The sequence below is a fragment of the Camelus ferus genome, chromosome 27 (genome assembly GCF_009834535.1).
Source record: "Camelus ferus isolate YT-003-E chromosome 27, BCGSAC_Cfer_1.0, whole genome shotgun sequence".
In the NCBI taxonomy this organism is placed as follows: Eukaryota; Metazoa; Chordata; class Mammalia; order Artiodactyla; family Camelidae; genus Camelus; species Camelus ferus.
Window position 1 is genome coordinate 4,885,875 of NC_045722.1, and position 113,689 is coordinate 4,999,563.

General features: G+C 46.4%; 4 protein-coding genes, 2 long non-coding RNA genes and 1 pseudogene across 22 annotated transcripts; 4 read left to right on the plus strand and 3 right to left on the minus strand.

Moving 5' to 3' along the window:
• Positions 1-671: 671 nt before the first annotated feature.
• On the plus strand, positions 672-10,698 carry LOC102507329 (annotated as a pseudogene).
• A 7,734-nt stretch (positions 10,699-18,432) lies between these two features.
• Positions 18,433-33,959, minus strand: LOC116660293. 2 transcript variants are annotated; one of them, XR_004315747.1, is made up of 4 exons: positions 33,824-33,959; positions 32,129-32,217; positions 21,511-22,246; positions 18,433-18,884 (listed from the first exon to the last, which is right to left on the minus strand). It is a non-coding gene; the product is annotated as an uncharacterized LOC116660293 (long non-coding RNA). The 2 variants fall into 2 exon arrangements; XR_004315746.1 differs by lacking the exon at positions 18,433-18,884 and having other exon boundaries at positions 19,782-22,246.
• COMMD4 (COMM domain containing 4) lies at positions 21,595-26,891 on the plus strand. 4 transcript variants are annotated; one of them, XM_006182050.3, is made up of 8 exons: positions 21,611-21,747; positions 24,061-24,132; positions 24,349-24,414; positions 24,612-24,651; positions 24,944-25,063; positions 25,246-25,326; positions 25,654-25,830; positions 25,915-26,891. In XM_006182050.3, exons 1-8 carry the CDS (start codon positions 21,745-21,747, stop codon positions 25,953-25,955), a joined length of 600 nt encoding a protein of 199 aa, XP_006182112.1. In that variant the 5' UTR covers positions 21,611-21,744; the 3' UTR covers positions 25,956-26,891. The 4 variants fall into 4 exon arrangements, with proteins under 4 accessions (XP_032325342.1, XP_032325341.1, XP_032325340.1 ...); XM_032469450.1 differs by lacking the exon at positions 25,654-25,830 and having other exon boundaries at positions 21,603-21,747; XM_032469449.1 differs by lacking the exon at positions 24,349-24,414 and having other exon boundaries at positions 21,607-21,747.
• NEIL1 (nei like DNA glycosylase 1) lies at positions 33,109-39,254 on the plus strand. 10 transcript variants are annotated; one of them, XM_032469448.1, is made up of 10 exons: positions 33,109-33,347; positions 34,942-35,038; positions 36,692-36,811; positions 36,906-36,969; positions 37,231-37,330; positions 37,754-37,881; positions 38,191-38,218; positions 38,401-38,462; positions 38,631-38,796; positions 38,961-39,254. In XM_032469448.1, exons 2-10 carry the CDS (start codon positions 34,965-34,967, stop codon positions 39,029-39,031), a joined length of 813 nt encoding a protein of 270 aa, XP_032325339.1. In that variant the 5' UTR covers positions 33,109-33,347; positions 34,942-34,964; the 3' UTR covers positions 39,032-39,254. The 10 variants fall into 10 exon arrangements, with proteins under 10 accessions (XP_032325339.1, XP_014412550.1, XP_032325337.1 ...); XM_014557064.2 differs by having other exon boundaries at positions 33,111-33,347; positions 34,942-35,398; XM_032469446.1 differs by lacking the exon at positions 33,109-33,347 and adding an exon at positions 33,376-33,634.
• Positions 39,255-39,825: 571 nt separating this feature from the next.
• MAN2C1 (mannosidase alpha class 2C member 1) lies at positions 39,826-50,995 on the minus strand. 4 transcript variants are annotated; one of them, XM_032469044.1, is made up of 26 exons: positions 50,854-50,995; positions 50,472-50,597; positions 49,911-50,034; positions 48,681-48,751; positions 47,426-47,603; positions 46,941-47,130; positions 45,692-45,798; positions 45,394-45,504; positions 44,949-45,041; positions 44,702-44,818; positions 44,380-44,475; positions 44,132-44,277; positions 43,654-43,777; positions 43,185-43,306; positions 42,994-43,079; positions 42,714-42,869; positions 42,432-42,529; positions 42,163-42,257; positions 41,808-41,912; positions 41,540-41,696; positions 41,297-41,440; positions 40,805-40,914; positions 40,619-40,698; positions 40,337-40,485; positions 40,146-40,255; positions 39,826-40,068 (listed from the first exon to the last, which is right to left on the minus strand). In XM_032469044.1, exons 1-26 carry the CDS (start codon positions 50,958-50,960, stop codon positions 39,942-39,944), a joined length of 3,129 nt encoding a protein of 1,042 aa, XP_032324935.1. In that variant the 5' UTR covers positions 50,961-50,995; the 3' UTR covers positions 39,826-39,941. The 4 variants fall into 4 exon arrangements, with proteins under 4 accessions (XP_032324935.1, XP_032324937.1, XP_032324933.1 ...); XM_032469046.1 differs by having other exon boundaries at positions 42,163-42,295; positions 42,432-42,542; XM_032469042.1 differs by having other exon boundaries at positions 47,426-47,657.
• Positions 50,996-52,960: 1,965 nt separating this feature from the next.
• Positions 52,961-107,312, minus strand: SIN3A (SIN3 transcription regulator family member A). Its single transcript, XM_032469041.1, is given in 22 exon segments — positions 52,961-54,320; positions 56,133-56,340; positions 59,553-59,647; positions 60,499-60,591; positions 64,696-64,869; positions 67,756-67,925; positions 70,198-70,771; positions 71,756-71,939; positions 73,274-73,512; positions 75,888-76,004; positions 76,305-76,328; positions 76,330-76,516; positions 77,091-77,209; positions 79,222-79,311; positions 81,046-81,204; positions 81,347-81,499; positions 82,077-82,328; positions 83,370-83,652; positions 84,328-84,434; positions 88,674-88,850; positions 91,880-92,101; positions 106,688-107,312. Coding segments are annotated over 21 exon segments (3,825 nt in total). The 5' UTR covers positions 92,069-92,101; positions 106,688-107,312; the 3' UTR covers positions 52,961-54,089.
• Positions 106,562-107,730, plus strand: LOC116660234. The gene is made up of 3 exons (XR_004315649.1): positions 106,562-106,597; positions 107,291-107,373; positions 107,581-107,730. It is a non-coding gene; the product is annotated as an uncharacterized LOC116660234 (long non-coding RNA).
• Positions 107,731-113,689: the final 5,959 nt, after the last annotated feature.

Here is a 113,689-nt window from a genome sequence, read left to right on the forward strand (position 1 = left end):
CCCCTGGAATGACAGACGACAGGCAAGAGGCCAGGGCACGTCTCTGTCCATGGTTCTGAGGCAGGAGGAGGGTTTGGTTTGGACTGTAGGAACTCTCATCTTGCTGGTGGGGGCAGGGTGGGGGGGGGGGTGGGAGGGTTGTTGAGAGCCTGTTTGTTCCTGATGGTACTTCGTGCAGAGAAGGCGGCCACACACTGATCCCCATTTAATTCCCTGGGGGGACCAGGTCATCCTGGGAGGGTCCTCTCTCCACACCCACTCCTCGGAAGGGCCTCTGCCTGGCTCCCCCTTCCTGCTGGAGCAACTCAAGGGAGTTTTCTATTTCCTGGGCTCCCACCTTGCCCCCCACTTGCTCCTCCCCACACCGAGGAGAGGCACAGGGTGGGTTTTGTTCATTCACCACTGCCAGAGCCCTGTGGATGCCCGGCCCTTAACTGGCAGCCCTCAGAGGGCTGAGGTCTGTGGGAGCAGCAGGCTGGGGATGGGTGCAGTGTGGGAAAGGCGGCCACCAGGGGAGGCGTCTATGAGGAGGCAGCCTTCTCCAGGCAACAAGGGCAGCAAGGCGGTCCCGGGAGGAGGAACAGCACGTGCCAAAGCACAGAGGCGCGCCAGGGCCTACGTGCTCACAGGCAAGTGGGGTGGGGCGGGCTGGGGTCAGCACTCCTCAGCGGATGGGGGAAGAAGCCAACCTGGTGTCGGATGCTCTCACGTAGCAGCTGGTACTCCAGGGAGGCAGGGTTCCTGAGCACCGCTGAGACGGCTTCACTGGTGATTCTGAAGGCCACAGGAGCAGGTCACACGACTGGGTCCTGGGGAGGGGGATCCTGAGTCCTGCAATGAGACAGCCTGGCCAGGATGAGGCAGGGAAGATGACTGGGTGGAGGCAGCACCTCCAAGGACACCCAGGCAGCCAGAGGGAAGGCAAAAGGCACATCCAAGGGAGAAGGTTTTCAAGCGGGCTGGGATGGCAGGGACCGTCTGCCCGGCCTGGACTGTCCACTGAAGAGCGGCTGTCCCTGTAACCATTAGGGGTGGCATGGCAGGTGGGATGCTGGAGACATTGAAGAGAAGGCCTGTGCCTGTGGGTGGGAGCATAGACACAGAAGCATCCAGAGAGGTTCTGGCTTTGGTGGTGAAAGAGGAAACTGGGACAGGACTGGTGATGGTGATGTTGATGAAGACAGAGGTGCAGATGATCGGAAAGAAGGTAAGGATGACAGTAGCAGTGACACTGATGACAACCCTGAAGAGGGTGCCACTGAGGGCAATGGCAACATTGAAGGACCACTGGGCCCTGGGCGCAGGCTGGATGCCAGACCACTTTTGGGTGACCCTGAACCCACTGTGAGGGCTGTGGAGGCCGTGTCCAGCCCAGACCACCCTGTTGCTACAGGGAGAAGAGGTGCTGTGGCAACCAGCGTGTTATGGATGGATGTAAACACAAGTGGACCCTGGGGTGCTGAGGACACGGCCTTCTCTGGGGCCGCTGGAGCCAATGTCAGATGTAGGGAGGCCCCTGGCCCCAAGCTGCTGGCCCCTGATGCAGACGGCCTCCAGGCATTGGGGCTGAAGGTATGCCTGCCCATGGGCCAGGCCGGCGGTTGTGGGGATCCAGATGTGGGTGCAGGAGTAGTGGGGGGAGGGGGTGCTCCAACTAGCTGCTTGGTTGATCCAGAGGTGACAGATATCCTCAGTGTTGCAGGGGCAGGAGCACGGACTGTCACAGGCAACCTGAGGACCTCACTGGACTTTGGCCCCACATCAAGACGCCATGGGCTGGAAGCCTGCCATGGCGATACAGCAACCATCTCTGGAGACCCAGGAACCAAGCTCTCCTCTGCAGATCCAGCCACACAGGACACTGGCTGGGACTTGGAGGCCTTGTCGGCTGCAGGCTCAGCCACTGTCAATGGAGCTGGTCCAGGTGTGGCCCTGCCTGAGGCACCAGCAGTTCCCAAAGGGGCAGGCTGGCCCAAGTGGAGATTCAAGGCCAAGGGCAAGCCTAGAAGAGCTTCCTGGATCCTAGATGCCTCTGCGTTTCCCTTTTGGGCTCCTGCACTCTCAACTGAGGGAAAAACTCCAGCAAGGGCTGTCACCAAGGAGTTTAATGACGTGAGTATCTTCTTGTTGCTACCTTGCAAAGCAGATGGGCCAGAGGCCAAGGAAGACCGGCCCAGGTCTTTGTGGGCAGAAGGAAGGGGCAGAGCAGAAGCCGAGACCACCAGGACAGCTGCAAATCAGAAGCCTGTTCTGCCAGCTGCTCTGTGTGGTGGGATGGGCCCAGAGCCTTGCAGACACCTGCTCTCCCTGCCACCTCCCTCCTTAGGGGCCTGAGGAGATCCAAACCCTGCCCCTGGCTCTGTCCCCAACCACTGAGCTACCCCAGGCAGAAGCCGCCTCTCTGATCCTAGCCCACCAGAGACAGGGGACCCCTGCCCTGCCACCCAGAAAGGGAGACTGTGAGGGTAAAGGGGCATACTTCAAGGGTCCCTCTCTCCTCTCCCATGCCAGCTCCACCCCCTCCCCAAGGGAAGGCTCTGCGGTGACACCCAGGCCACTCAAGGGTGCTGGGAAGTGCTGTTCAACACTCTACTGAGGGAACAAGACAATTACTTTATCACTTTCCCAGAATAGGATGCTTCTTGAGGGCTGAAGGGGGAGGAGCTGGGGGATGGAGAAGCAACCCATCTTTGACAGCCTTAACACCACACCTGTCTACAAGGGCTCACTAAGCCCCATGGGGGGCCAGCCCCGTGCCAGGTTCCTCCAAGTGGGTGGCGCTGAGTGCCCCCAGGGAACCCCATGCCTGGGGGACTTAGGAGAGGGTCCTGGCCCTGTCCCAGAGCTGATCAAAGCCAGACTTACACGAAGACAAGGAAGGTCAGCCCTGATGTGGGAGCTATGGGAGTCCCCCAGGTGAGTGGGTGAGGTCTGGGATAGGTTCCCCCAGGGCCAGCTCGTCGCACCTCCACTTACCAGCCAGGAGAATCCCAGGGGCCAGAAGCCACTGCCCGCCCATGCTGAAGGCTCCTGCCCAGGTTCCCAAGCCTCCAGAACCAGACAGGAAGGTGGCAGACAGAAGTCTCCCGCTCAGACCCCCTTCAAGAAAGGAAAGTTGCCCAGCTGTGAGCTCTGGTTAGCTGAAGCCTCCAGCTACCTCCTGAGCTGTGTTGGCCTGGCCCCTTTCCACAGTTCTGCCCTGCAGCTCAGGGGCAAGCCCCTGCTGCCCCACCCCACAGAGGGCCCTTCTCCTCTTGGGCTGTGGACTCTGTTGAATGGGGACCTTACATGCCGGCCCCACAGCCTGAGAGGTTATAGGCCTGGAAAGCTACTGAAGAAGAGTGAAATGTCTGTCCAGTCTGCAAATGTGAGGTGGGGTGCTCTTCATGGAGGCGGGGAGGGTCTCAGTGGTGGCAATGGTCTGGGTGGGTGGGGGGCAGACATGGTAGAGTTGTGATGAGGGAGGGAGCCCTGCTTGTGTCCGGGTGGGATGGGACTTAGCGGAGGGCAGTGATCCTAACAGCCCCACCCTAGCCCATCAGGCTAGGAGGGGACTCTGGAGGACGGCAGATCAGAATAGTCCCCAGGCTTGCCCACTACATTGGGCCCATGTGCCATCCTGGTCCGAGACCTGGACTGGGGATACTGGGTGTGGAGGTGGGTGGGCTTTGGGTAGAGGAGTTCTTTCTGAGTCTCCCTGCAGATGGGCATTCTGGGCAGACCCAGAATGGTGTGGGGTCTCAACCACAGCCCCCTCCTGGTCCTTGCGGCAGTCATTCCTGCCTTCCTCTCACCCCCCTTCCTCCCCATGCTCCTCCGACACAGGAGAAGGGCCAGGCACCCTGAAGAAGCTTTAAGCTGCTGAGGGCAGGAAGAGGGTGTCTGGTGCCTTCCAGGGAGCCGGGCTGGGGCTCAGATCATGCTCCAAAAGCCCCACCCCAATGCCCCACGGCAGCCATATGAAGTTTTCAACTCAAAGCCTTTCCCACCAGGCTCCTGGCCTGTGTGTGACCTCCAAGAGGGTCAGTGACTTGCTCCAGGTCATTCAGGATGGGCAAGCCACAGAAACCCCCTTAAGGGGAGAACCCTTCACAGCAAGAAATCAGACTGGAAACTCCTGCCCTCCCTGCCTGCCTCTGGCCACCACCCAGCAACTCCTACTTGGATGCACCCCTCCCCCAACCCGTTCCCCACCACCTCACCTCACCCTGACACACGTCATCCCAGGATCAGGCAAACCCCTCAGCCCAGCCCTTTACCCACTGTTTGATCATGGCTCGTTTGCTTTGTAAACCTGCACTCAGAGGCTGCCACCTGCATCCCCAGCTCCTTTTGGGTGAAGAGGTTAAGGGTCGGGCCCCCCCAGGTTGTGGGGTGGATGCCCTCCTGCCGGTCCTGGTTTCACTGCCCCCATTCTCACCTGTTCTTCCACAAGCCCCTCCTGCCCTGGCCCGTGACCCATCCCCCAGGCCAGCCAGCCCACGCTGGCACCTCATTCCATCTCCCTTGCCTGTGCTCCCAGGATGCCCAGGTCTTACCTGGTGATGCCAGGAGGCCTCTGACTCCACAGAGCCGGGGCTGAAAGCGACACCAGAGCCCTCTGCCCAACCCCCGCCCAACCTGGCAGGGCCACCCCTTTCCCAGGCACCTCAGGGCGAGGAAAATTTGTTTTCTCATGGCTCCAGTCCAAGAGCGAAAGCCACTCAGAGCCCAGGAGACTGGGTCCTCATCTCTAGTGCCCCTCCAGGCCAGGGTGGGCTGGGGCCAAAGCCGGGGGGCAGGGCCCTGGCAGACCCGGACCTCAGCTAAAGATTCCCTCAGCACTGAGGCTGGCCTGGCAGCGGTGGTCAGTGCAAGAGCTCCCAGTGACAGGGAGGGGGTGATGGACAGAACCACGCCTGAGGCCACTCTGCACCAGCAGGCAAGGGCTCTGGGATCAGGCTCCAGTACTGGGAGCTGGGCACACGCTCATTCTTCCCACCAAACCCCTCCTGATGAAGAAGAGTTTCACAGAGAAAGCTCAGTTAAGAACTGGAGATCCCAGCTCAGCTTATGTCTAGATCAGGGCTCAGGCTACGGCCAGGGTGGGGGCTCAGTCTAGGACAGGGTTGGTCCTGAAGTTCGCATTTGAACTGGGCTAGACCCGGGCTCGCTCTCTGCTCTTCCCCTGCACCGCTACAGGATGGCCACCCCAACCTGCAATAACCCGTCCTAATACCTGAAATAAACTGAGTGTGAATTCAAGCCTCAGATCAAGGATTTCAGTAAAAGAACTTTTAGAAGATTCACAACCTCCGGGACAGGATGGGGACCCAGCGCCGAGGGCTGGGCACTATTCCTCTTCTCAGGGACCAGCTCAAGCCCCTCAACCAGGACCTTCCCCGGCCATGCAGCCCACGCCAGGGCCTCCCTCCTCCCCTGAGCGCCACAGCCCTGACGGGACCGCTGTCTAGAGCCTGGCGGTAACTCAGGTGGAGCTGTGTAAGGGCTCTGCACCCCACCACGCCCGCTCCCTAACACAGCCGAGCACAGAGCGGGCCCCTCACTCTGTGTTGGTGGGGGTGAGGCAGTGGTTTTCTGCAGGCCTGCCTTCTGCTAGGCTTCCTGGGGCAGGAAGAGGGGGCGAGCACTGGGGGTCATCCTGTGTCCCTAGTCCAGCACCAGAAGAAAGAACGGACAGCAGTGGACAAGGTGGGACCCCAAGGGGAGGAACAGGACGGGCCACCCCAGGGCTGGCCAGGCAGACATTTGCTTAGACACACCAGTAGCAGTGGGGCCAGCGGATGCTCAGCTTTGCCTAAGTACCTTCTAGAGGTAGGGCCTCTCCAGCTGCAAAGATGGGAGCAAAGCTCGCCTCCCCTTCCTGGCTCTCTCTTCCGGGCTCCAAACCCTCCAGTGGTGGGGGGAGCAGGGGCGGGGGTTGGAGGGGACGAGCTTACACTCCCCACGTGCCCCTTGGCAAGTGCCTGCCAGATCCAGACCCTAAGCCCCCATCTGTTACCTGGGTCCTCAGAGAAGGGTTGCTATGATGCTCTGAGGGCTGCAGCCACTTGACCAGGACAGAATGGGGGGCTCATAGGAGGAATGGGGAGAAGACTGCGGGGGAGCCCAGGACCCTCTCCACTCTTTGCAGAATTCTCAATTCTCCATGGACATTGGAGACCTCTGTCCGCTGGCTCCAGCCTGCCTTGCTGACCTCAGCCCTGGCCCACTCCCCAGCCCAGCATCCCTGTCTTCCCCATGCCCTGCAGTGATCGCTGAGGTAGCCATGTGCTGGCTCTGAGGAAGGCCAGGGGAGGCTGTATGAGAGAGGAAACAGCACCTTCCCGCCTCATGGTGCTTCCAGGGAGGGTGCTCTAGGCCCAGAGAACAGCCTTAGCAAAGGTATACAGGTGAGTCAGCTCCCGCACAGGAGGGAGGGCAGAACCATCCCCCCACCATCCAGCCACATTCTGGAGCCTCCAGTTCCCCAGCTCAGGGACCCAGCCAAGGCTCCCCCAGCATCTGGGAAAGGTCTCAGGTTACAGCCCTGCCCACTGCCCCATCATCCAGGTATCCTGGACATCACCCCCATCTCTTCCAACAAGGTTGACAGGGTCAGAAGCATTCTGTGATTCCGTGAGCCCTTGTCAGAAGCAAGGACAAGCAGATGTACCCTTGGAATTAGGCAGACTGACGGCCGTCCTGCCTCTCCCCTGCCCACCTTTGCCCACCTGCTGCCTGTCCCTCCTCCCTGGGAGTCATGTGCCCAAGTAGGAAACCTGACCCCTTACCTGCCCTTTATCTCCAAAGGCATGGCCTCCAGGTCAGGGGTCTGACTCCCAGCGCCATTTTTGCCTGTGTTTTTCTGCCCAGGCTGGCGTCTGTCCTGCTAGAACCTCTGGCTGGATTCCCCGCCTTACCAAGTTAGGCTGTGTGTGGTGTCAAAAGGTGAAAAAGAGGGGAAACCATGATGCTTATATAGATAAAAAATGAACATATGTTCAAGACTGTGTTTAACTCAGTATTAACGAGGGAACCAGGCAGATGATACAATCAGTTTAAAGAACTCAAAGAAGCCTTAATTTATATGGAATAAAGGAATGTTTAAATAAATTTACAAACGGTTATAGAACTGGTTTTTTCCATTGGCCAGGGTGGGGGGTGGTCAATTAATTTCCCAGTGTGCAATTTATTTGCATGATTATAAAAAAGAATTATCTTGCATTACTATCATCTACAATGTACCAGTTGTGAAAAAAGAGATTTTTTTTTAAACATACAGAGCACCAGAATAGTGTATTCTAATCAAAACTATGCATAGTTTTCTACTGGAAACATCCAATATATTTTTTTCTTATTCAAGAATTCCTTACAGTGGTCCGACTCTCTGAGCTGTGGAGCAGAGGAAGTGGGGCTTAGTAAGTACTGGAGATATCAGGGAAGGCTTCCTGGAGGAGGAGAGGACAGGATAGGAAAGAGGAGGGCACTAGCAGAGACCACTAATTGTCCCTGAATATTTCTTCTCCTATCCTTCACTACTAATAGTATCCACTGTTCTTAGCTGGGCAAGGGGTGGTCCAGAATGAAGACTGTATTTCCCAGCCTCCCGTGTAGGTGGGTGTGACCATATGACTCAATTCTGGCCAATAGGATAAAAGTGCCATGAGGGACGTAGGGTGCATGCCCTCAAAAGGAAAAGGTATTACTCTTTGTCCTTCTCCTTTTGCTGACTGAAATGTGGAATTCAAGTTCTTGGACCATGAAGCAGAGGCTATGAGTGGAAGATGGCGGAGCAAGAAGGAAGGTCCTGGGGCCCCCTTGTTGAGTCACCCGACCAACTGTGGACTGCCCACCTCCAGATTTGTTTGGTGTGAGAGAGAAATAACACCCATCTTATTCAAACCACTGTTATTTGGGGTTTTCTGTTTTTCGCTGCCCTCGCCTCGACTTTACACCTGCACTGGGTAGAAACTAGGCCTGCCCCTCTTCTCTGACTCAGCTGACGTGAGAGGGGCTCACTCAGCGGAGGCTCAGGGGGTCATCAGGACAGGCGTCCCTTTCAGGAAGCCCACACTCTTAGGGGCTCATAGCCCTTCATGATTTTCCTGTCTTCACCCTTCTCCATGTCTCCCCAACAAGCGCCCCCTACTCCAGCTAAACAGGAACCCCCATTCTTTCCAGGCTCATTCCCACCTCCGTGCTTTTGTTCCCAACTCAAGGAGGAGTGGGCAGTGTGAACTGCCCATTAACCATGGAAGAAACTGGGAAAGCTGTGCAATTTTTACCATTAATAAAAACTCGGGCTGGAGAAAAACAAAAATCAGCTTGAAGGTATCAGAGAGTCAACACAATAGTGAAGAACCCCCCCAGACAGAGCCCCAGCGCGGCACGCGCGGCCTGCAGAGCCGCTTCTCACGTGGGGGTGTTCCCAGCCCTAAAAAGGCAGCCGAGACACTGACTGGTACTTTGAGCAGCTTCTAGGTAGTGCTGCAGAGACAAAAGCTGGAGTCCAGGGCCTGCCAAAATTTGGGGCAGGATGTGTGTCTGACACTTATAAACCCACCGGCCATTGGGTCGGGACACTGAGAGGCTGGACTGTGGGAGTAAGGGTGACCTGGAAGTAAGCTGCACTTCACAGAGATGGCAGCACAGCTTTGAGTCTCAGTCCCTAAAACTGGATTAAAATGATCTCGAATTGCCAGTGAATCCAGGTATCTGGGACAGGGAAACGCAGTGGTCTCTGGAGGAAGCTAACATGATCTTAATCCTCAAAACATTCTCCAAACTAGTATTTAAAAATGTCTGACTCACAGCTAAGGCAACCAGGCACAGGCGGAGACAGGACAATGCGAATCAAGAGCTGGCAGAAATAACCGAGACCACAAACGCCCTCAGAGGGTGGTTGCAAAACCCCTGACTTCAGGCCGGACTGGGGCTGGGGCTCTTCATGAAACGCAGAAGCTCCTGAGTCCTTAAACCAATTTGAAGGAGTCAAGCGAACTTCTGAGGAGGGTTTGAAACACAAAGCAGTCAATCCTCAGCTCAGACAGAGTTTTCAGAATACGGAGGCCTGGCTGGCAGAGAGGAACATCATAAATGCTTCCAACATGCCCAAACTGTGCCAGAAGTTGGCGAGTGACCCCAGGACAAGGTGGCTCACTGATCCTACCTGCTGGGAACTGCCAGAGCCACTGTGAGACAAGCTGTCTGACTGGGCAGAAACTGCAAACTCCCCGACCGTGACTGCTGTCAGTGTCCTCCTCGGTGTGGATCTGGGCAGTGCGGATGAGAAGGAAGAAGTTGCAACACCTCCACCACCACCTCCTCCCAAAAAGGAGACCCATCCAGAGCCAATGGAAGATCTACCAGAGAAGAAGCAGACACTGAAAGAAAAAGAATTGGGGAATGATGCTTATAAAAAGACAGACTTCGACACAGCCTTGAAGCCACTATGGCAGAGCCAAGGGCCTGGACCCCACCAACGTGACTGACGTGGCCCATCAAACAGCCGTGCACTTTGAAAAGGGTGCAACACTGAACGCCAGGAGCTTTGAGAGAACGCCACTGAAGTGGGCCAAGAAGACTATCGACAGATTGCCAAAGGTTATGCTCGAACTGGTAACTTCAATTTCAAAGAAGAAAAGTACAAGGATGCCATTCATCTCCACATCGAGTCTCTGGCAGAGCACTGGCCCTCAGATGTCTTCAAGAAATGCCAATAGGAAGAGAAAATCCTGAAGGAGCAAGAGCAGCTGGCCTGCATAAGCCCTGGCCTGGCTTTCGAGGAGGAGAACAAAGGCAATGAATGTTTCAGAAAAGGGACTATCCCGAGGCCAGGAAGCTTTATACAGAAGCCATCAAACTGGACCTGAAAGATGCCAAACTACAGCGATCCAGCTGCCTGCTACAGCGAACTCGGGGAGATTCAGGGGGCACTCAAGGACTATATCCAGCTAGAATCGACCTTCATCAAGTGTTACATGTGGAAAGCAGCTGCCACAGAAGTGATTAAAGACTACACAAAAGCCGTGAAAGTCTACCAGAAGGCACCAGACCTGAACTCCAACTGTATGGAGGCAGCAGACAGCTACTGACGCTACGTGATGGCCCAGCCAGACCGACACAACAGCCCAAAAGATGTGAAGGGGGGATGGGCCATGACCACCTTGAGGTGCAGCAGATAATGTGTGACCCGGCCGTGTGGCTCACCCTGGAACAGACGCAGAAGTACCTGCAGGCACTCACTGAACATTAAAGGATCTCTCAATAGCACAGAAGGTTCAGAAGCTGAAGGATACGGATCTGACTGCAGTGCAGTGATGGCTTGCCCATCCTCCCTCTTCCTGTCGTCCGTCCTCCTGTGGAAAGAGGAGCTGGGATTGCAGCAAGCAGCACAGAGCAGAAGCGGGAGGAGGGGCAGAGTGACGACGTACCTCTGCACATCTGTACAGACCTACGTGGAAGATACAGAGATGTGTGCTCATGCTACTCATGCAGACGCTGCCTCTGGGCCCTCCCAGGACATGCACAGTCTCTTCTGCTCCCTTGAGTTCCAGGCCTCCTTCCCCGACCCCCAGTCACTGTCTCAGCTGCTCTCTTGTAGTTGGTTCTTTTTCATTTGGGACAGTGGGTATGTATGGGAGGGGAAGACGTTCTTCCCAACTGCCTTCACATTGTTAACTCCATGCCCTCTTCTCCAATAAACAAGCCAGTCGGGCATGGTTATAAAAAAGAGAGGGAAAAGAAAAAAAGAAACCCTCTCAGAGAGTCCAGATATTGGGGTCATCAGACACAGACTAAAAAACATCCAAGCTTACTATGCACAAAAAGATGAAAGGCTGAGAAAATTTTAAAGACCACAAAACTATAAAAAATGGCACAGATTTGAAAAAAAAATTAAAGTAGAAAAGCATAATAACTAATAACCCCGTGTATAGTTTTCACAGTCAATCAGACACAACTGCAGAGAAAACTAGTAAACTTTTACAGAAAAAAAAGATCAGGAAGACAGGTCAGAAGAAAATATTCATTATTAAACGTGAGGGAACTATATTCAATACCTTGTAACGGTCTATATTAAAAAGAATATGAAAAGAAATATGTATATATATACCTGAATCACTATGCTGTACACCAGAAACTAACACACTGTAAATTGACACTTCAATTAAAAAAAAAAGAATTAAACACAGAGAGACAAAAGAATAAAACACACAGAAGAGAGAACAGGCGATACAGAGGATACAATGAATAGGTCAAATATGCCTTTAACTGGAGTCAAAGAGGGGAAAGAGGTAAGGAGGTTGAAGCAATATTTTAAAAAATAATGACTGAAAATGTTTTTTAAATACTGAAGCCTTATGAATTCCAAGCAGGATAAATAAAATTATACACCTAGATACATTATGGTAAAACACTGGAAAACCAAACACAATTTTTTAAAAATCTTAAAAGAATTTGAGGGAAACAGTCAGCTTGCCTTCAAAGGAGCAAGAATTAGGTTGACAGCTGACTTCTCAACAGAAACAGCAGGAATCAGACCACAGAATGACAAACTTTTCAACGGGCTAAAAGAAAATGACTGTAGCTTCTAGTTCAAGACATTGCAAAAAATACATGTCAGAAAAAAATATATATGTCAGAAAAGGAGGCAAGATGAAGGTATTTGCAGACATATAACAACTGAGAGAATCTGTCACTAGCAGACCTAAGAGGCACTTTCAGGCAGAAGGAAGGTCAGATACGGAAAGGGAATAAAGATCTAGGCAGATACATACATAGATATAAAGATTTGTTTGTTTATAAATTTACACACATGTACATCTAAATTAATATTTTTACCTCCTTTAGTGGAAAATTTCTATCTACATAGAAGAAAATAATAGAGCAATTCCACTATCATCTTCAATAATTATCAACACATAGACAACCTTGCTTCCTCCGTACTCCCCACACTCGGTTAAACTGGAACATTTTACTCAAACCCCACGCTTCATATAACATCACCTATGGGTATCTCAGAGGTATATCTTCAAGATAAGGATTTTTAAGAACAAAAGCACAGGACTATTACAAGACCTAAAAAGTAAAATGAATAATAATTCCTTAAAATCATCAAATCTCCAGGCAGTCCATCATTTACAGTCTAGTTATTTTGTCTCTTTTTTCAGATGGATGTTCACATGAAGAATCTTAAAACATCCTTTTATTGTATTTGGCTAATGGGTTTCTTGTGTCTGAGTTTCAAAAATTAATTTAAAAAAAACCCTCTTTTAATTTTGAAATTTTCAAATGTGAACAAAAGGAGAGAAAATAGCATAAAGAACCTCGTGGGAGCTAGGGTGTGTAGAAGGACGCTGCCCTCCAAATACTGGAGCTCAGTTAGGATTGCTGACGGCGGCTTCTGCTCACAGAGGTGCAGAAAGAGGAGCGCAGCCCCTGCTGCTGCACAGCCCTGCACTGTTGCAACCCCACCACATCTGATGAAGTGACATCCAGGAGATATAGAGGGCTGGCAACATTTTCACCCTCTTCATTTTTCATTTTTCCCCTTTTAGGAGCCAGATATTCAAAAACAACTGGAAAACTAGGATGTTCAAAACCAACTGCAAATATGAGAAAATTAGAAATGGACTGTGCATACCCCAAAGAAAGGCTCAGGAAAGAACTAAGAAGACATTAAGTTTATACCTCAGGCTGATCCTCAGCACATAGACAGCCTACAACAATAAAACACACACACACACACACTCTCTAAAGAAAATCAGTAACGGAAAACATCCTTGAAGAAGGGAGAGACTTAGACTTTTGGCGTTACCACATTATTAGATTCAAATAACCAGTGTTAAACAAAAAGTATCTCAATGCAGAAAAAGAAACAGGAAAGTACGGCCCATTCAAAGGAAAAAAGAAATCAACAGAAACCATCCCTAAAAAAGACATAATGGCAAATATACTTAACAAAGTCTTTAAACAACTGTCTTAAAGATGTTCAAAGAACTAAAGGAAGATGGGATAAAATCAAGAAAACGATGTGTGAACAAAATGGAAATATCAATAAAGAGATAGAAAAACCTAAAAAGGAACCGAAAATTAATTCTGGGGCTTAAAGTAAAATAACTGAAATGAAAAATTCACAAGAGAGATTCAAAGGCAAATGTGAGCAGGCAGAAGAATTTGTGAACTTGAAGACAGGACAATGGAAATTATTAAGGCTGAGGAATAGAAGAAAAGCGAACATAGCCTAAAGAATCTGTGGACACCATCAAGTGGACATGATACACATCGTGGGAATCCCAGAAGGACAAAGAGAAAGGGGCAGAGTATTTGAAGAAATAATGACTTAAAACTTCACAAATTTGATGAAAGACGTGAATATAAATATCCAATAAGCTCAATGAACTTCAAGTAAGATGAACTCAAAGGAGATCCACATGGAAACACACTATAACCAAACTTTCAAAGACAAAGAGTGAATCTTGAAAGCTGCAAGAGTGAGGCAAATAAACACACAGATTCCTCAGAAAGATTACCCAGAGATTTCTCACCAGAAAATCTGGAGCCAAAGAAGGAAGTGGGCCAATATATCCAAAGTGCTACAAAAAAAAAAAAAAAAACAACTATCAGTGAAGAATCCTATATTCATGAAAATGGTCCTTCAAAAGGGAGGGAGAAACAAGATATTGCCAGATAAACCAAAGCTGAGAGAGTTCGTAACCACAAGACCTGGCCTGCAAGAGATGCTCAAGGGAGTCCTGCAACATGAAATGAAAGGACACTAGGCAGGAACTCAAGGCCATATGGAGGAAGAAAGATCACAATATAAATACTACATAGACAATTATAAAAGCTAGTATTATTGCAGCAATGGTTTCCAACTGCACTTTTTGTTTCCTATATGATTTAAGAAAGTAATGCATTTATAAGAATTATTAGTGTATGTTCTGGGGCACACAATACATACAGATGTCATTTTGTGACATCAACAACCACAAAAGGTGGGGCCAGAGCTGTAAAAGAACAGAGATTTTGCATGTTTTTGAAGTTAAAATTGTATAATTTCAAATTAGAGTGTTATAACTTTAAGATGTTAACTATAATCCCCATGGTAACCACAAAGGAAATAGCTACAGAATATACACAAAAGAACATGAGAAAGGAATTTAAACATTTCATTACCAAAAAAAAAAAAAATCAACTAAACAACAAAAGACAGGAATGCAGAAAATGAGGGACAAAAAAAGCTTAGGGCATATAGAAAACAAACAGCACAGTGACACAAATCCCTCCTGATCAATAATTACTTTAAGTGTAAATAGATTAAATTCTCCAATCAAAAGACAGATTGGAAGAATGGATAAAAACACATGACCAAACTATACACTATCTACAAGAGACTTACTTGAGATCAGAGACACAAACAGATTGAAAGTGAAAGAACAGAAAAAGATATTCCATGCAAATAGTAACCAAAAGACAGGAGGGCTGGCTATATTACTATCTGACAAAACAGACTTTAAATCAAAAAAGTTTACAAGAGACAAAAAAGGACATATATTAATAAAAATTTCAATACAGCAAGAATATATATAACAGTTATAAACATTATGCACCTAATGACAGACCATATAAAAGAAGAAAGATTGAAAAAGTTGAAGGGCAAAATAGGCAGCTCTCCAACTATTAGTTGGAGACTGCAGTACCCCTCTCACAATTATAGACAGAACAACCAAGAGAAAGACAAACATCATAGGATATGACTTATATGTGGAATCTAAAAAAAAAGATACAAATGAACTTATTTACAAAACAGAAAGAAGATAAAATACTTAGGAATAAACCTGACCAAGCAGATGAAAGACTTATATGCAGAGAACTGTAAAACATTAACTAAGGAAATTAAAGGTGATTTAAAGAATTGGAAAGATATCCCATGCTCTTGGGTTGAAGAATTAATATTGTTAAAATGGCCATACTACCCAAAGCAATCTACAGATGCAATGCAATCCCTATCAAATTACCCAGGACATTTTTCACAGAACTAGAACAAACAATCCTAAAATTTATATGGATTCACAAAAGACCTAGAATTGCCAAAGCTGTACCAAAGAAAAAGAACAAAGTTGGAAGAATAACTCCGCCAGACTTCAAAGTGACAGTAATCAAAACAGCATGGTATAGGCACAAAAACAGACATGTGGATCAGTGGAACAGAATAAAGAGGCTAGAAATAAACCCAGACATCTATGGTCAATTAATCATTGACAAAGGAGGCAAGAATATAAAACGGAGAAAAGACAGTCGTTTTGACAAGTGGTTGGGAAGGCTGGACAGCTGCATGTAAATCAATTAAGTTAGAACAACTCCCTCAGACTATACACAAAAATAAACCCAAAATGGCTTAAAGACCTAAACATGAGACAGGAGACCATAAACCTCCTAGAAGAGCACATAGGCAAAACATTTTCTGATTGATACAAATCTTAGCAATGTTCTCCTATGGCAGTCTACCAAGGCAATAGAATTAAAGCAAAAATAAACAGATGGGACCTAATTAAACTTACAAATTTTTGCACAGCAAAGGAAACCACAAATAAAATGAAAAGACAACCTACAGAATGGGAGAAAATACGTGAAAACAGTGCAACTGACAAGGGCTTAATCCAGAATATATAAACAGCTCATACAACTCAATAATTAAAAAAAAACAAACAACCCAATCCAAAAATGGGCAGAAGACCTATACAAGAAATTCTCCAATAAAGACATATGAATGGCCAACAGACACATGAAAACATGCTCAACATTGCTAATTATCAGAGAAATGCAAATCAAAACTGTAATGATGTATCACTTCACATCAGTTAGAATGGCCATCATTAAGAAGTCCACAAACAACAAATGCTGGAGAGGGTGCGGAGAAAAGGGAACTCTCCTACACTGTTGGTGGGAATGTAGTTTGGTGCAGCCATTATGGAAAATAGCATGGAGATTCCTTTAAAAACTGAAAATAGACTTACCCTATGATCCACCAATCCCACTCCTAGGCATATGAAATTCTAATTTGAAAAGATACATGCACTCCAATGTTCATAGCAGTACTATTTACAATAGCCAAGACATGGAAGAAACCCAAATGTTCATCAACAGATGACTGGATAAAGAACCTGTGGTATATATACACAATGGAATATTACTCAGCCATAAAAAGGAATAAAATGCCATTTGCAGCAACATGGATGGACCTGGAGATCATCATTCTAAGTGGAGTAAGCCAGAAAGAGAAAGAAAAATACCATATAATATCCCTTATATGTGAAATCTAAAAAAAAGACACAAATGAACCTATTTACAAAACAGACAGACTCACAGACATAAGAGAACAAACTTACAGCTACCAGGGGTAAAGGGGGTGAGAAGGGATACATTGGGAGTTCAAAATTTGCAGATACAACTATATATAAAATAGATAAACAAGTTTTTACTGCATAGCACAGAGAACTATATACAATATCTTGTAGTAACCTATAATGAAAAATAATATTAAAATGAATATATGTCTGCATATGTATGACTGACATATTATGCTGTACACCAGAAATTGACATAACATTGTAAACTGACTATACTTCAATTAAAAAATGTGAAAAAGCAAAAAAAAAAAGAAAACCCTCTCAACTTCCTCCTTTTTCTCTATAAAGTAACATTCCTTCCCTTTGTTTGTTGGACTTGCTCATGCCTTTTACTATAGCTTGCTTATCCCAAATTTCAATTCCTCTGCCATTTCCAAATAAACCCATTTTTGCTAGTAAAATAATTGCTTTATTTTTAAGGTCAACAATAGTATTTCATAGTATGGATGTAAAATGGTTTGCTTAACCATCCTTTGAGGGATATTTGGCTGTTCCACTTTGGGGCTATTACAAATAAATGTGCCATGAACAATCATATATAGGTTTTTGTGCAGACATAAGTTTTTATCTTTCTGAGATAAATGCCCAAGAGGCAACTGCTAGGTCATATAGAAGGTATACGGTTGGGTTTTAAAAGAAATTGCCAAACTATTTTCCAGAGTGTTTGTACCATTTTATATTCCCACAAACAATACAGGAGAGACCCAGTTTTACCTGAATCTTCACTGGGATTTGATACTGTCACCACTTTTTAGTTCAGCTATTCTAATAGGGACATAGTGTTCTCTTTCCCTGGTCTTAATTTGTATTTCCCTAATGGCTAGTGATGTTGAACATCTACTCATTTTTAAAACCTAAACAAATGTATTTTATTATTTTTTAATTGAAGTATAGTTGATTTACAACGCTGTGTTAATTTCTGGTGTACAGAATAATGATTCAGTTATATATACATATGTTCTTATTTATTTATTGAAGTGTAGTTGATTTACAATGTTGTGTTAGTTTAAATAATGGTATTTTAAAAGGCAACTTGGTAAGTGGTTCTCAAAGGGTGGCCCCTGAACCAGCAGCAACAAGCATCACCTGGGAACTTGTTAAAAATGCAAATTTTCAGGCTCCACCTCAGATCTACCAAATCAGAATCTCCAGAGGGTGAACAAGTCCTTCGGCTGATTCTGATACACCATAAATGGAAAGCCGGTATCATTTACTATAAATAGAAGGTAACTGTAAGAATGAATGTATCTGCATACCCCCTAAAACCATCTTGCCTTACCAATAGGTTCATGCACCAGACTTCGGGCAGGGCCTATTTATTGCTCAGCTCTGGGGACTCCATTCACAGAGATGATGATGAGAACACCCCTCCCCCACCCCGGAGTTCTGCAGTGCACAGCCTGCCCGACTTTAAGTGGCGGTTTCGACTCTCAGACACTCACCTAGTACTACCCACACCCCTCCCTGCCCTTAATTTGACCAAGAAAATCAAGGCTCTGAGGAGAGAAGAGATTTACCCAAGGTCACCCAGCAACCTGTTAGACTCCTCCTCCAGTGCTCTCCCCTCTGCTGGGACCCAGGGTGGGACCCACACAATTCTGAGCCTGTCCAAAGCCTGCCACTAATTACCACTGAGTGAAAAATCAGGTTCCAAAACACAGCATAGGGTACGATACCATTTTATGAAATTTATATTCACAGTTGCTAAAAGGAAAAACTCTATTCCTCTACATACTGAATACTCTGAAATCAAATATGCGAGTTTTCCCCCATGCCAACCATCTCCCCAGCTGAGTGTCCTACAATCCAGTCCTGACACTGTCTGTCTGGAGACAGCATCAGACCACACGGAGAAGGGCTCAGCCCCCACCTCAGACACCAATCAGAAGTCGTCGTTCCACCCCTCCCCTCGTTACCCGCACTTCTGTCCAACTTGGCTACACATCAGGGTTCTCAGAAGCCCCTCCCCAGTTTAGATAATGTGCGGTGACAGCTCACAGAAGTCAGGGAAAGACCCTTCTCCAACAGGTGAGCCCAATTCCTTTTTCAGCCGCCTCCTGGGCAGGAAACCTGGCGTGGAGTTGGGGGTACAAAGCCCAGTGTTTTCCATGCCTGGGGAGGCAGACTGGATGGGCACGGGGCTCGTGTTGGGTCTTGCAGGAACAGTGCTGCTGCGGGGCTGCAAGGAGGTGGCCAGCCTCAGGAGGACTCGTCCCTGGGATTCCCCCCCACCCCCCTGCAGCTGTGGCTGTGCGGAGCGGGAAGGAGGTGCACGGCGGGTTGTTTCGGACTGGCCACCTGATCCAGCCTGAGGAACTCATCCTGGGCCTAAAACCCTAGCCCCTCAGGCCCTCTCAGGGAAACACTCACCTTCATCGTGGGGCTGCAGAAGTGTGGCAGGTAAGAGGAGAGAAAGGCGAGGTGGGCCTTGGCGTTAGAAGCCAAAAAATCACATCCTGACCGGAGGCTGGACTAAACGTCCATCGTGATCTGTGCGGCAAAGGACAGGGTCTTCAGCTTGCCCCAGGCTTCCTGGGCCTCGCTGGAGTCCTCTCCTTATGGGCTCAGGGACTTGGGCTGACCCTGCCCCTCCCTGGGCCTCCCCTCCCCAGGACTGGGCTGGGGCTCTCAAAACCTCCCAGCTCTGACCTCCGCCTTTCTCTCAGGCTGGCAGGAGGTCGGACAAACGAGGCGTGGACTTCCCGGCCTGCCTCCAGCTCCTTATGAAGCCTCCCTCTCTCCACCTGTGAGGTGTGTGGGGCTGGGATGGCGGGCGCTCACCTGTGGGCCTCTGACTCCTCTGCCCCAGGTGGGCCTGGTGAGCCTGGTCTACACCCAATGCTCCAGCCCCCACCACTGGCCACCCAGCATTCTGTGACTTTCAACTGTTCTTCAGATGCTTCTCTTAGATTTCCTAGATAGTGTGTCGTCTGCAGATACTAGTTTATTCTTTTCCAACATTTATGCTAATAGTTTTCTCCAGGGCTTATTTAACTAGAATAGAGTTTTCAACAGCAGCACTGTTGACATTTTGGGCTAGATAATTCTTTGTTACTGGGGACTGTCCTACGCCTTGTGGGATGTTAGCAGTATCCCTGGCCTCTGCTCTCTGGATGGCAGCATCACTCCCCAGTTGTGACAACTACAGATATCTCCAGGCATTGCCAAATATCCCCCGGGAGGCAGAATCACCCTCAGTTGGGAACCACCAGCCTTAGTATCTCTAGAACAACGCTGGATCGCAGTAATGAGAGCACATTGCTGTTCCCGACTTCAAAGGAATCCGTCTAGCATTCAAGTCCACACTAGTATCTGTGCCCTGCTGTCCAGGGCTATGCGTGAGCATAGTGTATGAAAGCTTGACTTCCAAAAAATGAAAAACATGACTTTCATTCAAATATTTAATTAATCAGTAAGATGGTAAAGTTAGTTCAAGGAACATTTTGAGAAGTATTTCTAGTGCATTGGGAAAGGCATTATGAAGTGTGTGCTGAGTTAAAGACAAAACGTAACAATGTCCTATGGGGCAATAAAACTGAAATCTTTGGGGTTAACTTTTTTACTGGGCAGAAATCTGTAAGTTAACATACAATTTCTCAGGTACATTTTCCTACCTTAGTGATTTTCAAAGTAAAGTCCCCAAACTGAAAATACCAGCATACCTGGGAACTTGTTGGGAATGCAATTTTTCAGCTCCCATCCCAGACCTCGTTGACTAGAAACTCTGGGGGTGGAGCCCAGCACTGGTTTAACAAGCCTTGCAGGTGATTCTGATACCCTCTAAAGTTTGAGAACCACTGCTCTAAATAGTCAAATTATCTTTATTTGTGAAACAAATCTGAGACAATGCTCCAGTATGACATTAAAAGGATAAGCCACCCACCTTTTGGCCTTATTTCCAAATTTAAATTTGTCTGTTTGATGTCTCTTGTTTTGTTTTTCAAATACTCTATCAACTTAAGGCAGTTTTCATCTATTCGTAATTTTTTTCTTTTTTCTCCTTTTTAATAAGAAATGGTTTCCCAAATTTATCACTTGTTTTCTTCTCACCTATTGAGATGATGAAATGTAAGCTGAACAATTCCTATACTCTTTAAATTTTTCTTTGACATGGTGTATTTCAACACGCTGTTGCCTTCAACGTGATTATGATTTTTTAAAAAGCTCTTCATAAGTGAGATCATTCTAGCAGACTGGGGAAGCTTTCCATCTCTAGGGAGCTGTTTAATCGTCATGGGTTCTGTCTGTCCTTTAAAAGTTTAAAAGCCTTCAACAATAAAGCCAGCTGGGCCTAGACTACGGGCTAGGGGCATGGAACTGAAGAGATCTCAAACTGCTCAATTTCTTCTTTGGTTATTAGTCTATTCTCTAGTGTATTTTTATTGTTGCTGTTTTGGTTTTTTTTTATTTTTATCTCTTCAAGTGGACATCGGAAACTTAGTTTTCCTCGACCATCCATTAGCTCAAACTCGCCAGTTAAGCAGACCGAAGCAAGTTTAAAGCCACCCATTTTACTCCCATTAAATTGGGAAAAATTAAAATAAACATCTGATGTTGGTAAAGCCACAAAAGAGTTCACCTGAGCATGTCAAGTGTTGCAGGCCTTTTTGCTAGGCAACTAAGGGGACTCATCAAAACGAAATAAAATACCCTAGCACCTGAAGGAGATATCTGGAGTACCGGTAATGTTTCCTTATTTGGGTGCTGATTACATGCAGTGTACAGTTCATGGAAGTTCATTAAACTTTGTACTTACACTATATGCAATTTCTTGTGTGTATATTATATTCCAACAAAGTTTTTAAAAATACGGGGGAGAGGGTGTGGCTCAAGTGGTAGAGCGCATGCTTAGCATGCACAGGGTCCTGGGCTCAATCCCCAGTACTTCCTATAAAAATAAATAAATAAGCAAACCAAATTACCTCCGCCTAAAAAAACCAATACGTCTTTTGCCACAGCCCACAGCTACGTGTAAAGGCATCGCTTACTGACGCAAACCATGGAAACGACCTGAATACCCCCGTACAAGGGGTAAGACACTAAGCACCAGACCCAGGCCTGGGCTCCCGCTCCCTTAAGGTGAACAAATTAAACGGTTTCCCCTCCCTCTTCCTACCGCTTAGGGCCTGCCCTCGGTTAACCTGCGGGTTGGCGCTGGGCCCTCGCGGGGAAGGCTTCCGGAGACTGAGGGGCCTCGCGTTACGAGCCGGGCATCTCGGGGCAGGACGCCCCGCCCCCGCGAAGGCCCCGCCCTCCCCCGCGGAGCCCCGCCCCGGGCCACGTGACCGCCGCGTCAGCTGACCGGGCCCGACCGGAAAGAGAAAGTCCTGGACCCGGGCGTCCCGGCGCGATGGTGAGGCGTGAGGGGTGATGCGAGGCCGGGGTGCTGGGGGCGGGCAGGGCAGGAGCCCCCAGATCTCACCGCTACCGCTGCGGGGAGGGTGGGGCGCTGCGAGCGAAGAGATTGGGAGTCTGCTGGGTTGCCTCAACAGACACCTTGTGTGCAGTCGTGAAGCCCGAGGGTCTGGTAGAGAAAAGCCCCCTTCCGCCGCTCTCCCCAGCAGGATGGGTAGGGCGGGGCAGGAGCTGGGGTTCGTCTCTCCAGGTCTTCCTCTACCCTGATAATAGGACCTCCCAAAGTGCCCACTTCCCAGCCCTCCTGTGGGACTTGGGGAAGAACTTGCTTGTAATTAGGCTCAGTCTTCCGCAATGTTAGGCAGGCCCTTCACTGTTCTCTGTCAGAACGGAGTAGGTTTGAGGTTGGGACTCTCCAACGGATCCATCCATTCATTCCTTCAACAGATTGTGAATGTCTTCTTTATACCATGTACTGCCAGGCACTGGGAATTCACCTGCAGGAGGGAAGAGCAAAGTTGGAGGCCTGAATGAGCAGTCATAGTTAAGACGTGAGGGGAAGGGGCCTAACTTGCCTAGTGTAAGGAAGGCGAGGATGACATCACCCGAGGGCCTGGGAGCAGGAAGAAAGGTGGCTGGGTCAGTGCAGTTTGTGCACCACAGGGTAGGAGGCATGGCGGGGGCTGCTGGTGGGAGCTACGTCTTCAGATGGGAACAGCATTTAGAGACTCAGATGAGAGAGAGCATGGTTTCCTAGAAATGAATGCGTTTCACTACCTGGAAGAGTAGAAATTGGAGGCTAGTGAAAGATGAGGCTGGACAGGTAAGCAAAGACCAAAGCTTGCTGGGTCTTGAGAGCCACATGGAGGAGATTGGACTGTAAGAAGAGGGCACTGGGACGCTAGAAAGGGCCTTTCCGCTAACTTGTGGAGGGAGCAAGAGAGAAACAAATTGCCCAGCCTGGGGCAGCAGGAGATGGAGTGGAAGGTGGAGAGAACAGAGATGGAAGTGGAGGAAATTAGGGCTCAGGGCTCAGGGCTCAGGGCTCAGGAGTTAAATGCATGAGGGAAAAGGGAGCTGGAGGGGTCTGGGCTTGGTTCTTAGGTGGAGGTGCTCAGTGGGGTGGGAAGCCCAGGAGAGGGGGAGCAGGTTTCAGTAGGAAGAACACCGGTTACCTTGGTACACGCTGGGTGAGTGAGGTGTCTGAGCTGCCCACACAGGTGGCTGGCTAGGAGGCAGTCTAGATTTAAGAGTCTGGAGCTCAGAAGAGAATCTACAATGGCAGTTATAAATTTGGGAGTTGTCAGCATAAAGATGATCTTTGAATCCTAAAAATGTGTAAACCTTTCTCAATGAGAATGTGAGTTGGGAAGAGAGGTCCCTAGGGCAGAGCCTAGAGACATGCCAGCATTTTAAGAAATTACACCAGGAACATGTTCTTGTGGTAAAAATGTAAACAATATAGAGATGATAAAAGACGTCTATGGGTAAAAGTCAGGGGCCCAGGATCTTAGGGAAAATATTACATCTTAATTTTCACTAACTTCAAACTGAAATATATATTTCCTTCAATTATGAATGTTGACAACAAACCCCAGTGTTATTAGCAGCACCTGTGACATTGTCACTACGAGAAGTCAGGTATTTTCACGTCACATCACCGCTGTTGGCATTGTTTACATCTTGTTTAGGCTCGTTTCTAAGTTACTATGGTTATTAGACTTGAAATATATGTCACATCACCAGTTTTAAATATTTCGATAACTTTCAATTAGGTTCTTTTATTGTGTATTTTTTCTATGTATTTTATACATTTAAAAATGTTATTTTGAGAAAGGTCTATAAACTTCACCAGATGCCAGATGAGTCCAGGGCACAAAAAGGTTAAAAAGCCCTGGAATAGAGAAGTGAATGCAAGACTGTCCTGAACACCCTGTCACCTCGCCAGCAGTCCCAGTCCCTGGCTGCAGAGTAACGGCCGCAGGCAGTCTGATCACCATTTGAAGGCTGGGGAAACGAGGGTGAGGCAGCAAATGAGACAGAGGCCAGGCCAGAGGGAGGAGTACAGAAGGACATGCTGCTTTGAGAAGGATGGGTTTGTGTCAGATGCTGCTGAGGAGTTAAGGGAGAGGATGACGGGACTTAGTGGCGAAAGTCACTTTTGACCATAGCTAGAGGACTTCATTGGAGGCCCGAATAGAAGCCCCACCTTGGACAGGCAGTGGGGTCCCTGAGGAGCAGTTGTATGGGAGGCACCTGGCCACACCCCAGCCCGCCCTCCAGCCTGACCGCCTGCCTCACTCCCTTGCAGAGGTTCCGGTTCTGTGGTGATCTGGACTGTCCTGACTGGGTCCTGGCAGAGATCAGCACACTGGCCAAGATTGTTGAGTGCACAGGGTCTTGGGGGTGGGGGAGGGAGGGATGGGGTCTCTGGGGATGGAGGGTGGTGAGGTCACTCTGGGGTTGGGGCCTCAGCACTCTTTGGCTATCCTCTAATGCTGTGTGACTTTGATCACGTGGCCAGTCCTCTCTGAGCCAGCCCCCTAGCATGGTGGGGTGAGGTGGGCCAATCTGGCTGATAGAAGGCCTTCCCCTCCAGTCTTCCGTGAAGCTGAGGCTGCTGTGTAGCCAGGTGCTGAAGGAGCTTCTGGGACAGGGGATTGATGTGAGTGCAGGGCCCAGCACCCCCTTGTCCCACGACCCTGTGACCCCTCTGCCTGACAGCGCACCAGACCCAGGGAGGTGGGTGATCAGTGTCCCGCCCTCCCTGGATCCTCCCGTCATTACCACAGGGTGCAGGCCGGGGGCAAAGGGCTGGTCAGCAGGGGTCTGGCACCCGCTGAGGGTCTCCTTTCCCTGTAGTACGAGAAGATCCTGAAGCTCACTGCTGATGCCAGGTTTGGTGAGTATCCCACTGGGTCCACAGACCTCTGGGCGACCCTGGGTATTCAGCCTGGGGCCTGGCACCGAGGCCCCTCCCCCCACAGCCCACCTTGACTCGCCTGCCTCAGCAGAGGAGCATGAGGGAAGATGCTGCCAGTCCTGCCCCCAGTGTCCTCTGCCTGCTCCTGGTGGGGCAGTAGCTGTGCTCAGTGCTCAAGGAGGCCTTGGGGCTCTGTACTGAAGATAGTGGGGCAAAAGGATGTGGCTGGGGCCACAGTGACACCCCCTACTCCACCCACGGGTCCCCCCAGAGGCAGGTGATGTGAAGGCCACGGTGGCAGTGCTGAGCTTCATCCTCTCCAGCGCGGCCAAGCATAGCGTGGATGGCGAGTCCTTGTCCAGTGAACTGCAGCAGCTGGGGCTGCCCAAAGGTACAGGGACGAGGGCAGGCAGGTGGGGAACCTGTGGGCCGAGGGCTGCTGGGCAGAGGCCAGGCTGTGTGACCCTGAGATGCACCTTGCCCTCTCTGGGCCAGGAGCCCAAGACTGGCCCTCTGACCAGCCTATGCCCCAGCCCCCACCTTCTAGCTCAGGGACCTGCCCTCTGCCCCCAGAGCACGCGGCCAGCCTGTGTCGCTGTTATGAGGAGAAGCAAAGCCCCCTGCAAGAGCACCTGCGGGCCTGCAGCCTTCGAGGTGAGTGTGGGGCGGGCTAGGGTAGGGGCTGGGCCCCATGCTAGGTGTGTGCAGCCCAGGAGGTGCCTGTCCTGAGAAAGGAGAGTTAACCGCATCACATGTTGGGCAGTGACAGAGCTGGGAGTCCTGACTCCCGCCCAGGCTTCTTTCCTCTGAGGTCGGCTGTGGGTAATCTGAGCTTCTGATCATTGAGCACCTGCCCTGGGTCAGAGATGAGAACTTCTCAAAGGCCACACAGCCCTGAAGGGTTCAGGGCTGAGCCAGGGTGTGGGCTGAGGGCCGCCTTGCTCTCCTGCCTGTGACCCTGAGCCCCTCGCCGTGTCGCAGTGAACAGGCTGGCAGGCGTGGGCTGGCGGGTGGACTACACGCTGAGCTCTAGCCTGCTGCGGTCCGTGGAGGAGCCCATGGTGCACCTGCGGCTGGAGGTGGCAGCTGCCTCGGGTGCCCCGGCCCAGCCTGTTGCCATGTCCCTCTCAACAGACAAGTTCCAGGTCCTCCTGGCAGGTGAGGCTCGGCTGTACCTGGAGGGTGAAGGGCCCCCCAGATCCTGCCTAACTGCTCCCCGCCTGCCTCCCTCTTCCCTTGCAGAACTGAAGCAGGCCCAGACCCTGATGAGCTCGCTGGGCTGAGGAGGAGAGTGTCTGCGCCCGCCCGGAGCTGCCCTACCTGTGGCGGGTGGCTGCCCTCTGAACCTCCCTTTAGGAGGTGGCCCCAGCTCCGGGGTCTCTGGCTTCCTGGGTCATCACCTGAGTGTTCAGCGTAGGGATCCTGAGACCTCTGCCAGCATTGCCTTCTCTCCCCCGTGAAGGGCACTTGTCAGTGGTTTTCATGAGCAGAAAGAATAAACAGACGTGCAAGAAGTGTGAAGGAGCATGTGCATGGGTTTCTTTTGGGTTCAGAGCCATTTTCGTGAGAGAGACCAAGTGACATACGGCCCTCCCTGACCCATCACGCATTTTTCTCTTCTCAGCTGCTGATTGAGGCAGCTCGGGTGAGGCAGAACAAGGGCTGAAATGAAACAGCTTATCCGTAGACAGAACAACCAGGGTTCTAGCTCCCAGTCCTCCCGTGCTCTTGGCTCTGCCGTCTCTGTGCTGGTCTTGTCCGTAGGCTGGCAGCAAGTGGGTGTCCCAACACCAGAGCCCCAAGTAGAGAAAGGAGAGCCCTTGCCTTCCTGCCACCTTCTTTAGGAAGAGAGAAGGGCCCATGCCTGAGCCACTCATTGGCAAGAGAAATGGGATAATGGACTGAATGTTTGTGACCATCACCCCCTCTCCCAATTCATGTGTCAAAGCTCTCACTCCTAGTGAGATGGTGTTAGGAGGTAGGGCCTTTGGGAAATAATTAGGTTTAGATGAAGTCATGAGAGTGGGACCCTCTTGATGAGATTAGTGCCCTTATTAGGAGAAAAGACTCTCTCCCGACAAGCATGTACCAAGGCCACATGAGAACATAAGGAGACAGCTGTCTGGCAGGGCAGGAGAGAGCCCTTACCAAGAACTGCTTTCTGCCTTGAACTTGGACTTTCCAGCCTCTTCTGTGAGAAATAAATGTCTGTTGTTTAAGCCACTTAGTCCATGGTATTTTGTCATAGCAACCTGAAAACACCAAGACAAATGGCCCCCCAGGGCTGACTTAGGCCAGTCAGGGGCCCTGGTAGAAGGGACTGATTCCAGGGCTGGGGCAGAGAGAGAACGAGGTGAGCCTAGAACATCCTGGGGTACAAGGAAGCCATCAAAGAATAATGTGTCAGGTCGCTAGGCGCCAGCTCGTCCCCCTGGCCAAAGACGGGATGATTTAAGCATCGAAGAGATAAGGACTGACTCCCTCCTGACTTCTGGAAAAATGGAGCAGATGGGCTTTTCCCTATTTATCCCACTCAGTACAGCTTGGACATTGTACATAAAACAAACATAAGATTGTGAGAGGGCCGAGAAGGAGGCAGACTGGCTGGGATCCCCAGGACCTGAAGAACAACACAGCAGAGCATTTCTTAGATTTCCTCTTTGCTTCATGTATCCCAAGCTTGGGTGCTGAAGAAGCAGGCCACCTGGAAACACCAACACACAGACACAAGAAGCCCTCACAAAAGCCTGCTCTCTCCAGGCAAAGGCCTGGCAGGACAGAAGAGTTACAGACAGTAGCTGCTGTGCTCCAGCCAGATGCCCCCTCCTGCCCCTGCCCGCACAGGCTGAGTGGGAGCCTAGACTCCCAGCCCACCTGGCAGTGAGGAGGTGGCACACCCCTTTCCCCACTGGCACTGATGTAAATAAGATCCAGGGTTTTATAACAATACCCAAAATGTCTCAGATTCAGATTTTAAAAATCATTGTACCAAGAACCATGAAAATCACAACTTGAATGAAAAAAGGGAACAGATGCCAACACCAAAATCTTCCTATGCCAAGCATCTTAAAGCAGCTGTCATTAAAAAAAAAGGCTCAGGCCTCATCAGAAGGCATAAGGAACCAGGTAGAAATTTTTAGAACTGAAAATTACAATAACCCAAGTAAAGATCTCAAACAGTAGGAGAAAGGATCAGTGAATCTGAAGATAAATCAATAGAAATTATCCAATCTGAATAACAGAAAGAAAATGCTTGGAAAACAAACGAACAAACCTCAATAAAACAGAGCCTCAGGGACCTGTAGGATTGTAACAAAAGATCGCGTATTCGTATCTTCAGAGTCCCAGAAGGGGAGGAGAGAGGGTGGGTCAGAAAAAGTATTCAAAGAAATTATGGCTAAAATTTTCAAAAATATGGCAAGAGACACAAACCTATAAAGAAACTGAACCCCATGCAGATTAAACCCAAAGAAATCTCTGCTAGGACACATCATCATCAAACTTCTGAACACTAAAGAAAAGAAAGAATCTTGAAAGCAGCAAGACAGAGATGACGCCTCACCTACAGGGGGAAAACAGTTCAAATGACACTGAATTTCTCACCAAAAACCATAGAGGCCAGAAAGAAGCAGCACAACATTTTTCAGGCCCTGAAAGAAAATACGTGTCAACCAGAATCCTCTATTCAGCAAAAGTCGCCTGAAGATGTAAGGGGGGGTAAAGAGTGAAACTGGAACATCTCTCACACCGTATACAAAACTAAACTCCAAACGGATTAAAGACCTAGATGTAAGATGGGAAACTATAAAACTCAAAGAAAACACAGGCAGAACACTCTTTGACATAAACTGTAGCAGTATTTTTTTGGATCTGTCTCCTAAGGCCAAGGAAACAAAAGCAAAAAAAATGGGACCTAAGTAAACTAAAAAGCTTTTGCACAGCAAAGGAAACCATAAACAAAACGAAAAGACAACCTACTGAAAGGGACGAAATATTTGCAAATGATATGACCGATAAGGGGTTAATATCCAAAATATATAAATAAGTCATACAACTCAATATCAAAAAACAGACAACCCAACAAAAAATCAGGCAGAAGACCTGAGTAGACATTTTTTTCCAAAGAAGACATACAGATGGCCAACAGGCACATGAAAAGATGCTCAACTTCACTAATCATCAGAGAAATGCAAATCAAAACCACAATGAGGTACCACCTCACACCTGTCAGAATGGCTGTCATCAAAAAGTCCACAAATAACAAATGCTGGCGAGGAAAACAGTATGGAGGTTTCTCAAAAAACTAAAAGTAAACAGCCATCTGAGCTAGCAATTCTACTCCTGGCTGTATATATCGAAAGAAAACAAAAACTGATTCAAAAAGATACTTGCACGCCAGTGTTCATGGTGCCATTATGTACAATAGCCAACATATAGGCAACTTAAGTGCTTATCAACAGATGAATGGATAAAGAAGATGTGAGATCATTTGTATATATGTGTATGTGTATATAAATACACATACACATATTACGCAGCCATAAAAAAGAATGAAATTTTGCTGTTTTCAAAATATAGATGGACCTGGAAGGTGGTATATGAAACAAGTCAGACAGAAAAAGATAAATACTGAATGATATCACTTATATGTGGTATCTAAAAAAATAAACAAATGAATATAGCAAAACAGAAACAGCGTCACAGATACACAGAACAAACCAGTGGCTACCAGTGGGGTGGTGGAAGTGAGGAAGGGCAAGATAGGAGCAGGGGAACAAACTGCTATGTACACGATAAATAAGCCACAAGGACATACTGCATCAGGAAGGAAGAACAATGGGAAGAGTAAAAATATGGATGCAGTAAACTTTCCTTCTCTTGAGTACTTTGAAATTATGTTCAATAGTTGAAGCAAAACAAAAAATTTGTTGGATGTGGTTCTCAATGTATGTAGAGGAGATATTTATGGTTATTATAAACGGGAGGGTAAAGGGAGGTAACGTTTCTATATGTCACTCAAATTGATAAAGTGTCGATACCAGCGCACTGGGACAAGCACATACGCGTGTACAGTGTGTGTACAGTGTGTGTACAGTGTGTGTATGGTGTGTGTACAGTGCAATACCTACAGCAACCACCTCGAAGGCTATACAGTGTAACACAACCCAGGTACGTCAAACCAGAATTCTAAGAGATGTGCAAGTAGCCCACAGGAGGGCAAGAAAAAGAAGACAAAAATGAAGTGGCAGACAAAAAAGTCACAAGGAAAGTTCTAAGTCTCATCAAATGTATAATATAAGCTTGCTTTCCCACATAGCATTCTCTTGTCTGTGTTATCACAGAATCCCACAGACACCCTCTCATTGCTATTGTAACCCTGCATTGTAATTTTGTATTTACTCACTTGCCTTCTACCAGCCTTTTGTAAGGATGGGAATTGTGTTTCCATGTTTGTAGAGCCCCAGTGACTAAGAAAGTGCTCTTTCAATAAATGAGGGAAAGATAAAGATTGCAACAGATTTAAAGATCCTGAATGTGAAAAAATCCCTGAGCCCACGAAAGATAAAGTCTCCCCTCCTGACCCCGTCCGCAGTTCAGTCATAATTTGTCACCATTGGATGTTACTGCACCAAATTCTTAGTCTGGAAACAGATCATAAAAGAGAAGAATGTCAGAATGTATTCTGTCTTTTTGGTATTTCAGGATAACCAAATAGCCCTAGTCAATGAGGTAAAGCTTTTCTTCACAGAAGAATCCCAGCTATTGTAGAAGGAATGACAGAATTAGAAAATCACCATTTTGGGAAGGAGGGCATAGCTTAGTGGTAGAGTGCATGCCTAGCACGCACGAGATCCTGGGTTCAATCCCCAGTACCTCCATTATAAATAAATAAACCTAGTTACCTCCCCCTCCGAAATGAAAGAAACAAAGAAAATCACCATTTTATAACTCCCAATGAAATATGTGATTGAGGCAAGGATCACCAAGGATGATAAAGCCATTAGATGAAAAGTTGATGTGATGTGAAACCAGGTATTTGCATGGTACTGAAGAATTGCCTCACGTAAAGAACCCAATGTTCCTCAGTGGTAAGTGGATAAACACGCTGATATGACTACACAGTGGACTTACTACTCAGCAATCAAAAGGAATGGACTGATTAAGCATGACAACATGGATGGATAACAAATGCATTATGCTGTGAGGAAGAAAGCAGACTCAACAGGCTACGTACTTAAGATTGCTTGAAGAGGCATACCTCGGAGGTGCTGCAGGTTCGGTTCCAGAACACTGCAGTAAAGCAAATATTGCAATACAGCAAGTCACAAGAACTTTTTGATTTCCCAGTGCATACAGAAGTTTTGTTTATGCAATACTGTAGTCTACTAAGTGTGCAATAGCATTGTGTCAAAGGAAAAACAATACGCAAACCCTAATTTAAAAACACCTCACATATATCTGGAGAAAACTCTAAATTTGAAAAGATACATGCACCCCAATGTTCACAGCAGCACTGTTTACAACAGCCAATACACAGAAGCAACCTAAATGTCCATTGACAGATGAATGGATAAAGATGTAGTATATATACAATGAAATAAGACTCAACCGTAAAAAAGAATGAAATTTTCATTTTCAACAACATGGACAGACCTAGAGATTATCATACTATGTGAAGTATGTCATACAAAGACAAATATCATATGCCATCACTTATATGTAGAACCTAAAAAATGATACAAACTTATTTACAAAACAGAAACAGACTCGCAGATATAGAAAACAAACTCATGGTTACCAAAGGGGAAAGTGGGGTAGGGGAGGGATAAATTAGGAGGTTGGAATTAGCAGATACAAACTACCATATATAAAATAGATAAGCAACAAAGTTCAAATGTATAGCACAGGGAACTACATTCAATATATTGTAATAACATATAATGAAAATATGAAAATGAACATATGTATACATGTATAACTGAATCACTGTGCCGTAGACCAGAAAGTAATATACTGTAAATCAACTATACTTCAATTAAAAAAATACTTTTTGCTAAAAAATGCTAGGCCAACGCAGGGTTGCCACAAACGGTCAGTATGTAAAAGCATGCAGTATCTGTGAGGCCCAATAACGTGGAGCGGGATAAAATGCGGTATGCCTGTGTATGATACTGACAAAAACTACAGGGGTAGAGAACAGATCAGTGGTTTCCAGGGGGCACCGTGGAAGTGTTGGCTAAAAAGGTGCATGGGCAAATTTGGGGGGATAATAGAAGTATATTATCTTGATTGTGGCGATGGTTATGTGGGTGTATTTATCTGTGAAAACTCACACTCTAAAAAGGATGAATTTTACTGTATGTAAATTATACCTTAATTTAAACAAACAAAAGAGACCCACAAAACAAAGAAGTCACCCCTGGATTACTTAGGGGTCACAAGGTATGAGACTTACCTTTACAACGCAGAGATCTGGCTGTCACAGCCTCACCAGTGATCAACTTCAGCCTCACAGAAGTGGGACAACCAGATGTTAGGGGCCTCCTAATGTGATGCAATTTGGAGTCAGAGCAGAACCTAGGAAATGTATGTATCTCCAAGCCTTTAGATCTAATTACTGGTGTGCAGGGGAAACTACAGATAGAGGAACAGGTTAACAACACTCAAGGAAACATCAGACAAATCTAGAATGTGACGGCGCATCTCAAATGACAACTGGTTTGGACTTTTCAGGAAGGTCAGTATCATGAAGACCAAAAAAAAAAAGGATCGGGTAGTGAGGTGGGTAGGAGATGGGGAGGGTGGTCCAACCTAGATTAAAAATTACCAAAGAGACATATAATCCTTGTTGGGACTCTGCCTTGAACAAATTAGCTATAAAAGACATTTTGGGGACAATTAGGAAAATTTGAATGTGGGCTATGTATTAGACGATATTAAGACATTATTGTTAATTCTTTGGTTTGATAAAGGTATCGTGGCTTTGTAGGGTATCACTTTCTAGAGATGCATGCTTAAGTATTAGAGAGGAAGTGTCATAATTTGTCTCATTTACTTTAAAATACTTCTGTCAAAATAAATGAATAAATAGATGAAGAGGGGAGGAACAAGTAGTGGGAAGGGGGTAAATCAGGGCTATGGGTCAGGCACAGTGCCCACTACCCTTAAGATGAAGTGCAAATTCCTTAAGGAGGCCTCCGGAGGCCGGACAGGACCTGACCTTGCTGTGTGTCCGTCCTCACTCCCAGCACTGCCCCCAGCCACACACGCCTTCTTTCAGTGGGCCAGTCGCTCTCTGGCCTCCAGACCTTTGCACCGACTGTTCTTTCCGCCTGCCCTATTGACTTGACCCCACTCTTTGCCAGATGGCTCCTTCTGAGGTCTCAACCTAAATGTCACCGCAGAGGGACCCTCCCCCACATCGGAAGTGGGTTCCGCTTCTAGGCCCCTGCTTTTTGTTGCTTGGCCGCACTTCCCACTCGACAGGTGGTGATGACGTTCTGTTTATGCGTTCTGCCTGACTATGCGTAGACACTTAGGGCCACCACCGGGTCCCCAAAGCCTGCATTTATCGCGCCCCTGTGCGCGCCCCGCGCACAGCTGCAGGCGCCTCTGCATCGGGACGCTGCTGCTGTTTCCTGCTGGGAGCGTTGACCCTGTCCCGGACTAGCCAGGTGACTTCCCACAGCCACAGAGAGACAGCTGCAACCCCGGACCTCAGGCCTGACCCTGATTCCGCCGGCGCCAAGCAGCAGGAAGCCAGGTTCTTCCGCTACCTCCCAGCCTTTCCCATACCCCGGGCCCCCCAGCTCGGGGGCCCCCACAACCTGCCTGAGGAACTACACTTCCCAGCAGGCGCTGGAGCAGCGACCACAGGCCCCGGCGCGCTCTTAGGCGCCGCCCCGCCCCCGGCACTAAGCCCACAGTGGCTGCAGGCCGGCGGGAGCCGCGCGGGGCGCAGGTATCCTGCGGCGGGGGCCGGGGCCGGGGGGTGTGTGCAGTAGAGCTGAGGAGAGGACGGGGTTGGGGATCGAGGGGAGGAGAGGAGCCAGGCTTAGCCGAGGACAGGCAGCGGGGGTGGGGGATGTGAAGGTGGGAGGCGAGCCATAGAGCGTCCACCCCTAGCGAAATTAGGAACCTGGAAGTTTACCTTTTCCCGCAAAACGAACCCTTTCGGGTGCCAGCCCGGGGCGGCGCTGAGGTTGGGGATGGAAAAGGGCAAAGGAGTCGGCCCTGGCTAAATACCTCCCTTCTTCCCGACAACCATCTCCGCTTTCGATGCCGCAACGCCCCGGGGAGGAGGAAAGTGGCAAACTCCTCCCTCCGCCCGGTGGGAACCGGCGAGGGTCAGAAAGAGGGGTACGCGCTTCTCTCGGCGTCAGGCCCTGACCTGGGTGTTTTCTCTGCCTCCCGGACCACGGCCTGGAGCTGGGGAGCCCTGCCTGCTGCCCCTGCCCTCACCTCGGAGTCGTGTAGACCTGGCTCCCTCGCTGATGGGCCTGGGGACACCTGTACGCCTTCCTCCTTGTCCTCCTGATGGTCCTGACCAGTGGGTGGTGACAGGCTTGTCTTCACTGCCTGCTGAACCTCCGAGCTTCAGTTTTTTCAGCTCTTTTCTCCCAGGCGGGGTCAGGTTCATTCTCTCAGTCATTGTGGCAACAGATGCAGGCCTGATTCTCAGCGATGGGGTGATGAGCAAGCAGAGCTTCCACTCTAGGGTGGGGGTGGAGGTAGAGGCAGACAGGACAAAATAAAATAATTTCAGGTTCTGGGAGTGCCCGAAGAAAGGAAAACGTGCAGGGCGTGGAGCGGGGGGATGCTGCCTTGGATAAAATGGTCAGGGAGGGCCTCTCTCAAGTGTTCCGGGACTGAGGAGGCAGCAGGGGTGAAGGCACGCGTGAAAGAAGAGCTGTGTGCTTGCAGCAGGTGAGTTGGGGGGAGCCTGGGAGGAAATGAGATGATGGCACGTGCCCCAGAAGGATCTGGATTTTATTGTAAAATCAGCAAGGCTTCATGGAAGCCTGTGGAAGGTGTTTGTGAGCAAGGCAGTCATACTTTCCTATACCGAGCTCCCCAGTGTCCTGGGCTTTCTCAGCATTTTCTGGTGGGGCCAGGGGCTGTGACCAAGCCAGCTGACTTTCCTGCCAGCCCCAGTTGAACATGGCCCCCTCTGACACTCTGGGTTCTCCTCTGAAAATAATGTGAGGTGGTAACTCCTACCTCACAGGGTGCACACCCAGGCCAACCTGTTGTCATCCTCCCCCACAGGGCCTGGCCACCCCTCCCACAGAATGCCTGAGGGCCCTGAATTGCACCTGGCGAGCCACTTTGTGAATGAGGAATGCCGGGGGCTGGTGTTCAGCGGGTGCGTGGAGAAGTCACCTGTCAGCCGCAACCCAGAGGTGCCCTTTGAGAGCAGTGCCTACCACATCTCAGCCTTAGCCCGTGGCAAGGAGCTGCGCCTGACACTGAGCCCCCTGCCTGGGGCCCAGCCCCCACGGGAGCCACTGGCCCTTGTCTTCCGCTTCGGCATGACTGGCTCCTTCCAGCTGGCCCCCAGCGACGTGCTGCCGCCCCACGCCCACCTGCGCTTTTACACAGCTCCATCTGGCCCCCGACTCGCCCTCTGCTTTGTGGACATCCGTCGCTTCGGCCACTGGGAGCTCGGGGGCGAGTGGCAGCCAGGCCGTGGGCCGTGTGTCTTGCTGGAGTATGAGCAGTTCAGGTAGGGCCAGCACGAGGTGTGATGGACACAGTCCTGGGCTCCAGGCCTGGCTCTGTTAGTGCCTCGCTGGCCAATGAGCAACAAGTTCCAGCCCCCGCTGGGCCTCAGTCCCTTCCTCTGTAGACCAAGGCAGTGTCCTTACCTGTGGCAGCTCCCTGAGATAATGAATGGGAAAACCCAAAACTGATGTGGGAGGAGGTGGGGGCAAGAGGTGGATGGGGAGGCATGCCCTGAGGACGTGCCAGTTAGTGTCAGAGCCGGGGCTCATGTCAGCATCCCACACTGCTTCTTGGCACCCTCAGGAGGCTAAGAAGAAAGAAAGGTGGAGGGGCTTTAACAACATGATGAGAAGGGAAGCTGAGCAGGAAGGAATTGCTTCAAGGGGGTGGGGAGGGGGCTGCCTAATGATATGGTTTCTGAAGCAGGTTTTGTGGTCTCCCACATTCTGCCTGCCCACTGTCTGTGTCTCATGGTCTCTGTGACTGTCTTCTGCCTGAGGGAGGGCCCCACTGAAGTTGCTCTCACATGATGAGCATCGTGGCTGTTTGGTCTTCCAGCTGCGGAGCCTGGGGGGATCTGCTCCCCTTGGGGATCTGACCATCTTAGCTCCCAGGCTAACCTTCCACTCTTACCTTTTCCCCAGAACTCTGCCTTCTGACCCTCTATTCCATATGATCCTGTGCCCATCACTGAGTCAGCCTCGCATTAACCCTTTTCCACAAAGAAAAAAGATGTATTTCATGGTGATGAGGAGAGACCCATGACCCTTGGAGGAGGGATGGGGGCTGTCAGGGCACGGCACTCACCAGCCAGGACTTGCCCCTCACTCCTGCTGCACAGAGCCAGTACCAGCTTCCTGGAAGATCTTCAGCATCTTGAGAAGAGCTGACCCCACCAATGTCAAATCCTCTTATCTGGCCAGAAGTCCTAGACAGGGAGTTCCAGACTGCAGGCACACCCAAGTTCCTGTGATCACCTTGTTCTCAAAAATGTCTGAGTCTGAGGCATTTTGGTGATATATACGCCACGTACAGACTCATGTTTCCTTGAAGATGCTGCTTTTGATTGGTATTTTTTACCTTTTGTAATGAATTAGAATCTTACATTGTTGTTCCCATTTATCAGAAAACTGAGGTCCCTGCTGCCAAAATACCACTGAGGCTGGGAGAAGGGGAACTTGGACTCCCTGTTTCCTTCCCTTGCACCCCAGCAACTCCCCCCCAACCCACTGCAAGGCAGGGAGGGGTGGGGCAGGTAGAATAGGTTTCATGTGCCCAGGTTGTGTCCCTCCAGGGAGAACGTCTTACGAAACCTGGCAGACAAGGCCTTCGACCGGCCCATTTGTGAGGCCCTCTTGGACCAGCGGTTCTTCAATGGCATTGGCAACTATCTGCGGGCAGAGATCCTGCACCGGTCAGCAGGCAGGCCCTGGGCATGTGGGCTGGGGTGGCTGGGTGTGCTCACATTCCCCACTGCTTAGCCTGGCTCCCTTGCCACCTCACTGCAGGCTGAGGATACCCCCCTTCGAGAAGGCCCGCACGGTTCTGGAGGCACTGCAGCAGCGCAGGCTGGTGAGGATGCAGGGAGGGGTACGCACACACCTATCAGTGCAGGCTGATGGGTATGGGCTCGGTTGCATGTCTCCAGCTTCGCTTAAGCAGGTCCCTTCTCCGCTTCAGCTTGTTTCCCTTTCTCTACAATGTTGGGGGGCGGGGCAGAGATGAACCTCTCAGAGTCCTGCCAAGTTCAGAAGGGATTCCCTGGGGGTCAGCTTCTTCTGAGTGGCCCTGCCTCATACTGACAGCCAGGTCCTCCCCCTGCCCCTTCTCCAGAGCCCAGAGCTGACCCTGAGCCAGAAGATTAAGGCCAAGCTGCAGAACCCAGACCTGTTGGAGCTGTGCCACTCAGTGCCTAAGGAAGTAGTCCAGCTGGGTGAGGCCTGGGAGGCAAGGATGGCCAATAAGCTCTGCTTCAGCATGTCATGTAACCTGGGACAGCTCCTACCCACCCCTCTCTGGGGCCTGGGTCCCTACCTGGGGAATGGAAGTTTGTGGACCTAGTTTTTGTAAATGGACTAGGCCTCCTTTACTGATGTTCACTTGTCAGGTGTCTATGTCCTCTGAGCTGCCCATGAGGCAGGTAGGGCAAGAATTCTTTCTCCAGGATGGGAAAGCCATGGTCCAGAGTGGGGAAGACACCAGCCTGAGGTTACACTGCTAGAGGAGGGAGAGCTTTGGTCCCCTGACTCCGTCCATCAGCTTGTGGAGCTGAGGTCTGAGCCAGGTCTAACCAAGTTCCCCCTCCTCCCAGCCTAAGTCAGCCCTCTGACCTCCACCTGGTTCCTCTGTCCCACAGGGGGCAAAGGCTACGGGCCGGAGAGCGGAGAGGAGGACTTTGCTGCCTTCCGAGCCTGGCTGCGGTGTTATGGCATGCCAGGCATGAGCTCCCTGCGGGACCGGAATGGCCGCACCATCTGGTTCCAGGTTTGGGCCCTAATGCTCACACAGGCAAAAGAAGTCCCTGAGGAAGCTGATGGGATGAAAAGACCTGGGGTCACACTGTTCATGAGGGTCGAAGCCTTCCCTGTGCTATGCCTCTCCCCTCCTGAGTCCCATGGTCCCAGCTAGTGGAGCAGCCCAGGGTTCTCTCTCTGTGTTGGCTCTGACCTGGGGGGAGGAGATGGTCAGAGAGGCTTCCTAGGAGAAGCCTGATCTGGGAGGATAGGTGTGAGTTCTGCCTCTCCAAGAAAACTACCTTGCCAGGTTGACTCCTGAATTCTTATTCCATTTCAGGGGGATCCTGGACCCCTGGCACCTAAAGGTAAGCTACTCCTGCAGTAATGCAGTAAGAGACTAGGTGCCTGCAAGGGCTACAGCACCCTCCTCCATCCCAGTCCCCACTCTGACCCTGGGAGTCACCCCAGAGCGGAAGAATAGGAGTCTGGAGAAGGAGGGCTGAGGCCACAGGACTCTCCTAGCCCCATCAGCATCAGTGTCCTGCAGGGGGCAAGTCCCGCAAGAAGAAATCCAAGGGAGCACGGCAGGGTCCTGAGGACAGAGTGGAGGTATGGCTCCCTGCTCCTACCTCCTCCCTGCACTGTCCCCTGTCCTGGCTATTCCTCCCAGGCCAGGCTCTGGGGAAGCTCCTTCCCTTGTCAGTGGAGGGCAGTGGTGGGTCCTAACCAACCTCTAAACTGCTGAGCTGCTCAGGGACCTGGGTGTCCTCCGCCCAGGACCCTCCACCTCCAAACAAGTCCCCTTCAAAGACACGAAGGGCACGGAGAGGCCTTCCTGAGCAGACTACAGCCCAGCAACCCAAGGGGCCCAGCCTCCAACAGGACCCAGAAGCGCCCCCAGTCCCTGAGAAAGGGAAAAGGAGGAGACGACCAGCAACCTCAGGTGGGTCTTTCTCAGCGAGGTAAGGGGCATCCCCAAAACAAGCTCCCCAGGAGAGAAAAGGATGGCAGAGCCAGCGGGAGGGACGTGGACAACGGTGGGAGGGAGGCCGTCGGGTCAGTCCTCAGCCTGGGTCTGAGCTGCCATCTCGCCTGTCCTTCCCCTAGGCCACCATCGACCCCAAAAAGTCAAGGCTGACACCCCATCCTTGGAGCCTGAGGGGACCTCGGCCTCTTAGCAGAAGGGAGGCTTGCTTGCATCCACCCTTTCCCACTGCCTTGCCCTGGATCTGGGAGCCTGTGTGGCTTCCTAGAATTTGCAGGGGACTGGATGCCCCTGGCCCTCTGGCTGTTTCCTGCACAACTATGATGTTTTAAATTGTACCCCACCTTCTCCATTTTTTAAGCCACGTGGAAAATGCTGTAATTTCCTATAAACTGATAAAGTTGAATTTCTTGGCACTTTTTGGGCTGGTTGCAGAAGGTGTGGGAAGGCCAAGTGTGAAGGGCCTGCTGCCCAGCCCTGGGGACAGGAGGGCCACTGCCTCAGCATGGCATACTGAGCCCCATTCCAGGCCTCAAGGCCCTGGCTCTCAGAGGACAGTCTGCCTCTGCAGGGATAGCCCTTCACAGGTGGTGCAGAGACCCCTGGCCCAGGCAGCCCAGGCTCCACATCTCCAGTCCAGGATTCCTCACAGCTGGCAGCTGCTCCCCTAACCTGGTCCAGACTAGTCAGTCCCCTCCTAGCAGGGGCCAGCCAGAACCCACCCGCTAGGCCTTCTCCCGAGCCCCAGGCCTTTCCCCCAGCCCCAGGCCCTCTGCCTGTGGACACAGGGGAACAACTTATCTCATGGTCTCTTAGTCAGCTTATGGTCACTGAAACCCCCAGTCTCTCTCATGGGGGATGCAATCCAGACCGTGCACGCACAGGTGACCTTAGATCTTGCCCCTGCCCCCAAATCCCTGGGGTAAAACCTTCCCCTCTCAAAGCCTGAGGATGGGCCCTGAGGGGAATAAGCAGGGGCTACTAACAGGGTTCCCAAGCCAAGGGTTTATTGTTCAAGAGGTGACTGAGCCTTGCTTCAGGCTGGGACGGAGAAATGAGGAGCCTCCAAAGCCTTCCACAAGCAAAACCCCATCCTCGGGGACTCAGTTCGGTAGGGGCTGCAGCACGAGCAGCAGGGACTGCACTTGGAAGGGAGAAAAGGTGAGCTTCAGGCGGGCGTCCTGAAGGGGCAGGGGGCCAGCAGGGTCGCGCCGCTCCAGGAGGTCACAGCTAGAGAACAGGAGGGGCCGTGAGGGTCCCGCGAAGGCAGGAATCCCACTCCCACCCCGGAGTGGAATCCCACTCACAGGACGGCCTCCTGAACCGGCAGCGACATGTGCAGCCAGCAGTCGACGTGGCTGCCGTGGGCCTCGTACAGCCTCAGGACCAGCGTGCGGCCCTGGGAGCTGGTCTCTGCCTGCGGAGGGAGGCGGGCGGTGGGCGGTGCTGAGGGCGGGCCCGGCCCCAGACCCCGCCCCGGCCCCGGCCCAGCCCTTGCCTGTTTGACGGTCTCCAACACTACAGCGGGCGAGGACACCGAGAAGGCGCTCCAGGCTGCGGTGGGCGCCGGGCCCGGGGCGGGCAGCGCCAGCAGGGGGAAGTTGAGGCTGTAGGCAGCGGGGATAACGCCAGCATCTTGGAAGGAGCCTGGGTGCGAACCAGAAAGGGACGAGTGGTGGAAATGAGGGTAGGGGCGAGGGACGGCTGGAGTTTTCCCCACTGACCCTTGAGACAAGCGAGGCTGGGAAGGGCAGAGGGGCGTCGGGGCCGAGGCACTCACCCTCGTGCGGCATCAGCGCGTAGGTAAACTCGTGACGCCCCATGTCAACCGTGGCGTCAGGGGACTTAGGTGCCCGCAAGCTAGGGTGGGAAGGGTGGGTAAGGGCCGGGCTGAGCTGCTTGTTTTGGCCCAGGAAGACCGCGCCCCCACGCTCCCATGCCAGTGTCCCAGGGACACCCCACTCACAGCGAGAGGCTGAGGACACTGCCTTGTACTGACGCGCCGTACTTGCAGTCATTGAGCAGAGCCAGCCCAAAGCCGTGCTCTGACAGATCCATCCAGCGGTGGGCCCACACCTGGAGGGTAGATCCATAGATCCCAGACCCACTTGGTGGCCCCGCCTCCTCCTTGTGCTCCAGAGCTCCTGTCACCAGACTGAAGGAAGCTCTGGGACCACAGGATTGCATTCTAGCTCTCACTTATAGGAGGCCCTGCTCACACCACCCAACCTGTCTAAACCTCAGTTCCTCATCTGGAAAAGGGGGATAAGAGTACTTAACCCACCGAATGGGCATGAGTGTCAAACTAAACAAAGCATTTAGCACAATGCCTGGTGCACGTGTTAGGAACAAGTAAATACTGATCATCACCTTCCTTCTCTTCACCCCATACCACACAACTAGTTTCTCCTCAGCCAGGGAGGATCCAAACCCCCACCCCCACCACCCCATGTCAGACCTCAAATCGAGCCCAGTCCCAAGAAGTGTTGTAGTGGGTAGGCCTCTGCAGATGTCCAAACTGGACCTCATAGGTGGCCTGGGGGCTCCGCACACGGGCGGGGAACTCCACCTTCAGGAACTTGTGGGCCTCATGCCAGTGCACCTGAGGTAGGGGTGGGGTGCAAGGGGAGGGATGGGCCTGGGCTGGCCCCTCCTCACCAGCCACACCCGGGGAAGCTACCTGCCACCCTGCCCCTGCTACCTCGGTGTGGAAGCGGACATAAGGGCAGCCAACATCCAGCACGACCTCCTGGCTGAGCCTACTGTTGGGGCTGATCTGCAGCAGGAACCAGGCACTGCCCCGCACGCCACCCTCAGTGCCCACTGCCAAGGTCCCTGCCTGGCCCAGCACTGGCTTCCTGTGGAATAGGGGAGGGGAGGGAGGGAGGCGCTGAGCCAGGGCAGCCTGGTGGAGGGGGCCCAACACCCTTGTATTCCCACCACCACCCCAAGTGCTGCCCGCCCCGCACCGTGTTTCTAGGTGGTAGTCCATGACATCCCATGCGTCCCAGTACAGAGGGACGTCATCAAATAGTACGAACTGGTTCCCCACGGCACCCTCAGCAATGGCCTCCCTGGAAGGACACGAGGATTGGTACTTTACAACTCTGTGACCTTGGTCTCTTCAGCTGTTCCAGGTATGTGGGCAGGGTAAGTAGACCCAGGGGACAGGGGACTCCTAAACCAGCCTGTCCCGCTCCATGTGTGGGTCCCAGTCCAGAGCCACTGGTGGGCTACTGTGGGCAGCTGTGGCCAGGGGACAGAGGGATTGAGGTCTGGGATCTGCCTGCCAGGCACTGGGAGAGGGCAGTGAGGGGTTAGCACCTGCCAGAGGCCACCAGCACCAGGGACGTCAGGCGGCCAGTTGGGTCCAGCCTCACCCGGATGATGCCGTTGTCCAGAGTCACAGAACCGTCAGTCTTGGTGGGAGGGGGCCTTGAGGCTAAGTCTGCAGGGGCTTCCCACAACCAATAGCTCCCCCAGCCCCAGCCCTGCCTTACCACTTGCTCCAGGCTGGGGAGCTCAGAACCCCCATGTTGTTAGGCACAGCCCGGGACAGCCCCCCGCCACCACGGCGACGTGCCAGCACTCACCTCCTGCATGACGAACACAGGCTGCTGGGGTAGCAGGGGCTGCAGTGAGGCGGGGGTGGGAGCAGGAGCATAGCCCATGCTGGGCACTGTCACCAGGGCTGGGGATGAGGCCTGGGCATCAGTGCGGCCTCCCTGACTTCTCAGGAACCTTACTCGGGGTGGGGGTGGAGGGGGTGAGTAGTAACTCTCTAGCCTGAGGCACCCCCAGCAGAGATCCTCAACTCTTGGTTTGGCCTTGATCTCCCTCCTGCCGCAGTAGCCACCCTTCTCCCAAGCTGGTACCTAGGCTGTGGGCCCCGCCAGGCCTGGGCAGGGCCAACACTTCCGTGCGCTTCCAGGGCAGTGTGTTGACAATGAGGAGGCCCTCGGGACCTGGCTCTCCAGCACACAGGGCTGCGGCTGCGGCGCTGAGCAGTGTGTTTCCATGGGAACGGATGTCTGGGGAGAGACTGGTCAGTCATGGCTGGCAGTGGGTCTGGATGATCCCTGAGTGTCCCACAGGAGACACTCTGGGCTCTGCCTTGAGTGTTGCAGAGAGCAGTGGGGATGTTGCCTGTCTCACCTTCGTAGTGGCACATGGCCTCCTCTGCCACCAGCTGGATGCAGCTTCCAGTCACCACATCATGGAACTGGTTCAGGAGCAGGAGCCTGCAGGGGCCAAGGGCAGGGCTGGGGAAGGCTGGGAGGGAGGGGCAGCCACAGAGGTGTCTGGGGTGAGGTCGGTGGGTGGCAGGGGGCAGAAGCTGGGCTGACCTCCAGAGGTCCCGCAGCTGGGCCGCCGGGTATAGGAACTGGGCACTGCGGGCCAGGGCCAGGCTGCTGAGCAGCTCCGCGTCGTGCAGGATCCGCTCACACTCCCGGTTCTCTTTCTTGATCTGAGCCCAGGGTGTGGGATCAGTCTAGAATCTGTTCAAGCATCCCAGGACACCTTCCAAAGCCTTTCCCTGCTCAGACCCGGGATGACTCCCCAAGGCTTCCTGGATAAAGCCTCTTATGGGTGATCTGCCCCAAATGCCTCCCACCTCTCCCCTCAGCCCAAGCCCCTCCTCCTTCAGGCTCCTGATCCACCTGGCCTCCTGCACTCCTCTCCTCTCAGCTCATCTGTGGAACACAAACCTCTTCCCCCAGGTCTGGGCTGGGTTCCGTCCCCTGCTCCCTCCTCTGACCCTCTGGGCCTCTCAAGGGCACACTCTCCCCGCCTGGCTCAGCCACCAGCTCTGACCTGGGCGTGGGTGGTATAGGTGCCATTGTGTAGCTCCAGGAAGAGCTCCCCGACCCACGTGCACAGCTGCCCCGAGTCCTTCTCCAGTGCTGAGAAGAGGCGCCCTGGAGAAGACAGCTGCACCCTGAGGGGGACCGAGAGCCTGGGTCTCCCAGCCTTGGCCACGTGACTCACTCTTCTTCCATGCAAGGGCAGACAAGATATCCAGCCCCGACTGACAGGAGCTGACCCCAGAAAGCTCCCTGTCCACACAAAGCCAGTTTGGGACACCCCAGGAGATTTCTCTTTCCAGTGGGTTTAAGCCCTTTCCCACCCTCGGCTTTTCCCCACCCTCCTCCCAGGGTAGAAGTTGGGAGGTGCCCATGGTCCAGGATTGGAGGGGGACAAGGTCTAGGGTAGGGGCTGGGCCCAGTGTTTGAGCAGAAGGAAGAGCTCCAGGCAAGGGCTGAGGGTGGGGCTAAGTGAGGCCAGGCCTGACCTGGGCAGCCCATCTGTATCGCACAGCCGCTTCAAGCGGTCCACCATGGTCTGGGTGGGGCCACCACCCCCATCCCCAAAGCCGAAGAGGAAGGCACTGTGGTTGGTCCGCCCCTTGTCCCGGTTTTTGGCCACGGTCTTCAGCACCTGGAAGGCGGGGCAGGTCAGCATGTGTCAGCTTAGGGCAGGATACCCAGCCCTGTCCAGCCTGCCCCCCATCCCCCATCTCGGCCATAGGTGCCCTCTCACCTCCTCCACACTGCCCTGCATTCCATATGAGTCACCAGGCGGGAAGTGGGCCAGCACACGGGAGCCATCCAGCCCCTCCCACAGAAAGGTATGGTGCTGCAGGCAGGGGACAGAGTAGGAAGAGAGAGGCCAGAATCAGGGCTGAGGCAGAGCCAGGCCTTCCAGACTTATCTCTGCCTGTTGTGTGACCCTGGGGGAGGCATGCCCTCTCTTGGTGGGGGTTGGGTGGTCTGTCCAGGACCCTTCAATAAGCCTGGAGAGAGATGAACAGGCCAGGTGGGACCCAGGCCCCCTCTTCCCCTGGCCCCTGGGGCCTGCTCACCGGGAAGGAGTTCACCAAGTTCCAGCTCAGTTTTTGGGTGAGGAAGTGTCTGATGCCACAGCTGCGCATGATCTGGGGGAGCTGTGCTGAGTAGCCGAATGTGTCTGGCAGCCAGAACTGCAGGGAAAAGGGCCTCTGCGGCACGCGTACCAGGGCTTTTGGCGGAGCAGCCACAGCCTCAGGCCCTCGTCACTCAAGGTCAAGCTCCAGCCCCATCTGCCCGCAGGCCAAGCAGCTCCCAGCCTACCTCGGAGCACATCTTCCCAAACTCCTGCAAGAAGAAGTTCTGTCCTTGCAGGAACTGCCTCACCATGGCTTCTCCACTGGGAAGGTTCCCATCCTGCAGGGAGGGAAGCAGGGGGCAGCCGGGTCAGCATCAGATGGGAACAGGCAGGAGCTCAGGCCAGCCCCACCCCATCAGGAGAAGCCAGGGCTCTGACACCAGGTTACAGCCAGTGCCCAGGAGGTGTCCATCTCCTGGCTGCAGGACCAACTGTCTGTTCCCGGAGCTGGGTCATACAGACAGCCTGTCACGGTGCTTAAGGCCCTTGTCCCCCATGAGTCCCAGGCCTTGGGATTCCGGGGACTAATCAGCGCCACCAGGGATGGGGCGTGAAGGGCCTGCAGAAAGTCATCAGCGAAGCTGAGGAGGGAAGGCATGACGGTACTGAGGGGCTGCAGACTGCACTTACCATCTCCACCCAGGTGCCCCCCACGGGCACAAACTGCCCACGGCAGGCGAACTCCTGGAGCCGGGCATGCAGGCCAGGATAGTAGCTCTTTACCCACTGGAGCTGCTGGGCCTGTGGGACAGATGGGGCAGGAGCTGCACCAGGAGTGACAAGAACGCCCACCTGGGGCTGAGTACCTGGGACCCAGCGGGTGGCTGAGGGTGAGAAGGAGCCTTGCCCCTTAGGCCCAAGAAGCCCTCAGAATCTCACACTAGGACCTCCTAGGCTCCAGGTGCCCTGACACCGCTGTCCCTCTGACCTGGGAGCAGGCAAAGATGAACTCAGGATTCCGCTCCATGAGCTGAATGGCTGTCACCCAGCTCCGGGCACATTTCCGCACCGTCTCCTTGAAGGGCCAGAGCCAGGCTAGACAAGCAGGGGGACAGAGGGTGGAGAGAGAGTGGCAAGGAGCTGGGGGCTCCTCACAGGTCTCCAGCCTCACCCCTGCCCCCCAGCACTCAACCAGGCCCAGCTTGGATCCCCGGAGGGTCATCCTAGCGTTCTCCCATCCCAAGCCCTTTCCCCTCGAAGTCCTGTGGCATTGCTCCTGAGCTGTCACTTTACGTCACTCTTGCAAGGTGGGAGTAGCGGCTGGGGAAAGGAGGCTGGCTGAGGCTATCAGGTCAATTTTACAGCGCAGGAAATGGAGGCCTCAGTCTCTGGACTAGCCTCACTCTGAGGTCTAGACACCCCCAGGGAAGAGGCAGAGGGGTGAGGCAGAGGGGTGAACCCTTCCCCTGCACACACACTGAAGGATGTCCTGGAATACAGGGCACAGCTTCCCGAGATGGACCTGCCCGGGCCGCCCATCCTACATGAGGTATCACTGCCTCAACTCTAACCTCTAGGCTCCTTCTTACCAGGCCAGACCCCACATCCACCCTTTGGCACAGCAAAGAAAGCCCTTGTTCTGTGGTTCAGAAACTTTAGCTGGATGAGAATCAGTACCTTGGGGAGTTTGTTAAACATGTAGATTTCCCATAAGCCTCAGGTTCAAAACTGAACTCCTGATCTCTTCCCTGGAAACCTCCCCCTATGCTTGAACCCCTATTTTAATTACTTCCATTCCTATATGAGGACTTGGGGACCCCTGTCAAACTCTTACTCATCCTCACTCAGTTCAAAGGTCACCTCTTCCATGAAGCCTTTCTTGAATTCCCCAGACCCAGCTGGGTTAAGTGCCTCTTCTGGGCTCCCCAGCCCTCCATACTTCCCTCCATCATGGCACTAACTGTGTCTGCCTATTTTGTGATCATCAGTCTCTCTAATCCTAACCCCCCAACATCTAGCATTGGGCCACATGGGGCATCGGATTATGTTGAAAGAATAAATGAAGCCACACCTAGCAAAGCTCACAGTCCATTCCCCTTGCCCCACTGTACAGATCAGGCAAACTGAAGTCCAAGAGGGGCAAGAACTTGATATGGATCACGCAGTGCTGCCAGGGCACAACCAGGGCTTCAAGGCCACTCCTGCTTCCCCAGCCAACCCATCAGCTGCTGCCCTACCTGTATCAATGTGGCAGTGCCCCACGGCATGGATGGTATGCTGGCTTTCACCTCCACGTTGGCCAAAGAACTTGGAGGCCAGGGCCTGGGCCACTGGGAAGGTCTCAGGTTGGGCAGGGTCACACACGTTCACGATCTGGTTGGCTGTGTACAGGGCCTGGAAGCTGCGCTGGTTGTCCTCCCCAAGGCCCTGCAGCAGGGTTCTGTCCCTTACTCCCCATCTCAAGCAAGCAGAGTCTCCAAAACAAGGACCCAGCTGATCTCACAAGGGTTCTCAGCAGAGTTCCTCCCTACCTCCAACCCTTTGCTCCTGCTAATCCCCTCTTCGGCCCGCCTGCCTCCTCCCCTTTACACAGGGAAATTCTCCCAACACTCAGGTAGGCAGAAACTGCTCCTTATTCTGGATTCTCAGAGTCCCAACCCAAGAAATAGCTTGCCTGGAGCAGGGCTCCAGAGTGACCAGGGTGGATGGGGGTGTTGAGTACCTTGGCCATGCCCAGCAGCAGCTCCAGATCCACCAGGAGCTTGTAGACATCCCGGTGGAACACGGCCAGCTCAGCCCGGCTCACCTGGAACATCTTCTCTGGGTCAGGGGCTGCGATCATGGATCCCTTCCCGGCCCCCAGGAGCCCATTGCAGGCTACTTCCACATAGAGAGTCAGGCTACAAATGTGGGGAGGCAGCCTCAGGCCAAGAGACTGGCAGAGGACTCTGGGGCTGGGAGAGGGAGGACCAAGGAGGCTTCCAACAGACCCCTCCCCATGCACCCCCAGGATCTATCACCTAGAGGGTCCCACAGTATTTCAGCTGCATGTGTGAGAGGGTCACGGTAGAAACAACAGACTAATTCCACATTCTGCTGATAAGTGTTCTGATGAACGCTGGGGAGAATATGCAGCCAAGTTTGGAACCGTGTGAACTGTGCTGTTGTTCAGCCTTTTATTTCCAAGGCTGTCTACAAAGCAGTGCCTTGGCCTTGGCACCCTCTTCATATTAAAAACACATTAGGATCTCCCAGGTCCAATCTTTCAGAGCAAAGACCCATCAGCCAGCATGAGGCAGGCCACTGTTTGCAGCAGCATGGCGGCCTGTGGTGATGTTCTACTGTCTTTAGGGAGCAAACATGACCTCCTTAGAGAAGCCTTCTATGACCCTCCTCCTACCCTTCTCCTTAGTCTGGAACAGATTTCTCATGTTGAGCTCCCAGTATTTTCTTTCAGAGGCCTCATCAGCTTTGTAATTATATAACTATATATGAGTCCTCCTTGCTGTCAAGGACCACTGTAGTGTCTGGAAACATCAGATACACAGTGTTCAATAAATATTATAACATATAATAATATCTAAGAAGAATTTTTGATGGTGTCATAAAATGCACATTATAATATAGAATGAATATCAAGTGAAGAAAATCAGGATGCAAAATGTCAAAGAAATACAAAGCTATGCCTGAAAGAATTCCTGAGAAGAATGCTGAGACGTTACCAGTGGGCATCTCTAGGTGGTGAGATAATGGGGGAGATATTTACTTCTTTTTGCTTTTCTGTCTCTAACACAAGAACGAAACATCTTTGTAGTCAGAGGGGAAAACCCTGCTTTTTAAAGACAACTCTGAGATTTGAGGATGGTTGTGTTGAAGGTGGGTGTGTTTCTGAGATCACTCAGGGCCTCAGCGTCTCCTCGCCCACTGGTGCCCTCTCCCCTACAGCACTGGTCAACCCAGTGCAGGGACCCACTCACCTTCGGGGGTCTTCTTCCTCCAGCTTGTCAGTCAGGACATAGCTGGTCTTCTCCCCTTCTTTGGTCAAACCCTGGTGGGGAGTAGAGTGAAAGAGACAGGGCCTGAGGCTTCTGGACAGTTCACATGAAGTACAAGCTGAGGGAGGCCAGGCCCCTCCACTGGGTCCCCAGCACTGGCTCCTCTCTCTCATGTAAGACCAAGGTATCAGAGACCCCTGGTAGCAGGTGCCCCAACCCCTATGGCAGTCAGCAGCAAGATCACCAAATGGCACCTATTTACCAGCAGAAAAGGCCACCAGTCTTGTGGGGCCTTAGGTAGGTGTCTGATCCTGGGTGGCTTCTGGTGGCTTCTGTACCCCTGAATAAGCATCAGAAGGGAAAGACAGGTTTGCCTCATTCCCTGCTATATCCCCAGTGCTTAGCACAGGGACCAGCCCAGAAAGGGCACTGAGGAGACATTTGCTGAGCCAGTGAAGGGAGGGAGGGGTCTGCCCTCTTTTTCACAGGAAGAAAAACAATCCTAACCTGAGACTGAGGCTTAGCCCTACTGGAATGGAAGCTGTGTGAACCCGCTTCCCAGTACACTGACCTCTATATATCCTAGTTCCTTAGTCTGTAAATGACCATAAAGACCTACCACACAGGATTATGAAGGTTAAACCTGGTATGGTTGGATGCATGAACAAGGTACTTTTAATAGGGGTCTATCTGGGAAATTGGAGATGGGGTGGGAGAGATCCATTATTTCAGATGAAAAGGACTTTTTAAACTTTATGCTATCCAAAACTGTTTGAAAATCCCCACCCCTCTCTCCTGCCACTGACCGTCATAAGCATATACTACATATAATAAAAACCAGTTCATGAAAAACCAAAAATAAAAGATGATATAATCTGCAAAGCTACTACTCTGGCCCCTGGCCCCTAGTGGGGGGTTAATAAAGAGATCTGCTGTACCTACTATTGTACTTGATTAGTTACTGTTTTCAGCCCAGAATGGGAGGGTGACTAGTCAGTGGCAGGGTTGGTTTAGCACTAATTGTGTTGAGACCCATAAACCATCCGTTCAAGTATGAGAAGGACCAATTACACAGGAGCCCAAGCAGCAACTTGCCCAGTCCTGAAATCCTGATACCACCCTGCAAGCAGAGCCCCTCAGCTGAGAGTGGCTGATCAGGGAGAGATCAGGGCTGAAATGTGGCCATACCTGACCTAGGGCAGGGCTTCTCACCTGGACAGGTTCCCCGTCACGCCACACCAGGCCTTCTCCATCACTTTCCCAGCGAAGGTGAACTTCCTGACCCACCCATGCCTCGGGGATGGTCAACTCCACCCGGAACCAACAGGTCCACCAACTGCAAGAGAACCACTGAGATGGGCCTAGGGGTTGAAGGCCTGTCTTTTTGACATACCTCCTTGGATCAAGGGTCAGCAGGGGCTTGAGACTTTCTCCAAGCACTTGCAGCACCACAAGGTATTCAGGTTTGATTCACAAGAAAGGAGCAACGGGGGTGTGCAGCAAGGTGAGGGAAAGAGGCAGAAAATGAGGGGGTCTGTGACCTGTCCCAGAGTGCCCTTCCTAAGTGGTGTCCAGGGACTGGGAGAAGGGAGGCAGTAAAAACTCTCCCATGAAGACTGCGGGACCAGGGAGCTGTTCCCAGCAGAGGGTGCTGCTCTGCCCCAAGTGGCTGTCTAGGGCAGAGAGCCGACAGTGGAGATGGGCCCTTAGGGGAGGTGAATAAGCCGGGAGCGGGGCCCCATTGGCCCTGTCCCGCTTCTGGGCGTTACCTACGTGGGTCCGAAGCTGTCGCCGACCCGCGCGGGGCGGAAGTCCTGCTGGACTGCCTCCTGGTAGGGAAGCCTCTCGGGCGTCAAGAAGCTGGAGAGCTCGGCCACTGGGCAGCTGTCTCCGAAGAGCCTGGGCGGGAGGGGCAGGTGGGCGCGCGCCGGTGGCCCTCCCGGCGGGTGGGGACGCGCGTTCCCTTGCTCCACAGCGGAGAGGGCTGCCCCACAGCACAGCCTCCCGCTACCCCTTCCTCTCGGGCCCCAGCCCTGTCCGCGGCGGGCACTTTGTCCCTCGGGCCGGGTGGCTGCGGCTTGGGTTTCCCCCCGGAAGGGAGGCTAAGGCGCGTGGATGCGGCCGGCTGGCCGGCGCCTTGGACGAGGAGCCACACCTGCCGCGGAGATTACAGTCGGTGAAGTAGAGTGGCGACACGAATTTCTCCACCCGCTCCAGCGTAGTGCGCCAGTGCTTCAGGGCCGGCGCCGCCGCCGCCGCCATCGCCGCGCGCTCGCTCCTCTTCCCGGAAGGCCTCAGGCGCTGCCGGCGCGGTCCACGGCCTGGAGCCAAAGGTTCCGGCGTCAAAGGGCGCCTCCCAGGCCCGGGCAGCTTTCCTAGGAACACCGGCGGCTCTCCGAAGCCCTGCTGCTCTGAACTTGGAGCAGGGAGCTGAAAGCTAAAAGCCGCGCTTCCGAGGGTCCTCTCTTAACTCGTCCGAGCTGGTGGACACTGGGCAAATCGCTACGTGAACTGCAAGTTTGACGCTTTGATACTGCAAAACGCCTGGGACGGAAACAGACCGTTAGGCACCACGGGCGGGAGCCTGGGCTGCTGCAGACGCAGGTCACCCCGTCTCAGAAGCTGCAAGCGGAAACCCCCTTGCGCTCCGGTCCCAGCCACGACCTCGCTATCTCGCAAACCTGTGTCTACTTAACGTGGGAAGAGCCGGGGAGCCAGGGGTGCCATGGACGGGTGCTTTCAAGCCAGTCGGCGGACATGTGTTAAATAGGGGAGGGCTTTGCATCCCAGTAACTTCAAGCTTCCTCTACTACAGATTTTACTTGTATGGCTAACTGCCACCCATCACCAGAAACTGAAGATTTTGAGATGGCAGATCACAAACAGCATTCAAGATCCTAATAGAATAATGCCAGGAACACCTCCAATTTCATGCTCACGTTACTCTTAGTAACCTATTGGCAGCCTTTTCTGCCTCCTAGGACTGCTGAGTCCTTGTCTATAAAATTATTAGGAAAAAAGTATATACACAACATAAGCCCTGATACTTTAATGGAAATACTGGCTAAGTCATTTAATACATTTCAAATGCAAATTGTTAGGAAAGTACATAATACCAATGAATGTTTTAAATATATGATTTAAAACATAGATAACTTGCTGCTATAAGACAGGCTGAGTTGAGCTTGGAGCTCAGATGTCCGAAGGCAGGAGGGATAAAAATGCTGCTTGTGAAACCCTGGCTGTAGGTGAAGCTCCCTTTTCTTCTGGTTGCACTTGGTAGGTTGGGGTTTTCTCAACTAGCTCCAACCCTATCCTGACCTGCAAGTAGGTGCTCTGAACGTAACCCTATGCAGAGACAGCAACAACGGGAGCTGCCCGCTGGTCAGATCCCATCAATTGCCCCCATAATTACAAGTCAACATGCTCTTTCTTGAGCAAGCAGAGGAGGGGACAGGTGAGTTATTGCTGGGAAAACTTGAAGCTCTTTCCCCCCAGTCAGTATCACTCCACCTCCCAAGTCAGACCAGAGAATCCCCTCCCACAAGGCTTGCCACCCAACACTTTGGGGCTCAGAGTCTCCTGTGGTTATCCTGTCCCTCCACTGCCCACCCCCACCCCCCACAACAACAAAACATCTAAAATTAGAAAAGTCTACCATGTGTTTTGAAACTCCAGAAGCAAAAAATTGTGGTTTTGTGGTGATGATATTGGGGATTTTTAATTAAAAAGCAAACAAAACCACATAAAACACTGATGGTTACTTTACAGCTATGACCAGGGTAATGGTTGCTGGAGAAAAATCCACCAGGGTACTGAGAAGGCTCTGCTGGTCTTTGTTCAGTAAGTCCATGCTGACCACATATAAAAATTCTAATCACAGATATTTAAATGTCTGCCAGTTTAAATTTATGTAATTAAAAAAAATATATATTCCATTTGCAGTTGCTAATGAAGTGTATCAAATCTTCTCCCTCCCAATCCCATTTATATCACACACTTTATACACACTTCTTTCAAATACTGGTTTGGTATTCAAGTTGTTCACCCTCATTTCCAGTAAGGATAAGAAAAAATACAGAGAAGTACAAACCACATAGCTGGACAACTTACCCAAATATAAAATATTTCCAAACAGTTGAAATAAGGTGAGGGAAATACGTACTAAAAGAATGAATAATTCTATTTTTAAAATTTGAGATATTTTGATTTGGGACAAGTGCAACTAAGGGGCCAACTATTGAAAGCAAAGTCCTGTTTTGTACCGTAGATAAGGAACTGAAGCCCAAATCCCTGCTTCACAATAGTTCTCTGGTGAGGACAAGGGACTTGGGTTGAGAGTTTATTCCTTAAGTAAGAATCAAGCTTTATTTATTTACAAAAAAAAAAAAAGTTGGGGAAAGGGGGAAGACAAGTTTTACACAAAAGTACTACAATGGTAACTCCCTTTGGTAAAAAGTGTAATAAATGTCTTGTACATCTGTTCATAGGTACTAAATCTGAAGCCACATAGAACTATGGTACACAAGAAGCTAGAGCAGTTAAGCTAGCACATCAAAGCATATTTCTTTTAATAAAAAAATTGACAGTATGTACATTATTTACAAAAAAAAAATCCAGGTTAAAATTGTGTGTGTGTGTGTGTGTGTGTGTGTGAGAGTAAAGCTGGTGGATGGCACTAGGGTAGACTAGTAAAGAAGCAGGTACAAAACAGTTCCACGGGAGCTAAAAAGGACGACTGATTTGAACTTGTTGAGGTTGAGAACCAGAGGAGAGAGGAAAAGGTAGGCAGCAAGGGGCTCATCAGGAATCAAATCCACAAGATGATCAATCCCAAAGCCAAACTGCAGGTCCCAGAGAGAATCTAATGGGTGATCTAGATGTGCTCAAGTGACCAGGAAAAAAAAATCCAATCCAGTTTTTTTTTCCTTTTGGGGGAGAGGAAAGGAGCAGTGACCATCAGAGTTACAATCCATTTGAGCGTGGAGTCCTTCGCCAGCCTGTCTGTCAGTGCTCGCCCATCCAGTCAACGTGTGAACAGCATCTGGTGCCCTCACTGAAGGTCAGGCCCCAGGAGACTCCAGTCTCAGCTCTGCTGGTGTGTGCAAGCAAGCTGCATGTCTCTGTGCTTGCATGGATTTCCTTCCTCTCCAGGGCAGGGTACTACCCAAACCCCCCTGGGAAAAGTTCCAGCTCCAGCTTTATAACGTATCCACATTCCTTATATGTAGCCCACTTGGTGCCAGGTTGCACCAGCCACACACAGATCAGGTGACCGTGTCCCAGAGAGGCCCAGTGAGGCTTGAAAGGCATCTTCCTTGTTTCTTCAGTGTGTGTGAGTGCACGTGCCTCACACACACACCCCTCAAGTTACCTGCTCTGGTTTTGCAGTTATGGGGCTTTGAACACTGTGCCATATTTGACACGGTACTTATTAATGCTCACAAAGTGCAGAGTCTCTGTGTCACAGGTGGTGGTGCAGGGCACCAGGCCCTCCAGCCCCTCACCCATGAGCCACTTGCTGGTCTCCGCTGCCATTTCACGGGGCACATGCTCCTTGGTCCATTTATCTACCCAGGCCTGGAACCTCTGATGTAGCCGCTTGCTTACACGCTCATGGGACTGCAAAATAGAACAAGGGGAAAAAAAACCCATGAACTAGGACCAAAAACCCTTCAAATACAAAGCCTAATTTCCTCCTAAAGTAGCAGAGATAAGAAGTGGGCTCGAGTCGCTGATACCACTGGAAGTTAAAAAAAAAAAAAAAAAAAAAAGGCAGTAAGAGTCTCTGCTTAAGAACGAAAATTGAAGACTAAGAATCTAGAGCATGCAAGGAGTTAGAAACCATAAAGCCTCCAAAGCAATGCCAACACGGGGTGTGGGCAGAACCAGCTCAGTGCTGCCCAACTGCGGCATGCACTAGTATCATAGGGAGGGCGTCGGGGGAGACACACAACCCTTGATAAAAACCACAGAGTTCCTTGTTTCCAACAATCTGCATTTTTAAACTAGCAACCCAGCTGATTCTAATGTACCCCGAGTGAGACATGAGTTGAGACTGTCGGTCATTTCTGTCAGCATGGCATCCCCGTCTAAGTAAGACAGCACGAGGCAAAGCTGACAACCCACTCTCCCCTTCCTGCTCTTACCTCCCCTGCTCAGCAGAGTGCTGAGCGCAGCAGGTCTTCAGTGGAGGTTTCTGTTCCTATCTACGCATCTGGTACATACTTACTGGTGCAAGGTGGAGTAGGGCGACACAAATACGAATCAGGTGTTGCCCAGCTCCCCAAATCATTTGAATCAGAGACATGCAGACATACAACACACAGCACCATGAGAGAGGTACATTAGCCACCTACCCTTGGCTCCCACTTGAATGTTTTGTAGTCCTTTCAAACTTTCAATGTACCTCAAAGTCCAAACCACGCCCTACGAGACTAAGTAATGTGGCCTCTGCCCAGCCGTCCAGCTTCACACATGCCACTTTCCCATGGCTCGAGCCACAATGATGTTTTCAGTTTCTTGAATATGCCAAGTCCTTTCCCCCTCTCAGCCTGGTACTTGTTTCCTTGGCCTAAAAAGTGCCAACCTCCCAACTCTTCACCAGGCTGGATCCTGGTCATTGTTCAGGCCTCAAGCATCACCTCCTTGGAGAGGTCTTCTCCAACAAAAGCAGTCACCTTTGATCACTTCACCAGGTTTCCTTCCTTGGTGGTGCGTGTCATCACACTACATTACACGCCCTACCTCATGGTTGTAGTCCCAGAGCCTGGCACACAACTGCACCAGGATTTTCACAACTGAGGCAGCTTGTGAAAATAGGGTTCATACAAGCAGTACTACCTGAAATGTAAATGCTGGGAGCAGCTTCACTGGAAGGTGCCACCGGCTGTTATAGATTGAATTACGTCCCCACAAATTCGTTATGTTGAAATCCTAGTCTTCACCCTCAGAATGTGACCTTATTTGGAAACAAGGTCGTAGCAGATGTAATTAGTTAAGACAAGTTCATACTGTAGTAGGGGGGACCCCTAGTCCAATATTAATGGCATCTTTTAAAAAGGGAAATTTGGACACAGGCACACACGTAGGGAGAACGCCATGTAAAAATGAAGGCAGAAATCTGCAAGCTAAGGAACGCCGAAGATCGCTAGCAAACCAGCAGAGGCTCTGAGAGGCATGGAATAGCTTTTCCCTCACAGCCCTCAGAAAGTTCAAAGCAACTCTGCCAAAACTTCAACTTTGGACTTCTAGCCTCCAGAACTCTGAGACAATAAATTTCTGTAGTTTAAGTCACCCAGTCTGTAATACTTTGTTACAGCATCCTTACTCAACAATTCTCAAACCCAAGAGAAACAACCAGAAGCCTCCGGGGCAAGCCTCCCCTGGCTGAGGAGGGAGGAGTGTGGGGAAATTCCAGTTACTGGTTCTCACCTGATGAGCCCGGAGCAAGGCGGTCCTCCGATACATGTAGTCCTCGGACTTGATTACATAAACCATCTTATAGGAGTTCAGTTTGAATCTACACTCCAGCTTATCCAGGCTGTCCGCATTCTCCATGGCCTTCTTACTGTTTCCTTCTTTCCCTTCCTTTTCCTGCTGCTCCCGCCCACGCTGACACTTCCGGATCCGCCGCAGATTCCTACAAAGAAGAAAAAGCCCTGTGGGATGAGAGCTCGTCCAGACACGTTCCCACGACTGCCCCAAAGGAGCGTTCTTTGTTGCATGCTTTCACCGCACGTATCACAGTTTTAATTACATACATTTAAAAAATGTTCACTGGTTTCATTGTTTAAAAAAAGAAAAATCCAACTGCGAAGATACACAGAATGAAAAGCAGGAATTGTCAACTACCCCCTACCCCAGTTCTCAGAATCTCACTTGCCTTGGCACAGGTAGCCACTGTTAGCAGTTTTGATTTAAAATCTTCTAGGTCTCTCTCAATTTTTCACTTAATGTCATGAAGATTTTTTTCACTTCACTACACATAGATCTGTGTCATTTTCTTTAACTGCTATAGAGGAATGTACCTTAATTTAACCATTCCTTAACAGGAATCAATCAGGGTTCTTCACCTGAACCACAGAGCACAGAAAATTATTTAAATGTCTATTTTTTTCAATTCTCCCAAAGATGGTACATAACTAGTGCTATTCCACATACGTAAGAAAAGAAGGTAATTCACATCAAAGGATGCCTTGGAGGGTATTTAGAACTTAATTCCCTCCCACAACAAGCAGAGAAAGGTTGTCAGCTAGACAATTATGTTGTTTCCTACACTTTGCTATTAAAAAAACCTGCTGCAGTGAATAGCCTGGTATGCACACATTTCGGTAGGACAGCAGTTCTTTGGTGCAAGGACTCTTGAGGGCCTCGAAGGCCCTTTTCAGGAGATCTATAAGATCAAAACTATCTTCATAATAATACTAAAGTATTATTTGTCTGTCTTTCTTTCTTTTAAACTGTGTTAACATTTGAATTGGCAGTGCAAGAATAATGGTGATATATTTATATTTATATTTATATTTATATTTATATTTATATATGAGGTGGTGGCACCAATCTGTCCTTCTCTAGCCATGCACTGGCCATTAAAAAAGGAAAGCTGGTTTGACTTAAGAATGTCCTTGATGAAGCAGTAATATTTATTAAATCCCAGCCCCTTAGTTCACATTTTTTTAATATACTGTGTGATAAAATGGGAACTACAAATAAAGCACGGTTGTGTGCCAAGCACAATGGGACTCATGAAGAAGAGCACTTGAGCACTGTGGAGCTATGAAAGGAACACCATTTTCACCTGTACTTAAAGATGTGTCTGATGAGGTCAATGGCAATATTAATAAGTGTGATGGGGGGATATTGTAAAATGAAAATGTGTCAACATTTGGTAGGTCTGCATAATTTAGTGAATTAATATTTCTGAATAACCAACTGCATGAAATTATAAAATCATGCATGAAAAAATTCAAAGTACAAGATAAACCAATGCATTTTGACATAACTGCATGAAAAGCCATTGACATTTTCAATGATACTGCAACTAACCTTTAAGAAACACCACGTGGAGAGTTTTGTTGTCATATCAAAGAATATCCACAATTATCTGAAAGGATGTGAAAATATTTCTTTTTCTAGCTACATTTTTCAGTAAGGCCAGATTTTCTTCACATATTTCAACCAAACAACATAGTGCAACAGACTGAATATACAAGCAGATATGGGAAGCCAGCTGTTCTTCTATTAAGCCAGACATGACACAGATTTACAAAAGTGTAAAGCAATGCCACTCTTTCCACTAATTTCTTGTTTTGAAGCAGCTTTTCATTAAAATATTATTTATGATAACATAATACATTAGCAGTTATTTTTAAATGAATTCATAAACATTAAACATTTCTCAGTTTAATTTCTAATGTGGAAAATATTACTAGATATAATCCACATAAACAAAAATTTTGGGGGGTTGCTCAATCTTTAAGGGTGTAGAGGGTCTCAAGGCCAAAAAGACTGAGAAAAACCTCAGTTTTAACAGGTAGAAGGCAAATTATTAAAAAACCAAAGTTTCAGAGTAAAAGCCCCATACATTTTAACACCCTGCCCCTAGAATGATTGTATCAATATTTCCCCCCAAGGTATAGGAAAGTACCTTCCCCCTTCCCCACATCTTCTGTAACACAGATTGCAAATCTTTTAAAAAACTTTGCAACTTGGTGAGTAATACACGATGTTATGTTTATTTGCACTGTTTCATAAGCATAGAGACTAAGTCTGCTTTACTGAGACAGGGGCCTGGCACAGAGCAGCTGACTGAAGTCTGCTAAGTGAGTCAATGAATGCAAGAACCTGGCAGGGCCCTTGCGTTCACACCCCTTTCCGGGTTCCGACTAGGATCAAGTCTAATAATGCTAGGATAATACCTTTCTGGAAACGTAATACGAGATTTCAACTCCCGAACTTGAGGGAAGGAAGAAAGCCACTCTATCACAGCAAAACCTATTTTCTACTTCTGAAACTCTGTTTTCTTCCTTAACCAGCATTACAATTCGCCCAATATACAGGGAGGAGGAAATATTTAAAATTCTGTGAAGAGAGCAGGCCTAAGACTGCTATCCTTTGAAAACCCTGCTTACAAGGTTGTCCCTTGGCTGGTTCTGGGCTTTTGGATTTGGAGTTTCCACCATTCTCTGAATGATAAGAATGGCTCACTGTACCTAAACAGTTTGTACAAAATAAATGGTTTATGCTGAAAACCTGCTTTCTTTCTGGGAGTCTGGAATTTTGGTACAAACAAGGCAGAGGGTGCCTACAGGATGAACATCCAATAAAAACTCCCAGCACCAAGTCTCCAACAAGACTCCCTGGTAGACAGCATTCCAAACATACTGTCATAATTTGTTGCTGGGGGAATTAAGACTGTCCTCGTGACTCCACTGGAAGTAACAGACTCTTAGAAGCTTGCGCCTGGCTTCCTCTGATCCTGTCACGAGCACCTTTCCCCTTTGCTGATTTAGCTTTGTATCCTTTTGCTACAATAAACCGTCACTGTGAATATGACTATGCTGAGTCCTGCGAGTCCTCCTAGCGAATCATCAAACCTGGGAGACTCCAACACACATTCCTATCTGACACCAGGCAGTGACTGCTGATTCCTAAAACTCTCATCTCCCTGATGCTTTTGGCACATGCTCCAGGTAAGCTCATAGTGGAACAGCCAAACAAATCTTGAATTAGTATCCTCAACAGAGCAATAAATAGAGTAAGTGAAAACCAAGAATCTGAAAATCATTTAACTCCCCATTCCTCAACCACGCACAAGTGTGACTTTGTGGATACGTGACTTGGTTCACTCACCTAGGGAGAAACACTGGTTTCCGAGCCAGATGCTCACGAAGCTCAGGAGAGGTAGTATCAGAATTCACATATCGCTCCACATAGTCTGACCAGCGCTGGGATTGTGAACACAAAAGCGGAGGTGGGGAGAGAGCACAAAAACTGAACTCCAACCTCATCACGTATTCTAGCAAATTCTATGATTCTATGTCTGAACTACTTAAATTTCAAGATCAAAAAAAGCCTCTTTCTAGAAACACAGCTTTAAAATTCTGTGAGAATGTAAAACTTAAAGTTTCTCTGAGAGACTTAAAAGTTACCAGAAGTCATAAATGCTCACTGACAAGTTTTATTTCCCCACAGAGGGTTTTGTTAACGAACAAGATGTGTTCGGGCAAATGTTTGAAAATCAGTATCTTTCACATTAAAATCTGGGTTTCTGGTATCTCTTTAAAAAATGTAAAGATTTGGCATTCCCATAAAACAAGCCTCCCCCCTCCTCCATATGCCCCCAACATCAGATGCGTGGCCTGCTCTCTCACTAATATCACCTGCTAGACCCAGCTGTGACAACCAGCTCACTCCCTGTCTACTCAGTGGGGTTGAGAACTCCTGGCTCCATCGAACCCAATGAAAAGTAAACATGACCCAACGAGTCAAGATGATCCTGGGCAGATGGCACCTCATTTGTTGTTTCTTTTGCTTTAGGATAAAAACAAGAAAGCTGCCAACAATGAGAGAGCTTAACTGAGAGCTAAATGAGACTGCCACCAATCCTAAATACCTGCCACCAGGCGGTCCTTTTCTTCAGCCGAGGACATGGCTGGAAGGACCTGTCCTTTAAACATCAGGTCCTGACCCTTAAATGGGCTGAGGCTGTCTGGGCCTTCTAGAAGACAGTCCCTGGGCAGACTCTCAGAACATGACGCATGCTCAGCACGCAGTTTCTACAATAACTCATCCATACCTCTGCTTCTACAGGGTCATCCGAGTTCTCCTCTTCCGTGTCCAGAAGCTCAATGGTCAGCTGAACCTGGCCTTGGCTCTGAATGAACATAAGCTGCAAATAAGAAACCTGAGTGTGAACAAAAGACCATCTCCAAAGCTGTAATTAGCTTCTTAAGGGTTGAGAGTTGGGGAAGCAATAAAGTTGTAAAACTCTGCTCCAATTGAAGAGATGAGAAAGCTATTCAAAAACTTAGGAGGTGGTAAAAAAAGGTAAAGGCCCAATCTTGCTACCAGGAAAGTGAAATGTTAGAGCAAGAAGCATCATTTCACATTTCATACATCTTGAATTAGCTAAAATAATAATCAATGTCAGAAAGAGTGGTTAAAAGCCAGAACCATAAAATGTCAATGCTATTTCACTTGATAACCCATTTATGGGACCTAATATGAAAATGTATACAGGTATACAGTGTTTTTAAAAAAAGAAAGAAGGGAAACCTCTCATACTGCAGTGAAGTGGAAAACATCACACAGCAGAGAGCAGCAGTCAGACTTCCACTGCAACAGAGGTCACACACACCAGGAGGTAAGAAACTCAAAACGTCAACATATTAAGGAGTCATCTGTTGCAATGGTACCATCATATCTGAAGTTCCTGAAATTCTGAGTTGTGCTAATATCATTATGATTTTTTAAAAAATTCATATTTAAAAGCAACAGACTGATAGAGGCAAAACCAAGTCATGGTTTGTACAAAAGTATTAAACAGTGAGGGCACATGGATCTCCCCTTTCAGAATCCTAGGATTCTCAATGCCTTAAGATCACTATTGGAATCACATGAAGATCACAGAGATTAGAAGAAAGCTTTAGAATCGCTTATTTCAACTGTCTTCATTTTATATAAAGAAAAACCTAAAACCCAGAGAGTTATGACTTCTCAAGGCCACACAGCTAGTCAGTAAGCAAAATGGACCAGAAGCTAGTTCTGGTTCACAGTTCTTCTGGAGAAGAATTTAAAAATTCCTATTTGCTAGTAAAACTTAAAATGCGGGGGGAAGGTGTAGCTCAGGGGTAGAGTGTGTGCTTACTTAGCATGCATGAGGTCCTGGGTTCAATTCCCAGTACTTCCATTAAAAAATAACTCAAATAAATAAATCTAATTATCTCCCCCAAAAAACAAAAAAATTAGTTTTTTCATGTATGAGTGAAGCATAATGAAGCATTAAGCTGTACAGCAGAACCTGACACAACATTGTAAACTGACTATATTTCAATAAAAAAAATACATAAATGTCGTAAGAACATAACACACACATACAAATACAAACATAGTTACTTCCCAAATAGATACAAAAAAAAAAACTACCCCCAGGAATTTGCTAACTCCCCGGATCTAGGATGACCCTGAGTGTCAGGTTTGTCCTACTATTATAAGGAAACCACCTCTCAAAGTAATATTGAGAAGATAGTCTCCACTCTACATGCTTAAAACTAAACTCAATTTCACCCCAACAAGTTCCTCACCTGTCTTATTAGGTCCTTTACCATATGTTCACCCCAACTCTCTGACCTCTGCACCCACTATCCAAGTCTTGCCTAGCTTTATTATTAGACTGCCCACATCCATTACCCAAATATGGTAACTGCCTCCAGTTGTAAACGTGGCTATGAAGATTCTCTACCATTTGGATCGCTCTTTCTAGACACCTCCTTCGCCAATATCCTATGCTTCATTTAATGAACACAGAGTCACTGAGTGTCCTCTACTTGTCAGCCAGGGGCACACTCAGGAGAGAACGTGGTTTCTTGCTTGGAGGAGCTCAATTTAGTAAAGGAATCAGGAAGATAAACAATTATGTTGCAAGAAAATAATGACAAAGGTACTATTCTAGAGACACAGCAATACGCTGTGGGAGTAAGTAATCCCCCGTCAGTGAGTTGAGAAAGGTGTCACTTCAGTGAAGTGACACTCAGCTGGGCACTGAAGGACATGGGGAAGACCAATCGATTTCAGAGAAATCATGACAAAGAAAATCTTATCTTTAAAAGTAACTTTAAAAAGAACAACCACCCCTCTCCTTTCCTTCAAAAGGTGAAGGATATGAATAAACAATACACAGAAGAGGAAAAAGAAATGGGTTACGCAGGAAACAGGGAAATGTAAACTTGAGTAATACATTTTTCTAATCATCTAATTGACAAAAATAAAGAAGTTTGGTAATACTAAGTGTTGACTAAGAATAGGGAAATAATGCTCTTATCAAAGTGCACACTGGCACAGCCTCACTTCGCAGTGTAGTATGACAATATCCACTAAAATTTAAATTTTAAAATATTCATACCCTTTGACCCAGGAATTCCACTTGTGTCCCTACCCTAGGCAAACACTACCACGTGCACACAAGGATGTGAGTACAACAAATGCTGTTCAATGCAGCACTATTTGAGATTGTGAAAAATGGAAATAGTTTAAAAGTTCACCATAAAGGAATGGTTTATTGAAAACTATGGTACCTTCATACTTCATGTTAAGTATGACACAGTAGTTGAAAAAACGAGCTGGATCTATATAAACCAAAATACAGCAAATTTTAAGACATATTAAGATTTAAAAAAAAGCAGAATGTAAAATATGCAGTCTAGTCTAAATTTAGTAATATATTTCTACATACATATGTATATGTAAACACACAGAAAAGGGTCTGAATGAATATACACAGAGCTAAACATGTCCGACTTTTAAAAAGCACTGCAGAATATGCACAGAAAAACTGAAAAGAGGAGGCCGGAGGTGGCAGGGGGGCAGGGGATCTGGAGGGCTGCTTAAGCTTAGCTTAATGCTAATACTATTGCATTTTATTCTCTAAACATTCTAAAGAAAAGATCACTGTGGTGACACAATTTTCCTGGTTACCAAGCCTTCTGTTCCTGCTGTTCCTTCTGCCACTCTGACAGCCATTCTTATCTACAGGGTGAGTCTCGAGCCTACCCTTTCCCGATAGGTCCTCACCACACAATTGAATACTGTTAAACTCACTGTGGGTGGGGCTGGTAATTCTGTTCGCCATGAGAGTAAACACTCACTTAAAACCTTGAAAAGTTTAGGGAATCTCTTCTGCAGTGGGAAAGCCCTCAGGTAGTAGAACATTAGATCTGAATCTGAACTAGAAAACTCGTTTCCAGGTCTTCCAAGATTCTAAATTAAGCAATAGTACAGGTGACCGGTTAGAAACTAAAGACAGCTGAAGTAGAAGCAGACAACTACACGAACAATTTGAGGGTCAGATCATGAAAGTGTATGGAACATGCCCGCTGAGGTCAAACTGATGCAGCTTAGCTCTCTTAGCTTGGCCAACTATGAACCGCATTCTGGGCCACCTAAACCTGCCCCTCTTACGTTAACACACACAGGCTTTGTTCAACTATACATATTTATTTCATAGCTGAAACCATCATACACATGGTTTTGTGTCCTTTTATTTGTTTCAGTATTTTTATAACTTATCATTAACATTTAAGAGCTGCAAAATATGCCACCCAGCATTCACACAATAGGCTGCCTTAACCATTCCCATACGGTTGGACGCCTAGGTTGTTTCCAGCTATTTGCTTTTCTAATGAGCTATTATAATGACGGAAAACTGGAAACAACCTAAATGTCCAACCAGACAGGTGTAATTTTCTATAAAATGAAATACCAAATAGTCATAGTAAGAGATGCTGAAGACCTGCAGTGTTGCTAATTGAGCAAAGTAAGTTACAAATCATTTTGCCCAGTATAATCTCTTTCAAAATATACATAAGCATAGAAAAGTTAAAAAATGCCATGAGTGATTATTTCTGGGAAGAACTGTAGGTGACTAGTTTTTCTTTTCTCTTCATTTCCCATCTTTCCCACAATAATCACGGATTACATTTTTAAACAGTAATACTTACAAAGTATTATAATGTGAAAAAAAATGCCCGGAGGAAAAAAGCAGAATACAAAATTGTAAAAACCATATATAAGAACTAATTTTTTTAAAAAGGCAAGAAAGTAACAGATGGCCCATGAGAGACTTTACTTCCACTTTCCCATGTTTTTGTATTTCCCCCAGTGAGTTCATAGGTACTCCAAGGGGTTCCAGGAGTGGAATCACTGACTTTCGGTGGAGAGAGTCTCGACAACTTACACTGTCATCAGTATGGTCCCTGACTGCATCAGTCACTCTCACCTTAAAGCAATTCTCATCTGACATGAGCTGCTCAGCCTTCCTCTGATATGTGGACTCCAGGACACTCCTCGAAGTCTGTGTGTTCAGCTGGCCTCCAGTGGCCCCATTATTGTTTTCTGCCAGATAAAGGTCAGTCACTTGTACACAGATCTCATCACTCACGATGTGCTGCAGCTGGAATCAAGCAAAGGCAAGTCATCAGGGAACTCAGAAAACAGTTCTCCCTGACATACATGGAAACCTCCTTTGGTGGTTCCAATCACTCAGCTCAAAAAGATGGTTTTGGTTGGTAATTTCAGAAAATTAATCATACAAAACCACTATCTTATTTTCTTAGAGAATAACCAAGCCAAAATCTTCAACCATATCACTGGTTCGTGAGTAAAACTATTTAAAAACAAAACCATAGGCAACTCAGGTTAATGTGCTGCTTATTTAAAGTTCTAAGGAACTTTAAAACAACTTTTTTTTTACATGAAAGAAATTTCCATGGCTTTCTAGTTTTATGTTCTTCTTTACCATTTACAATTTGTTTTCACACATTTTCTCATTTGATCCACACAACTACCCCAGGAAGCAGGCTGGAGAGCGGTGTCCTGTTATGAGACAAACTTACATGTTAGACAAGAAAATTCAGTGTGTGGCCAAGGTGAGGGGAGAGACCTTGGGGAACCATGAAAGCAAGATCCATGTCTACATTCACAGCCTTAGCACCAGGCCTGAAACCAATTAGGTACTGAAGACGTTGTTGCTGAATTCATTGGTCAGGGGCACTTAGCGCAAGAGCTGAATTAGAACTTGAAGCTACTGGACCCTATCTTTCTAACACACCTCCTATTTTTCAACATCTGATAATAAAAGTATAGTATTTAAATTATATACCCATTAATTAACTTATTTTCATCACAGGCCAATCAATCATGACTGACTATTGGTAACTCTGGCAACTACCTTATTAAATTATCTGACAGCTACAAAGGCGAACCTCTCAGAGACCCGACTCTCACAGGTCATGATGATGTATCTATTGTGAAATAAAAATTCCCTCAAATGAAATATTACCCACTAAAATGCCAGAGAACATGAAAAACAGATACAAGAAGAAAGCAAAATGTTAACTGCAATATCAATGTGTCCATTTTACTTTAAAATTCTCATAACCACTAAGCCATTCTATTTTTAGGAAGATACACTCTTTTTGAAGTGCTAGTAACTATGACAACTACTTATTTTTAACATTTAAAAAAGTCTTAAACGACAAGTATGCGTATGTGTAGATAAATGGACGAAGCACAAGGTCAGAAGGGTGAGTGATTTGATGATGAAAGGAAGGCTAGCAACTGGAGACTGTTAAATTACAATTAGTTGAGACTATGGATTTTAATGTGACCATTAAAATAATGCTTCTGATAACTTGATAATATAAGAGGAAAGCTTAAGATACAGTGTTTTAGTGTTAAAAAAAAAAAGTATCCAAAGCAAGGTCTCTACCAATAGATACCTCTTCTTTATACCTTCTTGTTAAAGTAGACCATATCGCTGACCCCCCACCACACTCTCCTCTTGGGTATCTTCCCCATCTCTGCCCACCCTGACCCAGTCTTTGGAAAGGGCAGCATTATAAATCCAGGAACAGCTAGGCAACTCCCAACCCCACACCAGGCTGGTCAGATTCTCTCTCCTGCTAATTTGAAATGACACAACATGTATGCATGTTCCACTTGCAGTCAGCAATGAACTCTGGGAGAACACCAAAGAGATAAAGAGAATAAGAGACTTCATGCCTCCAGCTGAGGACTTAAGACGAGAAGCATAAACGTTTGTTTTAAAAACACTGGATTTGGATTTCTGGATGAAACCTGTCTCCATAGAAAAGACTGGACATTACGTATTATTAACTCAAAATCAATAACCAGGAGCTTCTAGGAAATGGACTAATTATACCTATTGTTTAAAAAGATCAACCTTACAAAAAAGCTGGCCGTACTGGACTTTTACACCTGTGCTAGCAGTCTTTCATAAGACTTCACTTCCAGCTGTACCAGGAGCAAGCTCATCAGCAGGAACATAAGCACACGGTAACTGGGGTCTATTTCATATAAACCTGGGGGACATTAACAGGCATTAGTCTCTCAAGTTATGACCACAGCTGACTGTATCCATGTAATGATTTCTGCCAGTTAAGGGAAGGCCTAATAACTTCAACTTTCACAGAAAAACACTGTCTGCCTGACAATTTTTGTGAAGATGCCAAGATTTAGTTGAGTGAAGCATTATTCCTCGACTTTGAGGAGGCCTGTGAGAGGGGTGCAGAGGCAAGCATCCTTCTAAATTCAAGGCAAAAGCATGAGTATTTGCAAAGGGGTCCATGTTTTACCCCAAGAAAGCACTGAGCAACAAACTTCTTTCATAGTAGACTCTAGAATGTTCCTTTTACAAGTTTTCACTTGAAAGAAAGTAGTCCACTAGCAACAGGCTGATCCCTTCGAGTGTTCAGAAGTGGAAGTGACTATCACATGCTATTTGCTATAAAATAATCATTGTTGTAAAGAGCAACATACTGACAAACTGTCAGGGTGCCACAGGAACAAACCACAAAACCAACCACAGATCTAACTCAGGGAACCTCAGATAGCTAGGTGGACAGAGTATTATAAAAGATGTTATATGAAACCCTTCCTGTAAAAAGAACTTCACATGTTAAATGAGGAAAGTCCACAGAATTACCAACACCTACAGAAGAGGAAAGTGAGCTCATGCCTGGCAGAGGTAAGAGTTGGGAGGGCAGGGCAGGGAGCGGGGGTCAGGACGAACGCTCGGGGCAGAACATCAGGTCTGAGGCAGGCTTACACTGAGCAAAGCACAGGAGTCTGCCTCAGGGCTGGAGCACTGCTGCTCTGTCAACAGTAGAGATGGAACATGACACTAACCTCTCCTTCCCCTCCTCAGAACTGTGTGTTCAAAAACATCATTACAGGAGAAAACTGACTTTCCTCTGGCCTGGTCCCCTCTCAGGCGGACTTTCTCCCTCAGCAGCCCTCGCCTCCGCTGCGCTCTCACCTGTCTGACGATGCTCTGGATGAGCTTGTCCATGGTGAAGGCAATGTAGGCATGAATGGTGAACATCTCTCTCAGCGAATCTTCGTACTGTGACGAGTCTATGTTGCCATCCAGCAAGCTCCGCACCATGTCCAGGAAAGCCGGGTAATAATCTTCTACATCAACGTCCACTGTGGGAGAGATGGGACAGGTGAGGCCTTACCCTGCTAAGAAAAGATCAGGAGAGAGGGCAGGGCAAATCCCACAGCCGGCCCAAAGAGCACTTGAAAGAACCAACCCTAGGTATTCAAAACCTACCCACTTGGTCTGCTACAGAGAGATGAAACCCAACAGGTGGCTACAACCACCAGCACCATCTGTCAAAGGAGAGTGACTCGGCAACTTTAACAGCGGCTTCTACTGCTGCCTGACCATGCCGGAAAGACGGAAAGACACTCATCTACAGTACGGCCAGGCTCTGTGTGACAAGAGAGTGAACTATCCCAAGGAAGAAGTTTCTTCAAAAAGTTGCTGGCTCCCTGCTGAGAGAAGACCTTTCTCTCGCAGCCCGTGGAGCACCCCTCACGTGGGTGCTCGTACAGCTATTTCAACGAAGCATAAAGTGCTGAAGAGAAAAAGCAAACAGAGCCCTACAATAGCACTCTGGGGAGCAGGAAGACAGGAGAGCAAATTAAATCCTTTATGAATAATGAAGTGATCTACATTTGTCAAAGTCCTTTTGTTTAAAAATGGATTCCCAACATTGTACTTCACCAACTACATTAAATGATCTGTACTGCTGTGCATGAATCACTTCAACCACCAGCTGGAATCTTACCAGTTGTTACAGAAACATTTGGCAACTAACAGAGTGCACAAGGGAAGGTGAAAGGACTCCGCCTTTAGCTTACTAAAATAAGACCTATTTACATAAAGCTCAAAAACAGGCAAATCCGATTTCCAGTGCTGGCAATCAAGACAGCAGCAGGAGGGGGCTACTGGGAGCCTGGTTATGTTCTGTTTATTGATGCGGATGCTGGTTACACAGGTGTGTTTGCTTTGTAAAAATTCAGTGAAGCTATACAATTCGGATTTGTACACTTTTCTGTATATGTGCTGCACCTTAATGAAAAAGTTCACTAAAATGAGAACAGAAGTTACAAAAAGAACTCTGTCTTCGACATTTAGTTACCTGTTTGTAAAGTCTGTACAGGGGGAAAAGGGCTAAGAGCAAAAGCTAGTAGTCCGTTTCCGTTTATCTGAAGTGTGATGAACTCATTAAAGACAGGCAAAACAGGACAATAACTGTTTCAAAGAAGCAACTGGCTAGAGTCTCATTACAGAAAATCACCTCGTTCAGACCCACAGCCTAGGCATGGGCTGGGCTACTGCTGCGGAAAATGCTGTCACGGCAGAACAAAGCTGTGAGTGCAAACCACAGACCTGTGCACACAAGTCATGATGGGCGTGGGGCTCGGCATCACCACTCAAGGACAAACTCTGTAAGCCTCAAAGCAGGTTAAGCCAGTGGTCAAGCCAGGATTAGGTCATTTCTGTCTTATTTCTACCCAAGCAGATAGAATCACCACACTGAGGTCTAAAAGTTGTCCCTCTGAAGCCAGGATTAATCAGATAAAGGCTTTCAGAATTAATTCCCAGGTTCATTAGCTCTTCAACAGACAGAAGGCCAGGGTTACACATGGGCTTCTTCCATCAATAACAGTTTAAAAAAAAAAAAAGCTAATTTACTCCAAAGATTGGCTACATCCTAAAGAGCACAGAAGAAAGGCTTCACAAGCAAAGCTTCTGGCTCACAGCTCAAGTACCTAACAACTTACGACCTCAAGAGTCATCCAGAAGTAAGTGGCACAAAATTACCTAGAGCGCTTGGTGACTTCCTTAACCCTCATTTATTTTCCTTTCCCTGCGTTTTCTATCTTCATTCCTGTTTGGTCCATTCTGCTGTCTCAAACCATCTCTTGAATCCCCCTCTCCTTATTCACATCTGTCTCAGGCATTAACAACTACGAACTTACATTCTACCGTGGAGTGGAACCAACTGGGATGCTTTAGTCACTCTGTCCTTTAAAACACTTTGCAATAACCCAGAGACCTGCCGTTTGGGAAACTGATGGTAACTGAAACCCTCTTCCTTGGTGTCCACAGTACCAGCTACTAAGTGTCTATGATCCAAGCAACCACAGGGGATTTCGCATGCTTTTCCCAATTCTCCCAACAACCCCACAAGGCAACAAGTAGCACCTCCATTTTACAAGTAAACAGGTTCAGAGAGTATAAGTGAGGCCACACAATCAGTAAACTGCAGTGCTAAGATCTGAACCAAGTTAATAAGCTCTAAGGCCTGCCTGTGCTCTATGTATAAAAGAAAGCAGTCCCAAGTCTAATTAGGCCTTGAGGTCCCCAACCCCTCACATCTTCTGTAAACCAACAGTCTAAACTCACTCGGCTCTTTGAGACGCAGCTGGATGGCAGGGCTGTCACTCTTGTCTCGCTTTATGCCCAGCACTTCCCGTTCCCACTCTCTCTCTCGGTTTTCTTCTTCAATTTGTCGTTCAGCTTGGGAACAAATCCGCAACAGCCTCAAGCAGAGAATCTGGTGCAGTCGCATAAAGATATACCAGTTATTATTAACATAGAAGAGGTTGTACACTTCATCCATGCCTCTTAACTTCTGAGCTGCTGTGTTGCTGAACAGTAGCTTGGACTTAGGGGGACTACCCCCGACACCATTGTGCTTCTTAGCCGCCCCTGTGGCTTCGTCTACATCCATCTCTTCTTCTTCTTCTTCCTCCACATCCGAGAGATCGCCTCTCTGAGCAAAGAGCAGATCTGGAATGAAATGATGCATGATTTGCTTGATTTTATATTTGTCCTCCTTCTGAATGCCTGTCTGCCTCTTCACATGGTGGATAATCAGAGCAGCAGCATCTTCCAGAATCTGTTTGTCTTCATAGGCAAGTGAGAGGTGTGGGCCAACAGGTACACCAGCATTTTCTTCCGTAGCCTGCTCCTGCCTCTAACGGGAGAGAGGGAGACAAAGTATTATGTGACATATCTACAGAAACTACAAACAGACCTACGAGACTACATTAGCTGTACATCCTTTATTAACCATAGTGGCCATTATTTTCCAATCCCAAACTTACAGAAACAAAAAGGTAATGTGCGAGATGTGGTTTGGTACCAAAATATTGGTACCTTCTAGACAATGAAGACTTATAAGGGACAATGGGACAGAATTGGAACCATCTTTTAAAATTCTCGATTAGTATTTATGAAGGATACGATATGAGGTCTAGGATTTACTTTAAAATACTTCTGGGGTGGGAGTCAGGAAGGTGACAGATGTAACAGAACGGGCAAACGAGGGATGATTATTTAAGTTTATGTAGGAGCTCACTTTACCAGCCTCTCCCCTTTAGTGTATGTTCGACATTTTCATAATAAACAGTATTTTAAATTTCAAGAGCACATCATTTCTAGGAATTCTCAATCACACTGTATTTGTTTCTATCCATCCCCTAAGACTGTGAGCTCAAAGAAAGCAGGATTAGCTTCTTATACATCTCTGTATACTAGCTCCCAGCACTACATACAATTGTGGTAAGGATGGTGAATACACAAGGGTTAGAAAGAGTTGGGGGATCAATAATAAGTATTTTAAGCTGTGGGAAGTTGAGACAGGCTACACAAAGGAGAACATAAGTTAAGAAATAAAAGATACCATTTGAGGGAAATAGATGGGGAGAGAAGTAGGAGAGGGAGGCAGTGGGTGTGAACTGAAACCAGGATGACAGACGGGGAAACCAGTAAAACAGCTTAGTGAGGCTTAGATTCAAAAAGGTAGAATCAGGAATAGAAGCCTCTGACAGCTGTGAAGCAAGAACCAGCAAGTCTTGAGGGTCTTACTTTCCTGTAACACAGGTAATTTGCAGGAGTCAAAGCTCTGCTGAACACACAGACCGGACACTTCTCACAGACGCAGAAACCTCCAGCTCACCTCATCATAGATGCTCTCAATCTCGTTGAGTAAACTCTTAGACCTCAGGACCTTGGTGTCGTTTTGTTTAAAGTTGATGCCCTGGTGGTCCAGAGATTTCAAGTAGTATTTCTCATTTTGCTCTCTCCACACCTTGTTAAAGCCTCTCTGAGCTTCTCGCCATTCTTCTTCTTTCATCTTCAACCTGGTGGGTGAGGGGTGGAAACAGTAAGACAAGGGAATCCAGATGTGGGAATTTTAAGCTAGGCAGTCACACTGGAATCCTGGACTGGAGTCCTGGCTCTGCCATATAGGACTCTGCTTCCTATCAGTGAAATAGGGCACTGCTCTCGTTCGGGTTTAGAAGTGAGAAACATGGCAGGATTCACTTTATTTCAAAGGTCAAAAGATACAGCAGATTTGTCAAAACTGTTGGCAACTCTGGGATAATTTTATTCTTGAACTCTGTTATATGAGAAAATCACTCATTCAGGACTTACTTTAGGGAAGTAATTTGTCCCAAAGCCAGAAATCTTGCTGAGAATAGTTATTTCTCAAACAGCATTCCACAGAATACCCTAGAAAAAGGGATTTGTTTCCGTGGCCAGCTAAATAAAACAAAGTGAAATAAACTTCTTTGCTACAGAACTTCTGAGAACGCTTACTATGCTAATGTAAACGCAAAAGCCCACGAGCAGAGAACTTGCACAACACTGTTCCCCTGGACACGGTTCAGAAGTTCTGAGAACAACTGATCCCAATACTCCAGAAAAGGAGAGGAGAGGAAAGTCAAAACCAGCACTAGAACTGAAGAATATCCAGACGAGCCTCCGTCTGAAGGTCAACAGTTAAATGCTACTGGCAAGGAGAGGACTAGCTTGTGCCAGCACTTGAGGGGAAGACCATGGCAGAACAATCAAATCTGGGCATTTGTGATTGTGCAGCAGATGAGAACCCCTCCCACCAGATACAGAGGGAGGCCCCAGTGCTTAGCTGGGGTTCACGGCTTAGTCCAGAGAGCCACTGACTCAGCCTGAGTGCCTGGGGCTCAGCCCTGGCCTCCTCCTGGACGCCTGGCCTTAGTGGGGTACAACAGCCCCTCTACACCTCAGGCTGAAGGTTTGTTAGGAGAAAGAAATAAAACATTCTTAGTAAAAATGGCAAGCAAAGTCTTTTAAAATAACATATATCAATTTTATAAAGACAAAGAGTAATCTTTTTACTTATTAAAAAACAAAGACGTTAGTTAGTATTGAGTGGCAGGAACGTGGCTGGCTGTTCTCTTCTTTGTTCTTTTCTCTATTTTAAACTATCCCCTCAAACACACAGAGCATTCTGCTATGGACTTTAAAGGTCTTGTCTATTCCCGGTTACACAGAACCCCATTAGGAAGCTTTACTATCCTGTGCTCTACCTGATTTTCAACAACCAGGGTTGGGGAGAAATGGAAGTCTCGTGGGATTACCCGGTCAACAAGGAGAATCTTATCTAATGGGACACTGAATCTGTTAAGTACAAAGGACAAATTCACTCAGGTACCTCTTAAGGACAATTGGGACGGCAATGGAGGGGTTCTTCCTCAGACCATCAATTATGTCAGCTGCTTTATCAGCATATATCCTCTGGAGTGCTTTTCGATGGATGACTTCTGATGTGCCCCCGAGGGTGTTGTCCAAGCGAAATTTGGCTTGTTCTTCAGCAGACAAGCGGGAAAGCTTCTTCTGTATTGCTTCCAGAACCCGGATCGTTGCCAGATTGGTCTCTAAAACTACATCAAGCTAACAAAAAAGACAAAGTGTGCTCAGGACCCAAACCAGAATAGAAAAGCATTCAGGAGTATAAGGTGGAAGTCAAACACCCTGAATTCGAATCCTGGCTCCGCTATACTACAGCCATATAATACTCTGTTCTGTATCAGTAAAATAGGAATACCACCACCTACTCTCAAAAGGTGGTTTTCTGGATTTAACAATCCAGTCCACATAAAGGATTTAGCACAATGCCAGGCCAACAACAAACATCAAATAAAAGATGGCTAAGTGATAGTTAATACTTCTACATGGCCAGTGTGCTTTACACAGGGCTACTGACCCCCATACCAGAGGGACCTAACAGGACACATTGGACACTTTTTCCTGAACTTCTGTGAATGGCTAAGATTTGTTACAAATGATAACCACCAAAACAATGAAATCCCAAAAAGACCATTTAAGATGATAAATCAGACTCATGAGTAAGGTTTTTCAGGGTTAACTTGAAATGTTTATATATTTAATGGTCTTGTTCCACATCTAGTAGTAATAAAAGCAGTGACTATCATTCCTTAAGGGCTTCAGTGCTGTATCTGTGGGTAATCATTCAAATTTTTACTAAACTCCGGGCACTTTATTTCTGACAAGGGCCTAGCCTGACCTGGTTAAGGATATGACTAGCAATCTTTGAGTTAACTCTTTTTCTGAGGCTTAACACAAAATTCTCTAAATGAGAAACAGAAAATGAAGTAAATGAGCGGTCTCAAGGGTCTGTGTCCAAATGTCTGAGGAAGTGTTTCCCACATTCTCTAGCTTCAGGACTACGGCAGTCACTGTATCAAGTATTCGAATCCCTCTTTCCCGCAGTTATGGACAAATGATGGGCTGAACTTCCTGGCTCCCTTGTGATTAGATAGGGTCATGTAATGAGTTCTGGGAAATGAGCTGTGAACAGGTGGGCTGAAGTACTGTTTATTACTTCTAGGCTAGAGCATTTAAAGGTATAAGATCCCTCTGAGCTCTTTTTCCCTCTAATCACTGGCAATGTTCAAGAAGGTGGCATTCTGTCAGCCTGGGTCCCCAAGCAATCCTGATGAGCAGAATTTCCTGCTAAACATCAGTGCACATGCAGTATGATCAAGAAGTAACTCTGTTTTTCAAGCCACTGAGACTTGGGGGCTGTCTGTATTGCAGGAATATTAATCTATCCAATGTATAAAGGAAAGCTCCTTCAAACTAGTCCATCCCACCCAATCCTAAGTGTGCAACACACACACTTCTCATCTTCACTCCTGTAACTGCAAATGAGAGATGAGGCTGGTGCTTCTCATTTGCAGGCATGCCAGTCGAGAACAGGAATATCCTGCCAAAAACAGATGCCAGTCTCTGCTTTCTAACTCATCATCTAACCTTACAAAACACAGGTAAAAAAGAAATGCCTTCTTTAGCTTGATAAAACTTTCCATAGAAGTTAACATCAGTCATGATTGAGTTTTCTGCAAATGGTTGAAGCTCCTCATTAACACTGGGGCAGAGATGGCCAACCACCTGCCAGTGGCCAGGCAACACGTGGCTCTTCATTCAAAACATGCCAGAAACAGCTGAGACAAGCTGGAAGGGGATAAGTGGCAGAGAGCTAAGTCTGTATGAATTTAAAAAGGAGCAAGATATCTCCCCATCCATATGAAAGAGTAGGGCCAGTCAGTTTTATGTAATAAATACATCAAGCAGGATGCACGTAATTTTATTTCTTTAGACACATTTAATATTCCCTTTTTGTTGGTACCAGTGAACTAGACATTTAAAGACACTGGGAGTTCTATTTTCAGTACTCCCACTCCAGGTACAGGGGTTCTCCACCAGCTCATTTCTTCACTCCAGCTCTTCCCTTCCCAACTACTTTACAATAAAGTCCTTAATTCAACCTTCTCTCAAAAGGAGCCAAATCAATATCAGAAATATGAGAGAATTTCAGTTCTCACAGGAGAGCTGGTTTACTAACCATGTCCAGACACCTGCTAAGAATACACACTTTAAGATAAATGATTTAAAACACCTGTAAGAAAGCCCACTAGGCCTTAAGATACTGATTTTATATACCATGTAAAACACAATAACCTTTAAAATATCATTAAAAATTCGAGGATTATTCAGCCATCAATGGGTAATTTCAGTTAAAAGGGTTACAGTGGCCTAGATGAGTCATATTTATCATAAAAATATTACTAATATATTTGACAAAGTCATAAAACATGGTAAATACAATAAGCACTTACCACAGAAGAATGTGAGTCTTGGGCTCTTTAGTCTTAAAAGCCAACCCTCCCAGATAGGTATTTAAGGTAACTTCCCATTCTGCATCTCCCATCTCCCCAAACTTCAAATGATAAAGGAGCTTGTACCTCAAAGCGTTCATCCTCACAACGATAGATGTGTTCTTCATATTGAGTTTTCTTGGAACTAACAAAGGTAGAGTCCTCAGACCAAGAAGGGAACGAAACCCAGGTATCATTTAAAACCTTTTGGTAAAAAAAGAGATATTGAAACAAAAGTGTAACAAAGTTTTCTGCTGATTAAGTGTTTTCAATTGTAAGACAAAACTTTAGAGGAGGGAAGAATCAGTTAACATGACCTTTAGAAAGTTTACAAAAAATATTAAGAAAAAGTTCCTCAATATAGGTGTAAAAATATTTTCTTTTGGTAACAGACAGAAAAGGGCTCTGATTTCCTCATACATAGAAATTCTCGATCCCTGGGTACCACCCGTTTCTGGAGGAAGCTGAGGGTTCAGGGCTGATCCTTTCTCAGGAAGGTCTTACCTCTTTACAGAGAGGAGTCCGTCCCTGTACACTTGGGCTGCTGGTAACTCTTTGGTAGGGCTCGATAGCTGGAGCCCAACCGTTTACAGGAGGCGTAATCTATCTCCATGGCAATGCCTTCTGTGGCTCGTTCCTTTGGAAAGGTTTCCAGATGAACAGACTCCTTATAGCCCAGAAAGTTTTTAAACCAATTAAACAATTCAGGGAATTTCCTGAAGAATCAAACCAAAAGCTGGTGAGCAATTAGAAGCCCGATGCAGTTATTCTGAGGTATGACTACCTCTATTTGGTGCTGGGTCAGAACTCTGCTAACATTAGACAAACTCCAATGACGATTATGATTTCCTGCCTAAGAAGCTCTCCTTTGAATATATGGCTTCTTTTCTCGTAGAGTGCTCTAAGGTCAGTTAAGGTGGTGACAGAAGAATTGCACTGAAACTAGGCAGTAACCAGCCACTCTTCTAATCAAGAATATTGCTTCAAGTTCAGATAATTCTTAGGTTGTCAAAGTCAAGATTCTAGAACCCTAGAAGAGACTGGTCTCTATAAACATCCAACAGTGGTCAGGAGACCAGGAGATCACTAGTTCTGGCCAGTGCTCTCTCTACCTATTTTTTCATCTCTAATAGAGTTGAACAAGACTTCCCAGAGGACTCCTCTGACATGGACATTTTATACGTCAACTGACTTGCCATGATCAAATTCACTTTGCCTATCATATACTCCCACAAACTTTTATTTCACCTCTGTATCATGCATCAGGGTTAAGCCCCTGACTCCACTTACCCCAGGAAAGGAGAGACTAACTGCACAAGCTCAGCCCGAGAGATCACCTCCTGGTTAAAGATAACAAGACAGCGCAGGAAGTTTTCATAGGCCTCTGCACTCCGCAAAGCCTTTCGGACCTTATGGAGACAACCGAGAGAAAACCGGTTCAGTAGGGAATCAAGAGATCCTGGACTACTTTTAAAAGATTGGGGAAATTTGAACTGTTATTTGATGATATTGAACAGTCAATGTTAGTTTTTTTAGATGTGATAACGATTATGTTTGAAAAAAGGTGTCATTTTAAAAAGAAACTTAGTAAAATACTTATATAGATGAAGTAATGTAATACCTGGGATTTGTCTCCAAATAATCTGGGGGGTGGGGGGAGTACACATGAAACAAGTACACCGGCTAGAATCTGAGAACTGCTGGAGCTGGATGATGGGTGCATGAGGAGTCATTTTACTATTCTCTTTAATTAAACATATGTTTAAATTTTTCCATAATAAACATTTTGAAAATGAGACCCTGGAGTAAATAAGACATTTACCTTCTCACATGCTTGATTCTCTGACCATGACCACTCCAGAGTCACCCAAGCTTTTGTTGCCTCTCCTAACAGATGTTTACAGCAAGAATCTTTGTCAACATTGTTCTCAACTCTGGTAATTTTGAATAATGATCTTTTTAAATAAAATACTTTTGCCCTCTGACCTGATCGTTTTCCTTCCTCCATTTATAATATCGAGCATTTTAATATCCAAAAAGCCTAAAAATGTTCAACAGCATAGAAAAAGTAAAAATAGCTTGGCTAGATGAGCAATCTGGAGTTTCAACTTCAAAAGTATATATTTAGCATTGTAGGGATTATAGACCTTCACTCACCAAACCAAGTGGTTTATCAAAATCCCTTCTCCAGGTTCCCATATACTTTTTGTAACTATCAGTCAGTAGACACTATATGGAATATATACTTTCAAAGCAAAGGACGAAACAGCATTGCACTTTTTGTGCTATATACCATATTTACTTTTAATTTTTATTAGCCTTTCAAACATATACAAAAGTATAAAGAATAGTCTAATGAATCCCATGTACTCACCCAGTCTCAATGTAAATTTGTTTCATCTATACCCATTTCCCCCACCACTGAATTTTAAAGCAAATTCCAGACATTTCATCTATACACACTTCAATATGTATCTCTAAGAAATAAGCACTTCAAGAACAACAACAACAAATACCACCATTCTTTAAAAAATTAATTTATTCAGCCCCCTTTCCCCCATCTTTTCCTTGCCATTTGTTGTGGTCTGGACTTCTACATTTGCCTCAAAAGCGCCAAGTGCCCAGGCAGCCCTCACACATGGTGCAAGTCAGAGCCAGGGACGCTTTAACTGTTTTGCAGGACAGATTACATAGGCACAGTAGATCAGAGAGAAATCAGGAGGCACCAATCACGGAGATGCTAAATCATTTACCCTTTCTGCAAAAACCCAGAGATGAGAGACAGGTAAGTCACACCAGATCAATCCAGGCTGGTTCCTGCCAGCGAGCAATCTGACATTTGCCAGGTACTGTGATGAAAGCAGTCTGCTAATCAAGTTGACTCTAAAGAGGAAGTCAGACTCACACAACACTGTTTACACCAGTAATCGCAACTCTGGCTGCTCATTACAATCACCTGGGGAGCTATGAAAACACACTATTAAATCAGAATCCCACGAACCCTATACATGATACCACAAATAACTGTCACAAGCAATTAGGTTACAAGTCATCTTAAGTCCTCAACTTAAGTCTTAAGTCAGATGCACTGACATACCCCATGACACAGACCTGGATATTTGTAACAGGGGGCTCCGAATATCTTTTGAGAGTAATATGAGTTTTTAAAAAGCTTTCTTCCACCATGGCAAATGCTGTGTTTTGTTGTAAACTACTTCACAAAATCAAAGCAGACAATGCTATCATTTCTCTAGCTGTGCTAGTGGCCCTCATAGACTGAAAGGACTTATAATTTGGAAATTATGTCAAAGTAGAAAGTCCAAATCAGCTTGATGCCTCTAAAACAAAATCTTCTTGGGTACAGGGTGATTTTCTTTGGGCATTAATAGCAGATATTAAATCCAATTCACTCAGTACTCACCTTATCAAAAAATAACGATTCTGTTCCTACACCATGCTTGCTGGCATCTGCCATAGAAGAATCCTTTAGGCTGAGTAATTTGGGTTTCTTCTGCAAAAAAGGAAAAATACAAACATATAAGATTCAAAGAGTGGGTTTCTCTGAGTTTTATTTTCATCTCTGTTCAATGGTTCCTTCACTGACCACCACTGATTAATAATTTGTAACAAATGAGAGAATTCAAGTCACTAACTTGCTGTACATCCTGCAAGATTTCCACCTAAGAAAGTCTATTTCATACTGCTTGTCAGTTTTTTCCCAAAGGTTTACAGAGAATTCTACTCCCCAAATATGCTCTCTGTGAGTGGTCACGGCGTTACTGTGATGTTAGAATTAATATCCTTACTCTTCCCATGGACCAAAAGTAACTTTATTTGGAACCTAATGCCACTGCCTTGTCCTCCTAGCTGAGGGGGTTGAAGAGGCTGTAAGAAGAGCTGGAGTACATAGAAAGCAATCTTTAACCTTTAACTTTAAAAATTCATGAAAAAAGCAGTTTATCTTCCTAACAGAAGGAGTAACTACCTTGTCAGCAGTATCCACTCAGACCAGCTTAAGATTGCTCTTTCAAAGAGAACGAATGTGCCACGATATAACTATCAGGAAAAAAATTTACTTTAAAAAGGCCACCTCTCAACCATCTGTGAAGAAATGCACAAGCTCTCGGAGAAGCAGCACATTTACCTTTGCCGCCCTGGAGGACACTCTCCTAGGAGCCACAGCCTCTGCTCGCACTGCCTCGGGAGAAGGGAGACAGGGGATTCTAATCTCCCAATCAGTGTCCCCACCTGCAGGTGATCAGTGTGGGAGGAGGCCAAGATGGGGGGTGTATCTGCTGACCGGATCCTTGCTGCTCATAGAACTAACACTTCTTACTAAAGTGAAGACACAGAAACTATTACTATGTTCAGCTTGCTTCCAAAAGGAGAAACCATTATAAACACTGAAAAATAGCTCTTCAATAGTTCTTCAGAAGGGTCAGTAACGCTAACAGGTCAGATTTTGTGGTTATTTGCTTGCTTACCAGTCACTTCTTACTATTAGAATTCCACAGGCTCTTGTTATTCATTAATTAAATTCTGCAGACATCTATCTCTTCGATGCTACAGACACAGCTCTAGGATTCACTGAAGCAATAATCAGTACATGCACCCAGCCCGCTCCCCAGCACAGCTGCACCACCTCAAAGAGGAGAGGAGCAGGCTCACCTTTCTGCAGGCAGACCAGCGGTATTTGCTCTAACAAGAAGCATCACGTGATGGGTCACTAACAAGAGTTTAAGACCTCCCCCTGCTACAGCCCAAAGGTCCTTCCTTGGAGATTAAGATGATATAGATAAGATCTGGCAACCCAACAAAGAACTTTGGGCAGAATAGGCCTCTAGACCAAAGAGATCCCACAAAGCACAGGCACTTTACTCACAAGAGAACCTCAGAGACCACTGACTTATTTCAGAAACAATTATCAAGCTTAATAATCATCCTTCTTGGCATAAAGCAGGTTTAAGGCATCAAATCAAGAAAGGAAAAATTAAGTCTCAGAAACCCTTGGCAGGAAACAAACAAACAAAAATAGATGACAGCTAACAGCAAAGAAGAAAGTATAAAGAAAACCAGTAAGAGCTCAAAAGAGCAGAGTAATCCAAGCAATTGGTGGTATTTAACATTCTTTCCCAAAGCCTTTTAAGCTTTGCATTTAGTTTCTGTGACACACACAGTCAGCCCTTGAGTACTTGTCCGCTAGAATTGCTCCTGAAAGTCAAAATGAGCAGCTGCCCATTCTCACCTTCACCGGAGGGGTGGCTCCCGTCCCAGAGTGCCTGCGGACCTGGCAGCCGTTCTGGCTGGGCCTCTGCGGCTTGTTGTTCAGTTGAGGCTTCTTCACAGTGCCTCCATGGTCATTTCGCACAGAATCGACCTTCTCAGCAGTTGTTTTGCTTAAAAGCTAATTAAGACACATGAAAGAGATTAATGCTCTTATCAAAACAAATAAGTATCATTTACAGCAAGTCTTCTTCTGGTTCCAGCTTCCTAACTTATCCAAGTTAACCACTCTCAATAGTGTAGTTCTTCTAGATAAAACTTACCACAGAGCTGTTGGCATCTGGTAGGAACTGTCCAAACTCAGACAACAGATCTTCCTGATTTTTAAAAAGACGAGCCACCTGGGCATACACCTCTTGCTCAGTCAATGCTGGAGTGTAGTTTCCTCCAGCTTCCTTGGCATTTCGCTGCTCTTTCTGACAGGAAATTGCAAATAGGAAGAGACCATATTAGAGAGGGCCGCTGTTGTGAATGACTCACTTCTGCACACTTTCTGAGATGTCTGATAGGAGCTTTGTATGTTATCTACTTGGGCTGCACTTAAGAGGAAAATGTACATTCTTAGCACCTGTTTAGACTTCAAGCTTTTAAGTTGAGAAAAGAGTGGAAGATGATGGTTGACAATTCCTTTTAAAACCAGGGTAGTGTATGTGAATGTTCAGGGTACCACTACCAACTGACAAAACACAAAACATTAAAGAAATTTCTCCTTCTTCTGTAGATTACCTCTACTACACAAATCATTCTTTAAACTTTTCAGATAAATAAGCACTCATTCCACAGAGAGTGACTAAAAAATTCTGACTAGCTGCTATAAGGAAATTAAACTCAAGCAAATAAAACTGGCTTTTACAAACACACATCACAAATTTCTTCTAACTGCTTAATTTCCCGTAAGAATTAGTGGACACAGAATGGTTATTCGAGTTCTTCTCAGACTAGATGTGCCCAGGGTGACCTGGTTAAGACAGGCTGAAAGGGCAACTGTCTTACCTGATATGTGTGCAAGATCTCCAGGAACGCTTTGTAGATGTCTGGTTGGCCCTGAAACCTGTTCTTGATCTTATTAACATAGTTGATGGCATGATTAAATTCCACAGGCTGATTGTTCTGCAAGGGCGGGGCTGTTCCCAACGAGATTGTCACTGGTGTATGAGGCTGGACAGGTGGAGAACGTGGGGATGCGTATGGTGGGAGTGGGGGGGTCTGCTGACTGGCTGGAGGATGTGCTTGTAGTTGGGAAGGCTAGAAAGAAAAAAGTCTTTATTCTCCTCAGGAACACAGATGGTTTAACATAGGAAAGAAAAGTTCAAGCTAAAGAGAAACAAGGTGTCTGTTCAACTAATACATCCTTTATTCACTCTGGCCAGGCTACTGCAGCCCAACTCAGATCACACTGGGTAGGGGCAGGAAGTATAGAGGTTTTCACACATTCTAATACAAAAATTTCAGTCTCAAAATTTCTAAATACAACCTTAGAAGTGGGCTACATTTCCAATTGCAGGGAAGAATTTTTCATATGCAATTTTTAAGCTCACTAGCTCAACAGGTGCAAACAGAATAGGAAAAAATTCATTCTACACAGACCTTTAATGTCCAAAAAGACAAATCAATTGTTGCACTAACTCCACATAAAAAAAGCTTTCTAAACCAGCTCTGCCCAACAGAACTCTCTGAGATGATGGAAACGTTCTTTATTTGCACTACCCTGTACGATAGCCACTAGCCACATGAAGCTGTGGAACACTTGAAATGTAGCTAGTGCTACTGAAAAACTGAATTTATTTTAATCAAGTTAAATTTAAATATAACCATACGTGGCTAGTGGCTACCATGTGAGTACAGTTCTTGACCAGGAACACACCATCATCATCATCAACAGGGTCTTCTGCTTAGCTCGAAATGAACTAATCTGATAAACGGAGTGACTTCTGTAAAATGATGACCATGTGGGCAACAATGTAATCTGATCATAAGACAACCATTTCTGCCTGTGCTGTCCAAGTACTACTACACCAAGTCGCCATCTGCTGGGATGATCATGGGTTCAATAAGCAGTAGCTGGGGGCAAAAGAGTTCTTTTGGTTGCTGCTGTGTTGATTTAAACAGATACCTAAATATGTGGTATGTAAATGTGAGCCACTTTATAGGGATGTGACTACTGCATCTCCTCTGATGAAATTCTAACTTGGGTATCTATCCAAGTCTTATACAAAGGGAAAGTGTCAAAGGATGGTGCTTTCTAGGGATGCATTTCACATGATGCAAAGTTTTTCAAGTGCTCACCTTGCTGACTTTGGCAGGTGGGGGCTGAGGAGCTTGCTGGGCAGGAGCTGGGGCTGACTGGGCTGAAGGCTGGGAAGGATGTTGGGGTGGTGGTTGAGGCTGGGGCTGGATGCCATGGGTGGGGATCTGATGAACCTGGCCAGGAGTTGTCACATTCACCATGTCATTGGTTTGCACCTCAATCTTGTAGCCAGGAGGCAAGAAGGTATTGAAGCCCATGATCAGGTCAGGGTGGCCTTTGAACAGCTGGGACACACGACTAATCACTCCTGGAGTGTCAATGCTGATTAAAAAAAAACAAGTATTAAAGTGGTAAGCTTGACAAACACCTTGGTAAGGAAAAAATTCACATTCCACTCGGCTGTCTATACAATAAAATAAAAGTCAACCTGAATATTACAAAATTAATGACAAAGAACTCTGACATTCCAAAGCCATTTAGTTCGTATTCTAAGAGGCTTGGTTACAATTTTAAACAAAATATACATTCATGGATGGTAACAGTCCTATCAAGCTGATACTCTGACGGTAAGTCTAAAACTGCGATTCCCATGCAAGATTCAACCTCTGATACACGAGTATATATTATTACACATTTACACTATTCAGAGGAGATAGTCTTTTGTAATAGTAAACCATGTGAGAACATTAATGTATCTTAAATCAATCCAAAGAGCAAGTAGCCTAATTATTACCAATTTACTTGACTGACTGAGATGAAGTACTAAGAAAAATTTCAGTTAAGAAAAATTTTAGGTAAGAAAAATTTACCAATATGGAGAAAACAAAGGCCTTTCATTTTCAAAAATAAAGCAATTATAAAAATATGACCCTGAAAACTAAACGCCCCAAAGGGAGCAACCTTTTATCTTTCAGCAGATGAGAATAAGTTATATCCTCCCTCCAAAATCAACATTACAAACACAAAGCTTGAGAACAAGCACACGTTATCTTTTACCTCTGAGATTTAAATTCCTTCATGATGTCAAGGAAATCGTTGTAGACCTGAGGCTGGCTACCAAACTGCAGCTTCACCTGGTCAAGATAGGACAGTGCATCCTCCACCTACGGCAGAGATAAATCTCAAGGTTATAAAAACAAAAAAGCCAAAAATTATTTTTAAAAAATGATTTATGCCTCAATACAATTAACATACTTAGTAAAATAGAAATATGTAGTAAATATACATAAAAGTATTAAAAATTAGTATGGGTGTCAGTAATAAAACAAGCTTAAGATAAAATCAAATCGTAAACTCTGTAGCCTGGCTTTGGAAAATTTTGGATATTAGAATCTCATTAATATATCACTTACTTATTTGTTCACGTGTTCATTTCACAAATATCTACTAAGCTACAACGTGCCATGCCAGGCCCAATGTGAAGTACCAAGGAGTCAAAGACAAATAAGCCACAGTCTCTGCTCTACAGAAATTCACTCACATCTATTTGGGAATCATTAACCAGTGGGGTAAGTGGGCAATCACTGAACGCCCAGGGAGCACATGGGAAGGGCACCCCAACACACATACTAAAAAAAATGCCAGGGGGACATAAGAGACAGCTTCCTTCAGAAGTGGTGTCTAAACTGAGCCATAAGGATGAGTACAAGTTAGCAAAAGGAAGACCCGTGACGAAAGTCAGAGGAAGCAGCGTGGGCAAAATCCCAGACAGGACACCATCTGGTACATTTGGAAAACTGAAAACAGTTTAGTTTGGCTGGAGGATTTGTGGTGAAAAGGAGGAATGGTGGTATTAGAGACAAGAGATTAGACAGGAGAGGAAGTAGGACCTAGATCCTGAAAGACCTTGTAAATCTTGTTAAAAAAGCAATGAAAATTCTTGTCTTCTGCATTTTAGTGTACTCAATTTGGCTACAGTGTTGAGAACAAATTGGTGCAAGGGCAGAATAGATTAAAAGGAGGTAGGAAAATCTGTTAAGCTATATGGCTAACTCATGTGTGAACAGTAATGGCTTGAATGATAGTACAGACCAAAGGGAAAGAGAAAACTGGAGAGATTCAAGAGCTTTTTAGGAGGTAGAAGTGATAGGGCTTGGGGACTGACTGCACATGGGAATTAAGGGAGAGGGAGCATTCACTAAATTATAAATTATTTGGGCATTCACAACGAGGAGAGAGTCTGAAGGGCTAGAAAGTTATGAGCCTGATTTAGGGCAACGTCATTTAACTCAGGAGACATCCAACAGAAGTGCCTACTTGGTGCTTCCCACATACTCTGGGATTATTTTAAATTATACAAAATATCATATTTTGAAGAAAGTTTCATATGTAGACATCTGATTCGATAACCCCTACTCATAATATACTGTGAAATAGAAAACTTATGTTCAAGTAAACCATTAAATGGTATTTCAAGAGTTGCCCAAATTTCCATTATGGACATGGTTAATCAGAGCCATTTCAGTATTGGTGGAGCACAGAGTGTATACTTAGTCAATAACCACTCATTTGATGGTTGGTCTTCCCGTACTTTACAAATAATATGACAATTTCTGTTGAAATTCAATGACCTATTTAACTCATATTCAGAATTTTCCTCATTAATGACCAAGTTGATGGAACTTAAAACTCATTAAGTTTTGCAAAAGGAAGAAAGACTTCAGAAGATACTTAAGAATAGCATTCACAATCACATGACAAAAGAGGAGTTATTAAAAGTAATAAACACACAAAAAATTAAAAACAAAAACAAGTACCCTATGGTATAATATAATTAATACATTAAACAGAGAGAGAGAGAAAGTGAAGAACCGGAAGGAAGGAAATTATATGTGATGTATGTGTTTGGAAGAAAAAGGTACAGGTTTGAATAAACCACTATTTAAACATTACTTATAAAATAACACTATGCTTAAAAAACCCAGCGTGACACTCGCACTATAAATGAGATACCTGTGTAAGAATGGTGAGGAAATCCTCTCGTTACCTCAAGTATATTACAATTCTTCTTAAAAGCATGTATACAGTTCTAGGAACCACAATTTAGACAACAACAACTTGGAACTAGTCATTTAAAAGCTACAGATTTAAGGAGGCACTTGGGGAGACCCTTAGACTCTGCTGATGCATTTTCTTGCCTTACTTCAACAGGCATTTACTATTAAGGTCCCTAACCTCTTGAAGTTCACAAGTTTGTTGGGGAGACAAACACAAACAACTGTAAAGAGAACTTGCTAAATAAATATGTGTCAAGTATCTGTGCTGCGGCATTCAGCAAGTAATTAAATCACACCAAACATGCCTCAAATTATTCAAATCTTCCTTGTCATCAATCTGCCAAAGACAAAAAAGAAAAGTATAGACAAGGCTGATGCTTGAAATAAACTAAGCATTCTCACTGAACACTTCCTTATTATAGAATATAAATGGTTTATTAAAGTTGATTCAAATGCTTGTAAAGCATTTTAAGACTATCCAAAAAACGGCAAGCAACGTGGGAATACTGAATGAAATTACATGGAGGCACAAGAGAGCATTTTACCTGTTCTCATTAGAAAGGAAATTCAGCAAGTTACTGTGTCCCAGGAATCACATTCAAGAGCTTGTAACTAAAAGGACAGAGCAAGAAATCCTAACTCTACTTGTGACTCACTCTATAACCCCAACTCCAAAGCCCTTTCTTGCTTCCTTGACAGCTTCTGTAAAGCATACAAAGCACAGCCTATATACTCATACCCAAGTGAGGAAAGAGAGTAAAAAAGGGTGCTGTGCTTTGATAGGTCTGGCTGGAAAAGAGATATAGAAATAAATATATTTTTGTTAGTTGAATAGCAAGTTTATAAGCTCTTTTGCAACATTAACGTATTAACTGCTGAATGCAGTATGAATGTGGAATTAAGTCATACCAAACCAACTTCAAAAAAAATTTTTAGGACTTGGTGAAGTGCTAAGTCCATAGCAATCATACATTTTGGTACACAGTCATCATTCTATAAGCAGAGAATAAAAACATTTTAAAGAAAACATCAAGATAGCTTACAAATATCTTCCCAAAGATAGGGCCCAGAGTAAAGTTTCAGGCCCAAATAATTTGTGTTCTATTTAAAGACTATGCTTATGTATAGCTAATTCTTAACTACCTAAGCTAATATAAACAGTAAGTTTTACAAAATCTCTCAATGTAGCTTAGTTTTGGTGTGCTTTATATTTATGTAACATTTAATTTCCTTAGGCCAATATCAAAGTTTCTGAGAACCCAAACCAGTGAGGGCAGGAGTCAGGGAGAATCAGATTAAATAGGGAAAGAAAAGGCCGAAATACATGCTACACACGGAAGTGTCCTTTGAGGATACAGGCTTCACTCCTGCTTGCAAGCTACTTGATACAACTAGGCTGGTATGACCAAATAAAGATCCAACAGCTTATCTCTTTGCAGTCCTTTAATTTTGCATTTCCTGCACTTGATTTTTAAATTCTATATAATTGTAAAACTAGAAAAAATGAAATCTGGAACACTTGCTATCACAATCACACATTTTGAGAAGTAACACTCAACTAAACAGAGAGAGAAGGTTAGCTGGGAATATAAGCTTCACTTCTCCACAAAAGCCTCATGAATTTCAAAGCACTGAAAACCTACAGCATATTCAGCAGAACAGATGAAAACACCAACACCTCATTCACCATTATAGCCTTCTCCAAACTTCATGAAGGTTCCCCTAAAGGACCATGTGTTTTACTAAGGATGGACTTGATGCCAGCCAATTCAGCTATTCATAAACAGGAACAGAAAGTGGGGAGGCACAGCTCAGTGGCAGAGTCATGCCTAGCATGCATGAGGTCCTGGGCTCAATCCCCAGTACCTCCATTAAAAAATAAATAAATAAACAAACCTATCCCCCCCCTCAAAAAATTAAAAAATAAAGTCTACAAACTCACAAACAGGAATAGAAAGATTAAACCGTAAGATAATACTGGGCCCATTTACTGTACAGGACTATAACCAACCATATGTATGCTCAATAAAACCATGCTAAGAACTGAGAGTTCAAAAGGAGGCATCCAAAAGATGGACTTTCTTCATATGAAAATAGCTCCTCAATCGTGGAACGTTTAAGTACCATGCATCCATACATCATTCCAAAAATATTTCTTGAATGTATTCTCTGGATCAGGCACTGGTGCTAAAATGGCATATATGAGTAGGTCTCAAAACAAACACAAAGTAAAACTTCTTGTGATTCAGCTCTCCTAGTTTACTGCTGAAAGTTGTAACCCCTACTAATAGGCTGTAGCCAATGTTGCCTACTAAGGGAAACGGAAGAAAAGGAGCTGAATACCACCTTGAGCCTCTGAAACTGCTGCTGCCCCTGCACTGGTGCAACTGGTGGAGCTGGATGAGCATGACTCTGGACCACCTGGCTTCCGTGGGGCTGCACAGCTGTCGGGTGATGATGGCTGCTGTGAACTGCTGCTATGGCAGGCCCATGGCTGCCGGAGCTCTGTGGCACAGCTGAAACCTGGAATGGACAAAATACAGACGAAAAGCTTCAAGGCTTGTGTATTCTTCCCCAAATGCATCTAAAGAACATGCACACCTAGCTTTACATACACAAAGATACTTAATTAGAAACTCAAATTTCCACAAAAGGGAACTGGTGAAATAAATCACGCCCACCCATATTATAACAGAATTTTCTGTGGCTATTAAGAATTATAGAGCTCAGCACTTCTCAAACTATCTGTGGTGAAGGACCAGGTTTTCTTTTTTCTTAAATTCCAATCCATCATGGGCCACTACTTTTATAAAATACAATAAAAATAAATTACTAGAAAAAAATAAAAAATACATAAGCCCATAATTTTCATTATTAGATTTTACAGATATAAAATTACAATGTCCAAAAATGCTATATAAATTTCTAAACACTCTCAATTTCTGTACTTAACTCATTATAGACTAGTAAGGAAATATTCACATCAGTCATCTGAAGACCACAGTTTGAATAGAACTGATAAAGATGCATGTATTTTAACATTAAAAACTGTTCGCAATCCATAAATTGAATGTATTCATCAGCTGCTTATTGATTTAAACTTTTAAATATTTTTTAAAAGCATATTACAAAGCAGTATACATAATATAGTAAGAAGATTTAAAATCCTGGACAACAAATATACAGTAAAATGTTAGCATTTTATCTTGTGGTGGTGGAGTTAGAGAAGATTTTTATTGTGTCTTATTTTCTTTACTATTCTCTCATCTTCTTATAAGTTTAGGGGTAAAATAAAAGCAAAAGTCCCTTCCCTCTATTTCTATTGCAAGAAATGCTATTAAAAATTTCCCAAGCTTTTTTTATTCTCCTATTTCACAACTGATAATTATTACAGAAGACAACTAAGAAACTATACCTTATTTGCCATATCTACAAAATAAGGAGACCAAAATACATGAAACTTTAGAACAATGTAAACTGTGTACTACAATTTAAGAGAGAATGTTTTTTCCCAAGTCCCCACAGATTTATAAAGATTACCCTGGACAGAGCAGAGGGTGGGAAAGAGAGCAACTATGCACAAATCCAAGAAGCAATATAACACAGACTAGAAGTAAAATGAAACTATTTAGACAATTGTAAAACCTCTAATAGATCTCTCACAAGAAGGGTTATTATTCTGAGCTTCTGCATTCCAACATGCATGTGTTGAACAGGTTTTTACAAGACTTAATTAGAGTTTATAAATATTTGAGATGGCTGGTTTTAAAAGAGCACATTATGGTTTCTAGTGCAGGAATAAATGTAACTATCCCAAGCATAGGAAACAGCTGTGAACCAGTTCAGATAAAAGTAATCACCCAAGGGAAATAAGCAACCTTTCTTCCCTCCAAGTCCAAACTTGACCACCTGATCTGTAGCAGCATGAAGGCACTGTGCTGCTTCAAGGGGGACTCCTGAGGAGGACCGACACCTAGGGAATTACTATTTCCTACTTCATCTGGGTTTCTCTCTTCTTTGATTGTTTTCTTATAATAAAGTCCTAGAAATGGAATTGCTAGATAAAAAAAATAAAGAATCTGACACAAACTGTCAAACTGCTCTCAAGGAAGATTATATCATGTTCCAAGTAGCAGCCAAACCTTTTTAAAAGTCACTAACAAGTTAGGTAGAAGAAGGCCTCTCCAGACTAGTTAAGTAAATTTTGGTTCAGACTGACCTGGAATGGAGTATTATAAATACAATGATTTTTTAAAAATTACTTGGATCTATACATACGTATATTCAAGTAGAAAGGTGTCCACTATATATGAAAGAAGAAGAACAAACAACAGAACAATATACACTGTCTGATCCAAACTGTGTAAAGAGAAGTGTACCTAGACTGCTAGGCAGGTAAATATAGATGAGCTTGCACAAACACAAAATTTTGGGTACCTGAGAAATGTACCAGTGGGGTAAAGTCTGAGAAGTCAGAGGAAGAAGTCATCTTATTATCTTTTTTTAAATGGTGATATTATTTACTTTCATAATTAAAAAGGACAAAAAACAAATTTCTTCCATTTTTACAAAACAGAGTAAACAGATGAGCGGTGAATGATCAGTGTTGATCAGGATGTGTGATGATAGGATTACACAATGCTGATGTAAACATAAATAAATTGGTACAGCTTGGAAAAATTTGGGATTACCTGCTAAGGGTGAAGATGCGCACACCCTATGACCCAGCAATCCCTCCCAGACACTCAAGAAACTTCCTCCTATACCCTTAGACCTGCTAACTGGTCTGCAAAAATAAGGAGCTTGCACCAGAATGTAAATCAACTACTTCACTAATAAACACACTGTTTAATCCCACTGCCTTTTTTTCCCCACAGCAAGACTCTCTTGATAAAAAAGGTTGACTTACATTCTGGTGCAAGCTCATCTTGTCATGGATTGCCACTGTACCACTGTACTAGGAGAAACACCTAAGAACGTTCATCGCACTTCCTTTTTAACAGCAAAAGTCTGGAAACAGCCTGATAGTCCATCAACAGAAGAATGAATAAATTAATTGGATATATTCACATAATTCATAACAGTAAAAATGACTCAATTGTTCACATACAAAAATACGGATAAGTCTTGGGTACCACACTGAGTGAAAAAAAAGGGACTCAAAGAAGAAAATACACATGTTTTCATTTATATAATAATTGAAAAAATACCCAAGCTAAACAACTTTATTGCCTAGAGGTATAAACAAAATGATTTTAAAAAACTAAAGGAAGTCAAGGGACTGATAAACAGAGTTCAGGCTGGTGGCTACTTTCGAAGGGAGGAAAAGGAAAAGGGTTACACAGTGAACTTCAACGGTCATGACAACATTCTTTTTTAAAAAATGTGTCACCAACACCATACACAAGTTATCTTGTTTGCATTATTTTTTATACCTTACCAATATCCCATAAATATTTTTATATCTGAATGTTAAATAAAAAATTTTCAAATTGGATGAAATCACTAATGTTCCTCCCTCAACCCGAGTCCCTTGGTGGGCTCCAGCTTACCTGATAACTGGGTGTCACAGAGTACTGAATTCCCGTGGCTGACTGCATGGTCTCAGACACCGCTTCATACACAGGAGGGGCAGGGGCAAGCACCCGGTGCTGATGAGGAAAAGCCTCTGTGCTCCCAGGGATCCGACGCTGCTGGGCCGCATACACCGGTGACTCCTGGTCATCCAAACGTCGCTTCATTCTGCGCTCATGCTCAGGGATGCACTACAAAACCTGCGGAAACCAGAAGCAGCAACATGCAAACCAATTCGCACTCCAATATGATGTGTACAACCAGTCACCCAAACTTAGTATAAGCTCAACTTCCAGAATTGATATCTACTTCATCCTAGAGATGATCACTGGGTAGTTCAAATGCATGCTGGTGCACACCCCCCCCAAGAGTGGACAGATTATCATAACTGAAAGACAAAAATTTAAATAATAACAGCTTGAATTACTTTGGTACTGCAGAGTTGAAAAATAACCTCCAATTTAAGAACACAAATACACCTTTCTTTATTCTCTAGTTTTCTCAAGTGCCATCATTCGTAATACTAATTACATTACGCACATGCTCTTAAAAACATTCAAGTGTTTCTTCCTAACTCCATTCAGAAGCTAGTACTATAACTGTGGACTGATTTTTAAAATATGAATTGTTTCAACAACTGAATGGTATCATGGAAAGAACATTAGGCCAGGAGTAAGAGAACAGCGGTTCTAGACTTGTCAATTTAAGAAGCTATGTACACCTCAACAAGTTCCTCCTTCTGTGTGAGTTTGTTTCTCCAACTGTAAAACAACAAAGTTGGAAGAGACCATTTGTAAGTTTTCTCCTGACTCTTAACATTCTTTAATCCTAAAGAGATTCTAGAATCCCTTAATTTAATAATCTCTCTGTAGAGGAACACTTTCTTTCCTGCAGGACACAGAAAGACTAATACTCTCTGGCCAGGAATCCAGGTGGGTCTTTTCAGAGCTTTTCCAACATCAGTATCATTGACACAAGCGAACAATAAGAAAGTATGCTCAAGTCATCCAAAGACAAAATGGAGCCAAGCCCTACCACTTTTCTGGTCACAAAAAATATCTTAAAAGATACTACTCCTGTGGTAAGAAGATTAAAAATACAGTAATAGATCATGCAAGCCACTCCCCCTCCATCTGAAGCAATGCTTTTTGTAAATGAGGGGAAAAAGCCTTTACCTGATTTCTAAGTCCACCTACCCCTCTTTTCTCCATTCCCTGGAAGCATGCATGCCCTGAGAAGAAGCAGCCCTCCCAAGGACTCCCCAAGGCTGCTTCACTTCTTCTCAGTCCTCACCATCATCCTCAACCTGCCTATCACTCGAATATTCAACCCTGAAATAGTGTCTTGGGTTCTTCTCACACCTCACAAACCTCGGCTAGATCGTGACACAGCAGCACTGTTGTTTCACTTGTAAGCCGGCCATTTTTAAATATTATCTTTTTGTAAATCTCAAGCCATCAGTAACCTTTCTGTTGACTACAACTTTAGATTAAAGGACTAAGTCTCTCAAATTTATATGTGATAATATGTTGAACTCAGTTAAATGAAGTTGAAAACATACTGCTGACAGCTGCTATGGGGAAATAATTTAAAATGTCTTAACTGATTATGTTTTCCTAGGCTTTTCTAGTATGAAGTAGCATATTTAGTGCAGTATTTCAAAACTTTTCAGACATTTTAAGCGGCTGGAAATATAGATTTACACTTGCTATTTGATACTTAAGAAACTACCAGTCAATTGACTATGAACACTAAATCTCAGACTATTTGGGGATAAGGAAATAGGTCTAATAAATGGACAGAGTGAAAAGTCTTAGACTTTTTGGCTGCTACTTCTATGTACACTCATGATCTAGATCATGGCTTGGTCTTGGGTTCTACTGGTTTGAAACCTAGATGCTTAAACTCACCTGAGATTAATCTCTGTAACCAGAAGCCAATCAATACCTCACAAATGGAAAACCAAATTCGTATCAGAACAGCAGAGAACAGGACTATGGAGAAAAGACTAGACTACTTGTCAAGTCATGGATTCCAGTTCAAACTCTGACTTCAAGCTATAGAGCTTTGGTCCTGTTTCCTTATTTGCAAAAGGATGTGATTAGACCACACTAGTGATTCCCAAATGCTGCTCTACGGACAAGTCTATAGGAAAATGAAAAAGAAGGGAGGAGAGGGGTTTGCAGTGAGTTTTCCAATGGTTAAGTGTTAAAGAAATACGCTTTATTCTAAGATCAAGTCCTATCTTTTTAGCTACTAAAATATCATTTCCTTTACAAAGTGATTGTGATTTTATAAAGTATTTAACTTTATTCACCTCTTCCCGTTTGCCTTCCAAACCACCTCTGTAACACTGAAGAGGCTGCCCAGGGCCTGCACTTTCTCTGAACTGTACTTTAACTTCTTTAACAATCACCACTCTTAATTCTATACTCTAAACGGTTCTCAAATCAACCGCTTCTTCTCTAGTCATATAGGCGCTCCCTCATTTTGGGACCTCATCACCCCTTACTTAGACCGTTACCAACACCCTCCGACCTCTCTCACCTAGTCTACCTTCTACACTGCTTTCAAAATAGTTGGCCTCAAATGCAAATCCAATCCAGCTGTAAATCCATCACTGGCTTCCCATCACTTGAGAAAACAATCCAAATTCTTTAAGTTAGCCTACAAAATTCTTCCTTACTGATTGGGGGACAATTTAACTTACAAATTATCTCCTTTAAGTCCCCACTCTATGTTCCAAGCCTGTCAAATATCTTTTCACTCCCCTAAACAAGCCTCAAGTCTACAAGCTTCTTCAAGGTACAGTCCTTTTCAACATTGTCTGCAGTTCCCACAGTCCAGACACTCATCACAGACATTCAAATACTATATATGCAGAAGGGAAAGAATAACTAATAGTTAACATAATAACAGCATATACTGAGTCCCAAGTAGCATTCTACACAATCAATATTAATTTAATCCCCATAACAGCCCTATAAGCAATGTGCTACTATTCTTTTATAAATGAGGAAACTCAAACACAAAGATTAAGTTGAGAGTGGATAAATTAGGAGTTTTATTAACATATACACACTACTATTTATAAAACAGATAAATAACAAGGACCCACTGAATAGCGCAAAGAACTATATTCAATAACTTGTAATAACCTATAATGGAAAAAAATCGGAAAAAAAATTTTACATACATGTATAACTGAATCACTTTGCCATATACCTGAAACTGACACAACATTGTAAATTAACTATAATTCAATTTTAAAAAAAGAAAGGAAGAGTCCCTTTACTGATTTAAGGCACACATGCATTGAGCAACTTCAGCTTTAACTTCTCACACACTTGGCTCATTCCTCCTTTATTCAGCTTCAACCTAACAGCACGGAATGCTTTGGCAGCACTCATTCAATTAGCAAATATTAAGTGAGCAGATATGAAGGTGGCAGATGATCTTGGCTCTTGCCCTAGAAAAGCTTAAAAACTAGTTGGAAAGACTATATACAACCTCACTAAGTAATCAAAGAAATATAAAGTAAAATGACATCCCAAAGGAACTGGCAAAAATTAAAGAATGATGATATTCAGTGTAGGTGAGGGTATACCTAAATACTACTGGTAAAAGTTTTAATTGGTATAGACTATTTGGTTATCAACTTGGAGGCTTTTATTAAATTTTTAAATTAGACTGAAAATGTATATACCCTTTAATCACCTAGTAATTCCACTTCCAAGTCTCTATCCTATACATCTGCCAAGTATATTTATTGTAGCAAAGTATGAAAAACTTAAATGTTAATAGTTAAATAAACTTGATCCATTCATATTAGGAAAACTATGCAGCAATTATAAAGATGAGGGTTCATCTACAAGGAGAGCTCTCCCAGACACAGCAAGCTACAGAATATATACAGTGTGATCTCAACACACACACACCTACTCTTAAGATTTGTGCATTTCACTGTATGTAAATTTTGCATCAAAAGGAAAACACTATAAACAAACACTTAACTCTAGATAAGGACATGCATGCTCAAGTACTTAGGTGAAAGTGTATGCAGGTGAAATTTACTTAGAAATAGATCAAGAAATTAGTTTGGATTAATGAAGGAATGGATACATGGATTTTCGATAAAGCAAGTACTATAAAAATGGCAATGGTAAAATCCAGGTAGTGTGTATATATGAGTGTCCACTATAAAATTATATCAGATTTGCTGTAAATTTGAAAATTTCCTTAATAAGATCTTGGGAAGAAAAGCTAACAATACGATCTAGTTCTCAAGTGGTACAAATAAGCACTATAAATTCGTAAGGGAGTAACTGTGTGTACTGGGAAAGATGCCATGGAGAAGGTAAATGCTTAGTTGTATCTTGAAAATTAGGGATGAATTGGGGCATAAGAGATATACAGGATAAAATTAAAATATTATAGTAACTTTAGACTTACAGGCAATAAAGAGCGATTTATAATCTTTGCTAATTCATTTATCCCACAAACAAATAATTTCCAAGTGCCAGGCCCTATGCTTAGTGTTGGGGCTCCAGCAGTGAACAGACTGCCCACCCCACAACAACCAAGTCTTCCATATATGACTGCAATCCATCAGCTAATGTGCTCTTCACATCAGTCCTGTCAGATGAACACACCCAGAACCCTTCTATTTACAGGGAAACTGATACTCAAAGAAATTAAGTGACTTGTTCGAGGTCACACAGCTGGTTAAAGGAACAAGAGGCTAGACCCTTTCTCCTTAGAATACATGATCAAACTGGAGTAGAAACATTAAGACAGACTATAGTATCCTGCTTGCAGAGAGGTACAGTGTAATTCCAAACTATAAAGCATCTGAGTGCCAAGTCATGGCGCTTCAAGGGTCAGACACAAAGCTACTTTCAAGCCCTGCTTCAGCTGACATGATTTTCATCTGTGACTATGGTCTCCAACCATTTCAGATTTAGAGCTTACCCTATTACCAAAACTCTAGTCTATGAAAAAGAATTTAAAAAGAGAGGAAAAAAGACACTTTGAGGGATAGAAACTAGTGAAAAAAGACTAATCTGAACAAATTGCAACAGAACACTAAAAATTCATCTGGTCAATGTGTTATAATAAAAAGTGGAAATAGCTCCAAATCATCGTGCAAAGGAATCATAATTCCCAAATAAAGTAAGCAGAGCAGGACAATTCTGATATTGCACGGGAGTCTTCTGGAGCAGGGCAGAACAACTGGGAAGCAAATATGACACATTTCAACCATTAGAAGGGCAGTGGTAAAAGCTAACCCTTTCAGGACAAAAAAATAAGTTTTCTAGTTTTACAACCTAAATGTCTTTAATCGCAATGAAGAGTTGGTCTCCTAGAAATCCATTTCTCTATACTTATTAAAATCCAAATAGAAAAACCAACTTTAAAGACTCTTATCTTTTCATTTAGATTAAATTTCACTAATTGGCTTAAATGGAAATAATAGAATTATCTTAGTCAAGATAAGCTCAAAGAAATGATGTGTATGGAACAAGCCACTCTACCTTTTTGAAATGCATATAATTTATGGTTGACCCTTTAGTGGCTCTTAATTTTGTGTTGATAGTATCTTAAATCAGGCACACTTTAAAGCTCTTTTATTTATCTAATAAAAGAAAAAAATCTTCTGAAATTATTCTCTCTTACTGGTGGTCAGCATCACATAAAATCACATAAACTGTGTCCTGGTCAGTTTATTTCATTAAATACTCTTGAAAAAATGGGAAGTTTCTCTTTAAAAGCGAAGAAATTTTTATCAAAGCTTTAAGTGAATGTAATTACTTCAACCCAGTGAAATTGCCTGTCACAGTCTACTTCAAAATGGTCCAAAAATCCACTTCTGGATTTAAATCTGCCAGAAAATGAAGTGTTTCAGGATAAATGAAAAAGCTAATCTGTTTAGATTTTCCATATTACTAAGAATAACGGCTCAACAAAATTAACAACCCATTCTTCTCAAAATACCACAAGGTCTAATACCAAGCCTCCCCTGAACCCAGAACATTCTTCTGGTGAGATGGTCCCCAACCTGGGAGATTTTGCCCACCAGGGCACATCTGGCAATGTTCTGAGATATTTTCTGTTGTTACAATTACAGGAGAGGGGTGCTACTGGGATCTTGCGTAGAGTCCAGGGATGTTGCCATTCTACAATGCACAGAACAGCTCCCTACAACAAAGAATTACTCAGCCCCAAATATTAATAGTGCCAAGGCTGAGAAACCTTGACGCAATATAATGACAATCCCATTTGACATACACCTTTTCTGAGCTTTGGTGGAGTTATGTCATACTACGGTGTGATAACAATTCTTACCAAGGTGGCTCAGGACAATCATCTTATATGTGCCAAAGATATAACTGCTTTCTTTACAACATACGACTCACCTTTATTCCTCAGTAAAGCAGAAAAATGTATCATTATCATTTACCATTTGGGTTAAAAACACCTTTATTAGAAATTTTAGTAAGAATTTAAATAGCAAATCCAAAACCAGGAAAATAGGGAATACAAATTTGAAGACATATATATCCAAAATAGGAATATCCTTTAAAATGCAACCATCATGCATGAACTTGGAACATAACCATTCCATAAATTTTGATTCTAGATTTCAGGTAAATCTCAAGTAAAGTTCTAACTTGTCACTTTGGGGTTCTTTTTTTTTCCCCCACACATCATCAAACACAGCATTTTGAAAACTTAGTTCTTAATGTTGCTGAAGAGAGGAAAATCATCTCTGCTCCAAAACTGCAGGCATTCTCAGTTTTAGACTAATAACAACTAGAACTATCAATCACACAATTTTTTTTCATTTTTACATGTTTTCTTCCAATCACCTGCACACACACCTGTCTTTGGCATCTGTCCACTTACAAAGCATATCAAGTAATTTTTGGTATAAAAACATCCTAAAAGATGAAAGAACATACTTGTACATCCTTTTAGGAAATTGAAATGGTTTTGATTTTTGTTGGAAATGTTGCATTCTGAAGTCCTTCCTGTTGAATGACTCCTGAATGAGGACACCACATTTCTTTCCCTCCTCTTCATAAATATACTGTCCACTTATAAATTATCTAGTTTGAGAAAATTCATCTAGGACATTGTCATCTGAAGACTGAAAAGTCTGCAATTTGTCTTATACAATCAATTCCAGCATCATCATTTCAGCCTAGTGTGCAGCTGTCTGTTACACTGCATTCGTCTACTGGTTCCTCTAGTGACTGTGAAATGTTCCTCTGTTAGTTTTCTTCTCTTTGCCATTATAGGAGGAAAATGAAAGATTACAGGTTATCAAATACATTGAATGAAAGCTCTAAAAGGTTGTAAAAATAGCAGCATAAAGAATCATGATATATTCTTCAACCAGATACCCCAAATGTTAACATCTTACATAATGTTTAAGATAGTTATCCCCAACTTCTTTTATACTTTCCTGATGCTGTAATGCTTTGGGCAAAGCAGTAAGAAAACCGAAGTGTTGATGACTTATTTTACTACTGCAACTACTTCTAGGCAATTTCATCCTTCTTCCATTTTATTATTTTAGTCTCTTTTTTAGCATATAGTTGGGAATAATTGATGAGTAATGATAAAGTAATTCCTAAGATGATGAAAGACCAAAATGTTACAAGACATAGGATAACCAAGATCAAGGTCCCACAACACAGGTGGGATGTATAAATGGTAACAGCTAAAATGAGCTTATTTCATTAAAAAGAAAATAAGTAAATTTTCTCTTCATTCTTTAAGACTTCCAATAAAGAATAAAAGTCGTGAAATATAAATCTTCACAACTAGTTAATACTGCTCAAAAAGAAACTCAAAACTAAAACTGGGTCCAACTGACACTTGATGCTATAGGTAGAAAATGAACAAGAAACTATTTTGTTCAAGTCAAAAGATTAATAATTTTATCAATGTTCACTTTCTGATTCAATCACTGTAGTATAGTTTTTTTTGTAAGATGCATTTGGGAAATCTGGGTGAAAGCTACATGGCAATTACTTTTGCAACTTTTTTTAAACCTTAAAATTATTTCAAAATGAAAAGTTTTCAGAAATTATTAATAGTAGAAGAATATAAAAGCAGGAAATCATTGTGTATCCCTATTCTCAAAGACATTACATTGTTTGTGTGACAAGGTTTCAATAAATTAACTGGGAATGGTATAAAACAACAGCCTGTAACATAAGACATGCCAGCTAAAGCTATAAAGTAAGCATTACAAAGAATAGAACTCAAGATGGTTCTTAAGAGGACAGACAGATAGATGTGTCAGTCACCTCATACTGCGGCTATTCCATCAGTTATATTTCTTTCCCCACAGAGACATGGGCTCACAAACCTTTAACTATCTTTGTATCCTCCTCTGTGCTTAGCATACTGCTTCGCTGTAGTGGAAACCAAATCATTCAATCATGCATGCATGCATCCTCTAATATTTACTGAGCACACACTATGTGCCAGGCATTGTTCTGGGAGCTGGAGATATAGCAGTAAACAAAAACAAAACTCTCCTCCCTCAGGAAGTTTAGATTTTAGTGGGAGAAACAGACAATAAATAAGATAATAAACAAAGTGTTTAGAATATTAGACAATGACTACGAAGAAAAAGCAGAGAAGAGTTCTTGACATTTTGGGTAAGAATGACCAAAGAATACCTCCACAAGTAAGGTAACTTGTGAAGGAAGTAAAGAGCTAGTCATGTGGAAGTCAGTAAGGGAAGTATTACAGGCAGAGAGGAGACACCAAATGTGAAGTTCCCTGATGTACACATGTACTTGGTATTTTCCAAGAACAGCAAAAACGCCATGTAGCTGGAGCAGGATGGAGGAGAGAAAGACTAGCAGGAATTGAAGTCACAGAGGTCAGGGAGTTGGGGCTAGTAGGGAGGGAGCATATCATGTTCATTCTCATAGGACATAATAAGGACTCAGACTTAATACTCAGACTGAAATGGGAAGCCATTGGAGGGTTTTAATCAGAGAGGTGACATGGCCTGACTTAGGTTTTAAAACAATCACTTGGGTTGCTATGTTAAGAACAGACTGAAGAGGGGCAATAACAAAGCAGAGAGAACAGTTAAGGCGCTACTGAAATCATACAAGCTAGAGATGTCAGTGGCACTCACGGTTGTAGTTGGGGGTTGGGGGATGGTATTAAGTGGTCAAATTCTGGATAGTATCTTGACTATAGAGCAAATAGTATTAGCTGAGAGATCACATGAAAAAGACAGAAAGAAATCAAAGATGCCCATTAGATATCCAAGTGGAAATATGCAGTGAGCCATGGGATTTGCTTGTCTACACAGGGGAGAGGTGCCCAGCGAGACACAGAAAGGTGAGAGTTATCATCATTGTTTGGATTTTGGAAAGGTAATGTGGTACGCAGTGCAGATCTCTGTAATCAAGCACATTCACATTTCTGCACCAAGTCAAACAGCCTAGATCAGGTTGTGTCCTTAAATTAGTTGTGGAACCAAACTTACCAAAAAACAAACAAAAATTCTTCCGTTTCAAAGCTGCAGATAAGGGACTGTGGCTCTGTATATCCTTCAAGAGCCTGCAAGTCACCTAGCCTAGCCCCGGAGGAAACCAGTAGGACTAAGGAAGCATCCACTGTCACCATACTGGTGAATACAAGTAACATGCAGGCGCACAGAAAGCAGGTGAGGAGTACAAAAGCAAGACAGGAGGGGCACAAGAGAGATTAGCAGTTAGAAACTGCTGCCGGTAAATGCCTAAGTAATATTAAAGCCAACTGCCAACTGAACAGAGGTATCCTCTAGTTAGCAAACTTTAAAATGCCATTCAAGTTCAAGTTAAACTACCTATCACCTGTGTGCCAGCACTGTCCTAGACACCGAGGCTATCAAAAAAGTTCCAAAATAGATGAACTGTGAGCCACCAGTGCAGCTCTCCCCAGGGAAAACCAGTATCAGGTTGTTGCCCTGCAAATGTACAAGGACAAAAAAAATCTGCATTTGGTTATAACTGACAACAAATCCTGTTGGCATGTCTTAAAAAGGGTGACGAGGTTATAGCTCAAGTGGGAGAGTGCATGCTTGGTGTGCACAGGGTCCTGGGTTCATTCCCCAGTACCGCCTCTAAAATAAATAAATAAACTAACCTAATTAACACCCCCCACCAAAGGAAAAAAAAAAAGGAAAGAAAGAGACCCCAAAAGAGATATGCATAATTAAAGGAAGCCAAAGTTTTGTTTTGTTTTGTTTTGATGTGTTGTTAAAGGACAGTCAGACAGAGGGGAAGGTATAGCTCAAGCGGTAAAGCACACGCTCAGCATGCACAGGGTCCTGGGTTCAATCCCCGGTACTGCCTCTAACAATAAATCTAATTACCGCACCCCCTCAAAAAAAAAACAAAAAACAAACAGAACAAAATACAAGCAGACAGATGATTGTCCAAAGATAATCAGAATTGATATTGAGACAGAAAAATACCTGCCAAAAAAAACAAAATTCCTTGAAATATTTGAAAAGAATAGAATGTAATAATGGCAGTACCCTGATTCAGACTACCTAAGTATGCTGCTAGATGACTGTCTTTACTTGACCTTATCCTCAACAACAACAAAAATTCAGAATTAATTACTTAAACTATAAAGAAAAAGATAAAAATCCTAAGATATTACTTCTACTACTACTCAAGAAGCAGAAAGAGGAAGGTGTGTGTGAAAGAAAAGAAGTACTGGAAAACAATAGCTGAACATGTTAATAATATATCCTGAGGTTGACTGAGTAACAGCAACAAGAATATGCCAAGTCCATGATTTCTTCACTGTGATTCTTAAATACCTTTCAAAGCAGTAGAAGCAATCAGACCTGCAAACTGAAGAGAACAGGATTCACAAACTCTGGATGACAGACTACAATCACTGTGCTACCTCTTCTAACATTCCGAAGCATTATCTAGGGGTACTTTGAGTAAGATGTCTAACAACTCCCTTCAACAGGATCTATGATTTCAGACTTTGTCCTTTCTCATTCTGTATCACACCCAAAAGGTAGGCTCTCCTCTGAATTCCTTACAGCTCTTTTGTACTTGACTCTTAACACACTTGATCTATACTGATATGTAGTAAAATCATATTATGTGTATATTTACCTTTTCTTCTAAGAATGTAAATGTCTCGACTCTTCCTGTGTCAGGCTAGAGCTATTTAAGAAGGTGTTCAATAGCTTTTAAAAACTGTGAATCACTATGCTGTACACCTGAAACTTACATAATATTGTACATCAATAATATCTCAATTTAAAAAAAAGGTGGTCAATAATGCATGTTGATTCAATTCACCTTTAGAATCTGAACCCCAGTCTTTTACCTCAATACTGCTTTCAAAAGCACATTGCTGATTCCTCCAAAAATTAAACACAGAATTACCATATGACCTAGCAACTCCACTTCTGGGTATATACTCGGAAGAATTCAAAGCAGGTACTTGAAGAGACATTTACACACCCATGTTCATAGCAGCATTACTCACAATAGCCAAGAGATGGGACCAACCCAAATGTCCATCGACATATGAATAAACAAAATGCGGTATATACACATATAATGGAATACTATTCACTGTTAAAAAGGAAGATAATTCTGACACATGCTACAACATGGATGAATCTTGAAGACATTATTCTAAGTGAAATAAGGACAAATAGTATATGATTCCACTTACTGTCATACTTACAGTAGTCAAATTCACAGAGACAGAACAGTGGTTGCCGGGGCTGAGGGGGGAAGTTTAAGGGGAGTTGTTATTGTTTAATAGGTACAGAGTTTCAGTATGGGACAATGAAAAATTCTGGAAATGGATGGTGGCGATGGTTGTGCAACAATATGTTATGTATTCAATGTTACTGAATCGTACATTTAAAATGAATAAAATCATAAATTGACATATGTTTTGCCGTAACTGGAAAAAAAAAAAAAAAAAAACCACCACAACCCTACACTGTTCCTTCTATGTTTAGTATCCTTAGACCAGAGGCAAGTTAAGTGTAGCTAAGAGCTTGGACTTGGAACCAGAAATGAATGGGTTCAGAGTCTCGCTTGGCCACTCACTGCATGTCTCACTTCTCCACACTGTTTCCTCATCTTTAAAACACAGATTTCATAGTACCCACTACACAGAGCTGTAGTGAAGATTAAATGGGTTAGTAAATGTATAGTACCTAACTCAGTGTCTGAGACATCATAAAGGGCTCAGTAAATGTAAGTTCTTCTTATCATTCAAGGAGACAGAAAGTATAGTTTAAAAAAGCACTTAACTATCATCTTTATAAGAATTTACAGAAAATTAAGCTTAAACAAATTCTTCATTGGTGGCGTTACCCAGAAGAGTAAGAAAGTCTTACAAAGCACTGCACTAGATTCTGCATGCCATGGGCATAATCTTTTAATTCCAACTAAAATTCACAGCCATCTACCTTGCATAGCATCTACCTTGCATAGCTCTCCAGTATCTTGTCTGTTTGCACTGAAGATGTAAGCAGAACTATGCTTTGTCAGGAATCTTACCATATTACTACACACCCTCTTAATTAGAAAAAGAAAAATATATTACTCTTTAGGTAAAACCTTTTAAAATGCCAATTTATCTAGGGTCTTTAACTGACAAAACTATAGTATATGATACTGATATTTGGAAAAGTAAGAAGCATTTATGAAAACTTTCCTAATACAGCATTTTCAGGTTCTTACTTGAATTCTTAAAGCCTCTGAGGGACTTCTGACCCTGAAGCACCAACAACCAACATATTCTTTAAGGGCATGAATTAGGTCTTCTGTGTCTCCCAGCATACAGTATTGCAAATGGTGGAAACAACTATATGTTGACCAAACTTTCCCCAATGGTAAATTCTCCACTATCTTTGTCAGTTTACAGCACTGGGAAAAACGCCCAGGTTTTCTATCTCCACACCAATTCTATTACAGTCACCAATAACCAAAATAAAAAGCTACTGCTGCCATTGCTACTTGCTTAGTTGAGAAAGTGGGACTTAATCTCTTCACAAAGTACAGGGCACCAAGCTCTCAGTCTCAACAAATCTAGAATTTAACTTCAGTTCAGCTAATTAGCCAGAGGGCTTGCTCAGATATTAGCGCATAATATATTCGTTCGATTTTATTTTCTCATGAAAAATATCGAAAACACCTTGAATAATTTTTCTTAAGAGAATGGCTCAACTCAGAGCAAAATCCTCAATTAAAATGGCTCATTAAACTTAAACCGTCTTAAGGCAACTCCCCAATACAGGCTGGAGGGCAACACTACCTAAGTCACATACACAAGGCTACTTCACCCTACTCTCTGTAATAAAATATGGCAGGAACACTATGTTTTATAGACTATAAATACAAAGTGGTCTAGAACACCTAAAGTTACCTAAATTGCAACTTATCTCTTTGTGAAATTAAGCTTATATAGCAGAACCATCTGTACGATCAAAGCATTCAAAAAATGCAGGAGTTGGAGAAATTGGAGTAATTCAAAGGCTGAGTTTAAAAAAAATCACCATCTTCCGTAAAAGATCATTTTTAATAGTAAAATGTAAACCCAACCCTTTTCTAAATCTCAGCCTTGTGAAGAGGAGAGTTTCCACAGCCTTTTCGTGGTTAACTGCTTTTGAAGTTGTAAAGGCAATGAAACAGTGGCCAAGTCTAACTAACTACCCACCACCCCATTGGCTAAAAGGAAGCCCCGCCCCATACAGCCACGGTAACTGAACATCAAGGAACTCCAGGAAAGGTTGTCCCCGGCCACATTTCTAGGCTGTGATGATTCCCCACCCCTCCCCCCACCATCACCGCTGCAGAAGCACGGTCACAGCACTACCAGCACTCGACAGGACTCCAAGGAAAGGACCTTGAGCACCTCGCCCCAATAATTACAAACAAGAGGGGACTGGCGGTGACCATGCTCACATTCTCCAAGCTGCACGGTGCCATCCACGCTGCATGGAGCAAAGACACAACAGCTCTGGCACCTGACCCTCGTGCCCCAGGCAAAAGGCATGGCCGAGCCACAAGAGAAAGTCCTGACACCTCCACTGCGCGAAGGCGGGGGCCCCTCCCACCCTACGGAGACGTAGGGCGGGGCAGATCTAGGCGCCCCGACTCCCAGCCAGACCCGACAGCGGGCTTTCGCGAGCCCCGCCTCACTTGCCAAGGAGGCGGAAACCGGGGGGAGGGGGAAGACAGCCAGGGGGAGTGGCATCGCTGATCCGTACGGCCCCTCCGGCCAACCGGATTCCGGGAAGGCGGAGGAAGGCAGACTTCACACCCCCTCCCTGCCGCACCCCGAAGCCACACGCGGGAGGACCCCCTGCCCGTCCCCCAACCCCAGCAGGCCGTCGCGAGGCCGCCCAGCCGAGGCCCCGCCCACCCGGAGAGACCGGGAGGGGAGGTCCGCTTCAAACTGCACTTAGCTCAGGGCCAGGGCCCGGCCCCGCCCCTTTCTCCACAATCGCACGCGCGCGCCGGCCCCGCCCCTGAGCGGCGGCGCGAGAGCCCGCCCCCTCCGCGCGCACCGGGACTACGCTCTCCTCCCCCTCCCGCTCCGAGAGCTACCCCGCTCCGCCCCCCACCCCCCTCACACATCCACACACCTCCCGCCCGCCTGCTCTACGGGAAGCCGAGGAGGTCAGCCCCCCCCTAAAAATACACACCCTCGAGTCCCGCGTTACCCGCCACCAGTCTCCCCACCCCGACCCCGGCCCGGCGTGCTCTCACCGCAAAGCTGCTTCGGCCGCTCTTCACTGCGTGTCCCTCTCGGCGTGAGCCTCAGGCTCAGCAGAGAGGCCCCGAGAACGGCGCGGGGCACAGGCCCGCCAAAGCGGACTGGCAGCCTCCTCTCCGCTAACGAAGCGGTCCCAAGCCCCAGTGCCCAGACTGGGAAGGAGGGAGGGAGGGAGGGAGGGAAACTCCGAGGGGGGAAGGGGAGGGGGGGAAGATGGAGAAACCGTCTCCGCCGCCTCTACCGCCGCGGCCGCTTCTCTGTTACCCGGGAAATCCCGCCCACTCCCCTGGCCCGCCCTGCCGAGGGAAGACTCAACTTCGCTCCGCCACAGGCCACCGTACCCGCCCGTCAAAGGTTTAGCCAATCGCTGTGCTCCGCCTGCCGACTGCCCGCCCCTTCCCTCTCCGCTGGGAGGGGAGGGGGAGCCGCTCACCTTCTCCACGCCCCTATTGGCGGGGAGCTTCCCTAACTCAACCCCGCCTATTGGAGATGAATTGCTGAATCCCACCCCCAAGCCGCAACACTATTGGAGGAAGCAGGGAAGCTCTCCACGTCTCATTGGAGAACTCCATATATCCCGCCCCGTGCTGCCTCAGCCACAGGTCCAACAACTCGGCTCCCGCCCTCGCCGGTCATCGCATTGGAAGGCTACTCCTCGCTCTCCGGCTGCCCCAGGAAGGTAAGTAACCGCTGTGGGGTAAAATGTCCGTGAGACGGGCTCCTCCTACCGCACTGCCGGGCCAGGCCCCGCCCCAACCATCGGATTGGGTATCTCGGCACCGGTAGGAGTCTCCATTGGTCAGGATGCCCGTCTAGGAAGAAGCTGACTCCGCCCTGCGCGAGGAGGCTGAACCTTAGCAGTCCTTTTGTGGAATGTTTACACTAGAGACTGAAGCGCAGAGTTCCAGGGCCCGAAACAGGAGGTGGTGCGGAGCTAAGCAGCGGGAATCCGATGCCTTGGGATTTGAAAGGGAGAGGCAGCAGCAGTGCCACCGTGGAGGATCCCCTTACAAAAATAAAGAGAAAGAGAACCTCATCCATCCTCTCCAGTCCTCTCTTTACAATTTACATTTCTGCACGCGCCTCCTTGTACACACAAATATCCGAAGCAGCCGACAGCTCCTTTCAGTAAGTAGAACACAGAATTAAGGGCTGGAGACCAAAGTCGAGGAACAGCTCCAGGGATTGCTCATCCCCGCAGCTAGGGATGGCTGCGTACTTCTAACGCCGACACTCCCTAAACCTGAATATGCAGTCCTAAGAGGGCGGAGATGACCAAAATGAGGGCAGAGCCCTAAGAGCCAACGCCCTGGCAAGCCTCCGGAAGGCGGAGCGTGAAGCCTAAGGCACTCGCGATCTTCACGGTAGATCTGGAGGCATCCTTAGACTCGAAGAACTGAAGGAGACTAAACAGGCCACGGCATAAATGAATCTTAGCGCCTTATCTCAGAGAAAAGATAGAAATTCCAGAGCTGGGGGCAAAGGTAGTAAGAACCAATGTTCACCTCCTGCTTTGGCCAACGTGTGTTAATGACAGTCCCTAGGCCCTCTCTGTAGGTAATACAGCCTTGAACACAGAGAGACAAAGTGCTTACGATACCTCGGTTGCTTTTATTTACAAATAGGGCGAAATGACGCTGGCCTTACTTTGGGGGGCGCTCACGGAGCGCCAGGAGAGGAGGGGGCGGGACTAGAGTTTTCCCGCTTTCTTCCGCAAAAAAGGCTACTCCCCCAAGAGAGCTGGGTCAGTCCCCAAGTGGCAGGCCCCAGGTAACTCTTAGGTCTTATCTCGTCCTCCCTCCGCAGTCCAGCGGAGACGACGACAAAAAATGAGCGCTGGCAACAGGTGGGCCTAACTCCAAGCTGCAAGGACAAGGCAGCGAACTGTGAACTCCAGGAATAGCCGACAGATGGGAGCAGCCTCTCCGGGAGCCAAGCCCTGCCCCAGGACGGAGCTCAAAAAATAAGTCTCACCGACTAAACAGATGAGACCTCTGGGCCAAACCTCTACTAGGTTACGAAGATGTGGCATTTATGTAGAACTGACCGAGGGCTACTTTAACTCTGGGCCGTCACCCGCTGCCTGGACTGGGTGCCACACGGCGCTCCAATTAAGAATCACGTGGAACCCAAGCAGAATTGGGCCGCCCTCGACTTCTCTATCAGCAGGGGATGAGCTGCCCTGGATCTTGCCTAAGGCCAACCCTAGGTTGCTCATAGTTTTTGATAAAGCCAAGTAAGGACAGCGCTGCCTTGCGCTGGGAAGAAAATACATTGCCAGTGTCCGCAGCGTTCTCAAGCTTAAGCTTAGGGCTATATCCGGGAAGTCGAGGGGTGCGGGAATAGCCAGGCCGCAGAGTCAGAACTTTAGTACTTGGCCGGAAAGGACAAGTTCCACCCCATCCTCCCAACTCCTGCAGAACCCCCAGAGCTAAGCCCCCAAATCCACTCCACACCGTCAACACCTGTCTTCATCGCAAAGGCTACCAGATCTCGAGCCTTGGAGAAATCATTGTGTGCCTTCTTGGCTCTCCTCGCCCCGCGTGCCAAGGGCTCCAAGTGCGGGACTTCCGGGCGGGACGACAGTTCGAAGGAGCTAGGCGGGCCTCACACATGTGCGGAGCGCGCACACACGCTAGTGGAGGGGGCGGGGAAAAGGGGTGGACTTCCCCTTCAAGCTTGCTCCGCCGGAGGAGGCGGGGCTACCCATGCCACCAATCAGAAGTAGGGGCGGTACCTTGCGCCTCACGTAAGCCGCAGGAATCCTCCCTCCGCCCTTCACGGAAAAAAAAAATCCTAGCAACTTAAACTCCAGCCCGGCCTCCGATAGGCGGAGCTCGGGAGAATGTCATCCAATCAATAACCTAGAAGGAAAAAAGGGAATCTCGCCCAGCCAGTGGAAGACAAGAGAAGGCGGGCCCTCTGGAGAAGCCCGAGGTGGGTGGAAGAGATAGGGAAAAGCCCCGCCCCTCAGCTCCCCTCTAGGCCGGTTGCACAAGCCGTCGCCGGAGTAGATAGTAAACAGGCTAGGCCAAGGAGTGAAGGCAGGGGCAGCCCGGTGCTCCGTGGGCCCGAGCCCCTGCGCCTCCTCTCCTAGCCTCGCCCCGCCCGACCTCAGCGGTTCGCGCCAGTGCCCCGCCTCCCAGCCCGCGGCCGCCATCCCGGCTGACAGGCGCGCCCCCCGCGCCCCTCCCCGCCCGCTGATGCATTTCCTTTTCCCGATTCCGAGCGTGGAGACTGTTTTCCCAGTTTCCGACCTTCACTGCCCCTTTCAGGCCACCCCCTTCGTGGGCGCGCTCACACGCCCGCGCCCCTGCCCCCGCCCCGTTCGCGGGCGAGCAGCACGGCCGGGGGAGGGGAAGGGAGCCGCCGCCGCCGTCGCCTTGGGGTGGGCGGGGAAGGAGGCAGCTCCATGTTTGCAAGGGGATCAGCTGGGGCCGCGGGTCTAAACCGCCGAGTTCCTGGAGGTTTTCCACACCTCCGGGCCGGGTTCCGCGCGGGCTCGCGGCCTGGCGAGTTCGGGCGCCGAGTGCTGGCTCTACTGCTACGACCCAGGAGTTTGGAGAACCCAGACCGGTGCGTGGGGCCAGTTCCGAGGTGCGGGGGCTCTTTCCGGCGGCCTCCTCCGCACTCGGCCGCCCCTCCCGCAAGTCCGGCGTTGCCCCCGCCCCCAGAGTCCATAACAACCGAGGGCCCAAGGCGCCAGCGCCTCTCCGGATCGCGCCCACCGCCCCCTCCGACAAGTTTGCGGACAGAAACAAAACCCTCGGGCGGCTGCAGCCCTCGCCCAGCGTGGCTAGCGGGGAAAGCCGCGGGCCCCGGCTCGCTCGCTAACTCCAGCTATCGACCAACTCTGGGCGCCGCCGGCTCAGTGGGCCCAGCCCGCCGGGCTCAGGCCCCCGCCCCCTGCGGAGCCCGCGCGCCGCAGCCCGGGCCCAGTTCCAGTCGGTGCACGGAATCTCCCCTTTTTTCTTCTTTACAATAATTTTTTAAGGCATTCCAGGAGCGAGGGGGATCGTCTCCTGCCGGCCCCTTACCCCAGTCCGCCGCCGAAACCTACCGAAACCGACCGCTCGGTGAAATAAACTAGGCAGCACGGCCGGAGCACTGGCGACCCTGGGCCGGGCAGACCCCCTCCCCACGGATCCGGCCCGGCTTGGAAACACACACTAGCGAGCAGGCGGCGCCAAGAGCTCTCCTTCCTGGCCTGCCCCTCGCCTCCCTCGGCCGCCAGACTCCGAGTCTCCCCTAGCTCCGTCCCAGGGCCCGCGACGCCTGCACCATGGCGGACCGGTCAAAGCGACCGGCCGGCGAGCTAGCCCCCCAAACGCCGGAGATTGGGGAGACCAAATTAAAAGCAGCTGTTTAACATACCTTCCGAGCCAGGCGAGGAGTCCTGAATGGGGGGGAACGCCCCCCACGGGCTATTGGCTCCCCGGTGCTCGCGTCAGTCATCCTAGGCCCGCCTCCTCCTCTCGCTCCACCTCTTCCCCTTCATTGAAAGCCCCCTCCCTCCAAAAAAATATAAATAAATAAATTAAACTAGCCGTGAGTGGGAGGTGCATCCGTGGCAGAGGCCCCTATCTCTACCGCACCGCCGCTTGGAGTTTCTTGAGGCCCTTGGACTGAAAGGAGACCTACTAGACTCAGAGATCCGCTGGGTGGACCCGGAGGAGGAGCTAGCGGGACTACCCGGCCCCCACTTCCTTTACACACACACCCCATTTGGAGCTGGGCAGGAGGCGGCGGGTAGGGACACTCTAGCGACTGACTGGAATGTCCCGACTCCCCTGGCTGTGCAACCTAACCGGGTCGGACCCATTCTGTTAGATGCCTGCCCAAAAATGAGCGGTGCAAGCGGGAAGTCCTGCGTTCGGGGCTACAGGCACTTGCCTGAGCACCTACTGAGGTGAGGCAGACACATTCATACTGCACCTGCTGCTTGGGTGTGATTACAGAGATTGAATGAAATGCTTACTCTGTACCTTCCAAGAGCTCCAGACTTCGCTGAGGAGATGCTATAGAAAGAGCTAAGACAAGGCGGAAATGTATGTATACATAGACATCCATAGGGGCTCAGAGCAGGGAGATTCTTTCCAGCTGAGGAAGACTGGGAAAGTCTTCATGGAGGACGTGGTACTCAAGTTGTGTCTTAAAGATTTCATCAGGCAGAAATCGACAGGCAAGTCATTTTCAGCAAAGGACACAAAGAGGTAAATGCAAAACATTGCTAAGAACCTCTTCAAGTGTGGCTGTACTAATGAAAATCAGGGCTGGAAAGATGGAGCCAAAGAGCAGAAGATTTTACTACCTTGTTAAAACCCTTAGATCTGCACAGCAGGATATGCTAGCAGCATGGTCAGTCAAAAGACCCAGGCCCATAACTATGGTTTAAGATGCTCAACTTCCTAGCAGCTGGATGGATTCTGTGGGTGGGCTGAATGAGGGGTGCCTACAGGCAGCAAGGTGACACAGAAAGGCTGTTGTAATAATGAGTTTGGAGACTACAGAGGTACATCTTCTGGTGGGAGGGGTAGGTGGAGGGAGCCCAGAGGTTTCTTCTTTCTTTTCCAACCACCCAACCCAGAAACACTTCCCTATCTTCAGCAGCCCTCAAGTCAAAACTCTCAGATGCTTCCCTGAATCATTTGCAGAGTTTTTGTCATAACTTTCCACCAAAGGGAGTTTGGGAGTTGGGGGTGGGCAGAGGGTACCCCACATGTCTGTGCTCAACAAAGCTGAGCTTGGGGCCGGGGCACACTATGTGTGAGCAAGAAAGACCTGTTGATTGAGACATTCAGGAAAGGAAGCTAGTGTGGATGAGGTGGGGTGTGCAGAATGTGAAGGGCCTTCAAGTCCTATGGGGGGAATGACGGTCTGCTGCCAGTTAGCCTGTCTTAACAATTCAGGTGAGATGTAATGAGGACTTGACCAGGGCAGTGGCAATGGGTAAACAAGAGTAAAAAAGCAGAGATGTGTTTGAGAAAGCCTCAAGAGGACTGGGTGACTGATTCAGTGTGGGTAGTGGAAGGAAAGGAAGAGTCAGCGGCCTAGTATGTGAAGAGGGAGAAGAGCTTGAGGCTGGTGGTTCAGCAGTCTAGGCTCTAGATTTAGCACAGCCAGTGACTTGGTAGTATATCCTTAGGCAAGTCCCTTCCTCCTTCTGGGCCTGTTTCTCTCCTGTGAAACAGGGGTGGAAATTGGAGTGCACAGACAGGCTCTAAGGACCCTTCCCTCATTCAGAGTCCTTGGGGGTTTGGGGGGTCTGATGGGGAGGGAAGCTTGCCACTAAGGAGAGAGGGCAGGAAGGAAGAAACACTGATCTGGGAAGGGAAGTGGGTCATCTCAGGTGGAATGGGGACTAGAATTTGGGTGATGGCTTGGTTGGTGGAATGATTGAGGGAAAGGGTGGGGAGAGAGAAAGACCAGAAGGTAAAGAATGTGTATTCAGTGGGAAGCCCAGCACCTGGCACAACCATGGAGTTTGAGGTCATTCTCAGACTGGGGGCTTCCTAGAGTAAAGACCAAGTTTTTCTATATTAGAACAGAGATCTTCTGGTGTCTGGAGCCCCAGCTCAAATTTGTGTTCTGTTTCCCAAGACTCAGCCCTAGATGAAGGCATAACAGATACTGTGTGAATGTGAGATGAGCTAGGGTGGTAAAGCAGAAAGAACATTAGTCTGGAAGTTGAGTCCCATGGTTTCCACTTCATCTTATCTGTGGCTCAGCCTCCTGTCCTGTACAAGAATATAATGTAGCAATCCTTACCGTTATGAAGATCACATGTGATGATAAAAATGCACTTTAATACACCTAGCGAGGTTCTGAGCTTCTGTGGAGGCCAAAGGCTCAAGCATTTGACTATAAATATAGACTGCAGGGGGTATACTGTGGATAAAGTTACCTATGGAGCGTGGGCAACTAGAATAGTTACTCCCACTCAGAGAACCAGGCTTAGCTGACACTCCTTGCCCTCCTAAATGCACCACCCTGAT

What these genes read in the sequence shown, in the direction of transcription:
- MAN2C1 (XM_032469042.1), bottom strand. Translation starts at nt 50,960, where the DNA reads ATGGCGGCGGCGGCGGCGCCGGCCCTGAAGCACTGGCGCACTACGCTG. An exon ending in TGCAGGGCAGTGTGGAGGAG is followed by an intron (nt 44,278 to 44,379) that starts GTGAGAGGGCAC and finishes CCCGCCTTCCAG; the next exon opens with GTGCTGAAGACCGTGGCCAA. An exon ending in GGCCATGTGCCACTACGAAG is followed by an intron (nt 42,870 to 42,993) that starts GTGAGACAGGCA and finishes GTCTCTCCCCAG; the next exon opens with ACATCCGTTCCCATGGAAAC.
- NEIL1 (XM_014557064.2), top strand. Translation starts at nt 34,965, where the DNA reads ATGCCTGAGGGCCCTGAATTGCACCTGGCGAGCCACTTTGTGAATGAG. An exon ending in TGGACCCCTGGCACCTAAAG is followed by an intron (nt 38,219 to 38,400) that starts GTAAGCTACTCC and finishes AGTGTCCTGCAG; the next exon opens with GGGGCAAGTCCCGCAAGAAG. An exon ending in GTCCTGAGGACAGAGTGGAG is followed by an intron (nt 38,463 to 38,630) that starts GTATGGCTCCCT and finishes TCCTCCGCCCAG; the next exon opens with GACCCTCCACCTCCAAACAA.
- COMMD4 (XM_006182050.3), top strand. An exon ending in TCAGCACACTGGCCAAGATT is followed by an intron (nt 24,133 to 24,348) that starts GTTGAGTGCACA and finishes CTTCCCCTCCAG; the next exon opens with TCTTCCGTGAAGCTGAGGCT. An exon ending in GCGGGCCTGCAGCCTTCGAG is followed by an intron (nt 25,327 to 25,653) that starts GTGAGTGTGGGG and finishes GCCGTGTCGCAG; the next exon opens with TGAACAGGCTGGCAGGCGTG.